At 42.9% G+C, this 144,179-nt stretch overlaps 2 protein-coding genes across 8 annotated transcripts; one reads left to right on the plus strand and one right to left on the minus strand.

Moving 5' to 3' along the window:
• Window positions 1-23,675: 23,675 nt before the first annotated feature.
• GALC (galactosylceramidase) lies at window positions 23,676-81,393 on the minus strand. Of its 4 annotated transcripts, none has more exons than XM_015473301.3 (17): window positions 81,013-81,071; window positions 70,019-70,087; window positions 69,698-69,761; window positions 68,048-68,161; window positions 63,439-63,578; window positions 61,066-61,104; window positions 56,293-56,423; window positions 48,300-48,455; window positions 47,287-47,411; window positions 45,636-45,763; window positions 39,532-39,621; window positions 38,727-38,813; window positions 36,558-36,708; window positions 35,144-35,324; window positions 28,972-29,135; window positions 27,507-27,583; window positions 23,676-25,520 (listed from the first exon to the last, which is right to left on the minus strand). In XM_015473301.3, the coding sequence occupies exons 4-17, from the start codon at window positions 68,139-68,141 to the stop codon at window positions 25,374-25,376; spliced, it is 1,710 nt and encodes a 569-aa protein (XP_015328787.2). In that variant the 5' UTR covers window positions 68,142-68,161; window positions 69,698-69,761; window positions 70,019-70,087; window positions 81,013-81,071; the 3' UTR covers window positions 23,676-25,373. The 4 variants fall into 4 exon arrangements, with proteins under 4 accessions (XP_015328787.2, XP_010807943.2, XP_059746479.1 ...); XM_010809641.4 differs by lacking the exon at window positions 81,013-81,071 and adding an exon at window positions 70,249-80,523; NM_001206020.2 differs by lacking the exon at window positions 81,013-81,071 and adding an exon at window positions 81,199-81,393 and having other exon boundaries at window positions 24,847-25,520.
• Window positions 81,394-81,475: 82 nt separating this feature from the next.
• Window positions 81,476-108,424, plus strand: GPR65 (G protein-coupled receptor 65). Of its 4 annotated transcripts, none has more exons than XM_010809665.4 (3): window positions 81,476-84,221; window positions 99,097-99,280; window positions 106,889-108,424. In XM_010809665.4, the coding sequence occupies exons 2-3, from the start codon at window positions 99,176-99,178 to the stop codon at window positions 107,786-107,788; spliced, it is 1,005 nt and encodes a 334-aa protein (XP_010807967.1). In that variant the 5' UTR covers window positions 81,476-84,221; window positions 99,097-99,175; the 3' UTR covers window positions 107,789-108,424.
• Window positions 108,425-144,179: the final 35,755 nt, after the last annotated feature.

Here is a 144,179-nt window from a genome sequence, read left to right on the forward strand (position 1 = left end):
CTATAAACATACTCACAGAAGCCGATTCGCTGCTGGTCCCACTCGGTGGTGATATGAGCATGGAAGGGACTCCATTTCTCCAGTAACTTCCCTAAAGAAGAATCCTTGCCCCAAAGAATCCATTCTGCAATACCCTCCTGTTGGCGAGAGGGGGATTACAGCAATATCTCAACCTGTTCCAACACTTTTTGGTCACTTTCGATTATTAGAACAGTGTAGTTCCAGCTCCTGAAGACCCAGTCTTCATTTTAACTCTTCAGACCCATACTTGATTCAAAGTCCTCCCTGCAGGGCAGGCTAGACCTTCAGCCGCGCAATGCCCCAGCTCTGTCTGTCTGTTTCGCTTCCTATCGCCATGGTGTTGGAACAGGAAAACCGAGAGTTGCCTGGGGTGGAGACCAGCCCCTCTCACGTGGAGGCCCCTGTCTCTCTAAACCTGATTAGACATCAGTCCCCTCTGTGAGCTGGGGCTTCGAAATGGACTCTCAGGAGGGAGGGTGGTCCTCAGGGTCTCTGCCCCCAGGAAGTCCTGCTGGGTTGGTCCTTGTCCCAGCTCCCTCAGTACCCCCAGCTGAGGCTGTAGGGTCCTGTCTCCAGTAGACAGTCTCTCTCAGGGAGAGAGAAAAGGCAGCGGCCACCCCTTTGGGGGTGTGCCCTGGAACCAGGGACAGTAAAAAATGCTGAGCGCCGAAGAATTGATGCCTTCAAACTGAGGTGCTGGAAAGGACTCTTGAGAGTCCCTTAGACAGCAAAAAGAGCCAACAAGTCCATCTGAAAGAAAATCAACCCTGAATATTCATTGGAAAGACTGATGCTGAAACTGAAGCTCTAATACTTTGGCCACCTGATGCGAAGAGCTGACTCATTGGAAAAGACCCTGATGCTGGGAAAGATTGAGGGCAGGAGAAGAAGGGGATGACAGAGGATGAGAGGGTTGGATGACATCACTGACTCAATGGACATGAGTTCGAGCAAGCTCCGAGAGTTGGTGATGGACAGGGAGGCCTGGTGTGCTGCAGTCCGTGGGATCGCAAAGAGTGGGATGGACACGACTGAACAGCTGAACAACAACTAGAACCCAAGATGCTCTGAAGTCCTGCCAGGCGCAGGAAAGTTATGCAGGCAGCTTCCTCTGCCCAGCCCAGCGGCCTCAGAGCCTGGGCAGAGGAAATGAAATGAGCACCAACTCCCATACGAGTGGAAAGAGGGACGGTTCAGGCTCCCTCTGTGAATTTGGGAGGTGCTCGTCTCTTGTTTGGGGTGGAAAGCAAAAGAATAGCCTCTCTTCAGCACCAGCACACACATACCCCAAGGAGGGTGCCTCCCTCCCCACCAACTGTCCATCAGGAGACAGTTAGGGTAACAGGATAAGCCCACTTCTCCAGCCGGTGTCTCTCAGAAAGCCTTGCAGAGAGAGGCCAGGTCCACCTGCTGGCAGCTCTCTCAACTCGAAACACAGGATCCTTCGCATCGCTGGGTGTTGGCTGTGGGGCTTTGCAGGTGATTCTGGAGGGAGGTGACTGTGCTCCACGCCCAACACCAGCTTGTTACACTATTTGAACAGCTCAAGACCAAACAGGGTGAGAGCATCCAAATCCAAATCATCACACTGAAAAGAGGGGGAAGGCCCAGGGGAGCACCCCTCCTGGTCCCTGCATGTCGCCCTGAGAGCTCTGGGACATCTCAGTGGGTGACAGCTCATCTGTCAGCAGCGCAGCCACATGCTCACTAAAAACCAGCAGGGCAGGAAAGGAATGTCATGTTAGGTGGCACCAGTCATGGGAGCTTATCGCCCTGTCCTCAGGAGCCTGTACCAGCCACACCAAACATTCGACAGTCATGGAGTCCCGGAGTCAGACGGGCGCTTGGACTCAGAGACGGACAGCACCCCCTCCTGTGATCCTCGGGGAGGAGATCAGTCTGACCACAGACCCCCTCGCCATGGGGGAAGGAGCCGCAGCAGAAGCAGGCAGCTCCCAGGAGAACCAGGAAGCCTTCTCAGAGGCGTAGCATCTGTCCTGATGCTTGACCACAGCTAGATCAAGAGGGGAATGTCGGGGAGGAGAAAAGCAGACAACACCTTGTCGTTTCAAACAAGGCTGCCCGTGGGTGTCTGCTTCACCTTCACAGGCCCAGGACTGGAGGACCCCGGAAATCCCCTCCATAGACAGTAATCACACATCGCTTTCTAAAGCAGTCCATGTCAGGGACCTTCCTCTGTTTGAAAAGCTTTGAAGTGAGACGAGAATTTCACTTTCTGGGAGTTGATTCTGACCTAAAATTAGAATCATCTTAGAAAGGCAGATTTGGGGCTCAAAACAACAAAAGTTACATATATATTTTTAATAATTTCTAACTCTTTGTGGCGCCCTGGACTGTAGCCCACAATAGCCTGTAGCCCACCAGGGTCCTCTGTCCATGGGATTCCCCAGGCAAGAATACTGGAGTGGGTTGCCACTTCCTGCTCCAGGGGATCCTCCTGAGCCAGGGATCAAGCCCACATCTCTTGCACCTTCTGCATTGACAGGTGGATTCTTTACCACTAGCACGACCTGGGAAGCCCCTGGATGAGTAGGGACAGTTATCAGAAGCAGGATTGGGCAGAAGCTAAGTCACCACAGATCAGAGCTGCAGAAGTGGGTGATCTCCTCTCAACTGGAAGCACCTTCCAAAAAACTCAAAGATGTGCTGGTTCTGTTCTGAAGAGGGCATCACTCATTTTGATGCCTCATTCCCAACACATTTACTGAACAATAATCTCCACAGTCCACAGGTCAAAATAGGAAAAACTTGCCAAAGAGCACTGCTTATATAAAGAGCTTACATGCCGAATTATTCATTATTTGTCTGAACCTGTGTCCAGAGGACTGGATTCTTGCTCTGAGACGTCAGTGACGGAGGAAAGAAGGCTGCCGTCAAAAATAGTAAAACTATAAGCTTCTTATTTTTTATGCCACTAATAATAAAGAAAAGTGCTTTCTTCCAGCAAAACCATTTTTTTTTAACTTTCCATCATGGTTGCCATGGCGACCTGAGCGGGTGCCTGACTCAGGCTAGGAAACCCAACTCCCCGCTGTGGTCCAGCGTGTCCATGGCTGAAAATGTGAATTTTCTATAGTGCACCTAGGCAGACAAGATCAACATATTCATGGGTAAGTTTCCGTTTGCCTTACTTTCCTAGGTAATGAAACCTCACGATTCCCCTGCTTTCACACTTGATGAGTCCCTCATGACATGTATTATCATTGGCCAGGCAGGTGGGTGTGATGGAGTTAGAGAGGAGGGCACCAAGTTGGGTGTGAAGGTCCACGAAGCAGGGACCTGCAGGGACCTCGGGGCTCTGTCTGCCCATGGTGGCAGGGCCTTACTCTAATCCAAAGAATAAAAGGGGTGAATTTAAACCCTGGCCTTTGAGGTTTTTTTTTTAATAACTTATAGTACATTATAAAGGTCTTCCCTAGTAGCTCAGTTGGTAAAGAATCTGCCTGCAATGCAGGAGACCCAGGTTCGATCCTGGGGTCGGGAAGCTCCTCTGGAGAAGGAAATGGCAACCCACTCCAGTACACTTGTCTGGAGAATTCCAAGGACAGAGGAGCATGGCGGGCTATAGCTCATGGAATCACAAAAAGAAGTCAGACACGACTATGCAACTAACTTTCAGTATGTTATAAACACATACTTGTGAGTGTGTGCCCGGTCGCTTCAGTCATGTCCGACTCGCTGTGACCCCATGGACTGTAGCCTGCCAGCCTCCTCTGTCCTGTTCTTGCCTGGATTCTCCAGGCAAGAATACTGGAGTGGGTTGCCACGCCCTCCTCCAGGGGATCTTCCCGACCCAGGGATTCAACCCATATCTCCTGCATTGCAGACGGATTCTTTACCACTGAGCCACCAGGCAAGCCCTAAACACACACACGTATACATATTTGCAAAAGACAGAGCAAATAAAGTAAAATCACCTGAAATCCCATTCAAAGAGGACTTCTGTTAGTATCATAAACTCTGGAAAGTTCTGTCATTGCCTCTGTTATTAATGAGTGTGTTCTCACAAGTATACTGCTTTTTACATAAAACAGATCATGATGTACTTGATCTTTTGAAACCTTAATTTATCATTTGAAATGTCACACAGCGGTCACTGATCTTGAGCAGCAAACATAATAACATCTAATATTCCCTAAGAGCTCAAAAGGAAACATCGTATTCACTCATTTAATTCTCATAAAACCCCAGCCAAGAAGGTTTTATCTATTATTATGTCTACTTGGCTATTATGATCTCTATTTTCCAAATGTCAAAACTGAGGACGTTCCAAGACCCCACAGCTAGTAAGTGGTAGAATCGGGGTCCACATCCAGGCCCTCTAGTCCCAAAGGCTGTTCCCTTAACGGCCTCATGGCACCGTCCCCCAGCACGATCCCTCTATTTCAGAGGCTATTTTGTGGTGCAAATACCGCCATTTGTTTCCTCAGTCCCCATTTGATGAGCATTTAGATTGTCTGCAATATTTTGCAACTAAAAAACAGTACTCAGAGAGCACTGAGTACTTGATGCTTGAATGTGCCTCTCGTTGCCTTCATGAAGTGATTATTCCTTTGGCAGAGACTCCTCAAGGCAGGACTGCTGGACCCATGGCTTGATTTGCCCTGGACAAGGGTTTTCTGGCTTCACAGTGATGAGGGTGCCTCGGGCCCCCACATCCGGGCCAAAGCAGTTTTGTCACTGATGACTTCAGTTGCAGTTCTTGACTATAATACAGTTGACGGCTTTTCATTTTTGTTGACCTCCTTGTCCTCCTCACTTGAGTTACATGTCTTTTCCTTTGCCTGTTTTTAAAACTTATCAGCTCATCTTTTCCTGGTTAGCTTCTCACAGCGCCCACAATGTACATGCCAGGGTGCACAGTTATGGGAGGTGGACAGGCTCCTTCAGCACCTGCCCGACCCTCCTCCACTTCCAGAAGAGCCAAAAACCACGCTTGCCAGACTCCCTTGCAGCGAAGCTCTCAAATGTGCTCTCATCCGACCACTGGGGCCTGCTAGCAGGAAACTTGAGAAGCTGGGTAAGCACACCAGGCACACACGACATTCATGTTTGCTACTGTGGGGTCAGTGGGCTCCATGGGGCTCATGAGTCCACAGGGCTGGCTAAAACTTCCCAATCTGTGGCCCACGTCTGTGAGCCTGGGACCTGATGGTCATGGGAGGAGACAGCAGCTTCCTCTGCAGTTTCCTGGATGAACAAGAGCAGTACTTGCCCTGGCAGACGAGCTCTGAGATCTCCTCCTGCCCTGCCAACAGTTCAGGAACCTCTTAATCCCTTGCGTTAAATCCCATCCTGCTTAACAAGCCAGAGTGGACTCTGTAATCTGAAATGGACCCACTAAATGTTAAACCATCTAAAGATGTCTTAAAAATGTTTTTCCAAGTTTGCCATTTAGCTTGAAGTATTGAACAGTATGAAAAGGCAAAATGATAGGATGCTGAAAGAGAAACTCCCCAGGTCAGTAGGTGCCCAATATGCTACTGGAGATCAGTGGAGAAATAACTCCAGAAAGAATGAAGGGATGGAGCCAAGGCAAAAACAATACCCAGCTGTGGATGTGACTGGTGATAGAAGCAGGGTCCGATGCTGTAAAGAGCAATATTGCATAGGAACCTGGAATGTCAGCTCCATGAATCAAGGCAAATTGGAAGTGGTCAAACAGGAGATGGCAAGAGTGAATGTCGACATTCTAGGAATCAGAGAACTCAAATGGACGGGAATGGGTGAATTTAACTCAGATGACCATTATATCTACTATTGCAGGCAGGAATCCCTCAGAAGAAATGGAGTGGCCATCCTGGTCAACAAAAGACTCTGAAATGCAGTACTTGGATGCAGTCTCAAAGACGACAGAATGATCTCTGTTCGTTTCCAAGGCAAACCATTCAATATCACAGTAATCCAAGTCTATGCCCCAACCAGTAACGCTGAAGAAACTGAAGTTGAACAGTTCTATGAAGACCTACAAGACCTTTTAGAACTAACACCCAAAAAAGATGTCCTTTTCATTATAGGGGACTGGAATACAAAAGTAGGAAGTCAAGAAACACCTGTTGTAACAGGCAAATTTGACCTTGGAATACGGAATGAAGCAGGGCAAAGACTAATCGAGTTTTGCCAAGAAAATGCACTGGTCATAACAAACACCCTCTTCCAACAACACAAGAGAAGACTCTATACATGGACATCACCAGATGGTCAACACCGAAATCAGATTGATTATATTCTTTGCAGCCAAAGATGGAGAAGCTGTATACAGTCAACAAAAACAAGACCAGGAGCTGACTGTGGCTCAGACCATGAACTCCTTACTGCCAAATTCAGACTTAAATTGAAGAAAGTAGGGAAAACCACTAGACTATGATTATACAGTGGAAGTGAGAAATAGATTTAAGGGCCTAGATCTGATAGATAGAGTGCCTGATGAGCTATGGAATGAGGTTCGTGACATTGTACAGGAGACAGGGATCAAGACCATCCCCATGGAAAAGAAATGCAAAAAAGCAAAATGGCTGTCTGGGGAGGCCTTACAAATAGCTGTGAAAAGAAGAGAAGTGAAAAGCAAAGGAGAAAAGGAAAGGTATAAACATCTGAATTCAGCGTTCCAAAGAATAGCAAGAAGAGATAAGAAAGCCTTCCTCAGCGACCAATGTGAAGAAATAGAGGAAAACAACAGAATGGGAAAGACTAGAGATCTCTTCAAGAAAATCAGAGATACCAAAGGAACATTTCATGTAAAGATGGGCTCGATAAAGGACAGAAATGGTATGGACCTAACAGAAGCAGAAGATATTAAGAAGAGATGGCAAGAATACACAGAAGAACTGTACAAAAAAGATCTTCATGACCCAGATAATCACGATGGTGTGATCACTGACCTAGAGCCAGACATCCTGGAATGTGAAGTCAAGTGGGCCTTAGAAAGCATCACTACGAACAAAGCTAGTGGAGGTGATAGAATTCCAGTTGAGCTATTCCAAATCCTGAAAGATGATGCTGTGAAAGTGCTGCACTCAATATGCCAGCAAATTTGGAAAACTCAGCAGGAAGCAACAGTTAGAACTGGACATGGAACAACAAACTGGTTCCAAATAGGAAAAGGAGTACTTCAAGGCTGTATATTGTCACCCTGTTTATTTAACTTATATGCAGAGTACATCATGAGAAACGCTGGACTGGAAGAAACACAAGCTAGAATCAAGATTGCCGGGAGAAATATCAATAACCTCAGATATGCAGATGACACCACCCTTATGGCAGAAAGTGAAGAGGAACTAAAAAGCCTGTTGATGAAGGTGAAAGTGGAGAGTGAAAAGGTTGGCTTAAAGCTCAACATTCAGAAAACGAAGATCATGGCATCCGGTCCCATCACTTCATGGGAAATAGATGGGGAAACAGTGGAAACAGTGCCAGACTTTATTTTTCTGGGCTCCAAAATCACTGCAGATGGTGACCGCAGCCATGAAATTAAAAGACGTTTACTCCTTGGAAGGAAAGTTATGACCAACCTAGACAGCATATTCAAAGGCAGAGATGTTACTTTGCCAACAAAGGTTCATCTAGTCAAGGCTATGGTTTTTCCAGTAGTCATGTATGGATGTGAGTGTTGGTCTGTGAAGAAGGCTGAGCGCCGAAGAATTGATGCTTTTGAACTGTGGTGTTGGAGAAGACTCTTGAGAGTTCCTTGGACTGCAAGGAGATCCAACCAGTCCATTCTGAAGGAGATCAGCCCTGGGATTTCTTTGGAAGGAATGATGCTAAAGCTGCAACTCCAGTATTTTGGCCACCTCATGTGAAGAGTTGACTCATTGGAACAGACTCTGATGCTGGGAGGGATTGGGGGCAGGAGGAGAAGGGGACGACAGAGGATGAGATGGCTGGATGGCATCACTGACTCAATGGACGTGAGTCTTAGTGAACTCCGGGAGTTGGTGATGGACAGGGAGGCCTGGCGTGCTGCGATTCATGGGGTCACAAAGAGTCGGACACGACTGAGCGACTGATCTGATCTGATTGTTTCTGCTGTTTCCTTGCCATTTGAACATTTTTGTTTGTTTGTTTGTAGTCATATTTTAACACTCTTTCTTAATCCTCACTGATGGCATCCCTGGAAAAAGTTTTTCCACAGCAGGTTGATAAATGGTCTATTTTCTTTCAGTACAATTTTTACCTAATATAGGGCATTTGTATGTGTATCCTGGAGGAAGAGGGGCACAGGAAGTATGACAACTGTTGTAATTAAATAATCCCAGTTATTATTATTATTATTTTGGTCAGTCCTGGACAGTCAGGGAATTCCCATTCCCAGTGATTTACTTTATTTTATTTATTAATTGCTGCACGGGGTCTTCCTTGAGCATGCAGGATTTCTCTAGCTGTGGTGAGCAGGCTTCTCACTGCAGTGGCTCCTCTTGTTGCAGAGCATGGGCTCTGGAGCATAGGCTCAGTGGTTGTGGGGCATGGACCTGGTCGCTCCGTGACATGTCGGATCTTCCCGGACCAGGGATTGAACCTGCATCTCCTGCATTGACATGTGGACTCTTCACAACTGGACCACCAGGGCAATCCTCCCATTGATTTCTAAATGCCATCTATAGACGCTTGATGCAGACTTTATTCTATTGCCAGGGTGGGCAAACTTTTCTGTAACAGAACAGAGAGTGAATATTGCTGAACCGGTCAAACGGTCTCTGGTGCAGCTCCTCAGCTCTGCTTTTGTACCATGAGAGCAGCCACAGGTACCGTGTAAATGGGTGTGCATGGCTGTGTTTGGCCTGCTGTCCCTAGACTGCTGACCCCTGTTCTAAACCCCCCATTGGTTGATTCCTGGGCAGTTACCATGCCAACTGCACGGCTACAGCTTAAAGTTCCTCCTCACTATACTTCTTCTCAACATCTTTTCAACATCTTATGTTGGAGCACAGTTGATTAACAGTGCAGTCTTGGTTTCAGCTGGATAGCAAAGTGATTCAGTTATACGTATATTAATACATGTATCTATTATTTTTCAAATTCTTTCCCCACTTAAGTTATTACTGAATACTGAGCATAGTTCTCTTCCATTATACAGTAGATCTTTCTCAGTTATCTATTTTAAATACAGCCATGTGTACATGTCAGTCTTAATTCTCAATTTGCCCCTCCTTTCCAACATTATATTGGGTTGGAAAAACAAAACAAAACAAAAAATATATTTGTTCTTCCATTAAATATTACAGGGATTCCCAGGTGGCTTAGGGGGTAAATAATCTGCCTGCCAAGGCAGGAGACGCAGGTTTGATCCCTGGATCAGGAAGAGCCCCTAGAGCAGGAAATGGCAACCCACTCTAGTATTCTTATCAGGAAAACTTCACGGATAGAGCAGCCTGGTGGGCTACAGTCCATGGGGTCTCACAGAGCTGGACAAGACTGAGCGACTGAGCACGCAAGGGAACGTTTTGACCAACTGAAAACTTCTTTACAGATCTTTTCTGGCTATTCTTGAATATCCATTTCTCTAGTGGAAAGTGAAAAGTGAAGTTGCTCAGTCGTGTCCTACTCTTTGCGACTCCACTCTTTGGTCTGTAGCCTGCCAGGCTCCTCTGTCCGTGAGATTCCCCATGCAAGAAGACTGGAATGGGTTGGCATTTCCTTCTACAGGGGATCTTCCCAACCCAGGGACTGAACCCGGGTCTCCCACATTGCAGGTGGACGATTTACTGTCTGAGCCACCAGGGAACTCCCATTTCTCTAGAGGAACTTCAGAATTGGTTTTTCAAGTTAAGGAAGTTTTATTGGAATTACAATCTGAGAATTTCTTAATTCATTAATAAGTTTAGAGGGAATGCCATCCTTACAAAAATGTCTTCCAGTCTCCATTTATCTGAGTCTCCTATTATCAAAATTTTCTTCCTAGAGGACATCCAGGCAAAGATTCCAATCCTGGCTCTGTCACTCCCTGGTAGGGTGACCTTGGGCCAGTTTCTCCTCTGTGCTTTTATTTGCTCATCAGTAAAATGTAAAGAGTTCAGCATTTGTCTTTCAGGGTGTTGGGAGGATGAAATAATCTGCCTGCCACGCAGAAACCACTGTCCACTTGGTGGTCTAAACGCGTTACATCCGTTCAATCGTAGTGGCTGTTGTGTGGGCATCCTGTCTATTTCCAACTTTAAAAACTGGTTCTAGTGTTTCACCATCAAGCATAATGAAAACCTATGGAAATTTCCCTGAGACGGTCTGTCTCTATTTTACTGTTTGGTTTATCCAGGCCATATATTGACTTTTGTCAAGTGCCTTTGCCACATCTCTTGAAATCATGATACTTTTCCCCCTCCTTTATCCATCAAAACAGAAAATTCCTTCAGCAGATTTCCCAAACTGATCCATTTTTGATTTGTTAAAATAGCCTCTCTACACCACGGTGCTAACCTTTTATGCATTGTTCTGCTTTATTTGCTTATACTGCATATGGGATTTTTATAGCAATGCTCTTAAGAAAAATTAAATTGCTTACCTAATTGTTTTCAAGTGATACCTTCACTCATCATTGTTTATCAACAGTGTGCCTGCTTCATAAAGATAATTCAGAAGTTTCACTCCTTTTTCTCTACTCTGGAACACTTTTAAACAACCTTAGAAACCATCTGACCCTCAATAATTTCAAATCATCCAAGTGGACATTATTTGTGTGTGATGTTTTATGGCAAATGGCTCAATTTCTTCCATGATAATTGGTCAATTTCTTTTTCTTTTCAATTCCTGTTGAGTCCGTTTTATTGAGCCCATTTCTTACAAAAGCATTCATTTACTCTAATGTTTCCACTTGTTAGAAGGCAATCTGCACTCAGATTTATTGGTTACAGAAAAGTCATAAAAATTTTTCCAGTCCACATTTGTTTAGTTTTAATTCTTTCTTTCCTTAGGTTTATTCATTAACTTTTAATTAAAAAGAGAAATAATCCACTGTTACACACACCTCACCCTGTGTGTTTCATAGAAACCTTCCTCATCTTCCCCCCACCCATTCCACAGCCCAGTCAAACGCAGTCTCTGATCTTCCTTGTAAATGCTCTCCAAACACAGCAGAAGCCCCCAGGCCACATGAGTCAGGGCGTGGGAACGGGACACAGGCAAAGGAAAGCAATGGTCACAGAGGCAGGAGCTTTGTCAGGCCAGAGAGCGACCCGTAGCCCTGCCCACACGTCAGAATCACCCGGGATGCTTCCACCGTCAATGCCAACGGCTGGACCGCTCTCCAAACCAGAGCCTTCGGGACAGAGCCTGGCACCGGTGTGTTAGGTCTCCTCAGGCAGTTGTATGACATGTGCATCCACAGTCAAGACAACCACACTCCGGAAACATGCAGGGAAGGGAAAAACAAAACCTTTAAAGGAATGTGGCCTCACTTGTCTCTAAGCCGCATCTGCTCAAAGACTTGGGCCTTGGACGGAGGAGGTCCGGCGGATCAGCTTTGGGGATTCTGTTCCAGACACAATGGCTTAGGTCTTTCTACAGGGCTCTGAGAAACGGGAACTCATCCTCACCTCCTAACACAGGCTTCCAGCAGTAGTAGTCATGCCTCAGGTGAAAAAAAAAAAAAAAATCCATACACAAAAAACATAAAACTTCTGTCCCAACAAGGTGGAAAAGCAGTGCCCGAGGCGTCGAAAGCACAGAGCCGGTTCTTGCAGCTCACCGCTCTGCTCTGCACCTGCACAGATGCACCATTTCCAGGGAGGATTTAGCATCACGAGCACAGAGCCTGGGATAAGGCTTCAGTGTCTCTCATCTGTGACCTAGAAGTGTAACCCAACAGGATGGCATGTTCAAACTGAATGTATGGTTCAGAGGCTATGGTTTTTCCTGTGGTCATGTACGGATGTGAGAGTTGGACTGTGAAGAAGGCTGAGCACCGAAGAATTGATGCTTTTGAACTGTGGTGTTGGAGAAGACTCTTGAGAGTCCCTTGGACTGCAAGGAGATCCACCCAGTCCATTCTGAAGGAGATCAGCCCTGGGATTTCTTTGGAAGGAATGATGCTAAAGCTGAAACTCCAGTACTTTGGCCACCTCATGCGAAGAGTTGACTCATTGGAAAAGACTCTGATTCTGGGAGGGATTGGGGGTAGGAGGAGAAGGGGACAACAGAGGATGAGATGGCTGGATGGCATCACTGACTCGATGGACGTGAGTCTGAGTGAATTCCGGGAGTTGGTGATGGACAGGGAGGCTTGGCGTGCTGCGATTCATGGGGTGGTAAAGAGTCGGACACGACTGAGTGACTGATCTGATCTGATGGTTCAGAGGAAAGCCCCTTGACTCTCAAAACAGGTAGAAAATTTATTGCATAATTATTCTCTGCTCAGTTAGTTCATTAGCTCAGTTGTGTCCAACTGTCTGCGACCCTACCAACAGCAGCACGCCAGGCCTCCCTGTCCATCACCAACTCCCGGAGTTTACTCAAACTCATGTCCATAGAGTCGGTGATGCCATCCAACCATGTCATCCTCTGTCGTCCCCTTCTCCTCCCACCTTCAATCTCTCCCAGCCTCAGGGTATTTTCCAATGAGTCAGCTCTTTGCATCAGGTGGCCAAAGAATTGGAGTTTCAGCTTCAGCATCGGTCCTTCCAATGAACACCCAGAACTGATCTCCTTTAGGATAGACTGGTTGGATCTCCTTGCAGTCCAAGGGATTCTCAGGAGTCTTCTCCAACACCACAGTTTAAAAGCATCAATTCTTTGGTGCTCAGCTTTCTTTATGATCCAACTCTCACATCCATACATGAGTACTGGAAAAACCATAGCCTTGACTAGAGGGACCTTTGTTGGCAAAGTCAACCTCATTCTATTCCTCCCAAAATACCCATCTTTAGCTAACCCGGTAGGTCAATCTTTTCCTATTTCATTCTTCCATTTTTTTTAAGGCTAAAGTAACTTAACTTTAGTGCTGGATAACATGTCAGCTAGGCAGACTTTTAAAACTCCCCCACACTTAACCTAAGAGTAGTTTTATACATTTCAAACGATAATCGATGGTAACCCTGCAGTCAGAGAGACTGTGTTTGCATCCTTGGGCACTTTTTCAACTTTTAGTTTTAAATATTACCTACCTCATGGGATGGTCATGAAGATGGAATGAGATAAGCATGCAAAGTGCTTAACGCAGTGCCTGCCACCTCGTAACACTATGGCCGCTCACCCAACAGCTGTTTACCTGTCGTGTTATGCAGCGTGCGGCACGGGCTGGGCTAGGCTCGACGGATGTGGTGATGTGGAAAATCAAACTTGATCCCTGCTTCCACGGAGCTTACAAACTAATTCTCAGCAGATGCCGGCTGTTATTATTTCACGATGCTAAGAATGAGAATGATCCTTTCGCTGCTAAAAATAAGTACTGCAAGTGGTGCAGCAAGAATTCGCAGCCTTTGGCTTGGGCTTGCTGACTCCCAAGTGGCAGGTATTTGTACAGTTAAGTTTCACGGAAAGAAGCAAATGCAGCGCTGAAGGGCTGGATAGCTTTCTGACTTTGATTAAACTTGAAATGCCAGGGATTAGGAGGGTATAAACACAGGCTGAGACAACCAACTTCCTGTTCCCAAGAAGTCTTCACCATGCCTTATGACCTTTATTTAAGTCACTGCCCCTCTCTGTGCTTCGGTTTCTTCCTCTGAAAAAATGAAGATATTGGGGCAGATTGTGTCTAAGATGCCTGCCAGCTCCAACATTTTCCAGTAATTTTAAGTGTGTGCATGTGCCTTTTGTTTTTCCCTAAAAACAATGATGATTCAGGCCTGCCAGATTTAATATAGCAGTGCCGAAAATAACTAGGCAAAATGCTTTTCCACAGACTGAGATTTTAAATAAAATTAATAAGAGAAGCACGGAGTGGCAGCGGCTGGTAGTTGTCTGCTCCGCACTTTGCACTTCTTCCGGGCAACTGAGCCCCACTTTACGTGGAGTGTCTATGTGCCCGGTTAAAAGATCTTCATTTCCAGCCTCTCTGGTGACTCTGGCTAGAATGTTACTGAATTCCAGTAATGACACGTCAATTGCTCTTTCCAGTACATCTTCTTAAATGGGAAGGGTCTGGCCCTTTTTCCCCTCATGAAGAGCAATCAACAAAAAGAATATGTGGGAAGAAAAATGCTACTGAAACAGGCAAAAGAGTAATTTTTTTCCCCAAAGTCAATGTTTTCAGACAAGCTTTTTACTTAAGCATCACCATCAGCTAGCAAGCCGTGTGTACTCTCTTTAGAGGATTAGACTGGTTCGGACACCCTTGGCACTGCTAGGGGCGGGGAATGCCATCACAGACCAACCGCAGGCTTTTCATTCAGCATTCGTTCAGAAACGTGTACGATTGTTGAACGTTTCCCGTGCGCTCTTCTGTCCTCTATAAAAAATGGCCCAAACCCCTTGCGTTGTTACATTTTTATTAGGAAATGTAATGCAGTAATCCAAATGGAAGATTTTATCTACATCCATTTGAGAATGCCAAAATGCACTTCTCTGATAAAGGCATCTTACTAGAGTTCTCCAGGGAAACAGGACCACCAGGAAGTACACATTTAGAGAGAGAGAGACAGAGAGAAATCTATCTTCAGGAACTGGCTTACACGACGGGAAAGGCTTGGCAAGCCCCAAGTCTGCCGGGTCGGCCAGCAGGATGCAGACCCAGGGGAGAGCTGCAGTTCACGTCCAGAGTCCTGGCACGTCCCCTCTTCTTCCAGGGACGTCAGTCTGCTTTTAAATTAAGGCCTTCAACTGCCTGCGTGAGGCCCACCCATATTATGGAGTGTGTGTGTGTGTGTGTGTGTGTGTGCCCGCGCTCAGTCATTCAGTCGTCTCTGACTCTTTGCAACCCCCATGGACTGTAGCCCACCAGGCTCCTCTGTCCATGGGATTTCCCAGATGAGAATACTGGAGTGGGTTGCTGTTTCCTCCTCCAGGGGATCTTCCCAATGCAGGGATCAAACCCATGCGTCTTGAGTCTTCTGCCTTGGCAGGCAGATTCTTTACCTCTGTGCCACCTGGGAATCCCAGTGGAGGGTAATCTACTTTAAATTTACTCATTTAAATATAGATCTCATCTAAAAAATATCTTCACAAAAACATCTGTAAAGAAATATCTGGGTATCATGGCTTAGCCAAGTTGACACACAAAATTAAACATTCTAGCATCTTTAGGTAGTTTTAGTTTTATTTGCAAGCCTTAACTATTTGCAAAAGTAATCAGAGTGTAAGGAGATCTAACCAGCCAATCCTAAAGGAAATCAACTCTGAATATTCACTGGAAGGGCTGATGCTGAAGGTGAAGCTCCAACACTTTAGCCACCTGATGCGAAGAGCCAACTCACTGGAAAAGACCCTGATGCTGGGAAAGATTGAAGGCAGGAGGAGAAGGGGACGACAGAGGATGAGATGGTTGGATGGCAACACCGACTCGATGCACATGAGTTTGGGTAAACTCCAGGAGACAGTGAAGGACATGGAAGCCTGGCGTGCTGCAGTCCGTGGAGTTGCAGAGTTGGACACAACTTAGCAACTGAACAACAATCAGAGTTGGTGTAAATCTGTCCCAGAGGGTATGTAGGAAGAGGTCTTGGGAGGCTCTGTGCACTGGACTTGCTGGGGGAAACTGACCTTCAACTCACCGTCTTGAAGGAAATTCTCAAATATCCTGGACTGTTACCAGCTACACATAAGGAGAAGCCATGCACATGTCTAGTGTCCAGAGCCACTGGGCAGAGACAAGCGGGCAGAGATGCCCTGAATCCCATTTGCAGTCAGTCTGGCCATGTTCTTACCCCCGTTAGACAGTATCACAAGAAGCTAAGAATTCTTATGAGACTCAGGGTCAGAAACTGTGCAGCCCCGCCTGGGTGAATGCCACTGTGTCCCCCACATGGAAAAGCCACACACAGGTAAGCATAGTATTACTTACTCACCTTAAAGGGAATTGTATCCTCTGCCTGTACCTGGTAATTGATCGGCCGACAGCCCGTCAGTGTTAGCAAACAGAGCAGTAAATGCACTGCAGCAATATCAGAGCTGCCAAAGTCCACCGCTGCTGCTGAGTCGCTCAGTCGGGTCCGACTCTGTGCGACCCCAGAGATGGCAGCCCACCAGGCTCCCCCGTCCCTGGGATTCCCCAGGCAAGAACACTGGAGTGGGTTGCCATTTCCTTCTCCAATGCGTGAAAGTGAGAAGTGAAAGTGAAGTCGCTCAGTCGTGTCCGACTCTTAGCGACCCCATGGACTGCCGCCTACCAGGCTCCTCCGCCCATGGGATTTTCCAGGCAAGAGTACTGGAGCCCACACTGGTTCCCAAAGCACGTGGTGCCACCCTGCATATCCACCTTTAACACGGGCTTAGAAACACTGCCTACCTTGTGTTCAGTACCTACCACGCAATTCAAAAACACTAGTCAGTGCAATCTGCAAAACAGATGCAGAAAGTAATAAGCTGTCTTTTCAGTACAATCTTCCAATCCCTGAGTTTCATAATGTTTCCCTCCCTCAGTGAGTGTGAAAATTATAACTATCAAGTGGGAACAAAATCACCACGTTTCTTGCCCAGGGATCCCCACCATTCCTCTAAAGTGTTTGCATTTTTTCTAGTTGAGTTAATAATTGTCAATCATGTGGGACATCAAGTTCAATTCTATCAGAGCGGGAAGGAAAGAGGGAGGCAGAGAGAAAGAAGGTGAGAAAGGAGGGGCTGAGGAAGAAGGGCCATGGGGATGAGGGGACCTGAGGAGAAGGAAGGAGAAGAACTCATCTAAAGCCGCTTCAGGTTATCCACGCGCTTGAAGGAACCACAGGGCTATTTTCAGAATGATTGGATCAAAGCATAATACCTCCAACATACTTGAAAGAAACAAATACTTCCTGCAAGTGAAAGAAAAATATCAACAAGACAAAAGGAAAAAATCAAATGTTATGACGAATCCATCTATGAGCAATGTTGTGGTTTCTGAATCATGTGGTTTCTGCATCTTGATTATCGCTTGATTCTAGTCTCACTTATCACAATGTTTAGACACCATGATAGCTTGAAATATTACTAATAGCTCCATGAGAGTGATAAAGTGGTCTTTCTTAAGCAGGTCACATAACTCGAAGAATGGAATCTGCCACAAGGCTTATCTATATTACTTTAGAATGAAATAGACTAGCATTTGCAAAATTATTTCACTTGATGAGGCCATTTTTGCCAGAGTGAAAATGTACAAAGCATTGTTTGATCATCTGCTCTGTGGAAAACAATGGATAGCAAACAGTATTGATTGGGAAAAAAAATTACCTCTTCAGGTAAGCACAATTTGAATTCAATAAAGACATGCAGATTTTACAAGGCACAGAATTACAGAGCAAGAGCTGGAAGGAGTCTCAGGGGCCAGCCTCGAGTCTTTGTTTTATAGAAACAGCAGCTTCAGCCCAGAAGGCTTAAGCGATTAAACCAATCAGTAAGGAAGAGCTCTGGCACTGAGCCCAGACCTTAGGACCAAGTTCAGCACTGTTGCGCTGCTCCTCCAGGCGTGACATTTAGGTGTGCCCCATGACCTGCATGCTTCTGTCCTCCACATTCCAGGATTCATATGATGAAATCCTAACACCCAATACAGTGGTGTTGGAACGTGGGGCCTTCGGGAGGCAATCGGGTCATGAGGGTTCAGTTCAGTCGATCAGTCATGTCTGACTCTTTGTGACCCCATGGACTGCAGCATGCCAGGCCTCCCTGTCCATCACCAACTCCCGGAGTCCACCCAAACCCATGTCCATTGAGTTGGTGATGCCATCCAACCATCTCATCCTCTGTCGTCCCCTTCTCCTCTTGCCTTCAGTCTTTCCCAGCATCAGGGTCTTTTCCAAAGAGTCAGTTCTTTGCAACGGGTGATCAAAGTATTAGTTTCAGCTTCAGCATCAGTCCTTCCAATGAACATTCAAGACTGATTTCCTTTAGGATAGACAGGTTGGATCTCCTTGAAGAGACCCCATGAGGATAGGGGATTATTATTTTCATAAAAGGGCTCCAGAGGTCCCTGGCCCCTTCTGCTGTCTAAGGACTCAGTGAGAAGGAGCTGCTATGAGCCAGAAAAGGAGTCCTCACCAGACACTGAGATGCAGTACCTGGATCTTGGACTTCCCCGGCTCCAGGACTTCAAGAAATAAATGTCTGTTGTGAAAAAGCCGCCCCAGTGTGTGCTATTTTGTTCTAGCAGCTCAAACAGCTCAGACAGTGTGTGAAGTAACTTCAGCCATTTACAGAGGGTTTTTATCTAGAGGCTTGGTGTCTACTTTAATAAATACAACTCATGGTTACCAGGAGCCATAAGCAAGCACAGTGTATCAGAACAAACCTAACCAGAAATCAAGTCCTTGCTGGGCACCTATTAGCATGCGTGCACCTATACATGGAATGAAGAAGCATCAGACATTCTCTACCTAAAAAGTTAAAAGCTATTGGAGAAGATCAAGCTGCCACCTGAAACAACATCAAAGTCAACAAATATGGGATTCATATCATTAGTGTTAAAAGATTTTGGAAAAGACTCACGAAGGCTAAATATCGAGCTGAATGAGTGGAGAGTTCCGTTTTTCAGCCATGAAAGAACACTAACTGGAAATGGACCTGTTAAGCAACAGTTTCAGAGCAGACAACACATCCCAGGACTGTGAGCCCTGAAAGAGGGGAAATCACTGAGGCAAGCCCTGCGCTCCCCAATTTCTGTGTGGCGGCACTTAGCAGATTCCAGTACACGGAGGGGAAATACAGGGAAGCATTTCCCCAGGCGGGGTCATGGAGAGCAGTAGAGACGCGGATCAGAGTTCAAGGAGGCTGCGACACCTGCAGTCTGCAGGCCAGAGCGTCAGAGAGAAAGCAGTGATGCAGGAAGAGAGGCCCAGAACTCTGCAGAGGGGCCCATGTGCATCTCCGGCTCCACACCAATCTATGTATTCATAGTGTGAAATTCCACGGGCCAGGCAAAGAATCAGCAGGGAAAGAACAGTGACCAAGGACCTGTGAGCTGAGCAACTAGTAAAATTCTCACAGAGGCGGGAGGTGTTCAAGAGCCGGACAACAGTGGAGCTGCAGAGTGGAGAACTCATTCAACTCCTAGAGAGCGCGGCGCCGGAGGAAAAGGAGTGCTCCGACCCGCACAGAGGCTACTCTGGACCTGCCCTGGCAAAGCTCTGAAAGCTCCAAAACCATCAAACTGTGCGAGCTGAAAGGGGAAGGAAAAAACACACAACTGTATTTGGAGACTTAACACTCCTCTCTCAATAACTGATGGAAAGGTGGACAGAAAATCAGTGAGGGCTTAGACTTCTGAAACCGGACTATCAACCAACACGACAATTCATATTTTCAAACATCATAGCCATTCACTACACAATCTGTATTGTTTTCAAGGGTATATGGACTAAGATAAATCGGGTCATAAAACCAGTTTAGATACATTTAAAATAACTGAAATCAAACAGCTATTCACTGACCCACAACAAAATGAAGTTAAACATCAGTAACAAAAAAAGAAATCTAAAACATCCTCACATAATTGGAAATTAAACACCACGCTCCTGGAACTTCCCTGGCGATCCAGCAGCCCCACGCCACACAGCACAGCCAGAGGAAAACAAGAAAATACAAAGGAAATTAGACATCATTTTGATCTGAATGAGAATAAAAACATGACGTATCCAAATATGGGAGATGCAGCTAAATTAGTGTTTAGAGAAAAGTTTAGTATTAAATGCCTATATTTACGAAAAAGAAGATCCAAAATCAAAAATCTAAGCCGACATCATAAGAAGCTAGAAAAAGCGAAAATTAAACGCAAAGTAAGTTAAAGAAAATAAATAACAAAGGTACAAACAGCAATAAATAAAACAGAAAATAAAGAAGCAAAGGAAAAAAAGGTCTAAGAACCCAAAAGCTGGCTATTTGAAAGATAATTGACAAAGCTCCAGCTACGCTAGTAAAGAGAACAGGCACAGACTGGCCGTATCAGGAATGTCTTACAGACAATTAAGAAATACTATAAACCAGTTTATGCCACTAGACAATTTACACGAAATGTAGAAATTCCTTGAAAAACACAAACTGCCAAAACTGACATAAGAAATTTAGAAGCTGGAGAGCTCTGTTTCTGCTGTTTCTCAGCAAGTCCTCTTCTCTGACCTGCTCTGCAACCCTGGAACTGGGGCCTGTAAACGCTTTCTTTTGCCAGTGAGGCGGGTACCATGGGGACATTCAGAAGCAAGGAGCTTCCATCCCCAAGACAGTGTGCTTTCTTCTTCCTGCTCCCGTGGTGAGCTCACCGCAGCCTCGGGGACACCCTGTGATGCCTCTCTGCCAGGGAGGGCGTGGGACAACCAGAGGCCCTGACCCACCACGTACTTTCACCAACACGCCAGCAGTTTTCCCAGAAAAGCTCCACCGGCACCACAAAGGGGAACTTTCTCAAGTTCAGCAACCTTCCAGGAGGCGGCTTCCCAGTGAGTCTCAAGTCCACCCCCAAAGCCAGGTTGCTGCTTGCCAGCTGCAGCGGCACCATCTCAGTAGTTCTGGGCCATCCACAGAACCAGGGCCACGCCACCTCCAGTGAGATCAGAATCTCAGCCTTGCGTGGAAACCCTCCTCTGGGTGTGCTCCTTCCTTGAGGATTCTGCCCAGCCGAGAGAGCGGCTATCTCCATGGTGGCCATGTCTGTATTCTTCAGGGGTCTCCTTACTTCTTAGCAGTTAATCCTGTTGCTGCTGCTGCTGCTGCTGCTAAGTCACTTCAGTCGTGTCCGACTCTGTGTGACCCCATAGACAGCAGCCCACCAGGCTCCCCCGTCCCTGGGATTCTCCAGGCAAGAACACTGGAGTGGGTTGCCATTTCCTTCTCCAATGCATGAAGTGAAAAGTGAAAGTGAAGTCGCTCAGTCGTGTCCGACCCTCAGCGACTCCATGGACTGCAGCCTTCCAGGCTCCTCCGTCCATGGGATTTTCCAGGCAAGAGTACTGGAGTGGGATGCCATTGCCTTCTCCGTTAATCCTGTTACTAGTTAATAACTCTCTCTGTGAAGTTTTTCCTAGTGTAGCTTCTGCCTCCTCAGGGACCCTGACTGATACAACTGATGAACTCCATCTAAGATTTAAGAAACTCACAAACTCTTTCAAAAAATAAAGAAAAGGAGGGAACACTTGCCAATTGAGTTTATAAAACATCATCCTGGTACTAAAACCAGACAAAGACATTAAAAAAAAAAAAAAACTAGACCCATATTCCATGTAAACATAAACATAAAAACCCTTAACCAAATACCAAGGAATCAAATGCACTACTATATACACACAGGGTAAAAAACACCACTTGGTCATGACATATCTCAGGAAGGCAAAACTGTTTTAATATTTAAAAATCAAACATGAAATACCATCTTCACAAAATAAAGGAGAAAAATCATATAACTGTCTGATTAGGTATATAGAAATCATATAACTTTTTGATAAATTGAATCTCTATTCACAATAAAATTCTCCGCACACTGGAAATTGAAGGTAACTTTCCCTAAATAAAGGGAATCTACAGAAAAGAAATATCTACACTATATCTAACACTATAGCTAACATCACACTTAATGACAAAAGACACTTCTTCCCTATGGTCAGGAATACAGCAAGGACATCTGCTCTTACCACGTCTTCCCTGCCTTGTACTAGCAGTCCTAGCCTGTGAAATAAGGCACCAGAAACAAAGCAGACCTACTAGAAATGAAGAAGTAAAACTATCTGTACTTACAGATGATATTATCATATATGTAGAAAAGTCTAAAATTTTGTTTTTTTTTAAAGCTACTAAAATAAGCGAATTTAGTAATGTGGTGGGACAGCAGGTCAACAGAAGAAAATCAACTCTATTTTGATGCGTGCACAACAAAGAACTGAAAAATAAGGAGAAAACACCATTTACAATAGCATCAAAAAACAAAATATTTAAGGATAAATATAATAAAATATGTATAAAAACTGTACAGTGAAAACTACAGAAATTGCGGACAAATATTATAGAAAGCCTCAAAGCATGGAGATGGAACATGATCCCAGACTGAAGCGTCGATATTATTAAGATACTCATTCTTCCCATCTGTAATGCTGGTGTGATTCCAATCAAAATTCTAGAAAGGACTTTGCAGAAATATATGAGTCAAAAACTTATAGAAATGTGAAGGATCTAGATTATTCAAAACCATTTTGAAGGACAAAGTTGGAGGATATAAGCTGAGCTCAAATTTTACTATTCGTCACCTCCACTGTATAATCATAAGGGATTTGATTTGGACCATATGTGAACGGCCTAGTAGTCTTCCCTACTTTCCTCAAGTTAAGCCCAAGTTTTGCTGATGATCTGAGCCACGGTCAGCTCCAGATCTTGTTTTTGCTAACTGTATAGAGCTTCTCCATCTTCAGCTGCCAAGAACATAACCAGTATGATTTCGGTATTGACCACTTGGTGACGTTCATGTGTAGAGTCATCTGTGTTGTTGGAAAGGGTGTTTGCTAATGAGGAGAATGTGGTATTTGCCTAAAGACAGACAGACATATCAGTAGAACAGAATAGAGAGTCTATGATTGGTTGTACACATGTATGGTCACTTGATTTTTGACAAAGGAAGTCTTTAACAAATGATGCTGGAGAAACTGAATATTCATACAGGAAGAATATGAACTTCAATCCTCATCTCTCTTCATGAACAAAAAGTAATGCACAGGGGATCACAGATCTGAATACAGAAATACACTAAGATTCTAGAAGACAAAGAAAACATCCTTGTTAACTTGGGCCAAACAAATATATCTTCGGACACCAAAAACACACCTATCATAAAAGGAAAAAATGACAAATTGGACTTCCAAATTCAAATTTTTTACTTTTCAGAAGATATAGACTTGGAGAAAATCTACAAAATACGTATCTGAGTTTAGAAAACAACTGCACCTGAAATGTATAGCGACCTCTTACAACTCAACAATAAGGCAAGGAGCCGTATTTGTTAAATGAGCAAAAGATTTGAACAAACACTGCATGAGAATATATGAAAGGGAAATAAGCCCTTGAAAAAATGCGCAGCAACTAATGAATTGGAGAAGGCAATGGCACCCCACTCCAGCACTTTGCCTGGAAAATCCCATGGATGGAGGACCCTGGTGGGCTGCAGTCCATGGGGTCGCTAAGAGTCAGACATGACTGAGCGACTTCACTTTCACTTTTCACTTTCATGCATTGGAGAAGGAAATGGCAACCCACTCCAGTGTTCTTGCCTGGAGAATCCCAGGGACGGGGGAGCCTGGTGGGCTGCCGTCTATGGGGTCGCAGAGTCGGACACGACTGAAGCGACTTAGCAGCAGCAGCTAATGAACCTACTACAGAGTCACAAGAAAGGGTTAAAATTAAAAATAATAATAATAGGAAGCACTGACAAGAATGTAGAGCAACTGAAATTCTCAAACATTTCTAATGGGAGTATAAAATCATACAATTAACTTGGAAATGTTTGATAGTTTCTTATAAAGTTGAACACACACTTCCCAATAGGATCTAGCAATTTCACTTCTTGGCATTTACCCAGAAAAAATGAAAACATATGTCCATACAAAAGCTTGTACTCGAATGTTCATAACAATTTTATTCGTAATTCTAAAAGCTGGGGGGACAAATTGTGGTATACCCCTTCAATGGGGCAAATCACTGATATACATAGCACATAAACAAATGTCAAAAACTTCATGATAAGTAAAAGAAATCATTCATAAAAGAGTACAAAGTGTATGATACCGTTTTTATAATGTTTTGGAACAAAGAAAATTTATCAACAGTGACAGAAATCAGATCAATGATTGCCTGGGATCAGGGTGGGGTGAGGGTAAATGACTGCATAGGTATAAGAGAGAACTTTCTGGAGTGACGAAACAGTTTGATATCTTGGTTTATCCATTTACCAAGACTCATTGAACTGTACATTTAAAATGCAAACATTTTACTATATGTAAATTACACCTCAATAAAGTTAATTTTTAAAAATATGTAGTGACCTAAACTGGAAATCACTTAGACTGGTTTTAATTTAAAAATTTTCCTCTGTAACCTGGTTTATTCTAAAATTTAGTTTCTTGTCTCTAATGGTAATACAAAACTTCATGTTGGTTTCGCCTACATTAAATCATTATAAATTCAAAAACTGTAGAATTAGTTCAATGAACTTTTAAACCTTCATTATAAAAAAAATTTGTTTTATCCACATGAATAACTGATTTGCTTCAAGGGGGTACACTAATGATTAGATATAAATTATAATGCATGAGAAACATTCTCACCTACACTTAAACATATTTGTACTTCAGTTAAATAAATACTTCTAACCACAACAACATATTAGAGGATGCTCCAGTTCTACACACCAGCAAAAGGTAGGTGGTCACCTATCTCCCAGCACAAGGAGGTGGAAGTATTCATTAGTCACTTTAGTTTGTCACCAGTGCCAGGAGAGAAGTCAGACCAGAAAGGCACAGTGAAATGAAACAAAAAATGTGCTACAATTTTACCTTTGGACCCATTCACAGCACTGGCTACATGCCAGGGAGCTTTCTTCCTCCTTCCAGCCACCTGGGAAAACGTTCACAGAGTTGTAAGGGTCACAAGACTAAAAGCTGGACCCAAAAGAAAAAAAAAAAAAAATGCAGGTAACCCAATTAATCTGCGAACATTTATTACTGTAGAAATATCTTTAGAGGTAGTTACTAATGAGCTATTTTTCAAATCATCTCACTCATCATAATTCAAAAATATATCACTTTAAAAAGGAAAAGAAAAAAGTACTTTCAGAGTGCAGGTGTAACATGTTGGAGTGGTTCCCGCACAGCAGTACCTCCAGGGTCTTCAGCTTCCTATGAGGGCGGCGCAGCCCACGACGAGGACACGCAGTCAGTGTGAACAGACACATCGCCGTCCGAGCGAGCCCTGGCCATCTGCACGGGCAAGTAAGATGGCGAAAGCTACCTCGGCATTAACCCAAGGCGTCAGGGTCTCAACACCCTAACCACTCCCAAGGATGGGACCCGCGTACTTCATGTCCTATGTATGGGACACATCAGGTCATGTTAAAGCGTCAGCTGTTTCCCCTTGGAATTAGTTCTAAAATAATCTTCAGGAGGATCAGCAAAAATATATTTTTCTCCTCATTTCCTCTTCATTATTTTTCGCCTCTGAAAGGCTCCTATGTTGATCATCAAAACGAGAATTGGCTCTGAATCAAACCCAAAAAGAAGGACAATGCAGAGTGTCCCACGGCCCTCTGTGGATTAGTGTGAGGCTTCCACACGGAAGTTGTCAAACTGTGCAAATTCAAAGGAATGAGTCCCAATCGCGGCCCAGCCGTTTTCTGGGAAGTTCACAGAGATGTTCTTCCAGAGGGTCTTGCCATTCAGCTTGCCGGAGGAGAAACGACCCTGGAATGGAGAGAGACACACCCCTTAGACACATGGGAAAATGGTCCTCTGAAGCCTGCCGCTCCATGGAAGGGCCACCTACTTAGTGTAGCAAATATGGAGCAAATATTCTTCTCACGCAAGACTCATCAAGGCAATATGATCCCACAACTTTGAGCAGAAGTTTGAAACGCAGGGGAAATTTTCTCAAAGGAAATTCTCATCTATTTATATAAACAGTTCCCAAGACACAAAATCCTCAATATTTCCTGTACTCCCCCAAAATGCTGTAAAACCTGCTGGAATGTAACACTTTTCATAACATCATGATAAATTTGTAGACAAAAGCTCACTAAAATAAAACATATTTCTTATTTACACGTAGTTGCAATTATGTCCTTTGTAGCTTACAGCTACCAGCTCTTCAGACGGTTCAGCAGGGCCCAAGATGTTTATTTAAGGTCTTCATGAAAGAGAATCAGCCCAGCCAGGAGAAGGGTAATTAACCTTCATTTTATTGTTTTATCCTCATGTACAGAATATCACTTTGAGGTCATTTCAAAAGCTCACCCTTATGTTAGAAAAACAGTAACCAGCATTTAAACCGGTGACTGGGAGGGGCGGGGGGAGTGGATGGAAGAAGAGAGAAATATCCACAGGAACAATGTACTGGTCACTGACAGAGAAAGATAAACATAACACCTTTCTCAGACAGCTGCCCTTCCTACTTAGCTAAGTGCCTGGCACACAGCTCTTACCATTATTACAGCTTGCTTATGAGCAAACATTCACAGCACACTCCTTCCGGCCACATTTAAAACTAGCTAATTTCAAAAGGGTGAAGAGCAAAAGATGCAAAGCGCTAGGCGGAGTCAAAATAAAATCTGCTCTTGAGTCATACACTTATAATGGAAAGGGCCTTCATTTAGTTCTTGTGTTTTATGGCTGCAGACATGGCGACGAGCAATCAGAATCACAGATTTACCAGTGATGCTCAGACCTGAATCTGAGTTGCCCAACTCCACATGCAGAGCCACATACGCTCCCATTACTGCACACCTCACAGCGATCCAGCTCCAGCTCTGAAAGTGCTTGCTGCACCTCTTCCGCCATTGAGGGACTGGTGACTATTACACTGAACCCAGGGCTTGCACACACAAACCCCATTATGCACAGAAGCTCATCTCCCTGCCCCACCCCCAGCATCCGCTGCCCCATCCTCTGACCACCGCTCCCACCCGGCCAGTCAGAGCGCGCCCTCCACTCAGACCTCAGCTCGGTCACCACCTCCAAGAGGCCTTCCCTGGCCGCTGTCTGGAGAATCTGGCAGGGAAGCTACTTTATCTCATTATCCCATTTTTACTTTCACAGTTTTATTTGCTTATTTATAGCAGGAGTCAGCCAGCTCTGGCGCACAGCCCAGCCACCTATTTTTATAAATTCAGTGGAACACAGCCACCCCGGTTCATCCACCTACTGTCAAAGGCTCCATTCTCCCTACAAAAGCAGAGCTGAAGAACTGCAAAGTACACCATAGGGCGCTCAAGGCCTAAAATAGTTCCTTTTTGGCCCTTTACAGAAAAAAAAAAAAAAGAAAAACTTAGTAACTCTTGTCCCAGAAGAACAGAGGCTCCGAGAGAGCAGGAATCTTGCCCGTCTAGTTCACTACTATATCCCTAGTACTTAGAACAGTACATATAGTAGACTCTTGATAAAAATGTGTCGAGTGAAAAAAAAATAAAAATCATCTAACTCTCAAACAACCCACAGAGCTTACTTCCATTTTAAAGATAAGGACAGAGGTTCACAAAGGTGAAATAACCCAGACCCACACTAGCATCCCAAGGACTAGTGGTTTGCTGGCATCACGGCAGGTTCTCTGCCTGTTTTCCACTGTTTATCACACTTTCCCCATCTCATTTGATAACATAAAATGTTAAAAAAAAAAAAAAAAAGACACAAGAAAAGAACATTTTACCTCCAGGAACTGGGATTGGCAATACTTACATTCAGAGTTAAAGTGAGTGTATACCATTTTTTTGCTGTAACATCAGCATGTCCTAAACTATATATGATCCATCCAGCTGTAACACAAAAAGATTATCCTAGTTGGCACATTTTTAAAATCTAAATCACTGAATCGCAGAACTCACTGGGGGTTCTTAGGTACATCCATATGTAGCAAAGTCGGTCATAATAAAGATTGACATTTCCAAGATTTAAATCTACAACTGATTTAAAACAAAAAAACATCCTTCATTGAGGAACTCAACATGCAGAGATCCTACCCTGAGCAATAACAATACATGAGCTCACAAGAAAATGAGCAAAATAAACTTACAAACCAAGCAGGGCACATGACGCCTTAGCATGTATATTCAGGTCTGTATGTACACCTGATCGGACCAAATATAGAAGATAAGCAGGAACAGTCAAAAAACTACCATAAGATTTCCAGGTAGTGTAACTCACTACAAGGTAATATTAATTGCATTAGAGAATTAGAGAGAAAATAATGTCAATTTTTGAATGTATTATATTTGAATGCCTGACAGAAACTCAGGATGAGATGTTCAATGGGCAGTTTAAGACACAGGGCAGTGGGGACTGAAGACAGAGATTTAAATCTCTAGTTCCACTTCTTCCACTACCTCATTTTGAGACCTTCAGCAAATCAATTAACCTCTCTGGCACTCTCTTTTGGATTGGAAAATGCGAGGTACCTTCCAGACCAGTCATGCTATGATTATGCAATTTCTATTCTAATGTCCTTATTACCCACTCGCTCTTTAACTTCTATTTTATCACTGGAGCCCTTTAACCTAAGGAAGAAGCAAAGGGGGAAAACAACAGGAGACAAGACTTTTTATTAATGCAGGATGAAAGTCAAGAGACTTTGAATCAGAAAGAGTCACCAATAAGATCTAGTTTCAACAGAGTGGTGTGTACCCAAACCAAAGTGAAGTGGATGGAATTCAACTTGAACAGATTCTAAGTACCTACTCTAGATAAAATACTATTATACATAAGACAAAGACTGTTAAGATGAATAATAAAGTCAAGCTGTTTTCAAGTTATTGACTAAATTAGGAAATAGGGTATCTCCATTTTAAGCCAGTTAATTCTTCCCTTTATATTTCCATAAGCACACCAGCAACATTCTTATACTTCTGCTTTTTTTTTAATTTCCTGAGTATTCTCTCCTTACCCCCACACCCTACTCTAACAGCCTAGCTCAAGGCTACAATACCCGAGAGACTTTGCACAATTTCCTCTTTCACTGAGCTGCCTCTGTACTAATTAATTAACACTATAATGTGGAATCGTTTGGTGTTTGCTTACACATGTTGAATCTCTTCCCAATTAGATGCTCAAACATGGTGAGGTATTTCACTACTCCCATAGGTAAAAAGCAGACACTCACATCAACATATCACATAGTAAATCACATGCTACAGAAAAATGCACTTACCTAGATCGCCTGTGACTCTGTAGGTTCCATTTGCAAAAATCCAGAAGAAAATCCCCCTGGCACTTCTAATCAAAATACCACCTTTATTGACTCTTCCAGCAATGAACACGCCTCCCTTCTCAGGGGTCTCTATGTACACATCACATTTTATAGTCAGATTGGACCTGCAGAACCAAAGTGTTAGTGCTTTTAATTATGTCATTTCAAATGCAGCACCAATGGCTCACTTCACAGCCACATGCTTCCAAACTTCTAACTGAGGGAAGGATGTGTTTCGCTAAGTCCACATTAATAGCACGTATGGGCTTCAAGAATCTTCACCAATAATGGTTTTAAATTTTACATGACTAAAGTCAAGTCATTTCATTGCCTCTTTTAAATGACTTACTATTGGAAAATAATATTTATTGTTTTCAAGTTTCCTAAGAATATATTTCCTGTATTTCTATAATAAAATAACTTCTTACTCTAAGAATATAATAAGATTCCATTTTTTTCTAGGAATACCATAAAAGATAGGTTTCCACTAAGTCTGAGCAAAAACGTTTATTATTTACATCAGCAAAGAGAAGCAGTGAAGGCTACGTATTAGGAGCCTCTGGGAAAAGTTACTTTGAAGCTAATTTTTACATTTAACCCTAACAAGACTTAAAAACAGCAGAAGAAAGATCTAAAATTATTTTCTCTGTCAAGTCAGAGTCAACTCTCCCTTGACTCTATAGCAGGCGTTTTCAGACTTGAGCCCCATGGAAATCACCCTGGAGGGTGTGTTTGATTCCGCCTGCCAGCCCCACTCTCAGGGTCTGACTCAGCAGGTATAGGGTGGGCCCTTGAACCTGCGTGTCTAACAGACTGCCAGGTGACGCTGATGCTGCAGGTCCAGAAACCTCACTCCGAGAACCATTTTCCCCTACAGGGTATCTCTGCCTACGAAGAGGCAGTAACAGCCGGGTTTTGGCAGTGCTGACTGACAGAGTATACCAAAGGAGGAGAAAGATTGAGCCAAACAGGAGCTAACAGAGCATCATCAATGAGCTCTCCTCCAGGCTTCCTTTCACAAATGCCACCAGATTTCTTTTGCAGTGATTTGTTGTTATTTAGCTGCTAAGTCGTGTCCAACTCTTTGTGACCCCAAGAACTGCAGCCCACCACGCTTCCCTGTCCATGGAATTCTCCAGGCAAGACTACTGGCGTGGGTTGCCATTGCCTTCTCAAGGGATCTTCCTGACCCAGGGATCAAACCCAGGTCTCTTGCATTGGCAGGCAGATTCTTTACTGCTGAATCACCAGAGAAGCCCACAATCACCCCAATCCAACATGACCTCTGAAAACAATTCCCCTCCTACTCAAATTTTAAGTGCAAATGGGAAAGAATTAGCTTGCACACAGCCAAGCAATAAAGCAAGCAATTTATCTAAAATGAAGAATGCCAAGAAATATATTTTTTGAAATGGGGAGAAACTGGATCTAGAATTATGTGGTTTTTACATTTCTCATCACTGAATTTTGCACAGGGAAATGTTACTTGTAAAGGAAAATATAAAAAAGAAGCACCTACAACAGGTACACAACCATCAGGAAAATCCTCATTTAATCAAAGCTGGGCTACTTTACGGGAAGATCAAGTGCTAAGTAACTAGAGCCCAGTCCCTCCTGTGTGTCCTCCCCCTGCAGAGCGTGCTCTTCTCTGTGCAGATCACTACCAGCACGAGACCACCTGGGACCGGACTGGTTCCCCTACCTCTAAATCCCCTACCTCTCATTATCATGGTGCTGGTTCATCAGAACCTGTCAGCACCATAAACTCATTCTATTTAGTGCGAGAGTGAGAGAAGATCAAGTGTTTTCCTTTTTTTACATCACATTCCATAATAAATTATTCTTACATCAGAACTTACACACAATTTTACAGATAATGAATAAAATAGAATAAAAATTTGGCTTCGTCTTCCAAAGTCATAACCCCTCAGAAGTGCTGAGAAAATAAAAACCAGCCAACATATTGAGCAAATTTGATCAAAAGGATTCAAGAGTTCAGGTCTATTCAGAAAAAGGTAATTTTGTGATTGTCCTCAGATTCCAGCCAAAGCTTACTAATAAGATGAAAGTCTGAAGTAGCTTTGGGAAAGTCCACCCTCTATAGTCAAATTACTGTGCTGACACTTAACTAAAAAAACGTGAGGGAGAAGGAAATGGCACCCTACTCCAGTACTGGAAAATCCCTGGACGGAGGAGCCTGGTGGGCTGTAGTCCATGGGGTCGCTAAGAGTCGGATACGACTGAGCGACTTCACTTTCACTTTTCTGCATTGGAGAAGGAAATGGCAACCCACTCCAGTGTTCTTGCCTGGAGAATCCCAGAGATGGTGGAGCCTGGTGGGCTGCTGTCTATGGGGTCGCACAGAGCCGGACATGACTGAAGCAACTTAGCAGGAGCAGCAGGGCTTCCCTGGTGGCTCAGCTAGTAAAGAATCCACGTGCAAGGCGAGAGACCTGGGTTCAGTCCCTGGGAGAAGGGAATGGCCACCCACTCCAGTATTGTGGCCTGGAGAATCCATGGACAGTCCATGGGGTCGCTAAGAGTGGGACACAACTGAGCGACTTCACTTTCACTTTCATGCATTGGAGAAGGAAATGGCAACCCACTCCAGTATTCTTGCCTGGAGAATCCCAGGGATGGGGGAGCCTGGTGGGCTGCCGTCTATGGGGTCGCACAGAGTCGGACACGACTGAAGCGACTTAGCAGTAGCAGCAGCAACAAACGTGAGGGAAATTCTGTTCTAAACACAGTCCTAAGAACTGATGGCACCCAGCATGCATAGAGCTAATTGACTGGAATAGCACTATAAATACACTCTAACTTTCTGGTTCCTGCCCTCAGGGAGAAGACAGTGATTAAAACAAGGCTGTGAGAGGAAGTCCAAGGAGCAGGGGCTACAGCGTGGGACAGACCTGGCCTCTTGCCCTGGTTCTGAATTTAAGAGTATGGGATCTTGAACAATCTTACCCCGACGCCTCAGTTTCCCAGTCTGTACGGTAGGCAGGGTGCTGCCTTCAGCATAAAACAGCCATCAGAAGCACAGACCAGTGTTCAGTGTTACCCAGCTTCCACTCCCTCCTCTCCCTCCTCTCCCTGCAATACACCGGCATCACGGCCGGGGACAGAAATGAACGTGGGATGCGTATGCATCTCTCAGCAGCTCCGGCTCCCCTGCACCCAGAATAGGATGATGAGAAACAAAACAAAGTAAACAGGATGAGAGCAAATTTTACAAGGCTTTGGAATCAGGCCCGGAAATGTGTATTGGGTTCGGCAGCAGGCGGGGATCTCGGTGTGTTCCTGAGCAGCGAAACGACAGGAGGGGGGCAGAGCTAAGAAGGACAGAAGCATGACTGCAGTTTTCTGGTTCTTTTTCTTTCAGAATATGTCACTCTTTCCTTCTCTCCCCACTTGACTTCATCCCCCCTTCCCTACCTCCTTCCCCACTGCAATAGTAAGATTGAGTACTGCTATGTAAATACTGCAAAACCTTCAAAGTTACAAAGAGTTTTGGTTAATCATCTCTCTTTTAAAATGAAATTCTCTCAACCTTTCTAGATTCTCAGCCAGAAACAAAACATTTGGGGTTCAGAGAGAACTTCATGTAGAATATTCACAGGCATGGGGGATAAGGGTTGGCCCACAAAGTATCTATGGAGGCTGGCTTCCAGACTAGTGGTCAAAATATAGCAGGGCCCATCCCTTAGACAAATAAACTCAGTCACCTGTCTTACAATAAGACCATTAGTTAAAAAAAAAAAAAAAGAGGAAATCACAAAGCCCACTGACATGACCAGAATATCCAGATAAAGTGTCTAGTACAGAGATTAAATTGCCAACATCCATTGAATCATCAAGAAAGCAAGACAGCTCCAGAAAACCATCTACTTCTCCTTTATTGACTATGCCAAAGCCTTTGACTGTGTGGATCACAACAAACTGAGGAAAATTCTGAAAGAGATGAAATACCAGACCACCTTACCAGCCTCTCTGAGAAATCTGTATGCAGGTCAAGAAGCAACAGTTAGAACTGGACATGGAACAACAGACTGGTTCCAAATTGGGAAAGGAGTACGTCAAGGCTGTATATTGTCACCCTGCTTATTTAACTTATATGCAGAGTACATCATATGAAATGCCAGCTTGGATAAAGCACAAGCTAGAATCAAGATTGTCAGGAGAAATATCAATAACCTCAGATATGCAGATGACACCACCCTTATGGCAGAAAGTGAAGAGGAACTAAAGATCCTCTTGAGAAAGTAAAAGAAGAGAGTGAAAAAGTTAGCTTAAAGCTCAACATTCAGAAAACTAAGATCATGGCATCCGGTCCCATCACTTCATGGCAAATAGATGGGGAAACAATGGAAACACAGACAGACTTTATTTTCTTGGGCTCCAAAATCCTTGAAGATGGTGACTGCAGCCGTGAAGTTAAAAGACACGCACTGCTTGGAGAAAAAGCTATGACCAACCTAGATGGCATATTAAAAAGCAGAGACATTACTTTGCCAACAAAGGACCGTCCAGTCAAAGCTATGGTTTTTCCAGTAGTCATGTGTGGATATGAGAGCTGGACTATAAAGAAAGCTGAGCAGAGAATAATTGATGCTTTTGAACTGTGGTGTTGGAGAAGACTCTTGAGAGTCCCTTGGACTACAAGGAGATCAAACCAGTCAATACTAAAGGAAATCAGTCCTGAGTGTTCATTGGAAGGACTGATGTTGAAGCTGAAATTCCAATACTTTGGCCACCTGATGTGAAGAACTGACTCATTGGAAAAGACCCTGATGCTGGGAAAGATTGAAGGCGGGAGGAGAAGGAGATGGCAGAGGATGAGATCGTTAGATGGCATCACTGACTCGATGGACATGAGTTTGAGCAAGCTCCGGGAGTTGGTGATGGACAGGGAGGCCTGGAGTGCTGCAGTCCATTGGGCTGCAGAGAGTCGGACATGACTGAGCGACTGAACTAAAATGAACAGAGATGCTGGTATAAACAGTATTTCTGTTGTATAAAAAGATAATCCACTAAAGTCATCCTAAATTAGGTAAGAATTCTTTATCCTAATAATTATTCATGGTGCTATAATGGTTCCAGAAACTTTGGATAACTGAAAGTTTCTCAAGATTTATATCAGAGCTTGTGACTAGAACTGCATTTTATAACACAGATTAAGGCTCTGCAGAAGGGATAGAGACTTTCTACAGCATTCCTCATATAAAGAATTCAAGGCTTTCTTCCAAATTATCTTCCCTTCCCTGTCCAATTTCCAGGCTACAGATATGGCTATTTTGTGACTTCGCATTAATAGTTACTATCACTAAGCCTGAAATGCTTGTATTTTATGTCTCACGGTGGAGGTATACTAGTTAAATTCACTAGCCAACTGAAAGCTGATTTGCTTTTTACTATTGCCATCTACTGTCACCTTGTAAACAGATTTTGCACAAAGGCTAAAACAGTGTAATTCAAGTATGGGTCCAGCAGGTGGCAACACCAGATCAACGGAGCAACTCTCCAGCAAAAACAAAAGCTTAAAAACAACATGCATATCACAAAGTCTGCTGCTGCTGCTAAGTCGCTTCAGTCGTGTCCGACTCTGTGCGACCCCACAGACGGCAGCCCACCAGGCTCCCCCGTCCCTGGGATTCTCCAGGCAAGAACACTGGAGTGGGTTGCCATTTCCTTCTCCAATGCATGAAAGTGAAAAGTGAAAGTGAAGTCGCTCAGTCGTGTCCGACTCTTAGCGGCCCCATGGACTGCAGCCCACCAGGATCCTCCATCCATGGGATTTTCCAGGCAAGAGTGCTGGAGTGGGGTGCCATTGCAAAGTCTGCTTATGCGTAAATTTTACATTATAACTGGGGCCAAAGCCCTCAGATTTCACATTAAAACCAATCTTACCCTGCAACGATTACTATTAAATTGGGGAAATCTGAGGGAAGGACGCCGAACAACAGCAAAACGACCGGCTGGTCTGCGCCCACTGTGACAGTCAACAGTTATCACAGACCTCTTAGGCTCCTGGACAAGGAGGGCTGTTGTGGAGTCCTGGCTTCAGAAAGTACCTGACGACATTACAAGGTTATTTCACCACATCTATGGTAAAGACGAGGTCAGTTTTACATACCATGAGTAATCCCCGATAACGCTGATGGTGTTGAACGCGTCGGCAGCCCACGTGATGGGCCTCTGATTGAGAACCTGCCGCAGTGTGAAGCGATGGTCTCCGGGGTCTTCCATATTCACGTAGTATTCAAACACCCCAGTCTGGTCAGCAAAATTCGGAGCTTCACTAAAGAACGGGTAATCTGTTCAGAACACAATAAATTGTGTGTTGAGTTATCAAATAATTACAGCATCTCTCCTCTCTAATGTTTTCTGGTATATTCTGATATACTTTTGAAAAGTTTTAAATAGGCAAATGATATTTTTTATTGTTGTTCAGTCACTAAGTCATGTCCAACTCTTTGCGACCCCATGAACTGCAGCATGCCAAACTGCCCATGGGATTTCCCAGGCAAGAATACTGGAGTGGGTTGTCATTTCCTTCTCTAGGGGATGTTCCCAACCCAGGGATTGAACCCGTATCTCCTGCATTGGCAGGCAGATTCTTGAACACTGAGCTACCAGAGAAATGATACTTATAAATAGTCAAAGGGTAGGGTTTAGGTAATTAAAGAGCTACGGACTTTTTGTCATCTTTATTAAATACCAACATGGTCAGTCGGACATACAGACTTCACATATTCAATCCATGCAAACGCTAAGAGGAAAGATCCTGGTTCAGGAACACGCAGACCTGGGTTCAAAGTCTAGCTCAGTCAGTTCCCAAGGCAAGTTGTTCAACTGCCCTGACTTCCCAGTTTCAATGGTATGAAAGTGACACGCACTCAGTAGAAACTGTACCTCAAACTTTGGATTTTGATGAGCACACCCTCTCGTGATGCGGGCAGTGGCCGTGAGCAGCAAAAAGCCACAGCGCCGTCAGCCACACAATCACGAGGGTAAACGGCAGAGTCGCTGAGCACCACTGTGGACCCTGACGGCCGTCCTGGGCTCACTTTCTTTACAGCATCGGAAGCGACAGGAGACATGCCACACCTTGTTGGGCTTTGTTAGAGGATTCTGCCCAACTGCTGGGTCACGTAGGTGTTCGGAGAACACTGAAGGTAGGCTAGGCTGAGTTAACAGGTTTGGTAGGCGAAGTAGATTAAAGTACATGAAGTACATTTTTGACTTACGGTATTTTCAATTTACAGTGAGTTTATCAGGACCTAACCCTACTGTAAGTTGAGTAAGGTCTGTATAACTTTCACTCCAACAATAACCTCTAAATTTTTTCTGGCACTGCAAATTACAAGACCTTCAAGTTGCGATGTTACTTGGAAGTAACAGAAATTAGGGCCCTTTTACCACATAGAGATTTAGAACTAAATCAATGCACTTCTCACAGACTCCATCTTGCACCAGTTTGATAGGTAGAAATCTATCCATTACTGCTGAAAATGGGAACCAAGTTAAGTGTCAGTACAAAGACTTACCAATGTTGAAGTTATCCTCATAGACAGAGGGGAAGCGCTGGGACTTGGGAGGTGGCGGGAAGCTGCCTTTGCGGCCGGAGGTGAGCGTGGTGAGGGTGAACAGCTCGTCCTCCTGCAGCTCCAGGGTGAAGCTGCCACCGCTATCGAGCAGCTGAGAGAGAAACAACACTGTGGTCAAGCCAGGCGCCTCGGCTCATCTCATGTGAGTCAAATAGCCTTTTTAAGAAATAGCTTAAGAAATGCCAAAGTGATTTCTGTTGGAAGTCCCTAATTATTTGTGAATATACACACTTAATACCAAGGCCCTGGAAATCTTTTTTCTTAAGTTGTTTAGAAAACTTTATAAAATTACATTCTAGAAAGGATATTAGGAGAATTTCACTTCATACAAGGAAGAAGGAACAGATGACCCCCAAATCTATTTCTATCAGTCTATGCTTTTCCATTAGACTGTAAGATCTTCAAAGCCTGTGTATAAATTCAATATACGTATCCAAGAGATCTGCTTATTTATTTTTTAGGACTTCACTAAGGTAGAAATATCTGTAAAATCTTACTGTTGACTCAGCTATTAAACACAGAGAACCTTACTATTAATTTTAAAAAAAGTCCTACCTACTCATTACATGTTCAATACATATTTCAATTAGCAAACTAGGTTTATGTTTTGCCAATTTAATCTCTTAAAGCCATAATCGCTTCATCTCTAAAATGAGTATAAAATACATACTACATAGGGCTGTTGTATTAAGTGAGACAATATTTATAAAGTTCTAAGCTCAGTGAGTGACCCAGAAGAAACATTCCCTACATCATAGGTGTCCTACAGCAAATACGGGCCTCTACAGACAGTGAAGCTTTAGCATAATTGATGACGGCACTAACTGTACGTCCACTTCATGAAGTCTGAGCAGTTCTTCTTTTCTACTTTGAATTAAAGGTGTTTATCTCACACCTTTGCTTTAAATTGTCGGTCAGGTCTATGAAATATCTAATACCATATTCTGGCTTAGGAATAACCCTAAATGATACATTTTTCTTATGGGAAAATCAATTTTATGATGTTATTTCTAGCAATGTGTCATACAAAAAGTAGACGCTACACTTACATTTATTGATAGTGACTAGTTGAGTCACAGAACAGTAATAATTACCAGAAAAAGTAGATTTGTGTCAATTAGGCTAAGTGATGTGCTTGCACAGACCAATTCAGTCTTTGAAACATTTACTGATAAGAAACCACCATTTACTAAGCTCCACACTAGGCACCTGGGACAAAAAGGCAGGGACCTTTAAGGATGTATAAGGTGGGGACTCAATCCTGGAGGCATCCGGTGCAGCAGGGACGTGCTTCCTAAGCAAACACACATCCCCAGGTGGCTACGACCCTAAGACTGCTGGGAAGGCTTCAGAGAAAGCCACACTTGGGGTGAGTCTTGAAGGATGATAAAAATATAAACAAGGTATCCCAGGAGGAAGAAAAATCATGTGCAAAGTTACAGAAGTAATTAACTTGGCATACCCATGCCCTGAAAATTGCAAGAAGTTTAGTGTGAGAAGAAAGATCAATTTAGTAGGACAGGCCTCTAGAAAAGAAAGCATTCTTTTACCTTGTGAGGTAGTAATGAGGTCACACGTTACACTAAGGAATGTGAACTGACAAAATCATTAAGGCATCTGAGCAAAGGATAGACAAAAACCAGCTCTGGGGGCAATGCGATGTTTGGCAGAGAGACTTAAACGAGCAAGAGAGAGTTTCCGAAATCCACGAGAGATCTAATGAGGACCTGAATAAGCAGGAGCAGTGGGAGTGGAGAATGAGGCATGGGCAGGAGAACTATGTGGGTGACACGGTCTGTACTTGGTCACTGAGGGTATTCAAAGAATGGGTGGGAATGACAGTCTCAAATGAGACTCGAATTTCTGACCTGGGCAACCAAGTGATGGTACCATTCACCAAGACAAACTAAATACCAAGAGCAAACCCATCTACCAAAACATGCTTCCTTGAAGAGGACTTCTATTTTAAAAACGGGGGGGGGGGGGGTTTTAATAATATCTCTATTATGCTTCAGTCATAAATCAATTATGAAACTAAAAACTAATTCATTAATCAAATTTCTGTTCCCTACTGCAATGCTCAAACTATAGGAATTTATTTAAAACTACCCATAGAGAATCCAGTTGTTTGAAGAGAAATCTCTCCGATGGTTTTCCAAGTTTGGTATACCACACCTGTAGCTCTTGTATTTGACTCTGAGGAGGAAACACAAAGAAAGCTGTTGAGTGATTCACCATCTTCTCTTGGAGGACTTCTAAAACCTGTACCAGCAAGAATGAACCAAGGACAAGGTGCATTCTATTTCTACCTACCAAAAGACCCACCTCAAACCTTAAGTAACAATCATTTCAAAAGTAGGAAGACATTATTCAAGCAAATACTTTATTTCCTACAAACACTGCAGATTTTTGGCAAATGTTAAAAAAAGATTTGTATCTTTGCTTCAAAAATACTCATTATTATTATACCTATATAAAAAGCTTTTTAAGAATTTTCTGGCATTAAAAAACAATGCTTATGCAATTAGTAGAAAGTGCACTGTATATATTTCTGTATTCAAATCTAACAATAGGTAGAAATAACAAGAATTTTGTGTCTTTTTATATCGAATGTTGTAAAGAGCATTGCTGGAAAGCTTCCTCAACTACACAAATGATGCTCTACCAAAAAGAACAACCTTCTTGTAAGTGACTTTTGTTAGGATTCTTCAAAACCACAAAGAGCATTACCTCCTCGTGGCTTCTGTACTTCCTGACTAAAACCAATCAGCAAAGAGAAGACACCAAGTCATTGAACAATGTGTATGAAAACTCTTAATAGCTTATAATATTTCACTTAAAAACTTCTAGCTCATGATAAAATATATAAATTCTCAAATCAAAACCAAAATAAAAGTTCTACTTATTTACTTACAAAAGAACCCTTAAGATCAAACGTAGCAAACTGATGTGACACATTGAAATAGGGAAGAAGTGGTCGTATACACTTGGAATGTTTATAACTCTAAGGAGAAAAAAAATCATGTAAGTTATTCAGATGAGACATAGGACATTTTAAAGAAAAAGTCATTTACTGCACCTAGACTAACAGAAGTCACACTCACTAGGTGACAGAGAGTGTATTCCAAATTCTTAAAGACTATTTCTAACAAAACCTTTGTTGAATGCCTATTGTGTGTGCCTATGCAGTATTGCTCTTTACAACATCAGACTTTTCTTCCATCACCAGTCACATCCACAGTGTGAAATGTCTGTTCATTTCCAAGGCAAACCACTCAATACCACAGTAATCCAAGTCTAAACCCCAACCACTAATGCTGAAGAAGCTGAAATTGAATGGTTCTATGAAGACCTACCAGACCTTCCAGAACTAACACCAAAAAAAGATGTCCTTTTCATCATAGGGGACTGGAATGCAAAAGTAGGAAATTAAGAGATACTAGAGTAACAGGCAAATTTGGCCTTGGAGTATAGAATGAAGTAGGGCAAAGGCTAACAGAGTTTTGCAAAGAGAATGCACTAGTCATGGCAAACACCCTCTTCCAACAACACAAGAGAAGACTCTACACATGGACATCACCAGATGGTCAACACCAAAATCGGACTGATTATATTCTTTGTAGCTGAAGATGGAGAAGTTCTATGCAGTCAGCAAAAACAAGACCAGGAGCTGACTATGGCTCAGATCATGAACTGCTTATTGCAAAATTCAGACTTAAATTGAAGAAACTAGGGTAAACCATTGGACCATTCAGGTATGACCTAAATCAAATTCCTTAAGATTATACAGTGGAAGTGACAATAGATCAAAAGATTAGATCTGATAGACAGAGTGCCTGAAGAACTATGGACGGAGGTTCAGAACACTACACAGGAGGTGGTGATCAAAACCACCCCCAAGAAAAAGAAAACAAAAAGGCAAAATGGTTGTCTGAGGAGGCCTACAAATAGCTGAGAAAAGAAGAGAAGCTATAGGCAAAGGGGAAGACGAAGGGTATCGCCATCTGAATGCAGAGTTCCAAAGAATAGCAAGAAGAGATAAGAAAGCCTTCCTCAGCCATCAATGCAAAGAAATAGAGGAAAACAACAGAATGGGAAAGACTAGAGATCTCTTCAAGAAAATTAGAGATACCAAGGGAACATTTCATGCAAAGATGGGCTCGATAAAGGACAGAAATGGTATGGACCTAACAGAAGCAGAAGATACTAAGAAAAGGTGGCAAGAATACACAGAACAACTGTACCAAAAAGATCTTCACAACCCAGATAATCATGATGGTGTGATCATTCACCTAGAGCCAGACATCTTAGAGTGAGAAATCAAGTGGGCCTTAGGAAGCATCACTATGAACAAAGCTAGTGGAGGTGATAGAATTCCAGCTGAGCTATTTCAAATACTAAAACTGATGCTGTGAAAGTGCTGCACTCAATATGCCAGCAAATTTGGAAAACTCAGCAGTGGCCACAGGGCTGGAAAAGGTCAGTTTTCATTCCAATACCAAAGAAAAGTATTGCCAAAGAGTATTCAAACTACCACACAACTGCACTCATTTCACACACTAGCAAAGTAATGCTCAAAATTCTCCAAGCCAGGCTTCAACAGTACATGAACCGTGAACTTCCAGATATTCAAGCTGGATTTAGAAAAGAAAAGGAATCTGAGATCAAATTGCCAACATCCATTTTATCATTGAAAAAGCAAGAGAATTCCAGAAAAACATCTACTTCTCCTTCATTGACTACACTAAAGCCTTTGACTATGTGAACCACAACAAACTGTGGGAAATTCATCAAGAGATGGGAATATCAGACCACATTACCTGCCTCCTTAAAAATCTGTAGGCAGGTCAAGAAGCAACAGAATCAGACATGGGACAACAGACTGGTTCAAAATTGGGAAAGGTGTATGTCAAGGCTGTATATTGTCACTGTGCTTATTTAACTTATATGCAGAGTACATCTTGAGAAATGCTGGGCTGGATGAAGCACAAGCTGGAATCAAGATTGCCAGGAGAAATATCAATAACCTCAGATATGCAGATGACACCACCCTTATGGCAGAAAGCAAAGAAGAACTAAAGAGCCTCTTGATGAAAGTGAAAGAGGAGAGTGAAAAAGTTTGTTTAAAACTCAATGTTCAAAATGAATCCATTGGCAAAATTAATACAATTATGTAAAGTTTAAAAATAAAATAAAATTAAAAAAAAAAACTCAATGTTCAGAAACTAAGAGCATGACATCTGGTCCCATAACTTCATGGCAAATAGATGGGGAAACAATAGAAACAGTGACAGACTTTATTTTGGGGGGCTCCAAAAATCAGTGCCAATGGTGACTGCAGCCATGAAATTAAAAGATATTTGCTCCTTGCAAGAAAAGCTATGACCAATCTAGACAGCATATTAAAAGCAGACATTACTTTGCCGACAAAGGTCCATCTAGTCAAAGCTATGGTTTTTCCAGTAGTCATGTATGGGTGTGAGAGTTGGACCATAAAGAAAGCTGAGCACTGAAGAACTGATGCTTTTGAACTGTGATGTTGGAGAAGACTCTTGAGAGTCCCTTGGACCGAAGAAGATCCAACCAGTCCATCATAAAGGAAATCAGTCCTGAATATTCACTGGAAGGACTGATGCTAAAGCTGAAGCTCCAAACTTTAGCTACCTGATGCAAATAGCCAACTCATTAGAAAAGACCCTGATGCTGAGAAAGACTGAAGGCAGGAGGAGAAGGGGACAACAGAGGACGAGATGGTTGATGGCATCACCGACTCGATGGACATGAGTTTGAGCAAGCTCCAGCAGATGGTGAAAGACAGGGAAGCCTGGCGTGCTGCAGTCCACAGGGTCACAAAGAGTTGGACATGACTGAGCAACTGACCAACAACAACATTGTATATACCTACTCAAAATAAAACTTAATGGCATTTTGACTGAGTCAGACTTTGAATTCCAGAGTCATCTGATGGCATACACATAAGATTAAACTTATGCTCTGTTTTCTAAGTGATATACATCCAAAAAAAGGAAATGCTTGGGATGTTTTCACCAAGAAGGCATCTCACCCAAGTATAACCTTCAAATGCACAACTTCAGTCAGCTAAATATATACAACAAATCTCATTGTCAACATCACTTTTTCAAAATAATCATTACCATAAAGTAAAGGAAAAAAGGAAAGTGAAGTCATTCAGTCATGTTCGACTCTTTGCAACCCCATGGACCATAACCTACCAAGCTCCTCTGTCCATGGGATTTTCCAAGCAAGAGTACTGGAGTAGGTTGCCATTTCCTTCTCCAGGGGATCCTTCCAACCCAGGGATTGAACCCAGGTCTCCCGCATTGCAGGCAGATACTTTACTGTCTGAGCCACCAGGGAAGCCATCATTACCGTGGTGTGGATCAAAAGAAGTCTGTGACATTGTTCCTACTTTATGGGATTTAACAATCACAGAGGACTTAACAATATAAGGTTCTGGGCCAGGTTTTGTGGGAAATTTTTAAATTGTAATTAGAGATTTTTAATACCTCCCCTCAATAACTGACACACAACTAGACAGAATATCAACAAAGATACAGGTGATTTGAACAAAACTATCAAACAATTTGCCTGGATTAACATCTATAGATCACTTCATTCATAACTGCAGAATATGTATTCTTTTCAACTGTACAAGGAACATTTACCAAAGTACACCACATTCTTAGCTATAACAGAAGTCTCCATAAATTCAAAAAGATTCAAGTCCCACAAAGTCTATTCTCTGACCACAACAGAATTAAGTCAGAAATGAATAACAAAAATGTCTGAAAAAAATCTGCAAATATTTACAAATTAAATAACAAATTTCTAAATAATCTATGTCTCAAAGAAAAAAACAAAAGGGGAAATTAGAAAGCATTTTGAACTTACAAAAATAAAAACACAGCACAGCAGGATTTGTGGGATGCCACTAAAACAGAAACTTTAGCTTAAGATACTAGCAAAAGAAGAGCAAATTAAAACCAAAATAAGCACAGGGTATGGGATTCAGAGATAGAAACTACTAGGTATAAAACAGATAATCAACAAGGGTACACTGTAAAGCACAGAGAAATACAGACATTATATTGTAATAATTTTAAAGGCAGCATAACCTATAAAGTATTGAATCATTATGCTGGGTACCTGAAACTAAGATAATATTGTCAATCAATTATATTTCAATAAAACTTTTAATTTAATTTAAAAAAACAAAGTAAGCAGAGGAAAGAAAATAATAGAGATGAAACGATAAATCAAACAAAACCAGAAAAACAAGACTGTATAATTGAGAAACCAAAAGCTGATTCTTTGAGAAGATTAACAGAATTGAATAAACTTCTAGCCAGACTAATCATGAAACCAGAATAAGAAGAAAGAAAATACAAACTGCAATTATGAACATTAAGAGAGGTGACATCAATACAGTGTATATATATGTGTGTGTGTGTGTGTGTGTGTGTATATATATATATATATATATATAAAGAAAACAGCAGGGAATAATAGCAGTAACTTTGTGCTGAGAAAGTTAACAACTTAAATGAAATGGACAAATTTCCTTGAAGACACAAAAACCCAAAGCTCACTGAAGAAGATATGGACAAACTGAATATCCCTTTATCTGTAAAGGAAGTTGAAAAACTTTTAGTTGAAAAACTTATAGTTAAAAAACTTTTCCACAAAGAAAACTATAGCCCCAGATGGCTTTACTGGGAAATTCAAGCCTCCCTGGGAGCTTGGCTCAAACAGGAAGTAAGAGCTAAGGCAGAGCTGTAAATCGCCCACCTGGGCATTGAAGCATGCCCCCATTACGTATACAGAGCCTGTCAGCAAAGGCTGGGACACTTGCTAGCTCCAAACATGAGGAAAGCTGTACCATCATGATCTGACCACTAAGAAAACTGAGCAGAGATTTCAGTGGCCATACATGATAAAGCTTGCAAACTACAGAATCTGTTCAGGAAAGTCACAAAGCAAATTAACAGCAACAACCATGACAAAAAGCAACAACAAATGCTAGAGAGGAGAAAGAATCTGATGTCCAGAGTGTCCAGGTTATTTTATGTAACGTGTCTAGCTTTCAACAAATGATATATATATGATATATGATACAACAAATGATATATGATATTTGCAAAGAAACAGGAAAGAATGGCCCATATACGGATATAAAAGCAGTTGACAGAAACGATGTCTGAGAAAGCCTAGCCATTACCTATTAGATATTATACTTCTTAGACAAAACACATTAAAATATCAGGTATTTAAAAATGTTCAAAGAACTGAAGGAAACCATATCTAACAAGTAAAGGAGAGATCTGCTTCTAGAATGTCAGTGTGAGGAGCTCCATAAATATACTCCCAGCGAAACTGGTGAAAATTATTTAAATAATAATAATGCTAAAGTCTGGAAATGATCCTAAGGGCACACTACAAATACAGAAGTATTCAAGAAAATCTACTAAAACTCGGTATGAGCATCAAGAGTATATGGCATTTAAACCACAAGCCATCCCTCCCTGTCCCTCTCAGGCTGGACTGACAGAAACTCCAGGCCAAGTAGGTACAGTCAAGAACATGGGGCTCCCTCCCTCCCAGTTCCCAGGTGAAGGCAACAATATCTTTGGGAGAGAAGCAGGATATCAGTATTTCTCATGCTCTTTCCCTTCAGCTACTTGAAGAACTGGCAGAATTTCTTTAAAACCAAAGCTGCAAGAAAGATTTTCACATAACTGTGTAGAATGGGGGAAAAAAGGCATAAAGTTGGGTCCTTCACGCCTGGGATGAATCTGAAAGGAAGAGAAGGTTTGCACAGGTGGACCCTCAGCCCAGAGAGTGACCAGGTCAAGCCACAGACTGATCATCCCAGTCCTGGGATCCTACATGGAAAAGAAAAGCTCCTTTTTTTCTTTAAGGTGTTCAGTTACATTTTATGCTTTTTTCCCCCCAATACTAACAAAGTGAATTAATCCAATAAAAATGACAAAGAATTACCATAGTTTCAATGATGACAGTGAGGTTACCTAAGCCATCCGTCAGAGCTACGTAGCTTCCTCCTCTCTCTAAATGGCCAACTGTCTTCAGGTAATACCAACCTGGTTGAGTAAACTGAGTGGTATGAGCTATAGAAAAGCAGAGAAAGACCCAAATAACATTAAAGTGGTGATAATAGGATTCTTCCAGAAATAAAAAACTATCTACTTACTTGAGGCTGAAAGAGAACAGAGTATGCCACCCCAAAATGTGCCACTTTAGCATGCGTATTATTTTGAACTGCTGGCAATCAAGACCCAGAAGACTAAAGAAAAAATTTCTCTCTCCTTCAACTGCCTGAAAGAATCTAGATAGGAGACCCGGCCCAGAAAGAGAGCTATTACCAACAATAACTTTTTATCTGAAAGACTTATCTTCATGGCACAGCAAATATCTGTTCTTCTCTTCCAATGAATGGTCTTCTTCCCCTGTAAAGCTCCAGGTTCCTCTCTCTTTCTATAAATGGCCTTCTTCCCCTGTAAAGCTCCAGGTCCCTATCTCTTTCTATGAATGGTCTTCTTCCCGTGTAAAGCTCCAGGTCCCTATCTCATTCCTTTGCTTAGGATGGCATTATAAAGCCTCAATTGCCTGACTGCAAACTTGAGTCCCATATTTTTATGTACAAAATTAAATGGGTTTTTTTCCTGGTGATCTGTCTTTTGTCAATTATTAGATTGACCAAAGAACTGAGACGGTTACAAGGAAAACTTTCCCAAGTATGACTGAGTCTAACAGCTAATTTCTATTTTGGAAAAAATATTTGCCAGCCTCATGTTTCAACTTTTGAGTAATTAGCCTAGTTGAATGGTATAATTAAGGGAATATTCTTAGAATGACTGGTAAGAAATAAATAAACCACACTCTGTCAGTTCAAGACTACTGAAAAACTACTTTATTCCAACAGTAAATAAAGTTATCTCCTCCCAGTTCTTGTTGATCTCTATTTAAATCACCTTAATATAACTACAAAGAATATGGTTTTCAAAAAGTTAACAAAATATTTCAAAAACTAAGCTTTATGGTTTTAAACAAGTTTATTTTCACAATACTTATTTATTGGGCACCTCCAAAGCTTGTCCTAGAAATGTACTGAGTGATACTCCTTGTCTCATTTTGGGAAGTGACAAAATTAACCCCCCAAGAAACAGTGACAAAATTATAAAGGTACGTTAGTTCATTGAAATAATGTGGGACCAACTATGTCAACATTTAAGGAGTTAACCAAATCCAATTTAAGGAGTTAATACAAATCCAAAACTTAGCATTTTCGTATTTATTAAAGAACAACCTGAGTTTAGAATAATGTCATGATTACATGGTTAATGTCATGACTATAAATCCCTGTGAAAAATACATCAACTGGAAAAAAAGAGCTTGGTCTTAGAATAATCAAGAATGGAATACAGAGAGTAGCTTAGTTACCTGAAAGAGTCTTATAAAACACTAGGACAAATCTTGCTAAAACAGAGATACACTTAAAACCAATGTGTGCACATGTGTGCACGCACACACACACACACACACACAGTGTTTCTATAACTCCCTCTAAGTGCTTTCTGCTTTGTCTCTTAGAAAGAAAGGCAGGGAGTGAGGGATGGGATCTGAACCATACCTGATACCCAGATAGGAGCTTCCACCACGTAGTGCCCACTCCATGGCTCCTGAGCAGTCATCAGTCCACAACGCCCATATGGCAACTGCTGATAGTAACTGGCCACCAAGTTCCAAGCAATGGTGCTAAAAGATTGTTTGATAAAAGAGAAACACCAAGCAGCTTGTAATAAAAGTGTAAATGTCTAGAAGCCTATAGTATAAAAGACCTTAGCAAAGTTTACACAAATATATGCAAGTGGTAAAATTATCACCCAAAACAAGAAAATTTAAGTTGCCTAAGTTCACCCACATTTTGAAAAATCAAATGAGGGATGCAATATTTTTAATAGTGAATCATATAATAAAAAATACAAATGTATATGAAGAGCACAATTTTTACTGCACAATGGTATAACCAGAAAAAGAGTCACGACCTACCAGTACCACAACGTGAGTCAAATACAGATAAAGACTTTATCTATACCTGCTTTCTTTTTGACAATCAGCCTTCTTAATGCCCCAGTTTCATGACATAATTTCATGACCTGACTCAGCGGCTGTAAAGTTTTACAATGAGAACTCTTAAGAGTCCGACTGCCAGGGCTCAAGTGATGGTGTAGGCAGACAGGGCAGGGGAAGAGAACCACACATAACTCTCTTGATACAAGAGGAGCCATTTAAGGCCTAAGCCACTTTGTGGTCTAAGCCTGCCCACAATGCTTGCCCCTGCAGAAGAGGTCTCAGTAGTAACTGATTTTAAGGGAACAAAAGCATCTAAGTCAGGGAAATAACTTAACCATATCTAAGACAATATATCAGACCCCAAAATAAGCTCTATTTCTGTTCGCAGCTTCCTGCCTTCTCTTTCTAGAGCTGACACATGTTAGGTATAGGACGGATGAACGAAATAAGGCAAATACTTAAATCACTGAATTTAGGTTGTAAGACTATGGAAGTCCATTGTACTTTTTTTTACTTATTATGCTTTGAAATTTTTCAAAATGAAAACCTTTGAAAGTTTTAATAACTTACGAAGTCATGTAGCCATTGACGTAATTCTGATTCAATATGCGACCCCAGCAGCCTGCACCCATATCACCATTTACAGTGCTAAAATCTTCAGAAGACCAAAGCTTCTTCTTAGTCAACCTAGCATCCTTTACTGTAAGTGTCCCAGGGTAATGAGCTCTAGAAAAGAAAGAGAGGGAGGAAATGTAAAAAGTCAGAACAGGCACTTCTGTATATTTACTGAGTAAATACCCTCCCTGGTAGTTCCACTGGGAAAGAATCCGCCTGCAAGGCAGGAGACCCCGGTTCAATTCCTGGGTCAGGAAGATTTGCTGGAGACGGGATAGGCTACCCACTCCAGTATTCGTGGGCTTCCGTGATGTCTCAGCTGGTAAAGAATCTGCCTGCAATCTGGGAGACCTGGGCTCAATACCTGGGAAGGGAAGATTTCCTGAAAAAGGAAACGGCTACCCACTCCAGTATTCGGGCCTGGAGAATTCCATGGACTATTCCATGGGGTCACAGAGTCAGACGCAACTGAGCAACTACAATTTTCATTGAGTGAACAAACATATGTGTCTTTGCCAAGGTTTTCTATCTTAAAACAATGGGCAACTTCCAGGTAGATGTCAGGCTGTATGTAAGCATCTGCTTCCCACCCCTGGGTCTCAGGATGCCCTGAGGATGAGATGCACTTACAACGAACAGAAGCGGGGAGATCATCAGTGGGAAAGACCTCTTCCTGGAAACCATAACAAGAAGGGAAGGATGTCGACAGATGGAGGCAGCAGAAGAGGCCTAGAACATTCCAAGAGATGAATGAGGTGGAGACAGGATTCAGACTTCCCAGGGGATGTAGTGAGCTTGGACAGTAGAAAGGAAGGAGTGAAAAAGAAAACCAAAAGTAAGACTTCCCTGGCAGCCCAGTGCTTAAGAATCCACCTTGCAATGCAAGGGACGCAGGTTCAATTCCTGGTCAGGGAACCCACATGCTGTGAGGCAATAATGACAGAAGTGCACAGGCCACCACTAGAGAAGTTATCACAAGGAAGACCCAGTTGATTTGTTATAAAGAGATGCAGTATTTATTTAATTAAAAAAAAAGACTAATGAGCTTATTACATAAAGTATCAATAGTATTTCCTCCCCTGCTCTACCCCTTATACAGAGAAAAACAGCTTGGCATTTATTCCCCAGCAAAAACAAAAACACTAAAACAAAACCAACAAAAACCCAGAGGACTCTTCTTTGAATAAAAATAAGAAGTTATTAAACCCAGAGCAGTGGTGGTTCTCAACTTGGGTGACTCTGCCTGGTGGAGAAGCCACAGCAGGAGTTGCTACCGTTCTCTAGTGTGCAGAGGCCAGAGACGCTGTTAAACAGCCTACAATGCCCCTAGCATGTCCCCACAGCAAAGAACTATCCAGCGAAGAACATCAAAGTGCAGAGGTGGAGAAACCCTTCCCAGAGCAATGAACTTCTCCCTTCTTCTGGCATTTGGGAGGAGTCAACTGAAATATAAAGGTACATTTAGTGTTCCAAGGCTAAAATATTGTCATAATGATGGTTGTGGAAGTGACTGATTATTGAATATAAAAACAATTAAGAAATTTCAAATGTAAAATAGAAAAGAGGCTAACAGTATAAGAGTTAGCACATGAACTCTAGGGAGAAGAGTGTGTACTTCTTAAGCCAACAACTACTGACAAAAAATTTAACAAAAATACAAGCAAAATAACAGAGACTGAATCATATTACAATTCTTATCTTTGTGGTTTGGAACAGTAGTATTCTTAACATTAAAAGAATGATTGTGAAGACCTATTTTAGTCTGGAAAATTCTGAAGGAGATGGAACTACCAGACCACCTTCCCTGCCTCCTGAGAAACCTGTATGTTGGTCAAGAAGCAACAGTTAGAACAGGACATGGAACAACGGGCTGGTTCAAAATTGGGAAAGGAGTAAACCAAGGCTGTATATTATCACCCTGCTTATTTAACTTATGCAGAGTACATCATGCAAAATGCTTGGCTGGATGAAGCACAAGCTGGCATCAAGATTGCCAGGAGACATATCAATAATCTCAGATATGCAGATGATACTACCCTTATGGCAGAAAGTGAAGAAGAACTAAAGAGCCTCTTCATGAAAGTGAAAGAGGAGAGTGAAAAAGTTGGCTTAAAACTCAACATTCAGAAAACAAAGATCATGGCATCCAGTCCCATCACTTCATGGCAAATAGATGGGGAAACAGTAACAGACTTTATTTTCTTGGGATCCAAAATCACTGCAGATGGTGACTGCCACCATGAAATTCAATGATGCTTGCTCCTTGGAAGAAAAGCCATGACAAACCTAGAGCGTGTATTAAAAAGCAAAGACATTACTTTCCCAACGAAGGTCTGTATAGTCAAAGCTATAGTCATGTATGGATGTGAGAGCTGGACCATAAAGATGCTGAGCACCAAAGAATCAATGCTTTTGAATTGTGGTGTTGAAGAAGACTCTTGAGAGTCCCTTGGACTGCAAGGAGATCCAACCAGTCCATCCTAAAGGAGATCAGTCCTGAATATTCATTGGAAGGACAGATGCTGAAGCTCCAATACTTTGGCCACCTGATGTGAAAGCTAACTCAATGGAAAAGACTCCAATGCTGGGAAAGACTGAAGGCATGAGAAGGGGATGACAGAGGATAAGATGGTTAGATGGCATCATCAATTCAATGGATAGGAGTTTGAGCAAGCTCCGGGAGATGGTGAAAGACAGGGAAGTCTGGCGTGCTGCAGTCCATGGGGTCACAAAGAGCTGGGCGTGAGTGAGTGACTGAAAAACAATAAACTTTAGTTTTTAGTTATTTAATTCCATTTCCGTCATGAATCTTTTAAGAAAAAAAAATCCTACTTGGGAATTAATTATCCTAGTAAAGATGAAGTAAGGCACATCAATCTGGTGTTCCATGGTTTCCTAAGGAAAAATGAATATATAATAAAGAATATAAAATAAGGAATCAGAGGAAAATGAGATTCCACTTGAATCACTGACCTCAGGTGAAAACAGACACCTCGTCAGTACTGTAAAAATGCACAACAGAAACCCAAAAAGAAAGCTAGCACCTAACAGGGTTGAGAATTCATGTTCTGGAACTATAAATCCCAACTTGGAAAATCTGACTACTGTTCTCTGCAATTACATAATTTTAATAAACTGTAACATTTTGATCCATAAATCATACATCAAATCCCTTATGATTATACAGTGGAAGTGAGAAATAGATTTAAGGGACTAGATCTGATAGACAAGAGTGCCTGATGAACTATGGACTGAGGTTCGTGACATTGTACAGGAGACAGGGATCAAGACCATCCCCATGGAAAAGAAATGTAAAAAAGAAAAATGGCTGTCTGAGGAGGCCTTACAAATAGCTCTGAAAAGAAGAGAACTGAAGAGCAAAGGAGAAAAGGAAAGATAAAACATATGAATGCAGAGTTCCAAAGAACAGCAAGAAGAGATAAGAAAGCCTTCCTCAGTGATCAGTGCAAAGAAATAGAGGAAAACAGAATGGGAAAGACTAGAGATCTCTTCAAGAAAATCGGAGATACCAAGGGAACATTTCATGCAAAGATGGGCTCAATAAAGGACAGAAATGGTATGGACCTAAGAGAAGCAGAAGGTATTAAGAAGAGGTGGCAAGAATACACAGAAGAACTGTACAAAAAAGATCTTCATGACCTAGATAATCACGATGGTGTGATAACTGACTAGAGCCAGATATCCTGGAATGTGAAGTCAAGTGGGCCTTAGAAAGCATCACTACGAACAAAGCTATGGGAGGTGATGGAATTCCAGTTGAGCTATTTCAAATCCTGAAAGATGATGCTGTGAAAGTGCTGCACTCAATATGCCAGCAAATTTGGAAAACTCAGCAGTGGCCACAGGACTGGGAAAGGTCAGTTTTCATTCCAATCCCAAAGAAAGGCAATGCCAAAGAATGCTCAAACTGAGACATAATTGTACTCATCTCACACGCTGGCAAAGTAAGGCTCAAAATTCTCCAAGCCAGGCTTCAGCAATACGTGAACTGTGAATTTCCAGTTGTTCAAGCTGGTTTTAGAAAAGGCAGAGGAACCAGAGATCAAATTGCCAACATCCACTGGATCATCGAAAAAGCAAGAGAGTTCCAGAAAAACATCTATTTCTGCTTTACTGACTATGCCAAAGCCTTGGACTGTGTGGATCACAAGAAACTGTGGAAAATTCTGAAAGAGATGGGAATACCAGACCACCTGACCTGCCTCTTGAGAAGTTTGTATGCAGGTCAGGAAGCAACAGTTAGAACTGGACATGGAACAACAGACTGATTCCAAATAGGAAAAGGAGTACATCAAGGCTGTATAAACTGTGGAAAATTCTGAAAGAGATGGGAATACCAGACCACCTGACCTGCCTCTTGAGAAGTTTGTATGCAGGTCAGGAAGCAACAGTTAGAACTGGACATGGAACAACAGACTGATTCCAAATAGGAAAAGGAGTACATCAAGGCTGTATAAACTGTGGAAAATTCTGAAAGAGATGGGAATACCAGACCACCTGACCTGCCTCTTGAGAAGTTTGTATGCAGGTCAGGAAGCAACAGTTAGAACTGGACATGGAACAACAGACTGGTTCCAAATAGGAAAAGGAGTACATCAAGGCTGTATATTGTCACTCTGTTTATTTAACTTATATGCAGAGTACATCATGAGAAACGCTGGGCTGGAAGAAACACAAGCTGGAATCAAGATTGCCGGGAGAAATATCAATAACCTCAGATATGCAGATGACACCACCCTTACGGCAGAAAGTGAAGAGGAACTAAAAGGCCTCTTGATGAAAGTGAAAGAAGAGAGTGAAAAAGTTGGCTTCAAGCTCAACATTCAGAAAACAAAGATCATGGTATCTGGTCCCATCACTTCATGGGAAATAGATGGGGAAACAGTGGAAACGGTGTCAGACTTTATTTTTTGGGCCTCCAAAATCACTGCAGATGGTGACTGCAGCCATGAAATTAAAAGACACTTAGTCCTTGGAAGGAAAGTTATAACCAATCTAGATAGCATATTGAAAAGCAGAGACATTACTTTGCCAACAAAGGTCCATCTAGTCAAGGCTATGGTTTTTCCTGTGGTCATGTATGGATGTGAGAGTTGGACTGTGAAGAAAGCTGAGCACCAAAGAATTGATGCTTTTGAACTGTGGTGTTGGAGAAGACTCTTGAGAGTCCCTTGGACTGCAAGGAGATCCAACCAGTCCATTCTAAAGGAGATCAGCCCTGGGTGTTGTTTGGAAGGAATGATGCTAACGCTGAAACTCCAGTACTTTGGCCACCTCATGCGAAGAGTTGACTCATTGGAAAAGACTCTGATGCTGGGAGGGATTGGGGGCGGGAGGAAGAGGGGACGACAGAGGATGAGATGGCTGGATGGCATCACCAACTCGATGGACGTGAGTTTGAGTGAACTCTGGGAGATGGTGATAGACAAGGAGGCCTGGCATGCTGTGATTCATGGGGTCGCAAAGAGTCCGATACAACTGAGCGACTGAACTGAACATTTTGATGATCTGATCTAAGTCACTTCAAAGTCATGTCTGACTCTCTGCGACCCTGTGGACTATAGCCTTTCCAGTTCCTCTGTCCACGGGATTTTCCAGGCAAGAATAATGGAGTGGGTTGCCATGTCCTCCTCCTGGGGATCTTCCTGACCCAAGGATCAAACACGTATCTCTTACATCTCCTGCACTGGTAGACAGGTTCTTTACCACTAATACCACCTGGGAAGCCCTTATTCTATATCCCAGAACTTCATTCCATGATCATAATATTCAGTTTTGACCTCTCAAAGAAATGCTAATTTTAAGACTCATCTAGTTATCACTCAGTCAAATGTATATCTGGTATGTCTCTGGTAAAAATAAAAAATACTCAATATAAAAAATAATACTCTGGAAAATATCATGCTATAATGCTATTAATGATCTCTAGATATTAAGATTTTGAGTAAGTTCCAACTCTATAGTTTTCTACAGTTTCCAAATTTTCTATAAAGAGTATGCATTATCTTTAAAATCCCAAAAAGCATCTCTTTCAAAGCTATAGAAATAGGTATTATATCGCTCATTCAGAAAATAAAGAAACTGTTACATTTTAAACCTGAGTGATTTATCAAATAATCTGAGAAAAGAGGGTTGAACTGATATTGAAATTCAGGTCTCTTGTGATGCCCAGATCTACACTTCAACAAAATAATGTAAAAGTTCTTTAAGAATAATTTTTAAATGCATGTAATTAGGCAAAACGTCTCTATCATTTCATGGCATGATTTTTCAAACTTTAAATGACAAGATTAAGATCACTGAAAGTAAACCAAAGTTTATCCTATCAGAAAAACATATGTGTATTACAGGAGAAATAAAACTTATAGACAAGGTGGATCATGGTAGCAGCCCAGTTTCTAAAACTCTGCACACTACTCCTCCTGAAACCAAACAGACCAATCTCATGGTGGAAATTACAACCCACAGACAATATCCCCATCAAAACCAGGTGACAGAGAGTCCCCAGGAGTCTTGCAGCATCGGGACTGGGGAGGATCAGCAGACAGAATGTGGAAACAGTGGAGGTGACAGGTGACCAACAGGTACTCATTCCACAGGGGCAGACCCTACCCTGATGGAAGCACTGACAACAACTGGCTTCACAGGCTGGAAACTGGGGCCAAGGCCCCAACAACAAATTCACTAAGAGGTTAAACACAATACTGTCACAGTTTAAACCAGATTGGTCCAACAGGAATACAATGTGAGCCATACAAAGTAACTTTAAATCTTCTAGTAGCTATGTCTAAAAAAAAACAAAATTTTAATCATATATTTTGTTTAACCCAAAATACCCAAAAATACATTCAACACATGTAATCAATATGAAAAATAATTAATAACTTAGTTTTCTATTATTAACACATCTTTAAAATCCAGTGTGTGCTTTACACTTATAACACTCCTCAGTTTAGACTAACCACATTTCAAGCGTTCCGTAACACCTGTGGCTAGTGGTCCCCATACTAAACAATACAAACTGAAACTCTTAACTATTTCAGAAATAGGCAGGAAATAATCTAAGCTATGGATTTTCCAATAGTCATGTATGGATGTGAGAGTTGGACCATAAGGAAGGCTGAGCACCAAAGACCTTTTTGAACTGTGGTGTTGGAGAAGGCACTTGAGAGTCCCTTGGACTGCAAGGAGATCCAACCAGTCCATTCTAAAAGAAATCAGTCCTGAGTAGTCACTGGAAAGACTGATGATGAAGCTGAGGCTCCAGTACTTTGGCCACTTGATAGGAAGAGCTGACTCATTTGGAAAGACCCTAATGCTGGGAAAGATTGAAGGCAGGAGGAGAAGGGGACAACAGAGGATGATATGGTTGGATGGCATCATTGCTCCAACTCATGTCCATTGAGTCAAACTCTGGGAGATAGTGAAGGACAGGAAAGGCTGGTGTGCTGCAGTCCATGGGGTCACAAAGAGTCGAACCCGACTGAGAGACTAAACAACAACAAATCCTTTCTGGAATGGTAGAGTCTCACCATGAGAATAAGCTCCTTGAATGAGAATCCAAATTGAGCAAGACAGGAACACTTAGGGGGAGGGAGAGACAACACTGCCTTCATAATTTCTAAAATGTAAACACTACTCTGCCCCTTAATCTAAATAAAATCATGTTTTGTATTTCTGAACACTGACACAATATTTCAAAAGTCATCAATACATTATTACATTGTCATAGAAAGATTCCCAAAATACATACCTTTCAAAGAAAAAAAGGAATGAAGTATCATTTATACATGCTTTAGTTAAGTAAATACAAGAAAGCAACCTTCTGAAAATATAATCAAAAGGGGAAAAGCAGGCAAAAACAAAGGCACCGTCAACTGAGCAACCAACCAGAAACTGTTCATTCTCAAAGTAAAACATTCCTTACCCTATTACATCAATCACCTTCAAGAGCTCAGGGTCAAGCAGCATAGAAGCAGAAATGGGCTCCCAGAGATTATCACTCGCTATGATTTTCACGTGCTGGAGACCTTGATGGTTCAGCATTCTTCTTAACACCTTTCAGAGAGAGAAACAGAACACAGGAAAGGTTAAAAATGAGTTTTCAGCTGCTGACTTACAACCAAGTGAGCTAAAGTGTCTTCAGATTCAACAAGTAGGATGAGAGTGTCAACATTATTTCTCAATAGAAATGTGCCCCATGTGGAGAGGTAAAAAAACACTATCACTAAAATAATCTACTTCATGGGAATGTAAAAAGAAAAAAAAAAAAAAAAAACCCAAGAGGCAAAAATATTTTAGAAGGATTTTCCCTCTGACTTTAAAATTACGTTTAGCCATAGAAAATTTGGGTGCAATGGTGGAAATTTTTTTTTTAAATCAGAGCAGTAATATCCATAAAAAAACACTACTCTGATATGAATTCTTACAGGAATTTTCTTATGCTGCTGCTGCTGCTAAGTCGCTTCAGTCGTATCCGACTCTGTGAGACCCCATAGACGGCAGCCCACCAGGCTCCACATGTCCTTGGGATTCTCCAGGCAAGAACACTGGAGTGGGTTGCCATTTCCTTCTCCAATGCATGAAAGTGAAAAGTGAAAGTGAAGTCGATCAGTCGTGTCCGACTCTTCGAAACCCCATGGACTGCAGCCCACCAGGCTCCTCCATCCATGGGATTTTCCAGGCAAGAGTACTGAAGTGGGGTGCCATTACCTTCTCCAGTTTTCTTATGCAGACACAGTAAATTGGGATCAGATTAAATACACATTGCCTGGTGGGCTCCAGGGGGTGGTAAAGAGTCAGACACAACTGAGCACACACACACGAAATGCTTTAACTTTTCATTTTATTTTGAGCATTTTGCAATGTCTTTAAATATTCTGCCATTACTTAAAGTACTACAATTATTAGAATTCTGCATCATGCTATAAGTAGAAACAAGAAATATTCTATTGTTACCCTCAATGCTTTCATATACACAGCACAGGCAATAAAATCAGTCTGTAGGACTACCCGCCCACCAGATTAAAAACAACAAGCTAAATTGTAACAGGAATAAATTCACAGAGCACAGAGTGCTTTGTTTTGTGCTTGGGCCCCAAGAGGGCCCTGAAAGAGGCACAAGACAGGGTCCTCGCCGTCCAGTGGCAAACAAACTTGGCAGCACGCTAACACTAACAGGGTGTCCTAGACAATCACAGAGTGGTCCATACTGAGCAATATGGACTGCCAATACATGCAGCAGGACCCGAGAAGAGGGGACATCATTTCACCCAGGAGCAGAAGATGCCGATCTCAAAACAGTAGTTCTCGATGGACGGCTGTGTGTGAACTCACTGCGACACCCCCATGCACTCTGAACTATCAGGCTCATAGTTGCAGGCACTCAGTAAATATTGATTAAGGGGGAACAAAGAATTTCACAAGCTCTCTTTTCACATTCTGAGTTTTCTGAACTAAAGAAATTTCCAAATAATGTGCTCTCACCAATTCCACTCTGAAAGCAATCTGAACAGATCCTTAGAGATCAACTAACTCTCAAGAGTTGGACACAACTTGGTGTCTAAACAACAAACAACTCAAGATTCAGTAGAACTCAGAATCCCGAGCTCTCTGTTAGGAGACCAGCTTGAGTCTCATCACTCTGAAGTTCTTTCTTACTCTTACAGAGAGGAGGTAGAGCAACTCAGTCACATTTGTATTTATCATGATGATCTATTTTTTCTAATTCTATTCCTAGAGCATCATCTCTAAAATCGCTTACTTTTTAATATGGTGTATTCAAATAATACTGTAAAATATACGAGTCTAGAAACTGTGTTTTATACATAAATTGCCAAAATGAGGATGAAAAGTAGCATTCTTTGAGCAAAGCTTTATCTAATGTATTCCAAATGTTTTTGCTGTGGAATCTTTCCCTTTCCACCCTCCCTCTCCCCCCACAAAAGTCTAGACAGAAATATCACTTATAAGATAAATGGAAAGGATGCTGTTCTGATTGAACTGAACGAGGGTCCAGAGACATCCATTTCCATTCACTACGCTCAGATCCTATAAGGGATTTTCCAGACACAATTGAAAAACAAAGTCAATCATAAATACAGTGTGGTGACGTCAATCAGTCGTGTCCGACTCTTTGCAACCCCAGGGACTACAGGCCACCAGGCTCCTCTGTCCATGGGATTTTCCAGGCCAGAATACTGGAGTGGGTTGCCATGTCCTTCTCAAGGGGTCTTCCTGACACAAGGATCAAATCTGGGTCTCTCGCATTGCAGGCAGATGCTTTACCATCTGAGCCACCAGGGAATCCCAAATACAATGTAAACAGCAAAAAGAAAAGAAAAAAATAGCCTTGCCATCTTCACATACATTGCTTGTTTGTACTATATTTATTTCTACTCTTAAAGACAAATCCTTATTATTTCCAGGGGCCATCTTACTATACTATATGGAATATATATTCATTAAGCTTATTGAATCTGAATACCTGCATTCATGTGCCATTACTGAACTCTCTCTCATGGGCCTTTTAACAAACAGGACACAGATTTTAGGAAAATATTACTACAAAAATGGCAAATGCAAACTACAAGTTAGTTCCTAAGATGTGTTACTGCAGGCAAACTACAGTTTGAGAGAAAAGGAAACAAAGTCTAAAACATTTAGAACACTGATGATGAGTCTTAGAATAGGAATTAGTCTTTCAAATCAGGCAAGCTGAATTAGAATGCAAAGGAATACGCAACAGGCTCTTAATAGTAAAAACAAATAAATAAAACAACCACCTTAGTTGCAGACCATTAGCTTAAAACAAATATGAAACTAAATTCTAATGCTTTTAAAGCTTCTTTCAAATGAAATACATTTGAAAGCTAAAAACAATCATATGGGCTTCCCTGGTGGCTCAGATGGTAAAGCGCCTGTCTGCAATGCAGGAGACCCAGGTTTGATCCCTGGGTTGGGAAGATCCCCTAGAGAAGGAAATGGCAGCCCACTCCAGTATTCTTGCCTGGAAAATCCCATGAATGGAGGAGCCTGGTGGGCTACAGTCCATGGGGTCGCAAAGAGTCAGACATGACTGAGCAATGTCACTTTCACTTTCACTTCTTTCAAAGAGAACATGTGTAATCCCAAGGTGGGGGTTGGCAGGGCAGTGGAGGGGGGCGGGACTTGAAATGTCAAGTTTGGGAAGATGAGAGTTCATCACAGCAACACGGTCTACCTGACTATAGGGCTACACGGGATATGGGCACTAACTTGGCTTCTGCTCTGTCTTCCTGCTGCTCTCATCAGACCTGTACTCATCCTAGTCCAGCTTGCCACTAACGACTCCTCGCCCTCCACAACCACTCACCCACCCTGCCGCACTCTCACCCCTTCGCTGGTAATGCCTGCCCCCTGCAGTTAACTTTGAGTTACCCGGCTCTGGCTGCATTCAATCCTCTCAATCTCTGCCTTCTCCTCCGCACAACTAGTGACTAAATCATGCCGTTAATCCAAAACACACCAGCCTATTGATGGCTCAGTGCCCCTGCTGGTCTAATCCATCTTTCTCCACTTGCTCTGCCCCCAAACCCCTTTACTTCCCCGTCTTCACGTCTTCCCAATGGCATCGTCTGCCTTAGCAACTTGTGGAGTTCCTATCCATCCCAGCTTGAAGATTCCAACTAGCCTTTAAATAGAATTCCCTAATCTCAGATACAGGCATCAACTCCTCTCTGCGCCCCCTGACAAGCACTATTCTGCTAAATAAATCATGACTAATATTTCAGTTGGTCATATGGGACTCTACAGTCCCCAAATGTGAACTCTTTTTGGGTAGAAAAAGCACGTTTTATCCTTGTATTCCAAGCACATATACGTTGTCTGACAAACTAGGTGTTGAGTAAATGCTTCCTGGCTGACTGACTGAATAAATAAATGAAATAAATTTAGTGGATATGACGTGCTTAAAAGAATAAGACACTCAATTTAAAGAAAAAAAAATGTAACCATGAAATTCTATTTCTTAGAGAAAAGACATAATAAAACAAGACAAACAGAACTATAAAGTAAACCAGAGAATATCTCCACTTGAAAAGTTAAACTGCCATCTGTTTTCCAGTGATGGGAAGGGCTATTACTCTCAGATTTTCCTTTCCTAAAAAATAGCAATAACAGTAGCTACCCCATAAAGGGGCAGTAAGAATTAGAGAGAGATAAATATTTAGGCAAAGTACCTCTAAAAGAAACACACTTTGCAAATATTAGTTGCTATCTATTTGCTAATCACAAATAGAAACATACAACACACTCCAATGTAACGAGAGAAAGAAAGAAAGAAACAGGAGAAAGAAACAAATAAGAATTTCTTGTTTCCAAAGAAAACAAGAATGAGATAATATACTACAAATTTGATACATGACAATGAAAGAAAAATTTAACATTTCTTGACATTCTAAAAATCTAAATGATATAGTTGTTCTATAACAATTATCATAATTATACAAATAATGAATTTTTAAATAGGAAAATTCACCACAACTCTATAGACAAAGGCAATTTGGGGATTAGAAGGAATTATATAATTTTATGTTACAACTGGCAAAACACATCACTGTGCTGTACAAAATGCAGTGTTCCTACTACTGCTTTCCATGGAACTATAAAGGGATTTTTCACTAATAACTTAAAGATAAAAAGATTTTAAAGTTGTACAGACCTTGATATAATTAATGTCAAATGCCCTCTCATTCCATATCTGCAAAACAGAAAGTCAAAATGTCAGAATTGTAAGATTTTGTGCCAGAAAGTAAACGCTACCACTAAGATGCCTCTTCTCTCACCATCTTTCATATTATCTGGAAAGCCATTTTTCTTACTTAATAGAATCTCCTGCTATCAACTTTATAGATACTTATGCTGCTGCTAAGTCACTTCAGTCGTGTCCGACTCTGTGCGACCCCATAGACGGCAGCCCACCAGGCTCCTCTGTCCATGGGATTCTCCAGGCAAGAACACTGGAGTGGGTTGCCATTTCCTTCTCCAATGCATGAAAGTGAAAAGTGAAAGTGAAGTTGCTCAGTCGTGCCGACTCTTAGCGACCCCATGGACTGCAGCCTACCAGGCTCCTCCATCCATGAGATTTTCCAGGCAAGAGTACTGGAGTGGGGTGCCACTGCCTTCTCTGATAGATATTTATAAGACAACATAATTTTTAATTAAAATAGTATTTTTAAAAACCTTAACATATTTGGAAGGTATTTTTCAAAAAGTCACTTACTCCAGAGATTTCTAAAAATGGAATATTAAATCATTCAATAAAGATTGACAAGACAGTGTATGCCAGGAACTACAGCAGGCACTGGACACTTACCACACATAGGACTGTGGCAGTAATTCTTACCAATCCCTACAAGCACCCCTGGAAGCCAAGTATTAATAAGGACACTGCACAGGGGTCATGTCTTTAGCACACACAGAGAGTCACAGTGATGTGTGCCATCATGAAAGCAAACTCTTAATGAAGACAGATAAAAGGAACACGCACAAATCTCTCAGGCTTAGAATCAACAGCATGAGGTTTTGGGGTTGAAATAGAACTTCGCTAAGACTTTCATTTTGCACCTGAGAGATGGGCATAGCTTCCAAATACTCTTTTCACTCAAGTGATTCTGGTGGTGGTGGTTCAGTCGATAAGTTGTGTCCGACTCTTGCAGCCCCATGGACTGTAGCCCACCAGGCTCCTCTGTCCATGGGATTCTCCAGGCAAGAATACTGGAGTGGGTTGCCATACCCTTCTCCAAAGGATCTTCCTGACCCAGGTCTCCTGCACTGCAGGCAGATTCTTTACCAACTGGAAAGTGATCTTATGAAAGAAACTTCCTTACCATGGTGTGTGGTTATAAAGAGTCTAAAAGAGATGTGAATAACACATTTTCTGACAGAAACATTTTCTGTGACTTTACCATAATAGAATGTTGCAAGACTCACGCCTACATTTAGTTTCACTATGGGTTAAAAATACTTGGTATTTAAGAAAAGTTCTCAAACACAACAAACTAACTGTCAGTTATAATCTAGAGAAGCATAACAAAAACAGTATGTTCTTGCTTCTGGCCTCCTACAGCCCCTGGCTTGCCCTCATGCCCTGTATCGGGTCCTAGGACCCTGTAGTGCACCTGCTGCAGTGTCTGCCCCTCTCACTCAGCTCCTCAAGGGCTGATTAACCGTGCCCCTCCCCCAAGATATATTGGTCACAATGCCTGCAACACAGGAGCAGCTCTGTAATTGCTGGCTAACTGCACGAAAGCTTTTAAAATCAGTTTTGACAGCATATTTATTAGCCAAAGTGTATAGAGACCTACTGTGTGTGTATGAGGCTCTGTGGGGGCACAGTGTGGGGTGAGGCATGCCTCCAGCCAGCCAACAGACCAGCTAGAACCACAAGATGTTAGGCCTCACATTTTTAAATCATTAAAAGGGGTTAAGCAACAGCTCAGGACAAGAGTAGGCATATTTCTAACAGCCTGCCTAATCAGACCCACCATTCGTATTTTTTACAGCCTGAAAGCTAAAAATGGATTTTACAATTTTAAGCGGTTACATTTTAAAGGGTTATATAATTACCTACATAATATGCTTAATATTGCCTTCTGATCCACAGAACTTAAAATATCTACTCTCTAGCACTTTTAGAAGTCTGCTACTCTACTTTAGGACCACAGAAGATTGAGGGAGCAAAATTAGATTAATCACTAAGCTATAAAAGTAAAAACACAATATTGTTGTAAGAATTATTAACAGAAAAACTAGGGAAAGCTTAGAAGAAGGAGAATGTGAGCTGGGGTGGTACCAAAACCAAAACAGAAACAGTGCAGGGAGTCATACACTACATACAGGTTTCAAAAGTGGGAAGAGGTGGATGGACAGAGAGGAAGAATCAGTGGTGACACAGAGATAATTTGTCAACAGACACCAACAGAACAAATTAGTCTCAGAACACAAAGATGTCAACAAAGTGCCAGAAATTACTTTAAAAAATTATAAATAAATGTTCAAAGCTTAATCATGTTCTGAAAAATATATTACTGACTCCGATATAATCAATGTCCAGGTCATGATAATGCTTGGACCCCACAATCCAGGTCACGATGTAGTACGCGGTCAGCTGAAGGTTGACGTAAGGCCAATTGAAGCCCTTCCCCAGCCATCCAGGGAACGACCACGGCAGCCCTGCGGAGACGAACAGGCAGAGGTGGATCAGGTGTAACAGCGCAGGCACCACTAAAACCAAAGCGAAGCAAGCAGAAGGGCCGCCGACACAGCCTAAGCACAAGCCAGCAAAGGTCTGACGACAGCAAGACCCATGCCACGCGCAAATGCTCAAACTCCCTTCCAGTTCATGAGCATGGTAACTCCTTACTGATCCTGAGAGTCACGTTCCGTGATTCTAAGGGCTCTTTCAATAAAAAGAAATAAAAACAAACAGAAACCCTTTTCTCAGTGATATTTACCAACAGAAACAAATGTAACATATAACTTAATATCCCCACCCCTGCTAAAAAGATATTCAATGTACAATTTTTGTTCTCTGAAGGCAAATCAAAGAGTTTTGAAAGGCTTATGCTTAACCTGGTGGCTCAGACAGTAAAGATATCTGCCTGCAATGCAGGAGACCCTGGTTTGATTCCTGGGTCAGAAAGATCCTCTGGAGAAAACAGCTATCCACTCCAGTATTCTTGCCTGGAGAATTCTATGGACAGAGGAGCCTGGCGGGCTACAGGCCATGGGGTCACAAAGAGTTGGACATGACTGAGCAACTAACACTATGCTTAACTACTTCTGTGAGGCAAGTACAATACAAATTCCTCACTCACTACTACATCTTCTTACAACTTGAAGCTATCTAAATACTAATTAGTAAGGTAATCGAATTTTGCAAAACTACTTTTTCTATATGGCAATATAAGTGCCAGTGACTCAGTAGGGAAATAGCCCTTTGTTATATGATATTGAACAAATAATCCACACTCTTCTAATACCCCAGTTATTATTAAGTTTAAAAGAGAGAGAGAGAAAAGAAGCACTAATTATGATTCTAAATCCTAATTCGCTTACTAATATATTAAAATAAGATCAACATTAAGTTCCTTAACTGTTAATATGTTACGAATCTAGTTTACCACTGGAAAAAAATAAAATCAAAATGACAAAATGCTTATTTTTCTAAGCTCCAGAAGAATGCCTAAATTGTATCTACACAAGAAATGTGACATTAAAATAATGAAATGCCAAATACATTCTGAAGGCCCACCATAATTAAGTCTTTGTTAGGACAGGGTTCAGCTTGCCAGATTTTCTGCATTTAAATGGGAACTGACCTTGAAAGCAGCCCAGGGGTTAAGTATGTGCAGAAGTCAATGATGCTTTTTACTGCTCAATTTCTGAAAAGACTTACTAAAGTCCATTTAGAAAAAAAACACTGACTCCTCATTTTTTTTTACTTAGAAGAACTTACGCTTGTCCTTTGATGGTTGAAAATGATTTTAAAAATAATGTGACGTTAACCCCTATAAGCTAAGACCACAGCAAGAAAAAGAAATGCAAAAAGATTGTCTGAGGAGGCCTTACAAATTAGCGGAGAAAAGAAAAGAAGCTAAAGGCAAAGGAGAAAAGGAAAGATATAATATATGAATACAGAGTTCCAAAGAATAGCAAGAAGAGATAAGAAAGCCTTCCTCAGTGATCAATGCAAAGAAATAGAGGAAAACAACAGAATGGAAAAGACTAGAAATCTCTTCAAGAAAATTAGAGATACCAAGGGAACATTTCATGCAAAGATGGATACAATAAAGGACAGAAATGGTATGGACCTAACAGAAGCAGAAGATATTAAGAAGACATGGCAAGAATACACAGAAGAACTCTACAAAAAAGATCTTCATGACCCAGATAACCACGATGGTGTGGTCACTCACCTAGAGCCAGACATCCCGGAATGCGAAGTCAAGCGGGCCTTACGAAGCATCACTATGAATAAAGCTAGTGGAGGTGACGGAGTTCCAGTTGAGCTATTTCAAATCCTAAAAGATGATGCTGTGAAAGTGCTGCATTCAATATGCCAGCAAATTTGGAAAACTCAGCAGTGGTCACAGGACCGGGAAAAGTCAGTTTTCATTCCAATCCCAAAGAAAGGCAATGTCAAAGAATGTTCAAACTACAGCACAATCACACTAATCTCACACGTTAGCAAAGTAATGCTCAAAGTTCTCCAAGCCAGGTTTCAACAGTACATGAACCGTGAACTTCCAGATGTTCAAGCTGGATTTAGAAAAGGCAGAGGAACCAGAGATCAAATTGCCAATATTCACTGGATCATCAAAAAAGCAAAAGAGCTCCAAAGAAACATCTACTTCTGCTTTATTGACTATACCAAAGCCTTTGACTGTGTGGATCACAACAAACTGTGGAAAATTCTTAAAGAGATAGAACACCAGACCACTTTATCTGACTCCTGAAAAATCTGTATGCAGGTCAAGAAGCAAGAGTAAGAACCAGACGTAGAACAACAGACTGGTTCCAAATTGGGGAAGCAGTATGTCAAGGCTGTATATTGTCACCCTGCCTATTTAACTTATATGCAGAGTACGTCATGAGAAATGCTGGGCTGGATGAAGCACAAGCTGGAATCAAGATTGCCGGGAGAAATATCAATAACCTCAGATGCTCAGATGACACCACCCTTACGGCAGAAAGTGAAGAGGAACTAAAGAGCCTCTTGATGAAATTGAAAGAGGAGAGTGAAAAAGTTGGCTTAAAGCTCAACATTCAGAAAATGAAGATGATGGCATCCGGTCCCATCACTTCATGGCAAAAAGATAGAGAAACAGTGGAAACGGTGGCTGACTTTATTTTTGGGGGCTCCAAAATCCCTGAAGATGGTGACTGCAGCCATGAAATTAAAAGACACTTGCTTCTTGGAAGAAAAGCTATGACCACCCTAGACAGCATATTAAAAAGCAGAGACATTACTTTGCTAACAAAGGTCGTCTAGTCAAAGCTGAGGTTTTTCCAGTAGTCGTGTATGGATGTGAGAGTTGAACTATAAAGAAAGCTGAACACAGAAGAATTGATGCTTTTGAACTGTGGTATTAGAGAAGACTCTTGAGAGTCCCTTGGATGGCAAGGAGATCCAACCAGTCCATCCTAAAGGAAATCAGTCCTGAATATTCATTGGAAGGACTGATATTGAAGCTGAAACTCCAATACTTTGGCCACCTGATATGAAGAACTGACTCACTGGAAAAGACCCTGATGCTGGAAAAGATTGAAGGTACGAGGAGAAGGGGACGACAAAGGATGAGATGGTTGGATGGCATCACCGACTCAATGGACATAAGTTTGAGTAAACTCCAGGAGTTGGTGATGGGCAGGGAGGCCTGGCGTGCTGCAGTCCATGGGGTCACAAAGAGTTGGACACGATTGAGCAACTGAACTCCTATAAAATGGACCTCAATAAATCACACAATTTAGCCTGAATGTGTAAGCCTATTTGAAATAACCAAGGTCATTTCAAATGATAAAAGTATGTTTCTGTCTGTGTTTGAAATCTTTTATAGGACTGTACACTGCTACAGGAGAACAGTACAAGGAATATAGTCTCAGGTGAGAAATTATCCTGCTACTAGAATTTCAGTTCCACAAGGAAAGGATTGTTCTAGGCATCCCCGCCTCGAACAGTGCCCACCACATCCTTGAGGTCCAAAACAAACAACAACAAAAATCACTTCTGTATGCACCTCTTCTAGAAGTGGGATCCACTAATGTATGTAACACACAATTTTGCAAGTTAGTTGGGATATACTGCTGCTGACTATAAACTGGCACCTCCATCTACCTCTACAAGGATTAATCATGTGCACTGTACTGCCAATTTTCAATACCCCCTGAACGGAGAGCAGAAATGAAGCACTCCGTGATACATACTTTCAGGAGCCCATTTTGTGAGCCCAATTCTTGTATCTCCTCATCTCTAGAAAAGCGATAAACTCCCTCATGGGGATGCCTGCCCCTCATGGCCAGCAGAAACCTTCCACAAAAATGTGAACCTGCTGGCATGTGCTCCCCTCACTAAAACCACATGCACGATGGCCTCCCCTGCCTCTCTGGAGGCACTCTTTCCTCTTTCTCAAGTGCTGTCTCCCGGGCTGCAATCTCATTTTGCCCCAGAGAAAACTTAACTCATAACTCTCACATTGTACATTTTTTTAAGTTGACACAGTTGCATATACAATATACAATCTTATAAACACTGTCCTTTTACAAATTTTAATGAGACATTCTGTTGAGGAAATTAGTATAATACCACCCAAAAACAGAAAAACACAGAATAGACTTAGGTTCTAAATATGATTTTGACGGTTACTAATTTTCCAACCTTAAGTCAGTGGTATAACTCTCTAAGCCTCCACTGCTTCTACAAAATGAGAACATAACGCCTCCCTCCAGAGGCAGGATAAGTATCAGACACAATATACACGAGCAAAGGAAGACGCATGGCTGGCACATGCTTGGCTGCTGGTAGCGTACTGGCAGTGTTAACCACATGATTAGCACTTCAGCAGTAACAGGTATTCCACACACACAATTAAGAACTTTAAAAGGAAGCAGACTACAAAAGTATGGCAAACTTCACTTCTTACCTATGAGTGTAATATTAGGGTTCCGCTTCTTAGCCTCCTTCATCAACCACCATTCATACCCTCGGAAATAATTCTCATCCAGTGCGTAGTGCATGTGGGAGGGCTCCGTGCCATCTGAAAGGGAGAGAGCAAACAGAAAGGAGACTATTAATGGTGATTCATAGGCCACACTCTACACACACAAACAGATTACAGACAAGTAGCTTCCAGATCCAATCCTGACCTGGGGCACATAAGAATAATCTTATATAACTTAAAGGTAGATGATCAGAGCATATTATTGCACTTTTCCATTGCCCTCAGCATCACAAAGGTCTTAAATAATAAACCACAACTTTCTATCATCAGCTGTGAGTGTTATCAGCTCGCATAGCTGAAAATTTCTAGGACTAATATCCTGCTGGGAGTTGGTCTCTCGGGTTTTCAAATCCCCACGCCCAGCTCTAAGTTCAGCCCACCTCAACTTCTAGCTTCTCAATCCCAGACGTGAATCCTGAGCTGCTAAGTCCCAATTTCCAAACCCCGTGCCTTAAGCCTATAACATGCCTCCTTAAATCAAGACAACAGAACACTGAGAAAATAGGAATGAGCACACTTTGCCAGTGTAAGAAAAGTCTATAGTAATCTCTACAGGGTGTCTAGGTAGGTGAATAACATCCATCCTCATGTGTTCCCACGTTTCACATACATCTGACCTGGGAGAGGCGCCCCAGCCCTTTTCTTCTTAAATGTAAACATCAGAATTCACAAGAGCTACCTGCTTCTGTATCTCTATCTCTAATCTAGCTTCAGCAAATGAAGATGGCCAGTCATTATCTATTCTGCAAAAAAGGGTTTCACAATAAAATGCATGCCTTCCTATAACAGCTAGGGGATGGTTTTGTTATGGGTTTTTTTTGTTTTGTTTTTAATTTGCATTTTTTCTTTCAGCATAAATACCAATACCACCATGCAGATATATCTATTTAACAAAAATTACTTACAAGTCACTAACAGGAACACAGGCATATAGACAATACTCTAATACTCATACTGTAATGGAGTCTAACCCATAAAAAAATAAGCTATATATAAGCATTGAGAGAATTTTCTTCTTCCTGAAAACCAGAGACCTAAAAAATTTTTAATTGACTACATGTATTACACAAAGCTAATCAAAATGATGACAATAAAGACTGCAAATTTACTGGTTAAAATTATTTTATTTTTAAAGGACAAAAACACTGTATCTTTAAAATACCAATTATTTATATTTTGCCACATATTTTATTTAAAGCTAATAACACCTTTTTTTTTACATGCTTAATACATTAAAAACTTAATTTCTTAAAACTTCTTAGTAAAATTTCACTTTCTCCCTATTCTCTGTCTAGTGACTATTAGTTTATAAAAAACTGTGGATTTATTTACTACTGATTCTTCAATTAAATAAGCAATCTAAAGTCCACAGGCTGCTTTGTATGAAAAAATACATGTTTTGATATAATATTTTTAAAATAACTATAATGAAAAAGGAACAATAAAGAACAATCTAAACAATAATCAACATCAGAAATGTTGGCATTATTTATATTCTGAAACCACAGTCTACGAGTTTAGGTACAGGTTCAAATATTGGAGGCAAATATCCCAGTCCCCAAACCCTCCTACCTGTTGTCTGCCCATCACCACCTATTTCAACTTTTAGGATATGCAGTGAGGCACCGAAGTTTGGCTGGGGAAAGAAGTAACAATATTAACAGTATGAGTCACTGTATGAAGGAAAACACTTCAAGACGATTACTAATCACTGCCTTTGATTTTACAGATGAGAAAACCAAAGCAAAACTTCAAACAGATAGTAACTTATTCCAAAAGTAATTTACCAGATTTTTAAAAACTAGAATTGTGAAGATGCTAAAGACTATTGCTGAAATTCACCACAGTTTCTAAAATATCACAGACACAATTAAATCATTATTTGTTCACTACCTTAAAGAGATAATCCAGTATTTCAGAACGGTAGGGCTCTGGGTAATTTACTAGAAGTCGGGAGGTTGCCTAAAAAAAAAAAAAGTTTTCAAAAGCATGAATAAAACAAATCTAATCATGAGCACTTTTTCACAGTGTTTATGCAGGCCATCTAGCACGTCCACAGTTAGCCAGCTCTTAGGCAGCACCAAGCTGTGGGAAGTCGTTTCCCAGGTTCTTTGTTCGCCTACCTTTGTTTTGCTCATCGCTGGGTAAATAGGGCTGATGTTTGTCCAACAGCTAAAACACAGGTTCCCAGCAACAACCATGTTTCTCTTCTACTGAGATGAGGGTTGGTGACGGTTGGCTGGGAGGTTAAGGTTGCTAAGTCTATTGATGAATCTCATTATTACAGATTTATCTTGAGGACTTAGACTCAGAGAGTAGTTATTAGAAGAAATAAAACAATTTCTCTACCTCAAGACTGTCTGTCACCTACAATATCTGGGGGCCAAGAATGGGAAAGATGAATCTCAGGCAATTTTTCCCCTCAACATCTTGTAGGAAAATATTGTTAGTTCAGTTCAGTTCAGTCGGCTCAGTCGTGTCCGACTTTTTGCGACCCCATGAACCAAAACACGCCAGGCCTCCCTGTCCATCACCAACTCCTGGAGTCCACCCAAACCCAAGTCCATTGAGTCAGTGATGCCATCCAACTATCTCATCCTCTGTCGTCCCCTTCTCCTGCCTTCAATCTTTCCCAGCATCAGGGTCTTTTCAAATGAGTCAGCGCTTCGCATCAGGTGGCCAAAGATCTGGAATTTCAGCTTCAGCATCAGTCCTTCCAATGAACACTCAGGACTGATTTCCTTTAGTATTGACTGGTTTGATCTCCTTGCAGTCCAAGGGACTCTCAAGAGTCTTCTCCAACACCACAGTTCAAAAGCATCAATTCTTCAGTGCTCAGCTTTCTTTATAGTCCAACTCTCACATCCATACATGACCACTGGAAAAACAATAGCCTTGACTAGACGGACCTTTGTTGACAATACTACAAGCAGCAATTCTTAAAGGAACCTCTACTCTCCTCAGTCTTATTAGAGATTTATAGGTGCTATCTCTTGCTGTTAAGAATGACGACACAGTGGTCTCCAGGCCAGGCTATTCAGGAAACCTCATACAAGACTGGCATCAAGCACTGTTTACAACAGCTAGGACATGGAAGCAACCTAGATGTCCATCAACAGATGAATGGATAAAGAAGCTGTGGTACATATACACAGTGGAGTATTACTCAGCCATAAAAGGAATGCATTTGAGTCCGTTCTAATGTGATAGATGAACCTGGAGCATATTATACAGAGTGAAGTAAGTCAAAAAGAGAAAAATATATTAACGCATACATATGGAATCTAGCAAGATGGTACTGATGAACCTATTTGCAGGGCGGCAATGGAGATGCAGACATAGAGACTTGTGGACACACTGAGGGAAGGAGAGGGCGGGACACACTGAAAGAACAGCATGGAAACACGTGCATTATCATGTGCGAAACAGCCAGCGGGGATCTGCTGAGACTCAGAGAGCGCAGACCAGTGCTCTGTGACAACGCAGAGGGTGGGGTGGGTGGGAAGTGAGAGGGAGGCTCAAAAGGGAGGGGACATATGTATACCTGTGGCTGATTCCTGTTGTATGGCAGAAACCAACACAACATTGTAAAGCAATTATCCTCCAATTAAAAATAAAAATTTCAAAAAGACTGGCATCAAAATGCATGGATAAAGAAAGATGGAAGAATAAAGAGATGAAAGAATTTCCCTCCCCCCAAGAGCTTTCAGAATAAAGTTCAGATTGTTCAGTTTTATACCCAAATTCCTTATTTGGATTCTAACTCACATCATCTATGTAGGTATAACAAACTAATATATTTTTCTTCTGTCTCCATTACTGCCTTGCAAATAGATTCATCAGTACCATCTTTCTAGAGCCCACAAATATATATTAATATATGATATTTGTCTCTTTTTTATTTACTTCACTCTGTATAATAGGCTCTAGGTTCATCCACCTCATTAGAACTGACTCAAATGTATTCCTTTTTAAGGCTGAGCAATGTTCCATTATATTTATGTAGCACAGTTTCTTTATTCATTCATCTATCAAATGCACTCTACACCCTCATCTGGCCAAATCCAGTCCAAGCTTTCCGGTCACACTCCACCTCTTCAAGGAAGACTTCCCTCTGCTCTTCCTCAGCGTTGTGACATAGGTGCCTCTCCTGTGGACTGTGGCCTCCCTCAGCAACAGGTCCACAGCTCCACCATTAATCCCTCTATCCCCACACACTCATCACTGTTTCACCTCTAAGATCCTTGGGGACAACGACTGGGTCCCATTCAAGTTCATATCCCCATTTATTCTTATTCAACAAGCATTTATTTAATATCTCTTATGTTATCATTAGCTTCACCAGTACAGGCAATATAATATAGTCTGAGTCCATGGAGCTGGAATCCTGATTACATCATTTACAAGCAGTGTGACCAAGGGCAAATTATCATTTGCGAAGGGTCAGCTTACTCATTCAGCTGTCCCAACACTAAATTCAGATATAGGAAGGACTTAGCACAGTAGCTGGCACATAGTATGCTCTCAAGAGATAACAGGCATTGTATACACAAATTGCTTGTAAAAATACAGTCACTTCCTCAGAAAGCTTAGAGACTAGTAGAGGCTCAAATATTAAAGTGAATGAGTGCTGTATACGCATGCTAACCTACTCCTGACCTAAGGGAAACAATGCTGCCTGCTCTGTATCATGCTAACAACATATACTGCTGCTAGAACAGTGTGCTTTGCTGTTTGGAGGTTGTTTTTGCTCTCTATGCTCTTCTATCCTTAACAAAGAAAGGGCCAACTTTGAGCAATCATACCATGTCATTAGGATATCGCCAGCTGATAGTCACACCCAGTGCAGAAGCATCAGTTTTATCAATGGCAATAGTCAGCAGTATAGCCAAGTGCTGAAATGTACCATGAAGCAATAACAAATCACCAAATTATTGATACTAATCATGCTCCCTAAATAAGGCCTGTTATAACAGCCAAGGATGAAGCCTTGGCACAAAAATTGGAAAACAGTTATGTTCTCAATAAATGGCAGGCACTGAATGTATCTTTCACTTAAAATCCTTGGATAACTTCCTCCCCTCTAATGTATGAAACAGAATGATATTAACCAAAATTAATCACGTTGCAGATGCCATCCTTTGATCTTTGATATCTATCCTCACAATGTTCCAACCAGGCAGGTATCACTGTGTGCCCAGAAAAAAAATCTGAGATACAGAGAGGTTAAATAACCTGCCCAAGGCTGTACAGTGAGTGACAAGGAGCCCAGAGCAGATCCCTGGCAATCTGGTCTTAAGTCCATGTGCACCATACTGCTCTCCCTACCAAAGATGCAAACTAAATGAGAATATTCCAAACACTTACTGCTACAAACTGTGCTACATCCAGGGACTCCAGAAAGGAGTAATGTGCAAATATGGTACTGCAATCATTTTCATCCAATCAGTGTTTACTGAACTTCTGAGATGAGTAATACATTACACACAGAGACACTATCAGAGAAGTTTCCTGTTCTGAGTTATGAAACAAACCTCATTTTAAACAGTTAATAAACATAAAATAACAAAAGATTTCCACTTTAAGCAAGTTAAACAATGGATTTAACATCAAAGAAAAGGTGTTAGGACATGATGAATCCTCATTTTATGAAATACTGGCTATCCTAGGTTTAAACCACCAAAATAAAAAGGAGAATCATAGTAGTAAAGGATAAATACATTAGTACATTACTCTGTTTATCCTGAAATATGTACCAGCACCTATGAGTAAGACTGCAACAGCTGGAAATAAAAGTGTAAAAATCAGCTGGCTTAGGGAAAAGATTTTTTGCCCAGAGCAGAAGGTCAGATCTGCGATCAGACTAAAAACTTAGTCATCCACTGTCTTTTCCTTTCTGGAGTGCAAGGGCCTAACTTAAGTTCTGACTGCCCAGGAATCCACTTTTCAAAAATAATTATGTTTTATGCTAATGTCTACTTAAAACTAGTCACCCAAATCTCATTGGTAACTTGAAACCTTAGAGTTTTGCTAAATGATGGAAATTCATTACACACATAATTTCCAAATAATATAAAACACTGAAACATTAATACTGAACACAAGTTTATCTACTTTTGGTTTCTTATTACAGAGAAACAAAAGATATTTAGATCTATTAGTAAAAACGTCCTGTCACTAGAAATTAAGGTTTCTAAGAGTTAAGCAATCTAATTAATATATGTAATTAAAATACTAGAAATAATATGAGGAACAATTCAAGAAAAGTACGATGTATTTTGCCTAAGAAAAGGTATGGGGTAGGGAGATATATTTCTGTTAAGGGAAATCAAAGTAATTTCGTCCTAGAGTAGACAAAATGAATGGATATAGAAGCTAGGAGAGGGAATTTTACCTTGTGTAGTCAAGCTGGCCAAAAATTAAATTATAAGGATTTTTAAAAATAAGCTTTAATAAATAGTATACTTATTAAAAACTAAGAATTATTCTTAATCTGCTAAAAAGACAAATTTTTATTAGACTATTGGTCTGTTCTTGATAAGCTTGGGAAAGGTTCCTTACCTTTTAAGGAACCTACCTAGGAAATAAAGATTAAGATATTATCAAAATAATATTCTACGCATAATATTCTACGCTTCACATTATCTTTATCTTTACTTAAAAAAGAAACCCTGAGTCTTCTCTATTAGAAGAGCTAAGGTTGTGGGTGGGGGTGGATAAACTGGGTTTAAACTATGTAACTTTATATATTTGCCTGTGAAATTCTTGTCATTTTGGTTAAATGGATAATTATTGTTTCACAGTGACCAATGACCCTATTTAATCAAGTGTTTTTAACACCTTTTGTATTTTTGACAAACTTCCCCAAATAAATTCTAAATGAAGTCTTTTTGACCTCATATTAACTTCTTGAGATTTCTCCAGATGGGCCCTGGACATCTCAAAGATGTGTTCTTTCTCCTTATAAAAAGACATGAAACTAATTAGGCTTATTTGGCATGTTAAACTGTATAGTAAGCATTGTCAAGTAAGATGTAACACTACACTTTCTTTAGATGATATTTGTATTGATACATTAACATACGTGTCCCAGAAATTACATGAAATTCCTAGACATCTGCTATATCCTGGTATAATACTATCACTTGTAATTTTAGTTATCTTAAAATGCTATAGGTTACAGAAATAACCAAATTTCCTTATCAACTGAATTACAATGAACTTTATCAGATTTTTAATATGCCCGTGTTTAAGCCTTTTTGTCATTTTCAGATAGTTATTGTTTTACTGTTTTGGCAAAAATGTTCTTCCAAAAGTGCTTCATCTTCAAGACTTTTGGAGAGAACTCTTTGCTTAAAGTACAGGGTTCTTTCAGATCATGTTGATGAACCGGGTAAGAATTTACAGAACTCTAAGGTAAAATCACTTCAGACGGTGACTGCAGCCATGAAATTAAAAGACACTTACTCCTTGGAAGGAAAGTTATGACTAACCTAGATAGCACATTGAAAAGCAGAGACATTACTTTGCCAACAAAGGTCCGTCTAGTCAAGGCTATGGTTTTTCCAGTGGTCGTGTATGGATGTGAGAGTTGGACTATGAAGAAAGCTGAGTGCCAAAGAATTGATGCTTTTGAACTGTGGTGTTGGAGAAGACTCTTGAGAGTCCCTTGGAGGACTCTCCAAGCAAGGAGATCCAACCAGTCCATTCTGAAGATCAGCCCTGGGATTTCTTTGGAAGGAATGATGCTAAAGCTGAAACTTCAGTACTTTGGCCACTTCATGTGAAGAGTTGACTCACTGGAAAAGACTGATGCTGGGATGGATTGGGGGCAGGAGGAGAAGGGGACGACAGAGGATGAGATGGCTGGATGGCATCACTGACACGATGGACGTGAGTCTGAGCGAATTCCGGGAGTTGGTGATGGACAGGGAGGCCTGGCGTGCTGCGATTCAATGGGTCGCAAAGAGTCAGACACGACTGAGCGACTGAACTGAACTCTGCATATAAGTTAAATAAGTAGGGTGACAATATACAGCCTTGACATATTCCTTTCCCAATTTGGAACCAGTCTGTTATTCCACGTCCAGTTCTAATTATTGCTTCTTGAACTGCATACATATTTCTCAGGAGACAGGTAAGGTGATCTGGTATTCCCATCTCTTGAAGAATTTTCCGCCATTTGTTGTGATCTAAACAGTCAAAGGCTTTGGCATAATCAACAAAGCAGAAGTAAACATTTTTTCTGGAACTCTTGCTTTTTTGACGATCCAACGGATGCTGGCAATTTGATCTCTGGTTCCTCTGCCTTTTCTAAAACCAGCTTGAACATATGGAAGTTCATGGTTCACATACTGTTGAAGCCTGGCTTGGAGAATTTTGAGCATTACTCTGCTAGTGTGTGAAATGAGTGCAATTGTGCGGTAGTTTGAACATTCTTTGGCACTGCTCTTCTTTGGGCATATAAAGAAATATGCCCAAAGCTTTCTATAAAGAAAGCTGAGTGCCAAAGAATTGATGCTTTTGAACTGTGGTGTTGGAAAAGACTCTTGAGAGTCCCTTGGACTGCAAGGAGATCCAACCAGTCCATCTTAAAGGGAATCAGTCCTGAATATTCATTGGAAGGACTGATGTTTAAGCTAAAACTCCAATACTTTGGCCACCTGATGCTAAGAACTGACTCACTGGAAAAGACCCTGATGCTAGGAGGGATTGGGGGCAGGAGGAGAAGGGGATGACAGAGGATGAGATGGTTGCATGGGATACTGACTGAATGGGCATGAGTTTGAGCAAGCTCTGGGAGTTGGTGATGCACAGGGAAGCCTGGAGTGCTGCAGTCCATGGGGTCACAGACAAACACGACTGAGTGACTGAACTGAACTGACAGAGCCAATGTCAGTGAACTCTACACCATCATTTTGGCTGCAGTCTTCAGGCAAGAATACTGGAGTGGGTAGCCACTCCCTTCTCCAGGCGATCTTCCCAACCCAGGTATCGAACCCAGGTCTGCCATATTGCAGGTGGGTGCATTGCAACCCATTGCAGTGGGTTCCAGGCACAGCAATCCACTCCAGTATTCTTACCTGGAGAATCCCCATGGACAGCGGAGCTGGGTGGGTTACAGTCCAAGAGGTCACAAAGACTTGGACATGACTGAGAGACTAAGCACAGCACATGGAGCCAATAAAGCTCCCTGGAAAAATCAGCCTGGTAACTGGCTTACAGGGTTCCCAGAAGCCTTTCCAGGTAAGTAAGAAAGGTCACTTCTTGGCAGGTACAGGAATCTCAGAATATTGGTGGACCTCGAGAAGAAAGGAATTCACCCAAATCTATCAGGATTGCAGAAAAAGTCTGATGATAAGTTCACGGCTTGGCCTCCTAGCCTTGAGAGAGATTTTTAATAGCCCAATCTGTGATTCCTTGTGCAAATGTCCAACAGAGCACACTTAAAAGAACCTATATGGTCAATTATTATTTTGGCTGCACTTATATAATCAGGATAAGTTTAATAAGACCATACTTATTTTGCAAGGAAGTTAGCCTTATTTTGGTTATCTCTAATAAAAGGTGGAAGTAAGGGATGATGATAGAGAGAAAATTGTATTTCAGTGAAGAACTAGAGTACACTCTGTAGATAATCAGACTATAGCCTGCCAGGCTCCTCTGTCCATGGGATTTTCCAGGCAAGAATACTTGAGTGGATTGCCATTTCCTTCTCCAGGGGATCTTCCCAACCCAGGGATCAAACCACAGTCTCCTCTACTGCAGGCAGACTCTACCATCTGAGCCACCAGGGAAGCCCATTATCAGATTCTAGTGCTGTTAATTGTCTTTGAGGTTTGTTTTCTACCTGTAAACTGGACCAGATACTGAATTCTCATTTCCTCCAACATCTGAATACAGCTTGTCAAACTAATGTTTCTGACTTTTTCCCACCTTTCTGACTTTAAATTATTAAGAACTAAAATCTCCCTTTTCCTGAAGTTATGCAACCTAAAGTGTGATAACTTTATACAAACTCCAGAGAAATCACAACAGTTCATATCTGAACAACCTTCATGCCTGTTGCTTTGTGGACCACTCAGAAAGATCCCGAGATAGTCAAACTCAACTCAGGAAGATCTATGATTGCCACCGTCTGTCCCCACTCCATCTCAAGATGCTCTACATCTAGAAATCGCGACTGGCTGCCCTCAGGATTCAGAATAGGTTTACAATCTGCTCCGTTAGCCATTGTTTTCTTTTGTTTTATAGAAATGTCTATTACATAAACTGAATCAAGTATTTGCACCATATAGATCCAACCTTGTAAGCACACTTGCATCACTGTCGCCTGAAATGAGACACAACTCTAACGGAACTGACTGTGGTTGGGTGAGATATGGAGCAATCCACCAACCCAGGACAGACTCAAACCCACTCAGATGGCCCAAAATGTAAATCACAGTATTACCTAATCTTTGAAGATTCCTCGGGCCCCAAGATCACTGACCTGGTTTCAAGGTGTGACCTTTTAAGCTTAGGACAATGGCTACCAATTGGACTGCAAACTACTGACTGTAGTATAATTACACGAGTGCTACTATAATCCTTTCTAAATTACAACAGGCCCTATCCCTTACTGTCAGTAAATCAGCTGTTCAGGCAGTTTAAGGTCCTCACCACCTACTCTGATACCTGGGCATTAAGGGTGGCTTGTAATGCAATACCCAATGGTCAGGTTTTTCCTTTTTTGTAATGCAAGTGCAGGACTCAAGCTTTGATTGCAAAGCATCCACTTCAAAGAGGTATCCACTTTCGAGATGGCTGTCTCAAACAAACATACTGCAGCCAAAGAACCCAGAGCCAAACTGAGGTTGGGGGGAGGGGGGAGTTCTTTGCAAGATCTTGGTCAGTTTCACCAGCGGACCATCATTAGGGCCACTTTTTCTTTCCCTGAACTTTAAATTCCCACACAAGGTTTCAGGTCACCAAAGAAAAGCCACAAAGCCCAAGGCCTCCACCCTTGACCCTAATGAAAGCAGAACCCCAGGCCCACACCCTCTCTTTCTCTACCTCCCATCACCAGGTGTGACCCAGGTATGCCATGTGCTCTCCAGGACCTATGAGTAATAAACTTTTGTTTTGTTCAAAGTTTTCCGATGGTTATCGCCGAGGGAATCTTGCAACCATAAGAACCACAGAGGCCAGTGCAACAACAACACTGGTTATCAATAGGGTGAGACCCGCCCAAAACAGCAACTCAAGCTAGTTCTGAATTGCATCCAAGGACACACATTCCATCTGACTCAATTCAACAAACAACCCATTCAAGAGTTCAGCCTTGCCATTTTCAAACAAAATCAGCTCTAGTTCTGTCCTGGGGAACAAAAAAGAAAATCCCTCTCATCCAAAGACCTGCCACCACAAACGCCATGAACTCAAAGGCTATAAACATAAGGGGATAAAACAAAGGCAAGACAAAGGTTACAAAGAACAAGCTGACAGGACTAAGCAAATTGTTAGGAGCCAAGAACAATCATGCCACTGTAGCAAGCTCCCAGGCTTGGGAGCCACCTGTTAGCACAACTAGGGAACTAAGGAAATTATCAGCTGTGCCCACGCAGACTTTGCATTAAGCTGGTATGGCCCTCATGTCTCCCTTAGGAACTCCCCTGGTGGCTCAGCCGGTAAAGCGTCTGCCTGCAATGCAGTGAGACCTGCGTTCAATCCCTGGGTCAGGAAGATCCCCTGGAGAAGGAAATGGCAACCCAATCCAGTACTCTTGCCTGGAAAATCCCATGGATGGAGGAGACTGGTAGGCTCCCTTAGGTATTTTAGAATGCCTAGATAAGAGGAACTTATCCCAACTGACACAGCCTAGAAAAGGGTAAGGAGACAAGCCAATTAAGTGTAATTAGTATCCTGTGTGGGATCTTGAAACTGAAAAAGAGCATTGGGTAACTAAGGAAATATAAAAGGAAGTAAGGACTTTCATTAAGGTAACCAACATTGGTTGGGACAAATGTCCCATACTAACGTGGTATGCTAATAATAGAAGAAAGCTTGGTTACAGGGTATATGACAACTCTGTATGGTCTTGGCAATTTTTCTGTAAATCTAAAACTATTTCTAAAGTTAAAAATTCATTAAAAAAAAAAAAAAGAAAACAAGCTTGCTCCAGAGGTCCTTGAATCAATAAAAAAGTTCTCTCAATACCTACGACGAGAATCAATTGGTGCCTTTGTTAAAATTTGTTAAAATGCAGGTTCTCAGGCCCCACGCCAGAACTCTAAAGTCAGAATGGGAGCTGGCGAGAAGGCCAGAGTCTGCGTTTACACAGACAAGACCAGGTGATTTCTTGTGCACCTGAACGTTCCCTCTCTTCGCACACATAAACAGCCACCAACGAGGCCTCTTCCAGCGGGCAACTCACCCCCTTAGGCCTTTGCCATCCGGGGGCAAAACAGTCCGAGAGTATCAGCTGATACTGGCGTGGCCTGATATTAGAAAAAAAGACTTTAAAAAGCCCGTTTCTGGCTTCTCACCTTCCAAAAGAGGACCTGAGGCACCTGTCGTCCCTTTAAACAAAACCTACCGGATGCCTGCCCCCTTGGAAAGAGCCCAACCGCAAGCTGCAGTCCTTGTCCAGGACTTTCCGACCCCCCGACCCCCCAAAATAACAAGCGCAGTCAAAACATCCCTCCGGGCCATCCTCTTCGGCGGACGGACGCTCCTCCGGCCCCCCGCCATCTCTGGAGCGACCCTCCCGGAGTGCCCTCTAAAGAGACCCTTCCCCTCAGGCCCCCGTGCTCAAGTTGAGGAAGGATTTGAGCCCCCCGCCCTGTCACTATCTAGACCTGTCACTTAGTCGGTGGACCTCCGGACCCTCATCTGTTTAACCTAACCGTCTCTATGGGGTCATCTTCAACCAACGAACGCGGGATCCAGCCGCGCAACCGCGGCGTCGAAGCAGCCACGGACGGGCGCCCGCCTCAGGCGGCGAAGCGCGCATCGAAACGCTGGGACCGCGCCGCGGGGGCTTGTGGGACGGGGCGGGACCGGACGCCCCCCGCCCCGCTCCCGTTCCTCACCCCGCCGCCGCTGACGGCTCCGATGCCGTCGAACTCCCGGCCCAGCCCCTCGGAGTCGTCGAGCACGTACGCGCCGCTGGGTGCCAGCAGCGCGCACAGCAGCAGGGGCACCGCGGCTTGGCCCGCCAAACCCGCGGCGGCCGTCATGGCTTTCGCCCGGCGTTGCCAGGAGGCCTGAATTAGGCGCTCAGCCATTGTGTGACAGGTCATATGACTCGGGCGCCCAGGGAGGCGGGTCCGGTCGCCGCCATGATGGAGAAGGGCAGGAGGCCGCGGGTGCCGCCGCCGCCATGTTGAGTGTGGGCTGCGGGTCGCTGACGCAGCCGCCTTCGTGTTGTGGGGGTGGGGAGCGAGCCTTTTCCACCGGGCTCTACGTCAGGGTTTGACTGCGGGTTTCTGCGTTTGTCACCTCGGTGCCCCGCCTCTGGCATCACCTACTGGAGCATTTTATCGACGAAAAAGATGACTATCCAAAGCCAAGGGAGTCGTGCAGTGAATGGCTTACCATGGACCTCCCCAAGCATCAACATTCAGAAAACTGAGATCATGGCATCCAGTCCCATCACTTCATGGCAAACAGATGGGCAAACAGGGGAAACAATGGAAACCGTGACAGACTTTTATTTTTGGGTGAGGTGGCGGGGGGGGGGGGCTCCAAAATCAATGCAGATGGTGACTGCAGCCATGAAATTAAAAGACGTTTGCTCCTTGGAAGAAAATTATGACCAACTTAGACAGCATTTTGAAAAGCAGAGACGTTACTTTGTCAACAAAGGTCCCTCTAGTCAAGGCTCTGGTTTTTCCAGTGGTTGTGTATGGATGTGAGAGTTGGACTATAAATAAAGCTGAACCCCAAAGAATTGATGCTTTTGAACTGTGGTGTTGGAGAAGACTCTTGCGAGTCCCTTGGACTGCAAGGAGATCCAACCAGTGAATCCTAAAGGAAATTAGTCCTGAATATTCATTGGAAGGACTGATGCTGAAGCTGAAGCTCCAATACTTCGGCCAACTGAGGGGAAAAACTGACTTATTGGAAAAGACCCTGATGCTGGGAAAGATTGAAGGCAGGAGGAGAAGGGGGCAACAGAAGATGAGATGGTTCGATGGTATCACCTACTCAATGGACATGGGTTTGAGTGGATTCCCGGAGCTGGTGATGGACAGGGAGGCCTGGCGTGCTACAGTCCATGGGGTCACAAAGAGTGTGACACGCCTGAGTGCCTGAACTGAACTGAAGCCTCTCAGGGCATTTGTACCATGTGCCAGTCGGTGGCTGAACTAGAAAGAGGACCCAGCTCGCAGCCTCTGTCTTAGACCCCATTTAGCTGTCACCTCCAGTGGATCACTTAGCTTCCTGAGCCTGAGTATCCGCGTTATGTAAGAGGAAACAAGAAGACCAGCCTCAGGGGGGGACATTTAATTAAATGGCATACAAACAAGGAAACAGACAACGCAGTAAATCCAAGCTGAAAGTTTCACCCACTTATTAAGTGTTAGCTGACGAGGTAATTCATCCTGATACCTACTGTGTAGCTGCGTAGGGTACTTTCTGCTGCCAGTTGAAATGGTTCCCAGCAGATACCCGTAAATTGGTAGGAAAGTTGTGAATTGTGCTGGGATCCCTTTCACGTCTGGCACTGAGCTGAAATTTCTGATTTCCTTGGCATTGAAGCAAATTGGAAAGACTACTGAGAGACTGCAGAGAAAATATCTCTGAGCCCAATATCTCCCTAGACAAAGCCATGGAGTTGGTTATCAGTGCCTGCGCAAACCTGGGTACCACAACATGGCAGGGAGACAACCCAAAGGCTGTTTAGGCTGAGGGAGCCTTTGTCTACAGGGTTCTATTTGGAATCTAAGTTTTTTGCCCCTTTACTTCAAACCTAAATGTAAGTGTCAAGATTACAATTACAATAAGAGGAAAAGTTTATCTGAGCAGTACCGTAATCACACTCGTCAGGCCCTTAAGGATATCTGTAGGTTCATAGTGGACAGTATGCTTACTCTCAACATTTCCCTAAGTTACTGTCGATCTACTATTACCGAACACTCCCAGCTGGTGTCTAATGTCCTAATCCAATTACTAATAGTATCCCTTTGACCCTCAAAAATGTTCTGGCTTGGATGATAAGTTACAGAGTTCCCTGTATGTTGTCACTTGTTCTCTTTCATGTGCTCTATTTTCTTACAGCACTTATCTGACCTACTTTCCTTACGGTCACCATTCTGTGTGATTATGCTGTATTCAAGTGTGTAGCTATTCAAGTGCCATGGATTTCTCTTCCCAGAACGCTGATCCATCTGTTCTAATAAAATTTTAAACATGGGTTGGCACACCAGTGGATGCCAGACGTGGTTGATAAGTAAATGTTAAGCTTCCTAACCAACCCTGAGATTTTGTATCTGTGATATGCACTGCGACCCCATGGACTGTAGCTCTGTCCATGGGAGTTTCCAGGCAAGAATACTGGAGCAGGTTGCAGTTTCCCTCTCCAGGCATCTTCCTGACCCAGGGATTGAACCCGAGTCTACATGCATCTGCAGCATTGACAGGCAGGTTCTTTGCCAGCTGAGCCACAGGGAAAGCCCTAAAACATGCACAATTATGTAACCAGAAGGGAAGTACCAAGGTGTAAATAGAGGGAAAATACCATACAAGCAAAATTGGGAACTTGGAAATCGGAACCCAGCGTATGTCATCCTGTAGTGCACCGGGTACCTTGTATTTGGGAGGCACCCTATAAATACTTGTGCAGTGTGCAATAGCTGGGAAAGAGGACAAGAATGTTTAACAGAAAACGTGTACAACTGGTTCCTGTTAGTTCATAACCAAAGTAATTCCTTATTAGGGAAAACATCTCTTGTTTCAAATTTCTCATTTATGCTCAGGAAACCATTAGTCAAGAAAGTTTCTAATAAAAAAGTAGGAAGTGCAAGCTAAGAAAGAGATACTTGGACTGCTGGGCACAGCACTGCTACTTGTTGAAGATGTGAAATAGAGGTAAACAGCAGTTACCAGACAAGTAAGTGATGGTGTGTTCGGCTTCCCTTGCTTCTCTTCTATTGGGATCCCTGAAATATACCAGGCAGTAAGAAAAGAGGGTCTCTCAGTTCTCAAAAGTCAGATGAGTTTTAAAAATAAGGAGTTTTTCTCTTAAATAAACAGTGTTTCTGAGTGTCAAACTGCACTTCAGCCCCAGCAAATTTCTCAGTTTTCTAAAGTGAAAATGTGATCAAATCAGATGATCTCTTGAGGAAGTGAGCGCAATCTTGTCTAAAAGATCAAACGTTGCTGATAAAGTCTGCTGTCTCACTTTCAGAAATGGTTTTACTTTTAGGACTCTGAATTAGGCTGCCAGAAATTCAAGGCTACATGCCAAGTCATCTTCTTTGTACGTAAGTGCAGCAGTGTGCAACCCATGGTGGGTACTCAGTATATATGTTGAACTTAACAGAAATTAAACGTAAATTGAACTTAAACAGAAATCACTGGTGTGATGGTGCCTCAAATCACTGAGAAAGATGGGCTTTTAAAAACGTGATATTGAGAGAAAGATCAAACTTTTGATCTATGCCTCATACCACATCTAAGTATAACCGCCAAATGGATAAAGCTCTAAATGTGTTTTTAAAAAATGGAAACCTAAAAGTTCTATTAGAAAATACAGGCAAATTCCTGTATAACTTGGGGTCTGTATAAGACTTAATATCTTGACACAACAAAATAAAAGTTTGGTTTTTAGGAAAGTCACTAAATAATCATATAAGAGGATAAGAAAAAAATTACTTCTAGATAATTTGGAAGCATTTCTTAAAGAGTCCACCAGGGTCAAAGTATGAAGTATTCTCTTTTCATGAACTATCCTGTAACATCTGCCATTTATCTGATCTTTACGACTTTTACATAAGTTTTTTTATTTCAGCTGTTAATTACATCAGTCCTTGTTCTATGACTTCTCTCAGTTAACTCAGGGCTTTATACAAAGACAGTAAAAATAGTCAATGGACAGAATCCACATAATGGAATAAATTATGTATTGTTTACTAAACATTTTCTTAAGTATAACTACAGATAAAAACTGCTAGAATAAGAAGCACTGTGGTAAGGTAGTCAAGTCAAGCCCAGGAGCCAGACAACATAGCTTCAGATCTCTCCTTCCACCTGTTAGTTGTGTGATTTCGGCCAGGTTTCTTTACATTATTCAGGCTTCAGTTTAACCATCCATAAATAGTGGTGATGGTAGAACTGTTAATATGAAACTTAGCTGAATTAATATTTATATAACACTTAGAAGAATGATCATATATTACAAGATATTGAAGGGTGTATTATATGAACAATAACATCAATGGGATATAAACTTAACTAGAACGTAACTCTTGAGTTTACTGCTCTCCACAGAACCAAGACAGTCCTGAGGGAAAGGATTCTTCCTGTGTTTGTACTGGTTTGAATTTTGTTGTCTACGGTCATTCACATCTGTGTCTTCCTGTGTGTGGCTGATCCCCCATTGTATGAGTCTTGGTGGGAGGCAGATCCCACCTCCTTCAGGAGTTAAGGCACCGCACCGTCCCTCTCCTCACCCTCAGCACGTAAGCTCTGGAGCCCCAGTGACCAGGACCCTTCAGTCAGTTCCCCAAACCTGGGACTTTGTTCTTGGAAGTGCGATTCAATGTACAGGCCTCGCAGAAAGCAGCCCGGAGCAGAGTCCAAAGGAGGCGCTGCTAGAGGCGCCCCAGAGGGACCGAAGTCCCCGGGGTAGTAGGGGGAGGAGCGCCATCCTAAGGGCTCAGGCAGGATGGAGGGAGCTCCCTTCTGGTCCTTTGCCAAGAGCCCATTTTACAAGGCTGATTCTGCAGCCTCAGCAGCAATTCTGTGCCATATCTCGATTTCTCAGTCTTTGATTTTTTTGCTCAGTTCAGTCCCTCAGTCATGTCTGACTCCTTGCGACCCCATGAATTGCAGCACACCAGGCCTCCCTGTCCATCACCAACTCCCAGAGTTCACTCAGACTCATGTCCTTCGAGTCGGTGATGCCATCCAGCCATCTCATCCTCTGTTGTCCCCTTTTCCTCCTACCCCCAATCCCACCCAGCATCAGAGTCTTTTCCAATGAGTCAACCCTTCCCATGAGGCGGCCAAAGTACTGGAGCTTCAGCTTTAGCATCATTCCTTCCAAACAACACCCAGGGCTGATCTCCTTTAGAATGGACTGGTTGGATCTCCTTGCAGTCCAAGGCACTCTCAAGGGTCTTCTCCAACACCACAGTTCAAAAGCATCAATTCTTCGGCGCTCAGCCTTCTTCACAGTCCAACTCTCACATCCATACACGACCACTGGAAAAACCGCTGCCTTGACTAGATGGACCTTTGTTGGCAAAGTAATGTCTCTGCTTTTCAATATGCTATCTAGGTTGGTCATAACTTTCCTTCCAAGGAGTAAGCGTCTTTTAATTTCATGGCTGCAGTCACCATCTTCAGGGATTTTGGAGCCCAAAAAAATAAAGTTTGACACTGTTTCCACTGTTTCCCCATCTATTTCCCATGAAGTGATGGGACCAGATGCCATGATCTTCGTTTTCTGAATGTTGAGTTTTAAGCCAACTTTTTCACTCTCCTCTTTCACTTTCATCAAGAGGCTTTTTAGTTGCTTTTCACTTTCTATAAGGGTGGTGTCATCTGCATATCTGAGGTTATTGATATTTCTCCCGGCAATCTTGATTCCAGCTTGTGCTTCTTCCAGCCCAGCGTTTCTCATGATGAACTCTGCATATAAGTTAAATAAGCAGAGTGACAATATAAAGCCTTGACGTACTCCTTTTCCTATTTGGAACCAGTCTGTTGTTCCATGTCCAGTTCTAACTTGCTTCCTGACCCGCATAAAGGTTTCTCAAGAGGCAGATCAGGTGGTCTGGTATTCCCATCTCTTTCAGAATTTTCCACAGTTCATTGTGACCCACACAGTCAAAGGCTTTGGCATAGTCAATAAAGCAGAAATAGATGTTTTTCTGGAACTCTCTTGCTTTTTCCATGATCCAGCAGATGTTGGCAATTTGATCTCTGGTTCCTCTGCCTTTTCTAAATCCAGCTTGAACATCCGGAAGTTCAGGGTTCACATATTGCTGAAGCCTGGCTTGGAGAATTTTGAGCATTACTTTTCTAGCGTGTGAGATGAGTGCAATTGTGCAGTAGTTTGAGCATTCTTTGGCATTTCTTTGGGATTGGAATGAAAACTGACCTTTCCCAGTCCTGTGGCCACTGCTGAGTTTTCCAAATTTGCTGGCAGCAAAATTGAGTGCAGCACTTTCACAGCATCATCTTTCAGGATTTGAAATAGCTCCACTGGAATTTCATCACCTCCACTAGCTTTGTTCGTAGTGATGCTTTCTAAGGCCCACTTGACTTCACATTCCAGGATGTCTGGCTCCAGGTGAGTGATCACACCATTGTGATTATCTTGGTCGTGAAGATCTTTTTTGTACAGTTCTTCTGTGTATTCTTGCCACCTTTTCTTAGTATCTTCTGCTTCTGTTAGGTCCATACCATTTCTGTCCTTTATCGAGCCCATCTTTGCATGAAATGTTCCCTTGGTATCTCTAATTTTCTTGAAGAGATCTCTAGTCTTTCCCATTCTGTTGTTTTCCTCTATTTGTTTGCACTGATCGCTGAGGAAGGCTTTCTTATCTCTTCTTGCTATTCTTTGGAACTCTGCATTCAGATGCTTATGCCCGCAGCAAAGAACCCTGACTGATACACCAGGTTATAATGAGACTGGAAATGATCACCACAAAGAATTCTCAGCCTCTCTATCTGCATTTCCCCCACTTTAAACACTGCCTTCACCCTGTGTAGTTCTTTTGTTGGTAATTGTTAATGCACATGTGTGTGCTAAGTCACTTGAGTTACATGCGACTCTTTGCGACCCCGTGGACTGTAGCCCACTAGGCTCCCCCATCTATGGGAGTCTCCAGGGAAGAATACTGGAGTGGGTTGCCATAGCCTCCTGCAGAGGGTCTTCCTGCCCCAGGGATCGCACCTGTGTCTTAGGTCTCTTGCGTTGGCGGGCTGGTTCTTTGCCAGTAGTGCCCCCTGGGAATCCCCATTAATGCATGGATTAGTTCAAATGAAGAACTCCAGGAAGTTTTGCTGTCCCCCTCTGTCTCACCCATGATCCATCTATTCGTCTTTGGATTGTCAGTATCTTTTTCTGCACTCCTGCCAGGGTATGAATTCTAGAGTCCACCTAATTTCAAGTCTTAGGCATGAAAAAAATAACAGTACCCATGGCTCAGAAGATTTTTTTTTAAACATCTAGTACAATTCTGTCCAATAAATAGAAGGCAAAACATGTATATATAACTTGAAATTTTCCAGTAGCCAAAAAAAAAGTTGACCAAAAAAAGCATGTGAGATTAATTTTGATTAATATTTATTTACCTCCATATTCATGGGGGTCGCAAAAGAGTTGGACACAGCAACTAAATAAAAAGAAAAACCCAAAGTATTGTTGATAAAAATGCAGTCAAGATAAAAATATATCAGTAAAACATTTTGCAAATTTTTTTATAAGAAGTTTTCAAAAATCTAGACTTGTATTTTATACAGATTGCTGTTGCTTAGTCGCTTCTGACTCTTTTGCAACCTCATGGACTGTAACATGCCAGGCTCCCTCTGTCCATGGGATTTCCTAGGCAAGAACACTGAAGTGGGTTGCCATTTCCTTCTCCAGGGCATCTTCCCAACCCAGGAATCTCCTGCATTCCAGGCAGATTCATTACCGACTGAGCTATGAGGGAAGGTAATAAATATTTAGTCCCTCTCAGTTTCTGTGGGTGGGGAACTCGGGATCACCTTGGCTGGGTGGTGCAGCTCAGGATCCCTCGTGACGCTGCAGTAGAGATGTTAGCAGGAGCTGTCATCATCTGAAGGCTTGGAGATGCACTTCCAAGGTGGTTATTCAATGCTGTTGGCTCACTCAGATCCCTGCCACGTGGGCGTGTTCTCACGACACAGACTGACTTCCCTCAGACCAACTGAGCAAAAAGAGAAAGTGAGAGGGCCTGAGGGGGAATTCACAGGATTATTCTGACCTCGTCTCCAGAACAACACAGCATCACTTCTGCTTTATTTGCTAGGAGTGAGTCAGTAAGTCTAGCCCACACTCCAGGGGAGGGAAACCGGGCTCCACCTCTTGAGAGCAGGAGTGTCAAAGAATTTGTGAATGTACTCTATTTTTTTTTAACTAATTTTATTGGAGTATAGTTGCTTTACAATGTTGTGGTAGTTTCTGCTGTACAGCAAAGCTGTGTGTGAGTGTGTGTATATACGTGCGTGCATTCAGCCATATCAAATTCTTTGAGACCCCATGGACTGAGTCCACCAGGCTCCTCTATCCATGGGATTCTCCAGGCAAGAATCCTGGAGTGGGCTGCCATTTCCTTCTCCAGGGGATCTTTCTGACCCAGGGATCGAACCCAGGTCTCCTGCATTGCAGACAGACTCTTTACCATCTGAGCCACTAGGCAATCCCTACGTATACATATATCCACTCCTTTTTGGATTTTCTTCCCATTTAGGTCACCACAGAACACCGAGTAGAGTTCCCTGTGCTCTATAGTAGGAACTGACAGTTATCTATTTAGACATAGCAGTGCATGTATGTCAGTACCAGTCTCCCAGAATTCACCCCACCCCATTCCCCTCCCCATATCCATATGTCTGTTCCCTATGTCTGTGTGTCTGTTTCTGCTTTGCAGACAAGTCCATCTGTATCTTTTCTAGATTTCTTACATAAGCGATATTAAACAATATTTGCTATTCTCTGACTTCACTCTGTATGATAGTCTCTAGATTTATTTACATCACGGCAAATTGCTCAGTTTCATCGTTTTTTATGGTTGAATAATATTCCATGTATGTGGAATTGTATGTATGTATGTACAGATATATGTACCAAATCCTCTTTATCCATTCTTCTATTGGGGGACATTTAGGTTGCTTCTATGTCCTGGCTATTATAAATAGCACTGCAATGAATATTGGAGTGCATGTATCTTTTTGAATTATGGTTTTCTCTGGATATTTGCCCAGGAGTGGGACTGCTGGGTAATATGGTAGTTCTATTTTCAGTTTTTTAAGGAAACTCCGCACTATTCTCCATAGTGGCTGTATCAGTTTCCATTCCAAATAAGGGTGTAGGTTCCCTTCTCTCCACACCCTCTCCAGCATTCATTGTTTGTAGATTGTTTAATGGTGGCCATTGTGACCGGTATGAGGTGATCTCTCATTGTAGTTTTGACCTGCATTTCTCTAATAATGAGTGATGTTGAGCATCTTTTTATGTGTTTGCTGGCCATCTGTATGTTGTGAACATATTTAGGATCGCATTTGCCCATGATGCATTTCAGCAGACCACTCATATGATATAGTCTTAAATGTTGCAGTAACTAATATTTTGAAGGCTTCTTTATAGAAAGAGGTATTATAAAACAACAGAAGGGATTTACCGAATTACAGCACATTTGCAAAGATATTTTAACATCCTCTAAAAAAAAGCATCAAGGGGAATAAAGGTTCTAGCATTGTTTTCTATAAAATGGCAGGCATTCCCATCACTCTTGGATTTCACTATAATCTCTGCTCTGTTCATTCTTTGGATCCTGGCATGACTCACAGCTTTGGGTGACAGAACCTGCCTTCGCCAGTCCTGATGCCGCAGAGCCCATAACAACTAGCCTGGCTTCCCATCCTCCCTGCGCTCTGTCCCTAGCCCCTTTGCCCCAGTTGACTCAGTTTCTTGCCAATCATCTCTCCTCCTTCTCTGCACTATCCTTTGAATTGTACCTCCATAAATATTAGTGCATGTCTTGGTTAAACCTGAATTCATGAAACAGTTTTTGGATCCTAAATCTTAAAAGATTATCTGGTAATCCCTAGCATAAGCAAACTGGACAGAACAGATAATTGCACAAGGAATTACATTTATTATCCTGACTTAAAAAATTAAGCTAATCATTTTGCACATTCCACAGTACTTGAGGAAACTATTTGGAGTTCATCTTCCTAAATTTGATTACTTCAATAAGTGAGCGTAACAAATGCATTAAAATTTGTTTCTGTAACTTATAGACATCAGGAAATACATGTTAGATCTTCTAAAGAGGTATTTGGCTTCCCTGGTGGTGTAGGGTTAATTTTGACTTCATACTGGATCTGCTATGATATTTCCAGTAGTCACGTGCAACTGTGAGAGTTGGACCATGAAGAAAGCTGAGCGCTGAAGAACTGATGCTTAATGGATGCTCGAAGCTTGGTGCTGGAGAAGACTCTTGAGAGTCCCTTGGACAGTAAGGAGAGCAAACCAGTCAATCCTAAAGGAAATCAACCCTGAATATTCTTTGGAAGGACTGATGCTGAAGCTGAAACTCCAATACTTTGGCCACCTGATATGAAGAACTGACTCACTGGAAAAGACCCTGATGCTGGGAAAGATTAAGGGCAGGAGGAAAAGGGGAAGACAGAGGATGAGATGGTTGGGTGGCATCACCGACTCAATGGACATGGGTTTGCGAAAACTCTGGGAGATAGTGAAGGACAGGGAAACATGGTGTGCTGCTGTCCCTGGGGTTGCGATGAGTCGGACGCGACTGAACAACAACAACTGGATCTGCTTCTGTGACTTTAACCTTTATCTTGCCACTTCTGTTATTACAGGCAAACATAATTGCCTGCCTCAGGGAGATAACCTGGCCCCGCCTCCCTGTGAAGGACTGTGGCATTCTTTGTCTATGGATAGGGAAGGAAATATTCCATTTCACACCACCTGTGAGATGGCTGTAAGGAAGTGAAACTAGCACATCTCCCATTCTAGGAGATATCTGCAAGAGTTAAATGGTCTTTTTATTTTGTTTCCTCATCTTCCCCCTATCTCTGATTCATAAAAAATCAGAGATAAAAAAAAACCTGGCAACCAGCACCACATAAGATGACTTTTTTTTGAGACATTAGTCTGCCATCTTTTCAGTTACCCAGCTCTCCAAATAAAGTTGTATTCCTCACCTCAGCATCTCGTCTCTCAGATTTATCAGCCTCTCAAGCACCAAGCAGAGCGAGCTTGAACTTGGTAATAGTGGCTCAGTGTAAAGAATCCGCCTGCCAATGCAGGAGATATGGGTTCCATCCCTGGATCAAGAAGATCCCCTGGAGAAGGAAATGCCAACCCACTCCAGTATTCTTGCCTGGGAAATCCCATGGACAGAGGAGCCTGGCGGGCTACGTCACAAAGAGTTGGACACGACTTAGAGACAAAACAACAGCAACAACAACCATAATGAGATATTTAGGATATTAAAGATCCAGTCCTTAGTTTGATAATGTCTCCATTTTAACTGTTACTATAGTTATGTTCTGACTTAAGCTTTAAGTCAAAATCATTTACAAGTCTGAAATGAGAGGCTGCATTAGCTTCAACTCTTTAAAGGGCAGAACCAAATGGACTAATGACACAATGATGTGAGTGGAATTTAAGAACTGATGAAGAGATGATAAGCTGTAAGGGAACAAATTCTCCCACCCTGAAATGTGTCTCTTTGGTATAAGGATTTAGACAGATTATTTTTAAGAAACAGAAGAGTTTGGAAGTTTTCCTTGTTACACTTCCCCTTAACTGCCTAAAAGAATTTGCATAAAGGGCCTATTCCCAGAATAGAGTTATCACCAGAGAGATCTGCAAATAGAGACTAAGAGTGATGGGGGAAACTTGGCAGTCTGGGCATCAGAGACATTCCACTGTCTCCATGTAAACCAGCACACGTTTATTTACCAAACGTTTGCCTTCCCATCTCTATATGAATTACCTTCCTCCCCTTTGAAGTCTCAAACCACTGCCCCCAACATCCTCTTTTGTCTTTGGCTGAAGATAATATTTAAGGTTTAATATTTAAGGATTTCAGCTATTTTTGGCGAGTTCCTCAGTCTTCCTGGGCCTCTCCCATGCATACATACTATTAAATTTTTGTCTTATTTTGTCCCGTTAACCTACCTTGATAGGGACAGAGTAAAGGGACAAAGTAGGTAATTGAATAGTTTTTCCCACTAGGGGATTGTATGTAGAAAAATATATGGGAGACCCCTGTAAGTTAATGGTGATTCCTGAAAGCAGGTTGGTTTAACCACAAAACCAAGCAGGCTTGCTTAGCAACAAAACCATGCAGAAGTACCAGCCCTGCCCCAAACAATAAAACAGCGGTGGCGTGAGCCCCACACCCTGCCCAGTGAGCTCAGTAAGTGAATGATCTCTAGGACGTGCTCTCTGCACACATAAATGACAATAATTTGTGAATTTAGCTTTACCATGTAGGGACAAGAAAACTCCCTTGCCCAGCCTGGAGGAGGAGCTGATAATGGAAGCATGACGTCTACTCAAGAAAGACAAAGGAGGTCTTCTCCCGCTCCGCACTTTCCTTTCAGTTATAAAACTGTAGCCCACTGAGTTCTCGGGCACCTGCTTATAAGCCTCAAATGTGTCCCAGTCTAATAAATCACTTCTTTTCTACCCGCCTGCTCCTTGCTGAAGTCTTTCTGCAGAGACATAAAGGACTATGGTGCTGGAGCTCTTCGGAGCTCATGTCGGTTTCCCTCCAGAACAGCCAGAAGAACCTAGAAGGACAGGGAAACTTTCTTCCTCTCTGATAGGGTTAAAGTACCCAAACCAAGGAAGAATTTGAACAGAACGTGTCTCCACACTCTTCCCTTTATAGAGGTTCTGTTCCCTCTGTGTCTCTACTCCTCCCCCCAGTCTCTTATCCAGGCAACCGTCCTGTACGCCAATTGTTCTCAAAACTTTGGGGCATCAAAACCACTTGGGGGGCTTTTTATAACACACATCTTTGAGCTCCAGCCCCAGAGCTTCTGACCCTGGGCCTGGAGTGAGACTGAGAACTGTAATTCTCAAAGATTCAGAAATGACATTAACACTGCCAATCCAAGAAGTGCACTTGGAGAAGTATTGGTGCAAATGGACCCTGGGGAGCTTTGTCGTAGTGTAGACACCGAGTACGGTTTTATCTGACAACTTAATGTTCCCCTTCAACCCGAGTAATATATTTGCATCTTTAGAAAGGAAGCCTGATGCTAAAACTTTCACTCATGTATACTAAGAGGCTTCAGTCGTGTCCGACTCTTTGCCACCCTATGGACTGTAGCCCGCCAGGCTCCTCTGTCCATGGGATTCTCCAGGTGAGAATACTGGAATGGGCTCCCATGCCCTCTTCCAGGGGATCTTTCCGACCCAGGGATGGAACCCACATCTCTTAAGTCTCCTGGCTTCAGCAGGCGGAATTTTTACTACTAGTGCCACCTGGGAAGCCTAAAACTTTCAAAACCCCTCAAATGAAAGTCATCTTATAGTTACATTTTAACCCCCCTGACAAGTAATGAGAAAAATACTTTTGCTAGTCAAAGGCTTAACAAATGTTTGCTGAATTAAACATTTTAGGTCAAACGTGTGATCTTAAAATGCACATTCCAATCTCAGGCCATAATCAGAGATGCAAGAAATAAAATATTCTTTATCTTTCTGTAACTCAACTAAAATTCCATTTTAATACCCCATTCTACGAAACTGGTAGACGCTTGCTCACAGTCAATTCAGGATCTAACCTCTTCTTCCTCTGGATTGCACTTGTATTTATTATACTCTGCTAGGGCTGCTATAACAAAGCGACGTTTATTTCCTCATGGTTCTAGAGGCTGGAAGTCCAAGATCAAGGTGTCGGTAGGGCTGGCTTCTCCTGAGCTCTCTCCCCTCGGTGTGCAGATGGCCACCTTCTCTCCCTGTCCTCACCTGCTCTTTCCTTTACGCATGTGCATCCCTGGAGTCTCTTTGTGAGTCCAAATCTCTCTTCTTATAAGGACACCACCAATCAGATTGGACTAACAGTTTTATCTCAGCTTAGTCACCTCTTTAAAGAGCCTATCTCCAAATACAGTCACATTATGACGTACTAGGGAGCAGAACCTCAACATATGGATTTTGGCAGAGAGGTAGGGGGTTGAAAGTCAGCCCGTAACACCAGGTAGGAACCTGGGAGTTTGTATGCTGCTAAGGCTGGAGGGATTTAGCTCACCCTTGAGCCTCACGGCTGCCCTCTGCCCATGCTGGCCTCTCCTGGGATGTCCTCACTCCCTCCTAGTCGTCAGCAGAGCCCACACAGGACTCAGCAGGGTTTTCCCCTGTCAGTGGCAGCCAGGCTTCTTCTCTGACCCACTGGGCCACTGGAAGCACCAAGGGGAGGCCGATGCTTTCCATCACTTGAGTGGTCCTCACATGCCTGGCCTGTGCTGTGCCAGGCACCAGGGAACTTAGTGAAGCTGGCTCAGGCTGCCCACACATGTCATCTTGAGACAGCCTCCCATCTGGACTTACCCCTGCACATGAGAGACAGGTCCACCCTCCTCCCCAGCTCATCAGAATCACCGTGGCCCCACCCCACCCCACCTCAGGGCTGGCAGGGGAGGGGGTTGACTCAGTCAGGACACAGGGCCCGTGTCCGGCTACCACATCTGACCTCTCACGACTTCCTTTCTCACAGCCCTAAGCCCCAGCCCCATCGGGCCAGAGAAGCCTCAGATCTGTTCTCAGGGGCAGGAGGCTTTGCTTTATCTGAACAGATTGGCTTCCAAGCAGATTGTCTGCCTCTCGGTCCTGCCCATCCTCCCGTGCTTGACCGCTCAGTGTGTCTGACTCTCTGCAACTGTAGCCCGCCAGGTTCCTCTGTCCATGGAATTCTCCAAGCAAGGATACGGAAATGGGTTTCCATTCCTTTTTCTAGGGGATTTTCCCAATCCAGGGATTGAACCTGGGTCTCCTGCATTGCAGGCAGATTCTTTACCAATTGAGCCATTCTCCTAGGTTGCCTAAAGCCCTTAAAATTCCAAACAGGATTGTCTTCTCCTCCCCCATTCCATATTTTTCTGCCAAGAACTCCTTATCTTGAGGCAATAAACACTCAAAGTGGCTAATTGAGTGTTGGGTGGGGGGGAGGGCAGGGGGATGGGTAGGGATAGGGTAAAAGGAAGTAGGGCTGGGGAAATAAGTCAGTATTTCAGAATGTTCCCTGCCACGTTGAGTTGCGGCTTTGACTAGTGAAATTGCACCAAATGGAAAACGTGGCGACAAAGGACACTTCGTCAGCAGATTCAGCTCTTGCACTGTCTGCCCTGTGGAGAAGTTGGAGGCAGGGAGAACCACACTCTCTTCCCGTTTTCCCCACGGGCAGTCCAAGAGTTCTGCCACAGGCCAGTGCTGGGACTCCATCCTGTGGCTTCAGAAAACTGGACTTAGTAAGAAGCAGAGTTATTTAAAAGTTCTCAAGACTCTTGTAATGTGGAATTGAAATTTCAGCATAGGGCAGCCACAGTTTTTCTCCTAATTAATCAGAAGTGAAAGTTTGTGTTTCTTGTGTTTTTAAACAACATCCTTTTTTTTTTTTTTTCCTTTTGAAGAGCAAAATACATAAAACCCCGATGTGGATGTGAAAATACCATTTCCCTAAAAGCAGACGTGTAGGTTATTTTGGTAAAATAAGAAATTGTGAGTATCATGAGATACCCATGTATAGAAGCCACAGACAAGTGGATGTGTGAAGCCAAACAAAAGTTTTGGATTAGAGGCATAAGAAAATGAAATCATTGCTTTCGTTTTTGTAAAGGCTTAAGGCTGAGCACCGAAGAATTGATGCTTTTGAGCTGTGGCGTTGGAGAAGACTCTTAAGAGTCCCTTGGACGGCAAGGAGATCCAACCAGTCCATCCTACACGGAATCAGTCCTGAATATTCATTGGAAGGACTGATGCTGAAGCTGAAGCTCCAATAATTTGGCCACCTGATTCGAAGAGCTGACTCACTGGGAAAGACCCTGATGCTGGGAAAGATTGAGGGCAGGAGGAGAAGGGGACAACAGAGCATCGAGGGCATCACCAACTCAGTGGACATGAGTTTGAGTAAACTCCAGGAGTTGGTAATGGACAGGGAGGCCTGGCGTGCTGCAGTCCATGGGGTTACAAAGAGTCGGACACAACTGAGTGACTGAACTGAACTGAAGGGTCTTACTATTAATTTTCTGCGTTGTACTTACATTTTTCATTATTTCAGTAAAAGTAGAAGATATTCTGAATTTTAAGTTACTGTATGCTATATTGCTTTTAAGTTAGTATATGCTAAATTACTTTCCAAATGTACCTGATAAATCTAAATGAGTACTTTAATTATTTTCAATGAAAGACCTACAAAAGAAGTATAGGAAACCCACTGCACACCTATTACATCCTGAATAACTTCAAGGGAAAACATTTTTGGTTATATCACAAGGTCATCTTTTCCAATTCTGGGCAGAAATTTTAAAAACTCTACCAACAGGAACATCTAACCTCCTTTTACAGGAACAGACTCAAATCATCATGATTGTAGTTTTTAAAATGAAGTTAAAATTTTCCACTTCAAATTAATTCTGTCCTTATAAAGTAAAAATTTCCCATTCATTTGTAATAAAAGTTCATTCAGTGGGGTTCAAACATAATGTTTCTGACTTTTTTAACATCTCAAAAGTTCTAGGAGCTAATTTTACTTCACATCAAATCACTTACAAATTTGGTAGCAACTGTCAACCTTAATATACTACATGAGTTTTCATTGTAATAACCCACATCTTTCTTAAATAAATTTTCAAGTTTCATAAAATTATTGATCTGTCTAAGCCACTTAGGGGGCTTCCCTGATAGCTCAGCTGGTAAAGAATTCACCTGGAATGCAGGAGACCCCGGTTCGATTCCTGAGTCAGGAAGATCTCCTGGAGAAGGGATAGGCTACCCACTCCAGTATTCTTGGGCTTCCCTTGTGGCTCAGCTGGTAAAGAATCTGCCTGCAATGTGGGAGACCTGGGCTCAATCCCTGGGTTGGGAAGATGCCCTGGAAGGGAACCGCTACCCACTCCAGTATTCTGGCCTGAAGAATCCCATGGAGAGAGGAGCCTGGCAGGCTACAGTCCATGGGGTCCCAAATAGTTGGACACCACTGAGCAACTTTCACCTTCAAACCAGTTCACCTGGTTTTTAACATGGTTTAGCAATCTCTGATGGACTCTTCTATTCCAAGAGGAAAATCAAAGGAAAAAGTGGTTCTATAACATATTATGTACCTAATCCCATTAATATCTTTAAAAAAAAAATCTTTACCAAGTTGGCTACTGTGGCCCTACCATCATGCCATTAAGAAATGAATATGCTGTTTATGTGGGGTTTCCCCAGTGGCTCAGCAGTAAAAAAAAAAAAAAAATGGCCTGCTGTGCAGGAGACAGAGGAGACACAGGTTCGATCCCTGGGTCAGGAAGATACTCTGGAGGAGGAAATGGCAACCCACTCCAGTATTCCTGCCTGGAAAATCGACTAAGCATACACGCAAAGCTCTTTATACACCCAGTCTCCATTCTCTCTACTCTTTTTCTCCCAGGACGTTGATCACCCTGATTCCATCTACAACCTCTTCTCTTGTTTCGTACATCCACAGTTCACACGTCCAGTGACTCATCCTATATTTCTGTATCTCTCTTGGAGTATTTATCCATTTTGGTGGTTATTATCTCCTTCACTAACTGATAAGCCCCTTACAGATTAGAACCAGGTCCTATATATTTCCCAGCACAGTGCCCTCAGAGTAGGATAGATATATGTGTTGACAGATAAATGAAAGAGGGAATGAACAAATGAATGCGATTCTAGTACATATTCTATTAAATAAAACACATATAATATCAGTATACAATTGTAACTGAGACACAGAAAAGTGATTTCTAAAAATTATACAACAGTAAATAATAAATAAAGCATCTTTAAAAATCCTTAGGAGACGTCTGTTGCTCAAACTTGGATAATAGACTTCAATCTCATTAAGATGCTGCTTCCTCATTGGTTTATGACGACATATGAGTTCAATTTCCTGTCCCTTCAACAATGCTGGTTTCTCTTCTGGGTGCAAGCAGATGTATCTGACTCCTCGATCAACAGAGTCACCGTCCCAAGGAACATGGGTAAGTGTAAGATTAAAAAATAAAAATTTAAGTACCTAACATACTTTTGAATGGTTGTCAGTGATATTTGCAACATTTGGCCAGTTTAGACTGTATAAATGTGATACTACAAGACAGGGAGACATGGGGATGACATATGGTCTCTCTACTTAGAGTGATAATAAAGGATGTCAAAATCTTCGTGTAAAAGAGTTAGGTAAAACTGTTAAAACATGAAAGGGGAATGTTTATGCTCTATTTCCTCTACAGGAAACGGTATACCGACAAACTGAAAATTAAGTGGTTAGGAAGAAACAAGCAAACCCCTGGCTATAGAGCTATGTAGCACCACTTTTTCACCAACATAGTGGTCTACTGGTAAGTTTTTATACCATCAGAAATAATGTGAAATTTGAAAATGATATTTCCAATATGAATGTTTCCCACATTATTAGTAAAATTGAAAATAATATTTCCAGTATTAATTAATAACTTAATAGGTGACTATCACTTGTCTGACACATAGGAGTCTTAATAAGTAGCTATTCAACTGGTAAGTGAAGGCAAAGGTTTCCTGCGGCGGCTGCTGCTGCTGCTGCTAAGTCGCTTCAGTCGTGTCCAACTCTGTGCGACCCCAGAGATGGCAGCCCACGTTTTATCTTCGGATCATTGTCATCAATGGTCTGTATTGTTTTAGAAGCTGTGGATTATATTCTTTAGGCATTAGGTAGAAATTAAAGTCAGAATCAAAACCTTAACCCAAATTTCTCAGCACTGGATCTAAAAGCAATTTTCTCAAAATATGATTAAAGTAGTGAAAACAATATCTGAAAAGCAGCATGAATGATAAGAACTATGGGTTCCATTTTAATCTGAGATTCACACAAATTAATTTAACAGCACCATCTTCCGAGTTTGGTATGACATGTGAAATGTTATTATGTAAATTTCACTCTGAGTGCCTCTGGCTTCTCTGCTATGCTCTGGATAGCTGGCCAAAGATGATGTCCATTCAGGAGATGTAGGAGAGATCACAGACTACCAGCCTTGTTGGGCTTCCCTAGTGGCTCAGTGGTAAAGAACTCAGCTGCCAATGCACGAGACGCAAGTTCAGTCCCTAGGTCAGGAAGAACCTTTGGAAGAGGAAAAGGACAGCTCACTCCAGCGTCCTTGCCTGGGAAATCCCACGGACAGAGGAGCCTGGCGGGCACCAGTAGTCCATGGGGTCTCAAAAGAGTCGGACACAGCTTAGCGACTGACAAAACAGTGTTGTCATTAGAACGGTATCAGTTCACGTGTAGTACAGGCTTACCATGTTCTTAGTACTGGGCTTCACGTGTCATCTCGTTCAGTCCTCACAAGCACTCTGTAAAATGGTTGCTGAGTGACACCTGTGAAAACTGAAACAGATAAACACACACGTGGTCACAAGTCCCCCAAGAACTGCTGAGAGCCTTTGAGTTTCCAGAGCCCACACGACGTAACCACAAGCCTCCGTCACCACCGTCTCTGTGCTCCCACCCAGAAGGCTCCAGAAGGCTTCAGGACCTGCTTCATCAATCCATGTAGTCTCGCGGCTGTTTTAGCTAAGGCAGTAAATGTTTCTGCAAAGAAAGACACGTATTCCGTTGAAAATTTTGTAAGTCGTCTCAAAATCATTTTTTTCCAATTGATCCTTCTTATCTTTTTTTCAAGATGCGTTTATCTTTGGCTGCGCTGGGTCTTTGTTGCCGCGCACCGGCTTTTCGTAAATGGGGCGAACCGGGGGCTGCTCTCCAGGTGTGGAGCGTGGGCTTCGCATGGAGGGCGCTTCTCTTGTTGGGGAGCACCGGCACTCGGTGCGTGGGCTTCAGTAGTTGCGGTGCGCAGGCTTAGTTGCCTCTCGGAAGTGCGTCATCTTCCCCGGACTAGGGACCGAATCTGGGTCCCCCGGCATCTGTAGGCAGATTCTTAAACCACTGGACCACCAGGGAAGAGCTCCTTAAAAAAAAAAAAAAAAAGAGATGCTTATTTGCTGAGTACCATGGACAAAGGAGGAAGGGGTCCCTTCCTGCCCATCACCCAGCCCCCAGTCCCGCTTCTAAGGAAGAATATTTTCATGGTTTAAATTTCTTCCCCAGATCCGTAAGCCTGGTCATGGATGTAACGTGTAACCATGAAAATTCCATCCTTGGTAGCTTATTATATTCTGGCCATCTTGGACATTTTCCTTCTCCTCTTATGTTCTTCAGAAGCCTCTTTAATGAGGATTGTGGGGGCCAGTGGTCTCAGTGGTAGTTTCTCTTCAAACATCCTTACTTGTGCTCTCATTTTAGAATTTAGTTCTGTTGAGTAGGCTATTAAAGGATGACATTTTTTCATAGCAATTTGGAAATATCAATCCATTGCCTTCTGGTTTCTGTTATCATTGCTGTTGAAAAGGTCTTGGTTGAAATTTCATCCTTAATAGGTAATTCGTTTTTTCTCCCTGGCTCTTTTTTTTTTTTTTCTTAGTCTTTGGTGATCTGAAGCTTGATTGCAAGGCATCTAAGGAGAGATTTCCATCTCTGTTTGTTTCTAATCTTATTTGGGATTTGCTGAGCTTCATAATCTGAGGATGCCTTGTCCTGCATCACTTTCAGACGTCTTTTACTCAGCATCTTTTCTAACATCGCCTTTCCCCTACTTTCTTCTGTCCTTCAGGAACTTCAGTTATACATATGCTGACCTTTTCACTTTATCCTCCTTATCTCTGTGGTATGGTATTTTCACATCTCTTTAACACTCTGATAATTTTGTGTTAATTCTTTAGCTCTACCTTGCAACATACTAATTTTCTCCTCAACTGGAGTTGGTCAGTTGGTTAGTCCCCGTGTTGAGTTTTAAGTATTAAGTTTTAAGTTTTTTATTTCTGAAAAGACTCTTTCAATCTTTTATATGCTTAGTTATCTTGCATTGTCTCTGGATCCTTTATTCATATGTTCAGATTCCTTCTTTTATTTCTTTAACATATTGGGCATGCTTTTTTTGTGTTGTATATCTATTAATTTCATCTCTAAGGCTTTTGCGGATCCAGGTCTCTTCTTTCCCGTTTGTTTGCTGAATCTCACACATAGTAGCTGACTTCTGTCTGTGTCTGTTTTCTCTCCCTGTGGTAGCAGGATGTATGCTCTTTTTATCAACTTTTAAAATTGAGTCTCTTTGTGTGTGTGTGTGTGGACGGAGGGCATTTTAATCAGCTCATATTTGTTAGAACCCTATCTGTGAGAATTCTTTAAAGCCTGGGTCAAGGGCGCTCTCCTCAAGGTATGATTTCTATTCGCTTCTTCCAGGACCTTAGTACACTCACTTTTCCATCTGGTAAGCCTTTGTTTTAGGTGAATTCATTTTCAAATTACTTAAGTTACAGCTTTGTTTTGCGTCTATAAATTGCCTTTTATATGTGAGGAAAGGAGTAGAATCATAGCATTTCTTAGGAAGGCATGTATGCTCCACCCGCAGGAAATCCAGGTGTTGGCGTCAAGATTCTTTACATCTCATCGCACACAGCCTTTTGATTCCACTTTTTAACCTTAACCACAACATAACCCATATGTGAAAAAAATGCACGTATCCAAGCTTACCGCCTGATGCATTTTTACGAACTTGTTCAAGCTTGTTACAAGCTTGTTCATGTGCTGCGGTGCTGGGCTCAGTCGCTCAGTCGCGTCTGGCTCTTTGCGACCCCGTGGCTGTAGCCCGAGGTTGCTCATAGCAACACTCACATCAAGAAAGAGAAGGCCTCTCGGTTCTCAGAAGTCCTCCCGGCACCCTCTTCCTGTCATCACCCAGCCCCTCCCCAAAGGCCACTGCCACCTGACTCCTCTTCGTCAGTTTTTCCCAACAGCTAAACGTTCGACACGACATTCTACATGGCTGCTTGCAGCAAGGCAGATGGGCTTTGTTGAGAAGAAAGGGACTGCACAAGGTTCCTTCCCACTTCCAGTGGGTCTAGCTTACATTTTCTTTATCACCACATTATGAGTGGTGACACATAATTCATTTCAACTTTAAAGCAATTCACAGATGGTCCCTGATCTAAACAATAGACCCTTCAAACTTCAGCCTCCTAACTCAAAGAATTTTTTTTTCACAGTGGTAGCAGGATATTTGCTCGGTTTTAGCTATCTATTCCTAAAAGCAAATACAGGAAAATAAAAGCCTAATTAAAATGTGTTGCCTCGTAAATTACTGAAAAGGAACACTTTTAACCTTTGGAAGAAAACGTGTTGACAAATATAAGGGAACATAAAGACGTGCTGTCGCTGAGTGTGAGACGTGACGTGAGATGATCGTTCTCACGTGTTTATTTGAAATCCACGCAGTTTAATAGAGAATATAAAAGTAAAGCCTTCTGGAAAGTTTAGGGTTATTTTATATCTAGTTTGCAGAAATTATTATGATGTCATTTTCTTTAATTAGAAGAGTCATTATAGCTGAAAGACCCAAACCCTAAAAACACTTCAGATTTCTAAAGTATTTTTATATAAAGGCAGAAGACAAAGTAGTTAAGAGTCAAGAGACTTCAGAATCACAACCTAGGATTGCAGCCAAGTTCTACGAAGAGCAGACAGGTGATTGGGGGCTAATTGCCTGATACGTTGCTCAATTCTTCTTTGTAATACATAATTGTAATAAACAGCAGAGTTGTAAAACATGTATTATAACAAATATACATGCCATTAACATGGAGTCCAGCATGCAGAAAGCCCTCAATAGATGGGGAGCTATCCTCATTTCTGAAAGCACAGCTTAACACTACCCGGTTCTTAATCGGACAATATGGACCCTTTGTGCCTGCCTTTTTCCATCCGTCTGCATTGTTTCTGAACTTCAGCTGCATCATTGCTTGTAACAGTAATTTGTTCCTTTTACTGATGTATAGATTTTTTGTTGTTTTTCAGTTGCTCAGTCGTGTCTGACTCTTAGCGACCCCATGGACTGCAGCATTCCAGGCTTCCCTGTCCTTCACCATCTCCCAGAGCTTGCACAAACTCATGTCCATTGAGTCGATGATATCCAACCATCTCATCCTCTGTCGCCCCCTTCTCCTCCTGCCCTCAATCTTTCCCAGCATCAGGGTCTTTTCCAATGAGTCAGCTCTTCATTTCAGGTAGCTAAAGTATTGGAGCTTCAGCTTCAGCATCAGTCCTTCCAATGAATATTCAGAATTGATTTCCTTTAGAATGGACTGGTTTGATCATTTTGCTGTCCAAGGGACTCTCAAAAGTCTTCTCCAGCATGATGGTTCAAAAGTATCTTTTCTATTGCTATTAGGCATTCCAGTTGGGGGATATTACGAATAAAGCTACTGTGAACATTCTAATTCTACCACATGTGTCTTGGGAACCACATGTTATGTCTTACTGTTGAGCACATACCTAGAAGTAGAGTTGCTGAACCATAAGATTTGCATAAGAGCCAAAGAGTTTTCCACCCAACCGTATATGAGAGTTCCAGATGCTCTACGTCATCAAGACTTGGTATTAATATTTGCTCTTTTTCATTTCATTTATTCTGGTGAATGCATAGTTGTGCCTCACTGTGGTTTTAGTCTGTAGTTCCCTAATGACTAATGAGGCTGAGCACATAGATCCAGTATTGAGTCACTGTTGACCTTAAGTTTTCAGAACAAAACTAATAGTGTGGTCCCCCCGTTCCCAAGTGAGGACCAACCGGAGGCCATGGATAGATACGGGGCTTTTTCTGAGAATTCCTCAAAGAAATAATGCTAAGACAGGGAACTTGCCAACTTACCCTGCGGTCTACACATACGTGTGAAGTGTGTTTTTAGCGTCTTTATTTTGAGGGCAGAGGCTCCTGGACCTCAGCAGGTGTCGGATGACCGAGCGCCACTTGCTACCTGCGCAGGCCCACACTCTGTCCCTGGTTCTCTGCCGTCAAAATTAGTTCCTCCAGACCCACATACGCCTTAGGGTACCCAGCCCACTTACCTCTCTGATCTTAGCTCTTGCTCCCCTTTTCCCTCTCTGGCAGGATTCCCTATTGATCTGAAAGGATTTGAGTCATATTTTTAGGTGTGGAAACACTAGGTGATTTCAGGAATTGTAGTTCTCTGTTTTGTGCTGTGATCTACACTCCGGGCTCTGGACCTGGTTCACTCTCTGGCTTACTCAGGAAGAGGGCATGACTTCCTTTCCCAGCGTGGTGACCCCACAGAGCTTTCTGTGAATATCCCCTCAGATAAATCAGCCGAAGCACCAGCAGACCTCACTACTTCCCTGTTCTAGTGTGGAGAGGAGGATGGCTTCTCTCTTTCTTGCGCTTTTCTTTCTGCAGATGTTGAATCTACAACATCAGACCTTTTTAGAAAACTAGACTTGTAAGCAATCAGATATAAATGGTAGAAACTGAAGATCACAAGATATTACCCAGAATCGAGAACATTCTGCCCTGTCTTTCACAAGAGTATGAGAATGATAAAGTAAATTAGCCTACAAAGAAAGGAAAGGAAAAACAAATGAGGTAGTGTGGCTTAATTATTTATGAAGGCTCAACAAGCTGCTATATTTTCAAATGCTTCACTTTATCAAACCTCTTATGACAATTTTTTCTTGGCTCATAAGCTTATTTTGAAAATAAATGCCTTATACAGAGATTGCATATGAAATTAAAAACTTGAAATGCTGTAATCACACAGTTTACCATACACTCAAAAGCATTTACTGATTACAAGTAAATAACTGAATTTGCCATCTTTTTTAAAAATTAGCTTCTAAAATGACTTTTGACTTTAATTTTGCATTCTTAGATTATGTCCAGTGGGAAACATAATTCCTTCTAACCCAGCATCCTTTGAATAATTTTTATTTGAAATAAGTCAAATATCTCAGCTTGATTTCATTTACTGAAGTCTGCTAGACCATTTCCCCTTTTTAAACACCTTCAGTGTATGAAATTTAATGCATTTTGATATCCTCAATAAATGAAATAAAATAAGATTCTTTCAAAAATGATGATGTCTCTTTTAAACATCCAAACTATTCTAGTTTGTTTTTCATTACAGAAACAAAAGCATTTTAAAAAGAGATGCCATCCTCTGTGAAAATGAAACCTTGTATATTCACGTTTGCACCAATCTCCTCTGAGTTTTGCGAAGAAAACTAAACTGAAGAACAGCACTCTATGAAAACTGGTGGATAAGCTAGTTCATCCTCCAGAGCTCTTCGTCAGCCTTCCGTGATAGTAAGTGCTTGGACTCCTGCACCTTAAAATCAACTGATTCCTTTTGTAACTGCCAGGAGCCTGAACCCTGACCTCCACCCACCGATACCTGTGTGAAAATTGACCTCCATTCATCTTTAAGACCACCAATGAACCAATCAGGACATTTGAAAGCAAAGGAAGACTGACACAGTCTTAGCAAAAGAGAATTAGGTGTTGAAAGCAAATCACCAGGAGGCAAGACTCAGTTTGCTATTTCCTGTCTGGGAACAAATGTAATCGGCCCCTTAAAAAGAAGCAATGAACAGCACATGTATTGACGAGCAGCATGACTTGGAGCACTACTTGTTTCCCGTTGTTTATGTCTTTGTGGTAATAGTCAGCATTCCAGCCAACATCGGTTCTCTCTGTGTGTCTTTTCTGCAGGCAAAGCAAGAAAACGAATTAGGCATTTACCTCTTCAGTTTATCCCTCTCGGACCTGCTCTACGCCTCAACTCTTCCTCTGTGGATCAATTATACTTGGAATAGAGACAATTGGACGTTCTCTCCTGCCTTGTGCAAAGGGAGTGCTTTTTTCATGTACCTGAACTTTTACAGCAGCACAGCTTTCCTCACCTGCATCTCGATTGATCGGTATTTGGCAGTGGTCTACCCTCTGAGGTTCTTTTTCCTAAGGTCAAGAAAATGTGCATTCATGGTCAGCCTCACCATCTGGGTTTTGGAAACCATCCTCAATGCTGTCATTCTGTGGGAAGACGAAACAGCTGTCGAATATTGTGACGCCAAGAAGTCTAACTTTACTTTATGCTATGACAAATATCCTTTGGAGAACTGGCAAATCAGGTTTAACTTTGCTAGGACGTGTATAGGTTATGTGATACCTCTGGTCGTTATAATGACTTGCAACAAGAAAGTTTACCAAGCTGTGCGGCAAAATCAAGCCACGGAACACAGGGAAAGGAAGAGAATCATAAAACTACTTATTAGTATCACGTTGACTTTTATCTTGTGTTTTACTCCCTTTCATGTGATGTTGCTGATTCGCAGCATTTTAGAGCATGACATGAACTTAAAAGAACAAGTGTTTGACCATTTCAAGTCTGGGAAGCAAAGTTATAAGATCTACAGAATCACAGTTGCATTAACAAGTTTAAATTGTGTTGCTGACCCAATCCTGTACTGCTTTATAACTGAGATAGGAAGATCAGATATGTGGAATATATTAAAGTTCTTTACTGGGAAGCTTAATAAATCAAAGAGACAAGGAAAAAGTGTACTTTCTGTATCTACCAAAGATACTATAGAATTAGAAATCCTGGAATAGAACCAAGGTATATGTTTTTTATTTTATTTTTTAATATAAATTTATTTATTTTAATTGGAGGCTAATTACAATATTGTATTGGTTTTGCCATACATCAACATGAATCCACCACAAGTATACACGTGTTCCGCATCCCGAACCCTCCTCCCACCTCCTTCCCCGTGCCATCCCTCTGGGTCATCCCAGTGCACCAGCCCCACGCATCCTGTATTCTGCATCGAACTTGGACTGGCGATTCGTTTCATATATGATATTATACCTGTTTCAATGCCATTCCCCCAAATCATCCCACCCTCTCCCTCTCCCACAGAGTCCAAAAGACTGTTCTATACATCTGTGTCTCTTTTGCTGTCTCACATACAGGGTTATCGTTACATCTTTCTAAATTTCATATATATGCGTTAGTATACTGTATTGGTGTTTTTCTTTCTGGCTTACTTCACTGTATATAACAGGCTCCAGTTTCATTAATATTAATGATATTATGCCATCGAGATTATATTTTGCAGAGGAAACCTAAACATGTGTTCCCATTCAGGGACAATTTTAATCCTAATGGAAATATTTTTTTAAAAGGTTGTATAGCTCCCTGACTTTTATTAAATGAGAATTAAATAAAACTGAATATTTTCCTAATGACTCGGGGTCATTATTGTTCATGGCAATTGTTTTTGTATCTGTGCTCTAAGCTCTCAGGGAGTAATAGGCTGTATTGGACTGTGCGTTTTTAAAGCGGTGACCACGGGGTATGGTCATGGTGATTTTCCCACTCCTCTGGATTTCAGACCATCACTCCTCCCGATCATATGGACCTGTCTCCAACAACACCTACTAAATACTGCTTCCATCTGTCTCCTTAGTTAACGAATATTTATTGAGCCCATTCTATGTACCAGGTTTTCTGTTAAGTAGTGAGGTTACAAGAGAAATGATCTAATAAGCTTTTTGAACCTTATACAATCACTAAGTCACTAGCTTGTAAGAGCTCTTTATAAAAGTAAATTGTCTCTGAGTGAGAGTCTGAAGGCCTCATCCACGATATAAAGGACATGAGCCTTATAAAATTTCCTTCAGCTACTCAGAGAACTTTTTACCTTCTTTAAAATCATTATTTTAAAAAAGTTTGGTTCTTTCAAAATCTGCTGTTGAGTACAGGACGGTTGTATAGGTTTCCCAGGTGGCGCTAGAGGTAAAGAACCCGCCTGCCAAAGCAAGAGATGTAAGAGATGCAGGTTCGATCCCTGCAGGTTCGACTGAGCCCGGTGGGCTACAGTCCATGGGGTCGCACAGAGTCGGACACGACTGAAGCAACTTAGCAAGCAAACATACAGTATGGCTGAAATTACCAGAAGTTTCCTGTCTAGACAAAAAGATATGCTATAGACAAAAAAAGACATTTATTATTTTAAATCTTACATTCAGAGACTTCTTTGGGGCTTTAGAGTATTCAGGAAATCTTGATATATTCTTTTATATTTATATTTTCTCATTATATAAATTACTTTGCCAAGTTTTAAGTAGGTATCATTTTTCTTCTTAACTGAAGTGTTTTTTAAGAATTTTAAACATTTTCTTATCCTATTCTTCCCTCTTCTTTCTCTGTCTTATCTGTTTCTTCTAGTACCCAAAATTGATCAGCTAGCAAATGTCTTGGTATCATTTGTGTCTTCACAGTAGAAAAAATATCCAATAACAAAAAAGACTAATAATTAACTTCTAGATATACACTGAAAAAAACCAGGTAGTGCCCAAACTGACTCCATCTTCTGTTAAAGTTGTCCATGATTGTTTGGGTGCACAAGAGAAAACCACCTTGCTTTGAGGCCTCGGGTGCTTTCTCTGATCTTTGCACTTTTTTGATCAGAAAGTTTCTGGAAAATTAGTAGATTGTTTCTGGGCACCCTGAGATACATTTATGAATCCTTAAAGGTCAAAGATACATGAATGAAATGAAGAGTAACTAAAAGAGTTTGGGCTGCTTCATTCATTCTTGATAAATTATTGGCAGCCCATACATTGAATATGTGTTACAGTAAAAGATCCAGGAAATCTTGCCCACATTTGGAAACTCAGACCTAGATTGTCTTGTCCAAGATCACACAGTTCACTGGAAGCAGCTGGAATTCAGTTGCTAAGTCATGTCAGACTCTGTGACCCCATGGACTACAGCACACCAGGCTTCCCTGTCCTTCACTATCTCCTGGAGCTTGCTCAAACTCATGTCCATCGAGTCGGTGATGCCATCCAACCATCTCATCCTCTGTTGTCCCCTTCTCCTCCTGCGTTCAATCTTTCTCAGCATCAGGGTCTTTTCCAGTGAGTTGACTCTTCACATCAAATGGCCAAAGTATTGGCGCTTCAGCTTTAGCATCAGTCCTTCCAATGAATATTCAGGCTTGATTTCCTTTAGGATTGACTGGTTTGATTTCCTTGCTATCCAGAGTCCTGTCTTGAAGCCCTAGAACCCCAAATTCACTTCAGTTGCTTTTCCTCCTTTGTGTTTTTTTAAAAACATACCATTTCATTTTTATTGTTTATTTTTATTGAAGTATAGTTGATTTGCAATGTTATTAATTCCTACTATACAGCAAAGTGATTCTGTAATACTTGTACATATATATACGCTATTTTTCAAGTATTTTTCATTATGGTTTATCATAGCATTTTTTTAATTAGAGGATAATTGCTTTACAATGTTGTGTTAGTTTCTGCTGAAGAACAATGTGAATCAGATATACATATATCCCCTCCCTCTATATCTACTATATCTTTCTTTAGGGATGCAAAAGGCATATACACATGGAGAGTAGTTCAGGATAGTCATTGGATTTAGACCAGAATAAGGAGAAAACAAGAGTTATTTCATGAATCAATACCTCTGGAAATAAATCATACGGATAGTAATTAAGCTGATCTGTTAAAGAGAACTGATTAGAAATTGACCTCAGTTGGTTATATCAAAAGAAACGGCAAATAAAAATTTGTGGCCCCCTTAGAATGTTCTACTTAATGATTAACAACAAAACCACTAATTTAACATGTTGTGAGATAAGTTCCAAAGTAAATCAGGCTGTCAAAACCTTTGAGCGGGACCAACCATGGAGAACACATTTTAGGAAGATGCTCATATGATTTAGGGCAAAGTCCTCTAGATATCTTGTGGTTCAGCTGGTAAAGAATCTGCCTGCCCTGCAGGAGCCCTGGGTTCAATCTCTGGGTTGGGAAGGTCCCCTGGAGAAAGGAAAGGCTATCCACTCCAGTATTCTGGCCTGGAGAATTCCACGGACTGCATAGTCCATGGGGTCACAAAGAGTCGGACACGACTGAGCGACTTTCACTTTCACTTTCATTCTCATCTTCATCAGAATTAGTGGACATCTACCCAAGTGACGGAATACCCAACAATGGAAACAGTGACAGACTTTACTTTCTTGGGCTCCAAAATCACTGCAGATGGTGTCTGCAGCCATGAAATTAAAAGATGCTTGCTCCTTTGAAGAAAAGCTATGACCAACCTAGACAGCGTATTAGAAAGCAGAGACATTACTTTGTCAACAAAGGTCCATCTAGTCAAGGCTAGGCAATGGCACCCCACTCCAGTACTCTTGCTAGGAAAATCCCATGGATGGAGGAGTCTGGTAGGCTGTAGTCCATGGGGTTGCTAGGAGTTGGACATGACTGAGTGACTTCACTTTCACTTCTCACTTTCCTGCATTGGAGAAGGAAATGGCAACCCACTCCAATGTTCTTGCCTGGAGAATCCCAGGGACGGGGGAGCCTGGTGGGCTGCCGTCTATGGGGTCGCACAGAGTTGGGCACGACTGAAGTGACTTAGCTGCAGTCAAGGCTATGGTTTTTCCAGTAGTCATGTATGGATGTGAGGATTTGACCTTAAAGAAAGCTGAGCACTGAAGAATTGATGCTTTTGAACTGTGGTGTTGGAGAACACTCTTGAGAGTCCCTTGGACTGCAAGGAGATTCAACCAGTCCGTCCTAAAGGGAATCAGTCCTGAATATTCATTGGAAGGACTGATGCTGAAGCTGAAACTCCAAAACTTTGGCCACCTGATGCGAAGAACTGACTCATTGGAAAAGATTCTGATGCTGGGAAAGATTGAAGGCAGAAGGAGAAGGGGACGACAGAGGATGAGATGGTTGGATGGCATCACAAACTTGATGAGTCTGAGCAAGCTTCGGCAGTTGGTGATGGACGGAGAAGCCTAGAGTGCTGTAGTCCATGGGTTGCAGAGAATCAGACACAACTGAGCAACTGAACTGAACTGACCTGACCCAAGTGATAGTCCCTGGAGGGACTCTAGGAGTACGAATACAGCAACGTGAGCTGGTAAGGGCTGGATCCCACACACCATGGCTGTGGTTACTTCCTCTAGATGTTTCAGCAAGTCCATTATGATAACCGAAGGAGCTTTGCTGTTGGTTCCACATTCTCAGTAGAGCCTGCTTCTAGGAATTTATAGCTGTGAGGAGATGCAGCTATGGTCATCACCATAAACAGAGAGGCAGAGTCCAGTTTTACTTTGCTTAAATTTTTTATTTTTGTTTCCTTTTTAAAAATATTATTTTTTTATTTGAGTGAACTCAATTAGACGTCTAGGATAGACTAGTAAAGAGACCGAGAACAGGTTTTTAAAGTCTCCATTTTTTCTGTACCTAGTCTGGGGCAAGCATCACAGGTGATGTCTAAGTGCTAGTCGCTTAGTCGTGTCTGACTCTTTGTGACCCCACGGACTGTAGCCCGCCAGGCTCCTCTGTCCATGGGATTCTCCAGGCAAGAATACTGGAGTGGGTAGCCATTCCCTTTTCCAGGGGATCTTCTTACCCCAGGGGTTGAACCTGGATCTCCTGCATTACAGGTAGATGCTTTACCATCTAAGCCACCACAGGTGAAGAACAAGTTAAAAGACATAAAAAATAACCACCACATTTTGTTCAAATTACATACCATCACTTCCCCAGGAGCAACCTGAGAAAATCTCCCTTTGCAACCTGATTTTTTCCCTTTTTCCAATTTAAGCTAAACATTCTCCCTGAGATACCATATTTCTAATATTTCAAGTTATGATCAAATAAGCAATTATTTGCCAATTACTTCTCTTGACTTTATCCACTTTTAATTAGAAAGTACCTATTTTAAAGTGGAATTTGTAATACACAGCATGTAGGTATTTCGTTTTATAATGTGTCTATCTTCTCCTGGGCCTCTGCTTTCCCAGGCATCACTGTCATCAGTCATTCACGCATGGGGCTTCTGCTCTTTTCTGGTGAAACCCATCCACATTTTGCTATGGAAACACAGCAGCTATTATAACACCCTGACCCAGGAAGCTCTTTGTGATAAGAGGTGTGTTTGTCTAGGTTCTTCAGGTGACCCTGCTGTGAATCAGAAGTCTGTTCCTACAATAGACAGAACAGCACACAAATAATACACATTCATAGACACACACAAGCAACCCACATCATCTCACAAAAACAAATGGGCAAAAATTCCCTGAGACCTTTCACTCTATTTTTGTACTGTTTTGTAGGAGGTCTAGCGTGCTGCAATCCGTGGGATCACAAAGAGTCAGACACAACTTGGCGACTGAACAACAACCATACCAACAAGGACACATGTGACCTCTTTGCCTTCTGAAATAATGCACATGTGGGTGTTTTATTTCCTTGTTTACTGAATCAGCAGCTGGGAGACATTGCAAAGATTCTTCCCTCCTCTTCCCTCCTCCCATCTTCTTCCTTCAACCCAAAGTGGCTGCCAAGGAGGCCGTGCTAAGGAAACTCGTATACACGTTGTTTCCCTTGCTCTGCTATTCTGAAAATATCCAGGTCTGACTGGGAGCTTTTATTTACATGTCCTGAGCAGACAGCCTCTGGGGGGAGATAATAGAAGGTCAGTTTAAAAGAAAGCAGGGCTGTCCAGTTTAATTCTCCATTCACAGTGTAAATACCTGATTCAAGTTAAATTTTTTGTCTTTTATTCTTTGGCATTCCACGCCCTTTCTGCGGAGCACGACAGGTTGGTTTTCAGTTGCGTTGGGTGAATGCCCCTTTTGTGCAGGAATTAGCCGACGAAAGCAACACAGGGTCAAACGAGGGTGAAGGGCAGTGATGCGGAAGTTAAGAGTCCTCTTCTTCTTCCAAGATCCTTGTTGACATCACTTGTTGCTGGCCAAGAAAATTCACAGAGCATCCCTGTCTGTAGCCAGCAGGTGGTGATCACGTTCTATTCAGGACCTCGTAGCTCACAGCTGCCACTCCCCAAAAGCAGAGAGGAGTTTAGAATGACATTTTTACAACCAAGAAACAAGCAAGATTCCCTGTGAATTGGAAGTGAATGGGGGCAAGTGCTGAAATTCAGTTTGTATTCTTTATTTCTTTGCTTTCTAGAGAGCTTGGTAACCATTAGATAGTTTCGCTTGGTTTGGGTGTCCCTGGTGGCTTAGCTGGGAAACAGACCTGCTGCAAAGACCTGAGTTCAATCCCTGGGTTGGGAAGATTCCCTGGAGAAGGAAATGGCAACCCACTCCAGTGTTCTTGCCTGGAAAACTCCATGGACAGTGGAGCCTGGGGGACTAATGTCCCTGGGGTCACAAAAAGTGGGACACGATGTAACAACAAAGACGAGACCAAATTCCCTGTGTCATTCTAGTTTGTTTTTTGTTTCTTCCAAGCTGGTTAAATTGGTCAGTTTACACCTGAGAGAACACAGACTGAGTTGCATAATTTCTGCACGATTGTGGCAATAACGCTGATGACTTGTTCTAGTTTAGTTATCTTACCCACTGGCCACCTTCCACAGGAAGAGAAACATAGCATATGAGCCGGGAGCCGTTTGCAGTTTTGTCTATGGTGATGAAATGAAAGTCAAGATGTAATTCAGTATATGTATGACTTTACATTTCTAATTTATTATTGTTAGATCTCAGCACTAAAAACTTACATCTGCTATTTTGAATTGTTTAAATCTGTTCTTCCCCAAAGAATAGTAATACAATCATGTTCCAGTTTAACAGCATTTGCATATCATTAAACATATTATGGCCTATAATTTACTTTTCCTCTGCCTACAATTTTCATAAGCTCTTTATGAAGTACCAGTGGATTTTTACACATTTAAAAACAGATTATGATTCCTCAAATAATGTTACAATTAGGTGTTCAAAAAGCAAGTCAATAAAGGAATAGGCTGGAGAAGCCTCTGTGCCATCGCTCAGGGCGAGCTTTAGAATAAATTATAAATGTCATTATCTAGGAAATGTGTGCTCAATTAATTGCAAAATCAAATACAATCAAGAAATCTCGCTCTGCAGTGACTGGACTTGCCGATGCTGTGAAAAATATTAACTTTGGTTCCCAGAATTTCATTGATCCTTCGTGGAAATGTAATTGAACTTGTAAACATCCTTCTAAAAGGATCCTTTTCAAAATTACTGCACAATTTCTGGTCTTGGCTCCAAGACTATTGACACTTCCTAACAGATAGATTAACTTGGAAACTCTGAATTCTTTGGATGATTAAATGCATCGAATCAAAAGCCTGCAATAACGGACTAAAAAGTGCCTCTGAAGGAATGTCATAGAGAGACATCCGGCAATCCTGGACGCACGCACAGTGCCAGCTCTGTGACACTTTCTTAGCGTTTGTAAATACGTATATAGCAAAAAGCCCTCTGTCATACCACCCACCCCTCACGGAAATGACGCTGATGCTAAGGAAAGCTATTGCGAACCTCTGGGGCAATGCCTTCCATGCTTGTCTGTCATTTACCCAAGAAGGGAGCTGGGACACCCTGCGCTCCGAAGCACTGCCAGGTGGAAAGGCCTAGCGTCTCCCAGCGCTCACCTGGCTCCCCTTGGGCGAAAAACTTCCCAGCAGGGTCTGGAATAGGCAGGGATTCTTTCTCTTGCTCTACAAACCTTGCCCCGACCCCTAAAAGGGCTGTTGCTAAGGGTGTTCTCTTGATAATCAAACTTGTTTGTTAAGTGAATAAATAATAAGTCAGTCAGTGGAATCAGCTAAAATGGTACAATTTCACTCTCAATCCTAACTCCAGAGTTAGGTTTCTGAAACCCTTAGCACTATTTGTATTTTCAGTTGAAAATTCTTAAGATTATATGGGAAAATAAGGTTAAGGAGAAAGAGTTTTCTTTTAAGAAAGTTTTAATTAATATTTCTTACATTTGTTAAAGTGAAATAGAAACAAATATTAGCAATGATATTTTAAATTGGTTAAAAATAGGAATTATTTGGATTAGCATCTATCATTCTTTGCTCATGATATTTTTCTTTAAATTTATAGTCAGATGTTCATAAATGGACTACATTTTGTTGCAAACTATGAAATGGCTTGTGTGTCTCTTCTCTCACATTCAGTGTTACAAAACATTTAGTTAGAACGCCCAGCCCACATACCACCAAGCTACAGGAAATTCCATTTCAGTCATTACTGGGCTGTCCTTTTTCAGGTTTACGCCAGAATCAGAGAGATTTAATGATGCTAAGAAAATGAAGGAGGAAACTTGGGTTTCCAGTCACTAATGATCTCCAGTGACAATGGCATTATCTAAGCTTTCAACAGTTCTTTGAACCTCTGTTGCTCCTTGCTGCCTGCCTGACTATCGTGAGGCCCAGAACTCATTGACAAGATGGACCAGAAGCCAGCCAATGACCCACAAACCTATCCATCAGGTAGACATTCTCTTCAAAACCCATGTGGTTCTTGGCTTCAGGAGCGGAGCAGGTACATAAGTGAAGCTGATCGAAGTCACTCAATCCATTGATGGGCCTCTAGGTTGCTTCCCTGGCTGTTGTAAATAGTGCTGAAATGAGCATTGGGGTACACGTGTCTTTTTGAATTATGGTTTTCTAGAGCCTGTTATGGAGAAGGCAATGGCACCCCACTCCAGCACTTTTGCCTGGAAAACCCCATGGACGGAGGAGCCTGGTGGGCTGCAGTCCATGGGGTCGCTAAGATTCGGACATGACTGAGCGACTTCACTTTGACTTTTCACTTTCATGCATTGGAGAAGGAAATGGCGGCCCACTCCAGTGTTCTTGCCTGGAGAATCCCAGGGACGGGGGAGCCTGGTGGGCTGCCGTCTATGGGGTCGCACAGAGTCAGACACGACTGAAGCGACTTAGCAGCAGCAGCAGCAGAGCCTGTTATACACAGTGAAGTAAGTCAGACAGAGAAAAACAAGTATAATATATTAAAGCATATATATGGAATCTAGAAAAATAGTAATGATGAACCTGTTTGCAGGGCAGCAACAGAGATGCAACGCAAAGAACAGACTTGTGGACACAGCAGGGGAAGGAGAGGGTGGAATGAACTAAGAAAGTAGCATCGACGTGCATACACTACGGAGAAGGGGGCGACAGAGGCTGAGACGGGGGAGGGCATCACCGACCCAAGGGACGTGAGTCTGACCGGGCTCCAGGAGCTGGGGGTGGACAGGGAGGCCTGGTGTGCTGCAGCCCATGGGGTCGAAAAGAGTTGGACACGACTGAGTGACTGAACTGAGCTGATGTGTAAAATCGATAGCTAGTGGGAAGCTGCTGTGTAACACAGGGAGCCCAGCCTTGTGCTCCGTGATGACTTAGAGTGGAAGGGGTAGGGAGGGTGGGAGGGAGGGCCATGAGGAGGGGATATGTATAGTTATGACTGATTGGAGTCGCTGTACAGCAGAAACCCACACAACAGTATAAAGCAATCATCCTCCAACTTAAAAAAATTAATTAAAAAAAATATCTCAATCCCCAAGAACAGTGATTGGTTCAGTGTGTCTGGGTGAACTTAGAACGCTGCACAAAGGCTCCCACTTTCACTCCGGAGGTAGGCTGCCGTCCATGGGGTCGAAAAGAGTCAGACACGACCGTGCGACTTTACTCACTCACTTGCGTCATATGCAGACGAGTCTCCTGGAACTTCCTCGGCCATTCTGTGATCATGAAATAGCCAACACGTGGAAGCCACGAGAACTCAGGGACTCCGAGCACTGAAGCTGGGTCTGCTCTTGCACTGAGTCTCTGCACAGGGCAGCGACACGAGCCATATCAGCTTCCTTATTCTCCAAGTCAGTCTGAGTCAGGCCCTTTCTTGAACCCCAACAGGTCCTAACAGAATGTGGCATGTGGAAGTAAGGGTGATGTAAGTTACAGGCGAAGACTGTCAGTAAACGGCTGCAGAGGTCTGAGGAGAGGGCGATGGGGCAGCTCCAGCTTACGAAATTAGCAGCCCTTGTTACTGCTGCTGCTAAGTCGCTTCAGTCGTGTCTAACTCTGTGCGACCCCATGGACTGCAGCCTACCAGGCTCCTCCATCCATGGGATTTTCCAGGCAAGAGGACTGGAGTGGGGTGCCATTGCCTTCTCCGGCCCTTGTTATTGAATGGCTGCAGAACAAACAACCACCTAAACCATTTTCTGCTATGACCCAGGACTCAGAAAAGGCCCACGAAGGCTCTCACATCAGGGAGCTTTCAGGAAAACCTCAGGACATCTGAGTCTCTGGCCTTCTTTTTACAGCCCTCAATAAGGTACCACATGAAAAAGATACACTAATACAATTTTTTGTGAGAGCTTGCCTGATAGATTTTCAAATCTAGAAAATACTGCTACCCAAGGGACCTATCCACTGAAGCATGAGTTTTCGTGCTTCAGGAAAAGGAAGGTGGGGGGCGGAATTTTAGTTAGAAAAAGGAAGCCAGTATTAATTGTCTCTAGAGAGCAACGTCTCAAAAGTCAGACATTATGGAGAAAGAAAAGAATTTTGAAATCCCCTGCGCTCCCATTTCCTATCAAGAATCAGGCACGGATGACTTAAATTTGGAGTTTTCTCTAAGCCAAGGGAAGTGATGATGCAGTTTTGATATAAACCAAAGTTCCTGTTACACAAGAAAGTGGAAAAGCCTGGCCACCTGACCCCAGTGGGCCATAGGGAGGAGGCAACAAAAAGTAGAATGAGGACCTCAGAGGCAAATGCTGAACCTCTTGGCCTGGAGAGTTTCTGCTGAATCTCAGAAACTTCAGAGTGTGCGTATGTCCTGTGAGAATAGTTAAGACAAAGAATGTGCTTTCCCTGCAGGCAGCTGCAAGCCTCTGGGGGAAGTTATGTGTTCACCCTGATGCACAGCAGTGGGTACAAAGCTAGAGGTTAGCATACAGCTGTGCAGGTTGCGCACTGCACAAGAAAGCCGGTGTCTATAGGGCAGCTCACGTTCCATGGACATCATAGATTTGCACGTTCATTATGGCAGTTTCAGAGCATATGGCAGCAATGTGTTCCAACAAGATCAGTGTGAAAATGTTCCACCACTGAAAGGAAAGTGTCTTAAGGAAGACACATTTTTTTTTTTCTAATTTGCATAGAATGCCATGTGAGAGGCTTAACCTTGCCTTTCTCCTGCCACCGCAAAATAATGTAAACCTCTTTCACTCCACAGCCTTTATGGGAGGAACTAGGAGAGATGGAGTGTATTTGAAAGATTCAGCATTCAGCCCAAAGTAGCTGAGTTAACCCAATGAGACAGTTTAAGTAGGAAGAGGTGAAAATATCTTTTATTCACAAGCAATATAATTTTTTTGTACCTTGCTACCCAACAAGAGAAATATCAACAATCTCAGATATGTGGATGATACCATTCTAATGACAAAAAAACGAAGAGGAACTAAAGAGCCTCTTGATGAGGGTAAAAGAGGAGAGTGAAAATGCTAGATTAAAACTCAACATTCAAAAAACTAAGATCATGGCATCTGGTCCCATCTCATGGCAAATAGATGGGGATAAAGTGGAAACAGTGACAGATTTTATTTTCTTGGGCTCCAAAATCACTGTGGACAGTGACTGCAGCCAGGAAACTAAAAGACAATTGCTTCTTGGAAGGAGGACCATTACAAACCTAGACAGCATATCAAAAAGCAGAGACATCACTTTGCTGACAAAGGTCCATATAGTCAAAGCTCTGGTTTTTCCAGTAGTTAGGTACAGATGTGAGAGTTGGACTATAAGGAAAGCTGAGTGCCAAAGAATTGATGCTTTTGAACTGTGGTGTTGGAGAAGACTCTTGAGAGTCCCTTGGACTGCAAGGAGATCCAGCCAGTCCATCCTAAAGGAAATCAATCCTGAATATTCATTGGAAGGACTGATGCTGAAGCTGAAGCTCCAGTACTTTGGCCACCTGATGCAAAGAGCTGACTCATTGGAAAAGACCCAGGACTGAACCCAGGTCTCCCACATTGCAGGTATGTTCTTTACCATCTGAGCCACCAGGGAAGCCCATAGGAGCCTCTGATTTGTAGTCAAGTTGGTCAGAAGTCGTGGGTACCCTGGGCTGCTCATGCTGGTGACAGGCATCTGAAGGGAGCGTGTTCGGGGACTGAGTCCTCAACCTGTGGCCTCCGACGCTGTGTCTCCAAGCAGATAGTGTCAGAACTGAGTTAAACTGGAGGATGCCCAGCTGGTGTTGCAGAGGATTGCTTGTTGTCAGTTTGGTGACCAGAAGTGCCAGAAGCGGAGTGTTTCGGGTGAGCAGTGAACGACACCCACAGGACACACACATAGTAAGGAAAAACTGGGTAGGTTTTATCTATAAAGCCTCATTCCCAGAGATTCTGACCCATCAGGACTGGGGTGAGGTCTGAGAATTTGTATTTCTGATGAGCTTCCCAGTATCCTTGAGGAGGGAGGGCCACTTGTTGAGATATCTGCTCTGATCTCATGGCACCCTCTCCCTGGCCTTTCTTCCTCAGTTACGACCAACTAGGTCTTCCCTGGTGGCTTGGATGGTAAAGATTCTGCCTGCAATGCAGGAGTCCTGAGTTCGATCCCTGGATTGAGAAGATCCCCTGGAGAAGGGAATGGCAACCCATTCCAGTATTCGTGCTTGGAGAACTCCATGGACAGAAGAGCCTGGCAGGCTATAGCCCAGGGGGTCACAAAGAGTCAGACACAACTGAGCGACTAACACACTCAGATAAAAACAGTGAAGGTACAACTGTACCCAACCACAGGCAATGAGTATGTCTGTGGTCCCTCCTATTCCCAATGCATGTCCCTACCTGAAGTTTGCTAAAAAGACATCTTTATCTTTCAAAAACTGTGTTCAGGTAGGTTTCTGGCTATGGTTTTAACTTGCAGAATTGAAAGAAAGCAGTTAGACTGAACGCTGCGCAATTTTAAGATGCTGTACAACCTCTCTGATCTCACAGCTCTATGGTGCAAGCCACATTTGGTTCTTCTGTGAACGGTTCCACCCCTGTCTCCCTCCACCAGGCCAGAGCTGTTTGAGAGCAGAAACCACACTTTCTTCGTCTGTGTGTCTCTTCCAAGCCCATAGTCAGTTCCCTTTCTGGAAACGAACATGAAGTTTTGCATAGTCTAGAGGTAACCGGAATCGTTTTTAGAAGACATTAAATGAGTCCACTTTCCATTCTCATATGAGTGATGTTCTGTCATCATTAAAGCCCAGTTTACTGCCCAGGAGAAAGGAAGGAGGTATCAAAGAAATACAATCTGTGAAAGAAGATGTTGCTTGCTGATGCCCCACTGGGTAAAAAGATTCTTTCCTAAATCCTTCTGATTCTAGGAGGAAGCTGTGAAGTAGAGAAGACTGGAGTGAGAGCGTGCATGCCCCTGAGGTCAGATGGAGAGAGGTCAAGGGGGAAAGGCCGAAGCAGAGGGGCTTGTCCTGTTGGGGACTCAGCAAGGAGACCACCTTCAGGGAACTCTTTTAAAAAAAGAGAGAAAATGGCAATGGAAGAGAGACACAGACACGGTGGTAAGCCATGAGGGTGCTGAGAGAGGTGCCCGGAGGTCAGCTCGGCGGGCGCGGAGGGTGTCCAAACACTGCTATGTGCTCCTGTTGGGGAACACTGACCGAAACAGCCTGCCCTGGCCAGGTACCATAGTAACCATTTGCGTGAGTTGTCTTATGACAGGGAACAAGCCACCACCAACCGGGACAATTCGGGAAAGTTCGAAAGGAGACACCAGTCCACATGTCCTACCTACCTCTCAGAATCTTCCGGCAGGAATCCATCCTGGCTGAGCAGGGTGCGCACCACCAGGAAGGGCCCTGAGTCAGAGTCATTGGCCAGAGACGATCCAGAAACCAGTGCCGTCACCATAAAACCAGAGACGATCTAGAAACCAGTCCCGTCACCATAAAACCAGAGACCACGAGGCGCACGGCAGAGCAGTTTTCCTGGTTCGCTGACTCTGCTTACCTCCCAGGCACCCCTTCTCAATCAAGTCTCTTACTTTGTCAGCGCATGTATCTACGGGACAATTCATTTCTGAGTGTTAGACAGGAGCCCACTCTCCGGCCCTGGGAGGGGTCCCCCCTCTAGTATCACTCCCAGAAGTGGAAAGATGCAGGAGTGAGGAGGGCAGTGGGAAAAGCGTGGATCACTCTGGGGGCGCGTGGAGGGCAGGAGTGATCCCAGGGCAGAGGCTGGATGGTGACGGAGATCCAGAGTATCCCCAGGATGAAAACGGTGGCTGAGAGCCAGCACACCTGCAGCTCTGGCGAGCACCTAGGTGAGGGAGAAACCCGGACCCCCACAGCCAGCACGGGACAAGTCACGCTGACTGCAGGGTCAGCGGTTCTACCAGGAGGGTCCCAGGAGATGGGCAGGACACCGCCTCAAAGGCTAGAGCAGACCAGGGGATGACACAGGACCAGCAGGGGAACAGCACCCTCCTCTCATCACAGAGGACACAGGAGCTTCCCCTCCCGCGTGGGGAAACAGAGCAAGACCCTGTGGTCCAGTCCCTCCCCACCACGACCTCCACCACTTCCTGTGCCAGCCTCCCGCCCGTGGAAAAGTTAGTCAAAGAGTAAGTTTAATCAGATAAATGAGAACATGCAAAAATGAAGGAAAGCAATCAAAGGAAACCAAATAATAATAATGTACTCATTAAGCACAGTCAAGGACTTTGGGTTCGTCCTCAAGGGCTACGTGGGTTCCTCCAACCCACTGGAGTACTCTTGCCTGGGGAATCCCATGGACAGGGGAGCCTGGTGGGCTGCTATCCATAGGGTCGCACAGAGTTGGACACGACTGCAGCAACTTAGCATGCATGCATGCATTGAGAAGGAAATGGTGACCCACTCCAGTGTTCTTACCTGGAGAATCCCAGGGACAGAGGAGCCTGGTGGGCTGCCGTCTATGGGGTCTCACAGAGTCGGACACAACTGAAGCGACTTAGCAGCAGCAGCAGCAAGGGCTGTAGATAATATTCTGAGCCGTACCCTGTGAGCTGTCTTATAGACACTGAAGCCCCACCGGGTGGAGTTAACTCCACGATGACCAGACTGTAGCCCTGACCTAAGCTGCCGCAGTTCCGAGAATTGGCCTCAAAGAAACAGAAATAAACCAACCTTGCAACTGAAGATTAACTGTACCTGAAACAAGCAAGATGATGCTGGTCAGACCACTGCTGATCAATCTGAGGATGACTGTCAGAGCTGACTGTGCTGTTCTGCACGTAGCCCCCTGCCTCTGTCTATAAAAGCTCTTGCCCCACTGATGCCAGTTGGAGGAGTCCATCTTTGGACAGACGTCCACTCTCTCTCCAACCCCAGTTGCCAACCTCTAAAATGAAGCAAGCTTTCCTGTCCACCAGCCTGGCCTGTTTATTGGCTTTTGGGGGAGCGAGCAGCCAAACCCCACCGCTTTTGCTAACACAAGGTACCATCTTGTGGCTATCTAAGACGAGTCCCGAGAAGAAACAGGAATCTTGAATTTGGCTGTTTATCCAAAAGATACTAATCAAATTTCTAAAAGAATGTTTACCTTTTTTATCGGGGCATAGGTTTCACAGTGTTGAACAACGAAGTGAATCAGCTCCACGTGTACATCTATCCCCTCCGCCGTGGACCTCCCTCCCAGCCCACCCTCATCCCATCCATCAAAGTCACCACGGAACACCACACCGAGCCCCCTGCGATAGAGCAGGTTTGCACTAGCTGTCTATTTCACACATGCAGTGGACATTAAGCCTGCAGAGACTAAAATACCCTCAATGCGCAAATTTCAGTCTTCTCCTCACCTTCAGTGGGGATGAGAGGAGACAATGTAATAGTTTCTTCCCCACATCCACATTTTGATTAAAACTGTGTCCTTGAAACTCAACAAAAATTTGGCAGATGGGGCAGGATGTTGCTGTTACATTCATTTTGAAGTTTTTTGTTTGTTTGTTTCTTCATTTTGTATAAGCCTAGTTTATTCAAGCTAAAGTGTCTTCCACTGGAAAATAATAGCAGAAAATAGAGCTACTGGGAAGAGCCCAGAAACAGTATCCTGGCCATTGGGTGCTGCAAGAATGGATGGATAGATAATAAGGAAGATGACGTATTCCAAAATTTTCCATCCTCTTTGCTTCAAAACTCAACCCGGCATCCATTTGATGAAAATGAATTGTCCCTTCCAAGGAGGATGCACATAAAGATAGAATGCTAATGACCACGATACCTAGCACATCAGCTTACCCTGGCACTGAATATTTATGTGATCATCCGATGTGCTAATTAGATTTGAAGAGAGATACCATGAAAATTACATCGTGTTCTTGGTGGAGTTGAAGAAGGGAAGACAGATGGGAACTCCTAGGAATATCAGTGGGACTGCCGAGGACTGGGTGTGGTCTTTCTCTGCAGCAGCCTCTATTGTGTGGGGAGTAAGGCTACCTGTTCACTGTCTGGAATGTGCAGGGATCTCACTTGGAGGCAAGACTTGCCTCTTATTTCTGAGTTGGAAGGTTGGCCTCCTTTACTCCTTCTCCATATTCCACTCTTGGAAGGCATTTGAAGAACATCACCTACAAAACCCTCTATCATAGATGAAGAGTCACAATGGGAAACAATTTATATAACTTCCAAACGACCGAAACTGTAAGACGTTTCGTGTCTCCCACATCAGCAGGTTTTGCCTCTGCTGCAAATCCTTCTGAATGCAGGTGACAAAGCAAATTGTCAAAGCCGGCAGTGGGGGTGGGGGGGTGGGGTGGTGAAGCTTATTGGTCCAGAAAAGTAAAGTCCAGGGGCAATTTCAGATGCGGCTGAATTCAAATGCTCAACTCAGTGTGCGCCAGGAAGACATTTTTCACCATCTTTCTGTTTCCCCTTCTGCTATTTTTAGCTTTTACATCAAGTCAGAGATGGCCACTGGCACCTCCAGGTTGAGGGTCCACAGCTTAGGAAGTCCAGGGAGAAGAGAGAACTCTCTTTCCTGACTCGTGATTCTGGTTCCCCTGCCCTTGCTTCCCAGTCTTTGTGGTTAAGAGTTTTTCTCATAGACAAGGCCTGCTCCTGGAGTGTAAGATAGTCACACCCTAAGCTCAGAGACTGAAAGGAGAAGAAAGAGTGGCTTCGCAAGGGAAAATCAGAATACTAATACCGAAAGGAGGAGGGAAAAGAGTGTTTCTGTGATGGCATCCTTCCGGGCTCTGGGGTCCAGGTACACTGTGACACCAGACACAAGCCTTGTATTATTCGCAATTGAAAGAAAGGTTAGTTTCTTTAAGCTTATAAAAGGGGAAGATTGGACTTCTTTTCAGGGAATAGAAACCTTCAACAATGTTAGCTCCAGAAGGTAATGTCAGGAAGGATACTGGCAGGCAATGGAGGGCTCACTCAGGTTCAGATGATCTGAGAGAGTTTAAATGTTGCTGTTGTTCAGTCACACAGTCATGTCCAACTCTTTGAGACCCCATGGGCTGCAGCACGCCAGGCTTCCTGTCCTTCACCATCTCCCGGAGTTTGCTCAAACTTGGGTGCATTGAGTCAATGGTGCCGTCCAACCATCTTAAAGAGATATTTACAAAAGCAAGGTCAGAGGGTAGTGGAGCCATGGGGATGGTGCAGCACCCAGGGGTAGCAACATCTGGGCTCCCTGACACCTCTGGGCCTGAGGGGCAAGGGGGCGTGGTCCTCAAACCTGACTGGAGAGGGCAGCTGTGCTGAGGCTGTGACCTTCAGTGAGGGTGCAGCCTCAACACGGGAGCTGGGGAAACAAGTCCCCAGAACTTCTCTCCCTTCCCTCTACTTTTCCACAGAAAGTCTCTATTGGATGACCTACCTACCAGGGAGCCAAAAGCAGAAGTCTCATTATGGTTCATAAGGTCAGCCTCTCAGAGGACGAAGCTGCATAGACAAAGATCAAGAAAGCAGTATTCCATTTTCCAGTTATATTCACACTCTATTCATGGGCCATGAGATGTCTGCCTGTAAGCCCTTGTCTAAACTCCCATACTGCAGCATTGCCTGTGAAACAGCTACAATAAAAATCCCTGGGAACACATGGGATTGCATGTACACGCGGCAACAGCAGCAATGAGGCCCACTGCAGCTTTATCTTGGTTTAGGATCTTAGGACTTGTTCCTTCCTTTGTTCACTAGCTTTGTGACCTTGAACAAATCAGATAATCTCTCAGAGACAGAGTTTCCCCATCTTTAATGTGAGGATAATATTTTCCTCGCCCATCTGATGGTATTTGTCATTCGGTACAAATGAAATATTAGATATAAAAGTGTTTGGGGAATGACAAAGGACTAATTCCATATTGATCATTTTAGCCTTTGTATATGAGCGGAAGAAATACAATGTTTTATTTATGGGTGTGCATTTTTTAAATTCTTACATCAGGAAAAGTTCTAAAGCCAATCTGCGTCACTCTCTATGTGGCAGTATATTTTAACCATGGGAAAGTTGAAATGAATTAATAAGAAATTAACCTCCAGTTTACTCCAGGATTGCATTGAAGAAATGATCTGCGATTCTGCTTATTGCCGGGGGAAGAATAAAAAAGGTTAATCAAGTTTTCTGCCTGACAGTGAGTCACTGTGCTTATTATCTCTTTATGAGTAGGCAAAAGCGGAAAACATCCATGTGTCCCAGTGAGTTATGCAAACCCTTTAAAAGCTGTGCATTAGCCATGGGTCTTCCTGCTATCTCTCCCCTGCAGTTTGCTGAGAATATTGTCCATCAAATAACTAGGCTTATCACAATTCATTTCTGCACTGCTGCATTCTAGGATGACTGCCTGATCTTCAAACCCCAGATCGGAAGCTCTGGTTTGATATAAACTGCTTTAGAGCAGGGCTTCCCAGGTGGCGCTCAAGGTAAAGAACCCTGCCTAATACAGGAAACACAAGAGACAGGAGTTCTATCCCTGAGTTGGGAAGATCCCCTGGAGGAGGGCATGGCAACCCACTCTAGTATTCTAGCCTGGAGAATCCCATGGACAGAGGAGCCTGGTGGGTTACGGTCCATAGGGTCACAAAGACTAAAGTGATTTAGCACACACCTTAGAGACAAGGGAGACACTCCCCTCAGTCCCTCTTAAATCCCCCTTTTCCTCAAGCCCCAGCCCTCTGTGAATATTCTGGTTCCTAAGACTCTTTCCATCAGAGTCTCTTATGTTCCAGTTTTGTGAGAACTCAGCCGTGATAACTCCTAGGAGTGCACTGAGACTGTTGAGAACTCCACATCCGATATTTTACTCAATCTCCCCAACAATCATCTGAAGTGGACGTTCTTATCCCCATTGTCCGTGAAAGGACTGAAGCTTAGAGAGGTTTAAAGCAGTAGAATTTGAATCCAAATGTCTGAGTCCAAAGCTTGGGACCCTAATCTCCTTAATGTATAGGCTCTGTTCCCATGCTGTTCTTTCTCTCTCCCAATAAACCCTGACTGATCCTCACTGGACAACAGGTCTTCCTTGGGTCAAGATGCAGAGGGAATTTTATTCCTCTCATTTCAGGAGATTCTTATGTACCCACTGCAGATATATTGCGGACACTTTTCTGGGAAAAGGACTGCCAGTATCCCCTGAGGACCCCATGTCAGCAGCTGAGAAGGGAACAGCTGTACTGAGTTGCTGTTCTCTGTCAGTCACTATGAAGTCTGAATTCTAATTATGATGTCACAAAATTCAAGGCCACCAGCGAGAGTGTCAAGAGGTCAAGAGGCAGAGTGTTCAGTTTTGCAGTACACTGTTGTGGTAAAAATATAACCTGGGATTTGTGAAATGTAAAAATGTAGGAGAATATTCAACGACTGAGAACCTATATATGGATTTAATCTGTTTTTCCTTAAAGATGACTATAAGAGGTTAAGCCCAATGAAATAAACTTTACTCAGGTAAGGTTTCCCATCAGTTTCACACCATTCATCTTCCATTTTATTTTACTTCTTAAGTACATCGGAGAAGTGCATGAGAAAAAAATGCACACTCATCTTCTTAAATGATACAAAGGATAGTAAACAATTTAATAGAAAAGAAAAGTGCCTGGTTCACTTATTATTTCTTTTCATGAATTCTCATCAGGTGCCTAAGTTTTGCTGGGTTCCCGGAATATTGGGAAATTCATAATCTAATAGGGATCCAGGGACAAGCAATGCAATATAGTGAGTGTTTCAGCAAGAGTGAGGAAGAAGGGTGAGTGGGCACACCCGCCACTGACTCAGTCTTGGAGCATCTAGGAAAGCACCCAAGAACACTAGGTGCTCCTCTGAGGTCAAAAGGCTGAGTCGGCATTAACCAAGTCAGGAGAGGGGGTTTCGGGCTGAGAGGCAGCACACAGCCTGCTCTATCTTGAGGAAGTGAAAGCAGTTCAGCTCTGTTGGCACTGACTGCGGGGAGGCAGTGGCAAAAAAGACGTGGAAAGAAGCAGAAGTTAGACCCCAGAGACTCTCTTAGCGCAGAGAAATCATTTGGACTTTTCTGTTGAGGTCAATACGTAGCTATTAAGAATTTTAAGCAGGTGAATGACAGGATCAAATTTGTGCTTCAGGAAGGTTACTCCTGACTCCACGTCCCAGGGGATCCTGGTCTGGGTTGGTGTCCTGGTGGGGTGACGTTGACCTTCATATCTGAAAACTGAGCCCTTATTTTCCTTGCCTTTGTTGAGCCATAAATGTTGCAACATGTGTGTGTGTGCATGTGAGTGTGTGTGTGTGTGTTAGTCACTCATTTGTGTCTGACACTTTGTGACCCCATGGACTGTAGCCCACCACGCTCTTCTGTCCATGGGATTCTCCAGACAAGAATACTGGAGTGGGTTGCCATGCCCCCTTCCAGGGCATCTTCCCAACCCAGGGATCGAACCTGGGTCGCCTGCATTGCAGGCAGATTCTTTACCATCTGAGCCACCAGGGAAGTTTAGATGTTGCAATACAACTATTAAATATGTTTAGAGTCTATATACAGAAAATTTGTATTAAGTATCAATCCCATAAGGACAAATTTCTGTGCCCCAGAGTGGACGATGTCTACTGTAAACAGCCTGCTACCAAGTCTGAGTGATCTCCTTGGTCTCCGCAGCCAGCAGGTTGGGCATTCCAGAGCAGCGTTAGCTAGACGAGTGAGGACCCATCACGTCTCTCCGCACGCCCCCTTTGTTCTTGGCCCTTTGTCCAGCACAGCCACCCTTCCCCGCTGGTGGTAGGGAGAGCCCCTGCAGTGGGTGCTCCCTGATGGGCTGCGGACTTCGTGCCATTCCTTTGGGCCAGTCTACATACCTCTCCCTCAGACTTTTGTCCTTAGTTTTCCAGTCCTGTACGTTCCAGACTCAAGCCAAGCCATCCATACAAAATGGATAGTCAAGTTTGAAGGTGGTGGTTTAGTCACTGAGTCGTGTCCAACTCTTTGGACCCCCAGGACTGTAGCCCTCTGTCCATGGGATTCCCCAGGTGAGAATACTGGAGTGGGTTGCCATTTCCTTCTCCAGGGGATCTTTCTGACCCACGGCTGGAACCTACATCTTCTGCGTTGCAGGTGGATGCTTTACCGCTGAGCCACCAGGGAAGCCCAACCAAGTTTACTGCTCGTAGTTTATTACCGAATAATTTCCTCTCTCTCCCTTGACGAACGAACAGGTCTACGATGCAGTTTGTGCGTCTTCTCGGGGGATGGACGCACAGAACGAGCAGTCAGTCACCCCAGTGGCAGCCTGGTCACAACAGAGCCTCATACCAGCTGTGCTTGCGTCTGCCTTCCTCCCGTCCTGATCTCTGGGGTTATCTTCAAGCCTTTAAGCTGTGCTTTCAAGGGACCTCCGGATAAATGACTGGCATCAGAAGTGACCCTAGAAATCAAACCATAAAAGAGCCATAAAAATGGAATTTGCAAATTATATTGTTAGTTGTAGTTACTACTGCCCTGCACTGGGCGCATCAGAGCTGGATGAAAATCCAACCCAGGTTGTAAAGTTTTAGCTGTAATGTCACACCAGTGATGACTATAAACAAAGTGCCTTAAATGCTGTAGCTGTATTTTCCCATTCTCACAAGCCGGGAGTGCGAGTGGCAGGAGCAGGGATGAACCACTGTGCTGTCACACTTTTCGGAGCATCTGGAAGGAAAGTCGTATGTGAAGAGCTGTGGGTGATCAGGCGGACAGCTGGAGAGGGGCTGTGGGCGGCCACGTGGATTCGTTCCTGTGAAATATTTCAGCTGCTCTTCTTTCTGATGATTTGGCTACCGGTGGCATTTTTCACCTTCATTGATCCCTTGTTCTAAATCCGTGAAACTCGACCCTGATGTGTACCACTGAACTACCTCGGTGCTTTAAAAACTGATCAGGCATGGACTCCCCCATTTAAGTCAGAATTGCTAAAAGTGGGGCCCAGAGGCCTGTGTCTTAAAAGCTCTTCAGATACAGTTTTCCTTCTATTCTGAAGAAACTACCCTTCAACAAAAATTAATCTGAAAAAAAAAAAGAAGCTCCTCACATGGTCAGGACGTGCAGCCAGGGCTGATCACAGCACTCGCAGACCCGCAGAGCGGGGAAAGGGGAGGAGGACTTCGGTTCCTTGAGCCAGCTCTACCATTGGCTTCTTCCCTTTTTACACCTATGTGGTCTCAATGATAGTGCTCTGGGAAAGTGTGAACAGAATTCTTCTTGGAGGAACCTTGCATCAGTACGGCAGAAATGCTTATAAATATTTGATGCTTAAGGTGGGTCCTCTCAAGGGCATGTTCCAAACAAAGCAGTTTCCAAAAATCACAGGCATGGGACAAGGAGATGAACTGGATGGCCTTTGCGGGACTGGGGAAGCAAATGTGAGGGAGAGGGGTAGAGAAGAAAGCCTACCGTGAGCCTTGAGATCCACACGCCCAGGGCTTGGGGTCAGGGCAGCCTGCTGACACAGCGAGGACTCAGCTCTCAGCCCAGGGGACATGTTCAGCATGGCAACAGGAGCTGGATGATCACGAATGCTTTTTCCAAGGTCCAAGCCTCAAGGTAGTAACAGTTAATATTCACTGAGAGTCATTCAGACATTCAAGAGTTGTGAAAAGAAGTGGAAAGATGCTGTCTGTCCCACTGCGACAGGGAAGAACCTGCCAATGTCAGATCGCCCTGGTGCTGGGCTCACAGCTGGCACTACATCTGTAAGGCTCCAGAGACAGACAGTGGGGCCCAAAAAAGGCCCTCTGGGTGGGAAGCTCCCAAGAGTTATCGTGAACCAGCACCTCCCAGAGTGTCCTGGGAAACTGAGGTTCTAGGGATGCTAAAAGAAAAAACATTTACAAAGGTTTCATGGTCAAAGAAATGTGGCAAAAGGGCTACATGAAAAAACTTCCAAAGTCTTTAGTTTTCTAAAGGAACCTGCTGAGCATCCAAGAGAGGAAGCGAGACTGTAACTCTCCTGCACGTTCTCATGAAATATCTCAAAGACCCCAGTCGCCCTAGAGTCTTTTTGGCAAACATTCCTACAGGCCTATGTATAAATGCCTGATGACAAATAGATGTTCTTGCAGGAAATGGCCAGAAACACAAATGTAAAAGGACACGCACTTTAACATTTTAAATTTGCCTTCTTTTTCAATCGAAAACAAAAGTAAGTCGTTTTGCTGTTTTCTAGAAATAAACCTTTTCAAAACCAGCCGTTAGCCTGCCCAAGGTATCGTGCATTCCATGGATGTTTATCCCCTAGTGGCTGCATTTGAGATAATGGCACCACATGGTTATTTCACGGACTCCTTGAAACTGAAATGCTCTTTTGAGAGTTGGAGTAATAGATGTGCGAACAGGAGGGAGCCCAAAGGAAAGAGTGCGTCCTGGTGAGTTTCTCCTACTGTACGTTCATACTATGGAGTTCATAATGTCAGCTCCATAAGTTGATCACAAACCAAGCAGCAGTTCACATTTCGTCGGGGGAGGTTAGAAGTAGATTGTGTTTCGGGGCCAAGTTCCCTTTCCTGAAGCGGAAAGCGTGTGATGATGTGGCTTTGGACAGGGAGGCAGGAAACCTGAGTCGCCGTCCCAGTGATACAGACTCTTGCTGTATCCCCTGAACCACGTGCCTGGCTGTCTCCTCTGAAACGGGGCTGAGCCACACCTGCGGGTCTCTTCCAGATTGAATCTCGGTGCTGCCGCAGTTTAGTCACTCCGTGTCCAGCTCTGCAACCCCGCCAGGCTTCTCTGACCAGGAGATTTTCCAGGCAAGAATCCTGGAGTGGGTTGCCATTTCCTTTTCAAGGGGATCTTCCCCACCCAGGGATTGAACTCGAGTTTCCGGCATTGGCAGGTGGATTCTTTATCACTGTGCCACCAGAGAAGCCTGAATGGAGAAAACTCTTGAGAACTCAATGTGCAAAAAGGGCTGTCCTTAGGAAAGACTCCTTAAGAGAGAGGCTCTAGAATTTTCACTGCCACGATTATTGGTGGGCCTGGGGGCAGAGATAGCAAGATGCTTAGTTTGAGAAAGCTCTAGTGATGTCTAGGGCTCCTTTTCCTACACTGTTGAAGGTTACAGGATGCTGGGAAATTGCTGAGGGGTCTAGGCCCTGAGCCTATGTGACAATGCTGTCCAGCTCTGGCCCTTTACGTGAACGTCCGGCCACGATGCTGCACTCAGCCATGGTAGCCAGGACTGTGGTCTTCCACACCTGCTCAGTCCTCCTTTGTGCCCTTGAAACTGCCCCTGACTTGAGGTTTATGCCTCCTTTCCCCCTTCCCTTTACTTCCTCTACTGGAGACTACTGGAGATCTCACGATAGAGTAAACATTTTTTCTGAGGGTCGTAAAGAGCTCAGTCTGTGTAAAAGCAGCAAGCTTTGTCCTATCGCCAAGAGTGGTCAGCCGAACTTCTCTTCGAAGCAGTAAGACAACAACATGGTTGAATTTTCATATGCGTGCGTGTGTGCTCAGTTGCTGAGTCATGTCCAATTCTTTGAGACCCCATGGAAGGCAACCTGCCAGCCTTCTCTGACCAGGGAGTTTTCCAGCAAGAATGCTGGTGTGGGGAGCCATTTTCTTCTTGAAGGAATCTTCACAACCCAGGGATTAAAGCCACATCTCCTGCGTCTCCTGCTTTGGCAGGAGGATTCTTCACCACTGTGCCACCTGGGAAGCCCAAGTTTTCATATGCTATCCTGTTAAATTCCCAATAAGTCACCTAATTTTGGCCCCTGTTAGAATCTCCCACGTCTCAATTGGAAGGTTGGAGTGGCCAGGATGGATGTAACTTGAACAAAGCTCTCCAAGTGAGTGTAGAGTTCTCTTCATCCCTCTACACCTCCACCCAAGCGTGAGGCCTCTCTGCTTCCTTGGTCCGTTAGCTCTAAACATAAGGAAATGAGACTTTATTGGTGGCTTTAGCAACTTTTAGGGCTTTAGACTTCCTGTGTGAAATTTCGGGAAGAACTGTAACAAAATACAGTTTTGTTCCTGTGATCGTCTCCCATTTTAGGTGTCCTTCTAAAATGTCTCTCTCATAATACCACAGTCCTGTCCATTACGCAAGACCCTGGACACCCAATAGAGCCTCCAGCGTGGTCTTTCCTCATCTTCCCATCCGTTCTTCACACAGCCGCTTAGAGGGCTCTTCAGGAAAGTCTGATTAGGACACGTCCCACTGAAAGCCCTCTTGGCTGCTACTGTTCTTAGAATGGATTCTAAAACTCTTAACAGGGGGCACATGAGCTTTGGGGTCTGACACGGTCCTAACAATATATCAACCCTCAACTCTGGCCACCTCCTCCTATTCCTTAAGCTTCCATCACACAGGGCTCCTCCTTTTTGCTGTGATCCTTTCTGCCTCGGGGCAAATGCTGCTCCTTCAGCCTGGAACCATCTTTGCCCCATTTCTTCACGTTGCCAATTATAAGTCATCATGTAGGTGGATAAGTATGCTGCTTTCTTAGGTTGGGGAGTCTATGGTTCATACTCAGAACCCTCTCTGAAATTTATTTTAATAAATGGTGTGTATGTAAAAGTTAAAACATCTTTTTTTTCCACAGGGGAAGTACATTTTTGACACCATTAATTGAATGACCATCCTTCCTGCACTGTACAATCCCATTTTTCCATATTTCTTAATTCTGGTATGCAGCTAAGTCTGTATCTATACCCTCTCCTCTTTTCTTGAGGATTTGTGACTTTTTCTATACCATTACACTTCATCAAGCTTTTTGGACCAATTTAGCAAGTCTCTGAGGACATTCTATTGAATTGTTCATTAGAATTGCATTGAATTTTACAGATACATTTTGGGAAATTTTACATATTTATGACTTCCCATCCAGGAAGTTAGCATATGTTTCTACTTTTTGTTAAATGTTTTTTATGGCCTTCAATAAAGTTTTATAATATTCTCCATAAAGATCTTAGACATCTATGTTAGATTAATTGTTAGGTCACTTTGATGCTGCAAATAGCATTTTTAAAAATTCATCCTTTCGTTGGTTATGGCTGATGCACAAGAATGAGTTCATTTTTCATAAGATAATCTAGTATATAGCAACGTTGATGAAGTCTCAATAGCTCTAGTTTTGGCCTTTAAATTCCTTTAATTTTCTATGTAGAAATTAATATTTTGCTTATGAGTAGTGACAATTTGATTTTTCTTTACCTATCGTTTTAAATTTTACTTACTTTCATACATTACTTGGCTAACTAGCTCTTGCAGAATAATGTTGAATAAAATTGGCATAACGGACTTCTTTGTCAGATCTCACTATTAAGTGTAATATTTGCTTTATGCTTTCTTATGATTTCCTTTTTCAGGTCAAAAGTATTATAAGTTTCTATTACAAATTAGTATTAGCATTAATAACTAGTATTCTGAAAGCTCTCTCTGTGCTGAGATCGCTGTTTTTGTTGTTCGGTCTCCCAGTCGTATCCGACTGTTTGCAACCCCATGGACTGCAGCACACCAGGCCTCCCCGTCCCTCTCCATCTCCCAAAGTTTGCCCAAGTTCATGTTCATTGCGTCAGTGATGCCATCCAGCCATCTCATCCTCTGACACCCTCTTCCCCTTCTGCCCCCAATCTTTCCCACATCAGAGACTTTCCCAGTGAGTCATCTGTTCACATCAGATGACCAAAATGCTGGAGCTTCTGCTTCAGCATCAGTCTTTCCAGTGAGAATTCAGGGTTGGTCTCCCTTAAGATTGACAGGTTTGATCTCCTTGCAGTCCAAGGAACTTTCAGGAGTCTTCTCCAGCACCACAGTTCGGAGGCATCAATTCTTTGCTGTTCCGCCTTCTTTACGGTCCAGCTCTCGCAACAGCATGTGACCACGGGGAAGACCACAGTCTTGACTATGTGGACCTCTGTCAGCAGAATAATGTCTGTTTTTCAACACACTGTCCAGGTCTCTCATTGCTTTCCTTCCAAGAAGCAATCATCTTCTGATGTCATGGCTGCAGTCAGCATCTGCAGTGACTTTGGAGCCAAGGAAGAGGAAATCTGTCACTTCTTCCACCCTTCCTCGTTCTGTTTGCCCTGCAGTAATGGGGCCAGATGCCACGATCTTAGTTTTTTCTTAATATTTAGTCCTAGGCCAACTCTTTCACTCTCCTCCTTCACCCTCATCAAGAGGCTCTTTAGTTCCTCTTCACTTTCTGCCATTGGAGTGGTCTCCACATAGGTCAGGTTGTTGATGTTTCTCCCGCCTATCTTGATTCTGGCTCGTAGCTCATCCAGCCCGGCATTTCTCACGATGTGCTCAGGGTACAGATTAAACAAACAGGGTGACAGCAGACAGCCCTGTCGTGCTCCTTTCTCGATCTTGAACCAATCAGTTGTTCCATACAGGGTTCTAACTGTTGCTTCTTGACCCACATACAGGTTTCTCAGGAGACAGGTAAGATGGTCTGGTATTCCCGTCTCTTGAACAGCCTGCCACAGTTTGTCATGATCCACACAGTCAAAGGCTTTAGCGTAGCTGATGAAACAAAGATTACCATATGGCATAAAATGAGATGGAACAATTTCCCTTTTTTTCTATATTCTAGACTGGTTTGTATGAGACCAGTTTGTATTTTTTGAAGAATTGTTAGAACTTTGCCTATAACATTGTCTGGACCTATGGTTGTTTTTTCATTCCTTATTTATTTCTTACTTCTGCAAATTTTCTTTCTATTATGTGATATCTGGAAGCACACTTTAATTTTTTTTCTGTATATTATATATAGTATTCTGAATTTCTACATGCTATGCAAGTTTTGGTATTAATGTGATCCACTATCTGCCTAAAATCAGAGGTCTTGGATTATTCCTTTAAAAAAGTTTTTTTGCTTACTATGGTAAAATAAGGTCTCTGTTTTATTATCTGTCCTTGCCGGAAGCTCCAGCACTTTGGCCACCTAATGTGAAGAGCCAACTCATTGGAAAAGATCCTGAAGCTGGGAAAGATTGAAGGCAAATGGAGAAGGGGGTGACAGAGGATGAGATGGTTAGAGAGCATCACCAACTCAATGGAAACGAATCTGAGCAAACTCCAGGAGATAATGGAGGACACAGGAGGCTGGCGTGCTTCAGCCCATGGGGCCACAAAGAGTCAGACACAACTTAGCCACTAAACAACAAATAATTCTTGTGATAAGCAAAGCATTGTTGTTTTAATCTGAAATATAATTGAAGTGTATTGTGCACTGTATTCTCCTTTAAAATGAGCCTCCTTGTTGTCACTTTTATTCTTAGGGTCTTTTCAAAGTGAAGGATACCTCAGCTTCTAGAAATGGAAAAATCAATAATCTTCAACAGATAGTTTTCTCATCTATCTCTGTTGCTGCAAACCAGATCAAATCAGATGAAGTTTTTTCTTTATTAGGCACTGATTTTAATGAATTCTGTCCATTGATTTTTTTAATCCCTTAATTTAGCCCTTTGTCCCTTCTATAAACCTTATATATATATATATCTTCCTCTAATTCTTCCCATGATGTCATGACACTTCAAATACATTAAGATGTTCTATAGGAAGAATTGGGCTGACCAGGTGGCGCTAGTGGTAAAGCACCCACGTGCCAAAGCAGGAGACGTAAGAGACTCAGGTTCAGTCCCTGGTTTTGGAAGATCCCCTGGAGGAGAGCACGGCAACCCACTCCAGTATTCTTGCCTGGAGAAGCCCATGGACAGAGGAGCATGGCTGGCTACAGTCTATAAGGTTGCAAAGAGTCAGAGGTGACTGAAGCGACTTAGCACACACACATAGGAAGAATTTGTCCCGTTTATTCGTCCTCACTCTTTATTATTGTGTGAGATAGAGACCACAAGCTGACCGCCTGAATCCATTCCTTCCTTCTTCCTGGACGGGAATACATTTCCTGATTTCCTTTACAGTTGTCTTAAGTGACTAGGTTCTCGCCAGTGGAATGTGAGCAGAAACCGTGTGCACCCTGCCAGGGCAGGCTCCTTAACCCCCAGTCATGCTCCTCCACGTGCTTTCCTCTCCAGGAGACTGGGCAGGGAACCATAAGGAAACCGTGTGGGAAACAGCAGGCTCACCATCACACTCGGGTCCTTGAGATCCTATGCCCCAGCCGCCGCCACCCTGCCCTCCCTCAGTGAGAGAAGAACACGCTTTTCATTTAAGCCACTGGATTTCAGGGGCTTATGTTACCATATTCCCTAATCAATTACCTGAAATCATCACCTGAATGTGAGTACCGTAGCTAACACCTAAAAGGTGTGGAATTAGTTTAGTGTTCAGAACAAGGGAAGGAAGCAAGCACGCATCTAAGACTGAAAACTGGAGCTCGTGTTATCCATGGGGCAAAAATAACTTAATACAATTATCACCTCTGATATCACTTAGAAGGCAGACCAAAAGCCTATTAAGTCTGTAGCTCTAGGGGAAGCAATTAGAAGCAGCAAGAATATTAGTGTACATTGGCCGCTATTTATTGCTTTTAGCAAAGTATTACAAGAAAGAGATGATCTCAGGCAAAAATGGTCTAGTTTGCCAGCTGAAGTGAAACTACATAAAAAGACTTTTAGAATTCAGTGCTTCTTAGGGCTGGGAAAACTGGTGTTATCTGTACATCAAATGCTAGAAGATAGGTTTGTAGGTCATAAAAAAGGAGGGAGAGCCAACCCAGTGACAAAGATAATATCAAGCACATTGCCTTGCCACCTAAGATGATCATTTCAGACGTCAATGCAAATTCCATGAGGGCAAAGTGGATGGGTTGAGAAAAAAAAAAAAAAAGACTGTAGAACCAACCTAGAAAAGAAGTTGGAGCTTATTTGCTTCCACACAAAACTGACTGCAACCAAGTAAGTCAGAAGCCTCTCATGTTTTTAGGCAAACTGTACTGCCCGGAAACCACAAGCTTGTGTCTGTAAAATTGCTCTCATACAGGAGCAGAAAGTGTAATTTGAAAAGTGTGTAACTCCTTATAACATACTCCCCTATATCCACCCCATACATAACCATGGGAATAACGGATAAGAATTTTCTTGTCTTCTAGCCACCAAGAACAATGCACAAGAAAGCCCCCCAGACAAGAAAGCCCCCCGAAAGGACAGGCCCAGAATCTACCAAGACATTTTCTTCAAAGGGTTGGGGTTCCCTACAATATCCCCCCAAACAGGATTCCATCATTGCTGTGGACTAGGGACTTCTCTGAGAGTTTTTATCACGATCATCCTATCCGCTTGTGTATTAGCTGACCAGAGAGAAGGAGTTAGGTAACTTGTCTTTTGGTTCAGAGCATGCTGGACTTTGAGAAATCAGATCTGGACCTGAAGCAGTGGTCTGAGCCTCACCTGGAGATCCTAGACTTCGAAACCGATACAATTGTCGGATGAAATGTGGGTTTTTCTCCCCTAAAGAATATGCATGTTTTGTGTAAGGGGTGGGGGTGGTAACTAAAGGGGCTAATTGTGATACAGATTGCTAGATGTCTACCAAGATCCCTTCTGCCCTTCCTTCTGGGCACGCAGCTGGACTTCTCTTCTCAGCACCCCCAGCAGAGACATGACGAAGTTCTCTTCAATTGAATATGATTAAAGTGATCATGCCACTCCCAAGCATGGCCCATAGAAGCCTCTGCCACCTGTCCCTCTGTGCCTTTTCTCCCTCCTGACCGACTGATGCGGGAAGGTTTTGATGACTCCTAAATGGCACGTGCTGAAGCTGGCAGGGTTCTTCCGTAGCTGTGTGGTGCAGAGAGGCCACCAACTCAAATCCTATCATAGTGACTCTATGCTTTTCAAGCCACTGAAATTTGGATTTTATTTTAACTGCAGCTTAGCATTCTCTAACATGTCATGCTAAACAGTAGTCATGTCTATTTGTGCACAGGTGCTCAACTTTTCTAAGAAAGGCTATAGATGATCTGTTGAATCCAAGACCTTTACACTGTCCCTCATCACCATCCCATTCCTTTAGGACGAGGTGAGATGGTATGGTCTCTTCGTACTTCTTGTGATTCCCCTGGATGAGTCCACGCTTCACCCTTGCCCTCCTTCCCCACCACTTCTCTCTCTGCCCCCCTTTCTTCTTAGCCCCCTCTCTGCTGCCATCCAACTGTCTGCCCACTCCCACAGTCACACACTTTAAACCCACAACCGCTGGCATAACATCGGTCCTAGTGGTGCCCAGCAATTTCATTACCTTTCCACAGTTCATTCACTCATCCAGTCTCCTACAGAACTAGTTCATATTTTCTTCTCTCCTCACAGATCTCTAGCTCCTCTACTCTCCTTCTCACTCTGAGCTGAGGAGTTGGAATTCTATTTCAGTAAGAAAGCAGAAGCAGTCAGGGGAGAATTTCCACGAGCTCCCACCAGGCCTCTACTGCCTACCTTCATCTGCTCTCACGTAATTTGTCTTCCCTCCTGGGTGAATAGTCTGTGCTCCTTTCTGAAGCCAAAACCTCCATATGTGCACTGGGATCCTTTCCTCTTCTCTCCTCACAGATCTTACTCCAAACAACTCTCTCCTTTCTCTCCTGCATCCTCAAATTTCCCCTACCCTCCATCTTTCCCATCAACACACAAAATGTGCTGTAACAGATCTCATTCTAAAAGACAAAAAACTTGACTCCATACCTCCTTTCAACTCCTATCTCATTTCTCTGCTAGTTTTTATATATCCCTGAAAACAATTTGTCTATATTCACTCTTTCTCTAGTTTCATTCTCCCTTGAACGCACTCCAAATAGGCTTTCTCCCTCACCATTTCACTGAAGCAGCTGATATCATGATCACTGATGACCTTCATGTTGCCAAACCCAATGGTCAACTAATAAATAATCTCTGTATTATTCAACCTGCTGCAGCATTTATTTTTTTTAATTTTTATATGTTTGTTTTTTTTTTTAACTTTACAATATTGTATTGGTTTTGCCAGTCAGAATGGCTGCGATCCAAAAGTCTACAAGCAATAAACGCTGGAGAGGGTGTGGAGAAAAGGGAACGCTCTTACGCTGTTGCTGGGAATGCAAACTAGTACAGCCACTATGGAGAACAGTGTGGAGATTCCTTAAAAAACTGGAAATAGAACTGCCTTATGACCCAGCAGTCCCACTGCTGGGCATACACACCGCTGCAGCATTTCATACAGTCTATCACGCCTTTGTGAAATACTTGATTCTCTTGATATCCAGGGACCCGCCCTCTCAGTTCTTTGCCCTCCTTACTGGACACTTCTCCATTTCCCCAGCCTCTGATGTTGGGATGCCTTGGGCTCCATGTCTTATGTTCATTCTTTGCTATGTACACTCAGACAGAGAAGGAGATGGCTGGATGGCATCACCAACTCGATGGATACGAGTTTGAGCAAGCTCTGGGTGATGGTGAAGGACAGGGAAGCCTGGTGTGCTGCAGTCCATGGGGTCGCAAAGAGTCAGACTCGACTGAGTGACTGAACTGAACTGAACTGATGTACACTCATTCTCTAGAAGATCTTGTCAAGTTTTGTAGCTTTTGACACCATGTCTATGAAGATGGATTTCTTGTTCTAAGCTACATGTCTCCCTTTAACCCCAGGTTTGCATATCCAACTGCCTTCCTGACATCTCCACTTGGGTGCCGAATTAACTCTTCCAAAAATCAAACTCGATTATTCTTGCATGCGTGCTTGATCAATTCAGTCGTGTCCAACTCTTTGTGACCTTATGGACTGTAGCCTTCCAGGATCTTCTGTCCATTGAATTTTCCAGGCAAGAATACTGGAGTGGATTGCCTTGCCTTCCTCCAGAGGATCTTCCTGACCCAGGGATCGAACCCACACCTCCTACGTCTCCTGCATTGCAGGCAGTCTCTTTACCGCTGAACCACCGAGGAAGCCCAAGTAAGTAAGTAAGCGTTAGTCACCCAGTCATGCTCGACTCTTTGCGACCCCATGGACTGTAACCTGTCAGGCTCTTCTGTCCATGAAATTTTCCAGGCAAGAATACTGGAGTAGGTTGCCATTTCTTTCTCCAGGGGGTTTTCCTGACCCAGGGATCAAACCAGGTTTCCTGCCCTGCAGGCAGACTCTTTACTGACTGAGCTACGAGGGAAGTCCCCCAGGATTTTCCTTAATCCTGCTCAATGTGAGGAGCTCCACTTTTGAGTTGCTTAAGCCAAAGCCTCCATCCTCTTTCCCTAACCCTCCACAACCAGTGCAGAAGCATGTCCTCTTTCCTCTACTTCAGACTATATCCAAAATCTGACCACTCTGTACCACCTCCATCACCATCATCTCTCACTGGATTACTATGATTGTGTCCTGGGCTCAAGACTGTTTATTTCTGGGGCTTCCTTGGTGGTCCAACGGCTAAGACTCCACTCCCAATACAGGGGGCCCAGGTTCGACTCCTGGTCAGGGAACTAGATCTCATGCAGCACAGCTAAGAGTCTGCACACCACAACTGAAGACCCTGCACGCCGTAATCAAAGAGCTGGCACAACCTAAACAAATTTAAAAATACATTTTAAAAACCTGCTTATTTCCTCCCAATATCTAGATTCCCTCCTTCTACACTGATAGAATTTTTAACAAAATTTAGATTTTTCTAACACTTTTTGCAGCTTGTTGTAGCCAAGGGGATATAAGTGGAAACGTCTGTGTAGCCAAGAGGATATAAGCAGAAAATCTACAGAACTTCTAGGAAGCTTCCATAAGAGATAGTTGTAAGGTACCTTTTATGGCTTTCTCTTTATCTTTTTCTCATCCTGCTTCCTGCTAAACAGTTGACTCTTTAACCCACAGATAGGCAGCCTTAAGTTTGCTCTTTTCTATCTGCATTCGGGCCCTAGATAAGTCCTTAGAGTAATGACTTGAAAAGTTATTGATTCCCTGAGGACTTGGCAAACAAAGCTCTCATTGACCTCTAGATTCAGACCTCTGAACTTATGAATGAGAGAGAAACCACCTTTTATGCAGTGTGAGTTGCGACTTTTTGTGACCCCACGGACGGTAACCTGCCAGGCTCCTCTGTCCATGGAACTCTCCAGGCAAGGATACTGGAGTGGGTAGCCATTCCCTTCTCCAGGGGATCTTCCCAACCGAGGGACTGAATCTGGGTCTGCCACATCTCAGGCAGATTCTTCACCATCTGAGCCACCAGGGGATCCCCACCCTTTACCTAAAGCCTCTCTCATTTGGGGGTTTCCCTCATAGCTCAGCTGGTAAAGAATCTGCCTTCAATGCAGGAGACCCCGGTTCAGTTTTTGATCGGGAAGATCCCCTGGAGAAGGGATAGGCCACCCACTCCAGTATTCTTGGGCTTCCCTTGTGGCTCAGCTGGTAAAGAATCTGCCTGCAATGCAGGAGACCTGGGTTCAATCTCTGGGTTGGGAAGATCCCCTGGAGAAGGGCAAGGCTACCCACTCCAGTATTCTGGCCTGGAGAATCCCATGGACTATACAGTCCATGGGGTTGCAAAAAGGCAGACCCGACTGAGTGACTTTCACTTTCACTCTCTCTTATTTGGAGAACACTGTCACTGCTGAACTTCATTCAAGACAATATGCCTTCTCATTTTTCTCCTGATCTCGCTCTCATTCCTTTTTTAAAAAATTAATTATTTTCCCCATGGCATCAGCCAGAAATGATTTCAGCTTGGCTCAAGTTACTCCTGCAGTCAAAGCCTCCCAGGAGCTTCCCAGGTGACTCCCATCATGGGCTCATCAAGGCCCTCCCCAGACCTGTCTGGGCTTCCATGTTCCGCCCTCCCTGCTCCTCCTCTGCCGTCGTCGTATCCACCCTCTCTTCTCCCCACTGGTCCTCTTCAGACACAGTGGCCACTCTCTGGCTCACAAGCACACTGCAGCACAGGGCTGTGCACTCTTTGCTTCATCTTTCATTATCTCTCGTGGTTCACTCTTTCGCAGTTTCCTCAAGACGGTACTCAGATGTCACCTTATTTATCAGGCAGGCCTTTTCTGATACCTAATCTAAACCACCACCGCCACCACCACCAGGATATTTCTCATAAAAATTGAGGCTTCCAACTTCTTTAGAAAATGCAGGTGCTCTAACAAGGCTGGGCCCAGTTTTCACAGGGCAGCAATGGATCTGAGCCAGGAACAGCATCCCGGTGGGACCTATAGTTGTTCTTCCCATACAATTTCTGTTTGTGCTCTGTCCTCACACCTTGACAGGAACAAAGGATGTTATGTTTATTTCATGTAAATGACTATGCAAACTTAGCTTCAAGCACCACCACCAGCTGCCCCGTCCCATCCCCAGCCCAAGTTGGGTGGTCATCCTTCTAGGTAAAACTCTGAAGTTGCTACTGGGTAGAAATTAGGAGCCATAAACATCTATGCCCACCCCCACCCACCCCGCCCAGATTCCCTATTGTCTTGTATCCCCCTACCTCACTAATTCACAATTTTGACTGGCTGTTCAAGACATGATGGCTTAGAGTATTTAGTTCTCCCAAATTTATAGGGGAAAACTTAAAGATTAAGAAGCCTTTTGACACCCAAAGGATTGACTCTTCAATAGAGGAACTCAAGAGACAGTCACTGCATGTGACTTTCAATACCTGATGCTCTTAAGGCTGAGTTCTGTCACCAGATCATTTTACGAGGCCATATGGCTCACTCCTGCAGAGCTGTTTGATTTGGTTCAGAGCCCAAGTCTGTTTTCCTTTTAAATGTCAAAACAGACCAACCAGGTTTTGAACATGTGCAGAG

Source organism: Bos taurus, chromosome 10 (genome assembly GCF_002263795.3).
Source record: "Bos taurus isolate L1 Dominette 01449 registration number 42190680 breed Hereford chromosome 10, ARS-UCD2.0, whole genome shotgun sequence".
NCBI classification, from domain to species: Eukaryota; Metazoa; Chordata; class Mammalia; order Artiodactyla; family Bovidae; genus Bos; species Bos taurus.

Bases quoted from the DNA above. Each gene is read 5' to 3' on its own strand.
- GALC (NM_001206020.2), bottom strand. From the start codon at position 81,393: ATGGCTGAGCGCCTAATTCAGGCCTCCTGGCAACGCCGGGCGAAAGCC. The intron at 70,088-81,198 runs GTGAGGAACGGG...TTTTTTTTTTAG, and splicing joins GAGCCGTCAGCGGCGGCGGG to GCAACCTCCCGACTTCTAGT. The intron at 47,412-48,299 runs GTAAGTTATTAA...ACAATCTTTTAG, and splicing joins GTCAATGGCTACATGACTTC to CACCATTGCTTGGAACTTGG.
- GPR65 (XM_010809663.4), top strand. From the start codon at position 106,763: ATGAACAGCACATGTATTGACGAGCAGCATGACTTGGAGCACTACTTG.